Below are 143,397 nucleotides of genomic sequence, written 5' to 3'. Positions count from 1 at the left end.
TGCAACCAACTTCAGTCAGTCCATCATCTGAACTGTGTGAAGTATTTGAATCTTCAATGGAATAGCAGATAACTCCTCCCCCTGGTTCCAGATCTGGTTTGCATTAAGAGCCAGAAAATCTTGAACCTCTGAAGCTCATTAGACATTCCCATGTTAAATTGTGAGGAAAAGAAAATCTGATGAATATAACCTTTCTGCACTTTGTGAGCATCAGCTTTTATTCTGAGACCAAGAAAAAAACCTGTGACACAGAGAATAAATTGGGAGAAAGGAGTGTTCAGTGAACTTTTTGAAACGGCTAAAAAAAAAATTCTAGAAGACTTTTTTAGAAAACATTACACATACACTGATATGTGTCTGCGTTCATCCCTTTTTTGGTAGAAAACAGCTTTGTGGGGTGTGACCATATTTCCTAATATTTAGAATCACAGAAACATAGAATCATTTATGTTGGAAAAGACCTTTAAGATCATCAAGTTCAACCATTAACCTAACCCTGCTAAGTCCACTGCTAAACCATGTCCCTAAGCGCCTCATCCACATGTCTTTTAAATACCTCCAGGGATGGTGACTCAACCAGCTCCCTGGGCAGCCCGTTCCAGTGTCTGAGAACCCTTTCAGTGAAGAAGTTTTTCCTAATATCCAATCTAAACCTCCCCTGGAAGAACTTGAGGCCATTTCCTCTTGTCCTATCACTTGTCACTTGGGAGAAGAGACCGACACCCCCCTCCCCACAACCCCCTTTCAGGCAGTTGTAGAGAGCGATGAGGTCTCCCCTCAGCCCCCTCTTCTCCAGACTGAACACCCCCAGCTCCCTCAGCCGCTCCTCATCAGACTTGTGCTCCAGACCCCTCACCAGCTCCGTCGCCCTTCTCTGGACACGCTCCAGCACCTCAATGTCCTTCTTGTAGTGAGGGGTCCAAAACTGAACACTTGCATCTGTGGATTTACTGAATGGCAGGCACTGAGAAATGACAACATTTATTATTAACACTGGCTGCTGTAGTGTATGCAGCTCTGAGTAGTAGTCAGTGGCAGCTAACTGACTGTGGAGCTCCACTTTCCATCGTGCAATGGCATCCAGCCTTCAGTACTGTGGAGTTCAGGTCCAAAACTGAGGCCTCCAGGCACTGCTGCTTCTCGACATGCAAATGGTGTTTGGAACTTGGAGTCCTCTCTCTGATAACAGGAGGCTTGTCATCACTGTTGGGAAGTGTAATTGTGGAGGTTGGTACAGTCTGATGATACCTCAAAGAAAGCAGAAGCAGATACCTTTATTCCATCTAGAAGTGGTGCTCGTGTTTGCTGTTCTGCTGCTTTGTGCAAGTCAGTGATGTTATTGAAAGGAGCCTAAAATAGAGTGCAGAAAGGTCCATCAGAGAGCGGAGGCATTTCAGGGCCTGCCTCTTGGCAACCTGAGAACAAAGAGGAATGAAAAAGTGCCCGTTTACTGAGGGCTTCTATTTCATTTCGGAAGTGAATTTAGAGTTGGGACCGGTGGTGCAGACATTGGTGACGGTCGGAGAAGTATAAACACATTCTCTGAGGATATATCTCAGATTGACAACATAAGAGCAGACAAACCTCCTGCACCACAGGCTGGCTGATCTTGAAGGCGGGGATGCAGCACCAACCACAGCAGTAAAGCAGAGTGTAGACATGAAATCATCCTTCCATCTTGGTAGAAGCTTGCTGGAGGAGGCACTGTGCTTGGGGGCTTAGAGTTCCAGTCCAGGAGCATATCAGACACGGCTTCTATCCTTCCTCTGTCAAGTGGTCAAGTCACATAATTTCCCTGTACCTGGTTTTCTGAATTCCGAGATATGAATAACCCTCACTTCATGATGTGTTTTGAGAAAAAGCATCCTGGGAAAAGAGGAACCATAGAAGTATCTGCAGTTCTTATGAAGTCAAGATGAAGTATATAGCTAATCAACTGCTAGAGGGATAACTCTTCCTACCATTCTTCTGGTAGTAATTTCCAGCTTTCATGAGCTCAATCCAGTTTGGATTTAAGGCTAACGCAGCTGAGGCTGGAGTCAAACCAGGTCAGAGCCAAAGCTACAAGCCAGCAAATACTGCTTGGGAGCTTGTGTGCTGAAGTGAGCTTGTGCCTTTGCCCATGAGTTTGCATGCTGCCTGTGTGGTTCTGTGGTGGCCTGAGTTATGACTTCAGAAAGGACAGAGAATAAGTAGCTGAGAATGAATAGTGTTATTTTTCCACAGCTCATTAAGTCTCTAATAAGTGACTTGCTGTGTTGCTTTTGGGAGGATGTTTTGTGGTTGCTGAGGAGAAGATGGCTAATGTGTTTATTTGTATGTTGCAGTTTGGAAAATTGCTTAAGTTTTATTTCTTTCTGTTTCAGTCGGGGCCTCAGTTGGAGCTGACTCTGTAGAGCTTGCCAAAGCTGGTGAAAGGGAAGGCAGGCAGCAGGGGGGAAAGGGCTTTCCCCTCTCTGTTATCATGGATACAATCCCTACCTCACCTTGCACAGTATTCTTTATGCGTCACACTCCAGAGGCCTCATCCTTGTCTTGTGACAGGGGAGATATGAGGGAAACAGCCTGGCTGGGTTGAAGCCAGCTTGCCTTATGTGTGTTTTCTGGCTGAACCGTTTGACTCCCTTTCTGATAGGAGTGCTACCGACACGCCACTGAGAGGGGAATCCTGTCATGGGGCAGTCACTGCACATATGAGTGGGGCAAACCCTGCTTTCCTCACAGATTTACAAAACTGCTGTTGAGATCCAGAATGTGGCACTTGTGATTTGGGTCTGATAGTGTTAAGTCTGCCCTCAGGGAAGGAAATAGTCTAGAAGGCCCTTGAAGTACTGCTCAGCCTTGTCTTCCTGCCGCTGATAAAGGTCTATGCACAGCAAACCTAGAGCAACGCTGCATCCATAGAAGCAGTCTACATTGATCTCTGTGCAAACACAGGAGAACAGCTACCCAACTGACTGCATCTACGTGGATGGGGAGTTGTAGTGAAAGGATGAGCTGCAAGGTCATCTTACCACTTCCGTGTGTTTTCTGGCTATCGGTGGGGTAAGCAGGAATGAATCTACTGCTTTCAAAGAATCTGCGCCCTCTTGAAGTGTGAATTCAGGTTCCCATACAGTCAACTTCCATGTAGTACTTGCACTCAACCCCTGCCCTGCACACGAAGTGTAGCCGAGGAATGGAATGTTGTTTTGTGATGAAGTTAATGCAGAGATGTTGTCTGGCTGACTTGTCACAGGAGGTGAGCAAGTTGCTGAGGATGTTGTGGTCACACATTGTGGTCTTACTATGAAGAAGCTTTACACAGGTTGTCTTGTTGAGTGGAAGAGACCAAGAGCACATAGCTGTTTTCCAGGACAATCCCATATCAATCCTGAGCTGCAATGCTGCTTTGAGTCTCTGCACAGCTTTCAGTGTTACTCCTTACCTTCCCCGGCTCCACTCATCACAACATGGGTGGTATATCCAGTCGAAGTAGACTATGCTTTCCTGTTACTAGGTTATTCTTGGCAGGCTATAGGTTCTTTCTAACTGGTTCTCTGAGAGAGCTAAGAAAGATCAACACACACTATGTCATTTTGTCTGGGAGGCAAGGAGGCAATGTGGGGAGAGGGTGAGGCGTCAGGAAAAAGGTGAGAGCAGCTGACCTAGGGAAACTTAGGTCTCATGTCAGCCTGCTTTGGGAAACATTTTGCTCACAGAACTTACTAAGGCTTAGAACAGCACAGCTGTGTGTAGGGTTGCTGGAGTCACTAGGATTATGCTACTTTATGGCTCCTGAGAATCTCAGTTGGCAAAATTTTTGTGGAAGATGCAAACTGAATCAAAACCTGTGGCCTCTAAAGCTCAAATAGGGGCAAATATGATGTGTTTGTGCTCCAAGAATGGGACTGGAGTTCATGATGCACTACCTCTAAAACTGCATAGATGAGGTACCAATGCCAATGTAGAGGTTAAATCTGCTTGAGTGCACCCTCAGTATTCTGTCTGGCTTTTACATGGTAGGAGAGGAAAGCAGTACAGTCCTTGCTCCATCCCTCCCAACCCATGGTCACAGTCAGCACATCCTACTGATATCTTTGACATCTCGGGGTCCACGACATGTAAAAGCATGGTTCTTTTCCCCTGCATAGGTATTACCCAAGTCACATTATTGCCCAGTGAAATTTAAGAGATGCAAGTGTGCAAAGCAGTTCCACCGCACGCATACCTCTACTAGGGAAATCTCAGACTACCTCCAGAAACACTCACAAAACCAAGCAGTGTCTGCTTCTGTGACACTTTCCTCTTCCAAAATATTCTGCAGATGTTAATCGTTACCCCATTACAGAGAGGTTGGTCCCCCCATTTTGCTAAGCTATTGAGTGGCTCAAATGATGGCTGCTAGTAGAGTTGCTGTCTTCTCGTCCTTAGCCTTTCTGCATCCTGCATTTGAGCAGACGCACAAGCTAACTTCTTGGCAACATAAGGCAATGTATGAAATCAGCCTTTTGCTGTCAAATTCGCCGATATTTCATGGCATAATGAAGTTAATTGACTCAGTAGACCTGCAATTTCACACATAACAACTCACACTAAGCAAACAACAATAATTCAGGAACTGCAGTTCTTACAAAATGAGATCATGTCCATTCCACTTCTAACACAGCATTTCTGTTCTATATTGGCCTGACATGTAGGTGAAAACAGTCTACTTGTTTTACGCCATTTTAGCAAAGAGCTAGGAATAACCAGTGCTCAGTTTGTAAGCAAAATGTTTCCAAGAGCAGACAAAGACAAGGATCTTAGTCCTAAAACTTAAACCAAAAACCTATGCAGCATACTTAGATCTGTCCACAATAAACTAAGACTGTGCACAAGGCCTAGGAAACAGTTTTATCTTCAAAGCAGAATTGATGTGGAACTGTAGTGCTAACAGCTCTCATGGCTTTTGTCCTAAGATACTGGCTTTTCCTTAAAGCTCCGAACTCTGGAATCATGTGATGATGTGGGACATTCAGTGTTCATTTAAAACATAAGTATATTCTGTGTAATTGGTTGAAACTGAACTCCACAGCTTCCAATCTCAGAAGCTGTATAAAAACTAGCCAGAATGCTTGAGTCCTGCAAGTCTCATGATTTAAGATAACTTTGTGGGTAGAGTAGGAACTGTGTAATTATAATTGAGCCACTGCCGGAATGCAAGTACTTCTTGGGCAGAAGGCTGCAAACACAGCCCTTGTGGCAAAGAAGACTAATGGTATCCTGGGCTGCATTAGCCAAAGTATTGCTGGTAGGTCAAGGGAGGTGAGCCTTCCCCTCTACTCAGCACTGGTGGGGCCACACCTGGACTACTGATGTCCAGTTCTGGGCTCCTCAGTCCGAGGGAGACATGGACGTACTGGAGAGAGTCCGGCAAAGGGCCACAAATATGATTAAGGGAGTGAAGCATCTCTCCTATGAGGAAAGGCTGACAGAGCTGAGAATGTTTAGCCTGGAGAAGAGAAGGCTGGATCTTATTAAGGTATAGAAATACCTGAAGGTAGACTGCAAAGAGGACCAAGCCAGCCTCTTTTCAGTGGTGCCCAGTGACAGGACCAGAGGCAAAGGGCACAAACTGAAACACATGAGGATCTGTCTGAACATGATGAAACACTTTTTTACTGTGAGGGTGACTGAGCACTGGAACGGGTTGGCCAGGGAGGTTGTGAACTCTCCATCCGTGGAGATACTCAAAAGCTGTCTGGACACAGTCCTGGGCAGCTGGCTGTAGGTAGGCCTGCTTGAGCAGGCAGGTCATACCAGATGAGCTCCAGAGGTCCCTTCCAACCTCAGCCATTCTGTGATTCTGTGATTTTTTTGTGGAGCAGATCAGCCTAGGTCCTGGAGAACACCCACCATCAGTCATAGAATCATATAGGTTGGAAAAGACCTTTAAGATCATCAAGTCCAACCGTAAACGTAACACTACCAAGTCCACCAGTAAACCGTGTCCCTAAACGCCTCATCCACACACCCAGGGATGGTGACTCAACCACCTCCCTCGGCAGCCTGTTCCAGTGTCTGACAACCCTTTCAGTGAAGAAACTTTTCCTAATACCCAGTCTAAACTTCCCCTGGTGCAACTTGAGGCCATTTCCTCTTCTCCCAAGTGACAAGTGATAGGACAAGAGACCAGCACCCACCCCACCACAACCCCCTTTCAGGTAGTTGTAGAGAGTGATAAGATCTCCCCTCAGCCTCGTCTTCTCCAGGCTAAGCAACCCCAGCTCGCTCAACCGCACCTCATAAGGCTTTTGCTCCAGATCCCCTCACCAGCTTCGTCGCCCTTCTCTGGACGTGCTCCAGCACCTCAATGTCCTTCACTGCAGCACAGAAGAGGAATGATATCTCATTCCACAGAAAGGCAACCATCAACTAGCTGACCATAGCCTGAACATCCAGGTAAAATAGTTGCATGCTAACACAGCTATCTGAGTTCACATACCCAAGCTAACAAACTGTCATAGTAGACATCATGTAGATGTAGAAAAAGTAGATAGAGTATGACCTCTGAGGCCACATCCTAGAAAAACTTGCTTCTGTTCAACTGTGAAGTGGCATCTTGCTTCTGCCTTATTATTCAGTGCATGGTCCAAATCTCCTTTCTGACAGGACAATGGAAGTTGGGTGGTAAAACGGTAAACTGCAAGTTTGTCTGGAGAATGAAGTTTTCCAGCACATGAGGGAATGTGATGGTGTTTACCATCAAGAGAAGATTTGAGGCCAGTTGGACACAGAGTTCAGTGTCAAAAGATGATGAAGAACTGAGCGCCATTTATGGAGGCTTTGAAAGGAATAAACAGGAAAGCAAACGTCAGAGAGGGAAGGAATTTGCCTTCAAAATGGATGGCCTCCAAAGGCATCTGCTCACAGCCTAACCATGATAATGATTTATTGTCTCCTTTGGGCTGACTTTAACCTCACTTGACTGCCAAATGCAGAGTATAGACCTGCCTTGCCCCAGGGAACACACGGTACAAAATACAGACTCACAGGGGAGATGACAACCAGGGAACAAGCATAGGGAAGAAGCTGATTTTGCCAGGTACGGATCTTTGTCTGCCCTTGGAGGGATCTTCCTCACTTCAAGCCAAAGTGGCTTGTAAACTGATTCTTGGTGGCCTTCAGCAAGTTATGACTAAATTGCTCTCAAAACCAAATGAGTGTGATCATGCAAAAGGCTGCATCCCTCCATTACTGGGAACTTAAAACCACATTTAAAGGTAAAACAGTGCCATTTTCTTGAGCGGTTATTGAGGGGAAATTGGGCACTAAAGATAATTCACTAACTTACTCACTGTAACTAATGTCTAAGTCCTAGGAATTTCTCCCATACATGTGGCTGTATCAGCCGTAAAAATCAACTGCTGTGCACTCATACACCATGTGAGCACTTCTGATAGGTACTTGGGTACATTCCTTGGAAGGGAAATGTGACAGAATAGCAAGGTATTGGGAATTCAGTGTTGTCAGAACAATGTTTCCGACTTCTTATTTCACTCAGTGCTTATTACCATAGTCTTCTTCCTAATGGGGAGACAGAAGTTTGTAGAAATATCTGAGTAAGGGGGCAAGCCATGCAGTGAACTGGCAGCCTGGGTTCTGTAAATAAGAAAAGGGTTCATATTTCTACCATATATATCCTAGTGTACTCACATAACTGTGGTAGTCAAGCAGTATCTCATGCTTAAAAACATATAGTAGAAATAGAAAAGGTCCAGCAAAGACTAAGAGGTATAGTCAGAAGTATAGAACCATATTGTGTAAAGAGAGGTTAAATAGACTATGACTGTTCTGCTTGGAAAAAAGATTGATGGAGGAGACCATAAAAGTCTATAAAATCATGTAAAGCAGAGAAGGGGAATAAGGTAGACACAATTCCTTGTAATCTGTGGCAAAGGAGTATGCAGACCCCTGTACTAGGCTATTTCCCTGCATTGTCATGTGTTGACAAGAAGATTTCAGAAATGTAGCCAACACCCTCAGAGAACAGAGTGGGAGAAGCACGTAAGCCTGGCTTTGCCCAAAGTGAATCAAGATGATATTCATTCCAGGAAATTTGTTTTCATTCACTGGAGAATTTAATTAGCCATGGAAGGAACTCTAATTACGCTTAAGAAAAAAGTCTTGGGATACATGTGACTGAGAGCCAGTCATTTTCTATTGTTTCGAAAGTAAACACTGGAGGCCTAGGCAATTTTTAGATCATCTGAGTTACAACGAAAATAACAAAGATGGATAAAGTTGATTCAAACTTTAAAAAAAGGCAGCACAGTGTTTCCCATAAGCATGGTGCCTGCATCTCCTAGCAAGTACACACTTGCTAGCCAAATACAACTTAACCGTGTTTGAAAGAAACTGTGATTGGATCATAGACTAGTGATTTCCTTGGGACAATCCCTCAGGAACGTGGGTCAAACTTTTACTTTGTATCTCTTTTTATTTGAAAGCAGGTATTCCTTGGCCAGCAAATGGGCCAGACCAATACAATAAGCAGGCAGTGGAGATTTGAGGATGCTGGAGAGAGTGCAGCTTGCAACATATTAAAATGCTTATTTCAAGTCTTTATAATGAGATTAGAATGAATTTACTTTAAATAGAAAAATCAAAGTCTAGGTTCCTCATTTGTTTTCCTGGCCTCACAATGGATTTGCCTCATTGCCTACTATAACCCTTCAAAAATTAAGACTTGAGACCCCAGAAGGATGATATTGCATTAATAATATATCACAACATTCAAGCTAATACCATAAGGCTCAACAACCCTGCCCAGGGCAAGTCGCTTTCCTTTCCAATGCCTCAGTGTTTTCTTCTGTGACTGAGGCAGAAGAAATCCTTACTTGCCTTACAGATGTGCATGTGAGGCTTAATGAGGCTTGATTAATGTTATCAAAGCACTTTGAGATCTTTGATAGGATAAGAAGCTTCCCAAATGCCAAACAGTGCTCTTTCCAGATGAGTTAGGTCTAACTCAATCCCTGTGAGAGCACACAGATGGTATTTCCCTCAGTAATATTGTTGAATTTTGGCTATGAGGAGAGCTCTTTGGTTCTTGGCTACAGAATTGTGTAAGACAAACATCCTGAGGCTGGTGACCATCTGGAAGACTCTGATTAGTGCTAACATCTGCCTTTAGTCTCTGGACACCAGATGGCAGAAAACAGCTTAGTATATTGTCCAGGAAAGATTCTGGGGTTTCGGCTAACCCAAACGATCTGTTCTTCTGCTAGTTGTTAAAGCAACGTTTTTAAGTATATTGCTCTGTAGCAATGCGAATGGCTGTAATATCATCCAAGGTGAATAGACTTAGTACTTGACAGATGGAAACTAACCTAAGGGAAACATTACATGATCTAGAGGGTAGTCCAGTACCCTAAGTTATCTTCTGTAATGCCTATATCATCATCTTTGCGCTCAGAGTAGTATGGTATAGTGCAAAGAGAAGGTATACAGGACAATGAATTCACTGGTAGCAGTGAAATACGTTCAGGAAATGTGCAAACACCGCAGGAGACAAACATCTATTCAAACATCTTTTTCTCTTCAGCTTTCTGAGTTTCCAGTTAATGCATTCATCACTTTATAAAGCTCTAACCTCTGGAGCAAGAGAACATTGGAAAAGCTCTGATGAATTAAGAGCAAAGAACATTGCTTAACAAATTTGGTGGCTGTTTTAAACAGATAAAAAAATAAATGGGAGTGGCTGGGGAAAGTCAAGGTTCAGGTAGAAAGCAAAGGTGCTGAGGGGTTATGGAAGTAGATAAATTACGTTAAACTCAGGTGGTAGTTTCTGTGTCCTGGCTACATTATGGTTTATTTCACATTCTATATTCCCTTTGGATTCACCTTTTTTTCCATCCAAATGGCTGAATGTCTGTAGGAGGTAAAGCGATTTCTCTCTTAGGCTTGGATTTACCAGGCAATGTGTGATTTATAGCTTCCTAGATGTCTTTTTTTAGAGTGCGGGTAGTTTCATATTGTATTGCAGTATGCTGGTAGTGCTGAAATTGTTTGGGTTTGAGAGAACTATTACCAACAGCCAGAGAGCAGAGTTGGCTCCTATGGCTGAACTCTGGAGCGGCTCAGGTGGGTGTGCACGCGGCAGGGTGTGCTTCAAACACACCTCACTACACCGGTGCACTCAGACAACCCACAGCTCCGGTTCTTGCCCGTCTGGTACCTCTTAAGAGCATTTCAAAATCAAATCCAACCTTTCCTGTTTACGGATTCTTACGCTAAACAGATGCCTCTTTTGGGGGGTAGATCTCTTCCTAGCTGGATGTGACTTGTTATGAATTTCTGGGCTGTTGTTTTTTAAGTGGCCTGAAGGTTTGCTCATTTGTTTGAAATCTGTTCGGACTGAGAGCTCAGTTGCTGCTGAAGAAAGGAAGGCTTTGCTGACTTCAAATTCTCCATTAAAACCCTGCTTAGCAGAGATGCTTAAATCTTAGCTGCAGTTTAGGGACAAGCTGAGATCACTTCTTGGCATGCTGACCAAAACTGTTGTATTGTTTGATTAGTTTTTCTTTTCTTTATCTGTGTGTTACTTTTAATCATACCTCAGTTTGCAGATTCTGGGTAGGAAGAGACTACTTTTTTACTCTGGATCTGTTCAGTACCTAACACAACAGTGGTCGTAGTAATAATAGACAATACTAAAGAAAGATGGAGTGAACAAGTTAAAGGAATTCTATTAAAATTGTGAGATGAAATTCAGCTATTTACAGTCTATCTTCATATAGCCCTTTCTTCTGTATCCTAAGCTGTGTTGATCAGGTGCCACCTTCCATTAATGGGCTTTGGATCAACTAATGAATGGTCAGTTCCATTAATTATCGATTTCATGGGATCAGGGCTTTCAGAAGCAGGTGACAATAAATGTAAAAAGAAATCCTTGGAGTCTGTTGAAAGCGGGAATGTGGGGTGGCAGTTATGCATTAGCTGCATAGTTAGCGGCTCTCAGATCGGGCCAACATGGCTGGAGTTTTTCCAGGCCCAGAAAATTGATGCTTTATAGCAGATTGGATGGGAGCTGACCACCCACTCTCACTATGCTTTATTTACACAGGAACAGTAATCCGGATTGCCTCAGCAAGGATATGTGGAGAGATACATACATTGGCCTCAGGCTGTGTTTAGTTAACCTCTTCATAGCCATTGCTGGGACTAATCCCGCATCTTAGCATTGGAAACCCAGGGAAATAATTCTGCTACAGCAATGCTGAAAGGGGGGAGAAATTCAGAATCACACAGAATCACAGAATCACTAAGGTTGGAAAAGACCTGTAAGATCATCAGGTCCAACCACCAACCCAACCCCACCATGCCCACTAAACCATGTCCCGCAGTGCCACGGCCACACATTCCCTGAACCCCTCCAGGGATGGTGACTCCACCACCTCCCTGGGCAGCCTCTTCCAGTGCTTCACCGCTCTCTCAGGAAAGACATTTTTCCTAATATCCAGCCTGAACCTCCCCTGGTGCAACTTGAGGCCATTTCCTCTTGTCCTGTCGCTTGTCACTTGGGAGAAGAGACCAACACCCCCCTCCCCACAACCCCCTTTCAGGCAGTTGTAGAGAGCGATGAGGTCTCCCCTCAGCCCCCTCTTCTCCAGACTGAACACCCCCAGCTCCCTCAGCCGCTCCTCATCAGACTTGTGCTCCAGACCCCTGGTATGGAGGTTTCATTCTGTCAGACATGGGCAGCCGGAGCTGGGGATACCAGGAAGTTCTGCACAGCCTAGTTTTAGGCCATTCAGTATGGCAGAAGTCTCACTGTCTCAGGACACTATTTGAAATCCTCCTTCAAGATGAGGCCTGTACAGTTTCAGTGGCACCAGATTTGAACACAACCCCAAACCCTGAAACCAACCTCAGAATCTGTCTGGCTCTCAGTCAAGAGGAGCACATTTTTTGGCCACTTTCTGCTTAGTACAGTGACCTACGTTCAGTTCTCAACAACCTTGGTGCGAGTTCTGAAATAACAGCACTGACTTCGCAAGTCTGACTCCAGGTACACATGGCAGAGACTGAAATCAGAATCTGATTTAGCTCCTCCTTGGTGTTTAATCACAATCCTTCCTTTCTGAAAAGCCGCTCTGCCGTACCTAGTGGGGGCTCATTAAGGGATGTCTTTGCAAACAGAATTGTTGTACTGTGGCCAGATTTAAACCTCCGTATTTTTTATTCCCTCGCATCTGCTTATGAGCTGGAAGCGAAAGTAAGCCTGTTCCCAATTAAAAACGCACTAGTGCCCTCGTACGTGAGAAGTGTGCACTACTGGCTGCCCAGGGGAAGCTCCTGCAAGACTTTATGGGGTCCTCTTTCTCAGCATGGCCTGGTTGTTCAGGCTGCTTGTTCAGTGCTCAAATTCCTGTCCCTTACATTCCTCTTTCTCTTATATTTTGAAATGAGAAGAGCTTATTTCTGTGCTCACTGCAGAGATTAATTCTAACAAAAAGGAGCTGAATGCTTTATGGTTTAACTCTGGGAAACTCTTCATCAACAGCCATGGGCTTCCACTGCTTTGCTGTGGTTGGGCAGATGTTATCTTGTCCCCTCTTTGACTATAACTCTTGCAACTGCAGCAGCACAGAAAAAGTGGCTGTTCTTGAGTTGTGTGTTTTGTTGTGGTTTTGGTGTTTTTTGTGGGCGCTTAAAAACAGCTTGCACACATCAGTGTTATTCCATCCTTCCTCTGTGAGCCTATGCCCCTGTGCAGAGCATGCTGCTACAGAGCTGGGGACTCGAAACCACAGATGAGAGTAGGAAATGAATGTATAAATCAGAGCATTACCACGGCGCCCGCTAGCAGTGCCATACCAGACAGAGGACACTGCCTGTCATTGTCTCACCCATAAACCCCACTGGAAGGGGTTTAGATTACTGCTGGAAGGTTCTCTGGCTTGGCCTCTGCATCCACCTCTGCAGAAGGTTTGGCTGAGTGGCATTGTAGAATTTGAGAGGGAAAACGCATACTAGGTTTGATGACTGCAAGATGATACTCTTTCATGCCCTCTGTTGTTTTACAGCTCTTGCAAGTAAGTACACAGGAGAAAAAAAAAATCAATTGGTTTCATTTAATATATTGGAGTTTCTCAAAAAATCAGTCAGGCTGCAAAGCGGATCAATCACTTCTCCTTCTTGGCAGAGGAAATACTAAATCAAATACTGATTATTCCCTCAGCACCCAAACTCCCTTTGTTAACAAATTATTTCTTATCAAAGATAGCCCCCCTGGACTAAGCAAATCAATTTTTGCAAAATCACTTTTTGTCCAGCATATGTGTGACAAAATTTCTCTTCTTTTACTCCTGATTATGAAATTTCATGCATCTCCAGTAGGCTTTGGCTCAGCTAAGAAAGCCCCATGTGTCAGCTGTGGTGAGTGGAGTAAGCGCGGTGCGAGTTTGATTAAACGGCACACAATCTAATGGGCCATGAAGCCTCTTCCACCGGTAAGTAGTGAGTTCGGATCCATGCTGGGCCAGTACAGGAGTACTGGGCAGCCACTGGGAAAGGAGTGAGTGGGTTCAGTCCAGCCTGCAAAGAGCAAATGTTTTTTTGCTTGCTGGTGGCCTTGGCAAAGCTACCCTGTTTTGAATGGGCTTTACGCAGCGGATTATGTCAGCATTCTTGCAAGGGGCCCCTTCCAACCCTACATGGAGAACAGGGCATGTAGAAAGAGCTTTGTTAAAGGGTGCCATGTCTCAGAACGTTACTGGGGAAAGGGACAGAGGAGAGAAAGCAAATGGCATCTGCTCCTTTGCTAGCCTGTGCCCTGAGCCAGCAGGACACGAGCCTTTTTCCCCTGAGAAAAAGAGCGATGGGTCAGTTTACCAGCGGTGGTTGGAAAGTGCTAAGCCATGTTATTGTGGCTGGCATTGTGATGTGGGGGTTCACTGTGCCTGGGGGGGCTCAGTCCTGCAGGCAGCAGAGCGAGATCCTAAGCACCATCCCATTCACTGAAGCCTTTAGGCCTGGAGAGTGCTCAGCCCGCCGCAGGATTAGACCTAGTACGCACCATCTAGGCTGACCTAGGATGCAATTCCCTGCTCTGTGATGAATGTCCCAGCCCTCTGTGGGTTGGGCTCAGTCTGAACATTGCTGTAACGTTGTCTTTGTTGGTTTAATTTTCTAATAACATATTTCGCCGAGCAATGCAGCCAGACTGGAGCCATAACCCAGAACAGCAGTTGGCATGAAAAACTCTACTGTATTTCTGACACTAGGGTCTTTTATAGCCAGGGTATGATGGTTTCAGCACCAGTGCAATTGCAACCGAGTATTAAATATCCCAATTAGCGCAATTCACAGTTATCGACAACACTGTTTTCTTTCCAACATTCCCCAAGGACAAGAAAATGTTCTGTGTGAATCTGAAAGCTTCAGAAAGAGGCGGCGTTCATCAGTAGGATGCTGCAGTCTTTAACATGTGGATCTCCAGAGCCAATTTGGGGCTGGGCAGAGATAACACATTAGCTTTCTTAGGCAGCCAGGGTAAAATAGACTCAACAGCCCTAATCCACCATCTAACGGGGGCATCCGTGTAGCAACAGGCCTTGTAGCAAATGGCATTTGCTGGACTCTTGCTTGAAGAGCAAAGCTGAGAAATGAGAAGACAGTAGGTCTGAACTAGAATACATTTGCCCAGCAGAAGTCTGTATTGCTTCAGCATCTGCACAAGCCTCCAAACAGGCGTTTATTTTGCATTTCCACCTGCTTTGTGTACATGAGAAGACGGAAGCTCTGAAAGATAGTCTTCGTAGTCACAAAATGTTCAAGGCAAAAGCATATTGATACTAAAAACAGTTTCTCCAGTTTAGACTGTAGATCCAGGTGCATTTCTGGCTGTGCTCTTGAGGGCCTTAGTTCCTGCCAAACTTGCGCTACCATCTTCAGCTTGTGATTGTTACCCAATGCAGCTGTATTAAAATGCTGTTTGCCCAAGCTCACTTCACTAGTTTGTTCTAGATTTGCCCAGAAAAAAAGGGGGGAAAAAAATTCCTCACATTTCCTTCCCTCTCAGCTGGCTATCTAATGTCATTCACAAGCAAGGGCACGATCCTCCAAGCACAGGTGTATGCACTCATTATTAAGCACACAATGCCGGTGAAATGCAGGATTGACTCCCAAGGATCAGCGATTACTAAATGATCATTTTATCCCAATTTCTGTCTTTAATTTTTTTGTTTTCTCCCCCTTCAGTTTCTTGCTCTGTAAAGCCAGAGAGGGAAACAGCACAGCTGCAGAAAGATGCTGGATTTCAAGAGTTAAAAAATGACAGTCAAAAAAATTCATAACTGCCTTTTAAATAAACATCAGTGTTACTGATCCAGTTGTTTATGACTCTCTGTTCCAGCCCATTTCACTGACAAAAGCCAAGTGAAATTAGCATTTGATGCCTGAAAAGAAATGGAAAGCCATCGGCCTCACATGAAAGGGGAAGCAGTGAAGTAAACAAACTCTGATTACATGGAAGAGGTTGCGTGTTTGCTTAGAAAGAAATCAGTGAATCACAGGTTGTTTTCAGTCAGGAGGAGAAAAAACACATTCTGAATAATTCAAGGAATGGGGACGCTGAGACCCTTCAAGACCCCAGTGCTGCTGCAGCGCACCCCGAGCGGACGCCGCAGCAGCCTCGGGGCCCGGGTCGGGCCGCGCAAACGGGGCTCAGCTCTTTGGTTTTGCTCCTGACCGGCAATGTCAGCAAGTCCCCTGTGGTCTGTTCGCTTTTGGGGTTGGGAGTCTAAGCTGATTAGGTCGAGTTCAGCATCACGCTAACACGGTTATAATGTCTTCCTGAGACAGCTGGCTTGCGTCACGCTTGTAGAGTAGGAGACCAAGCTTGGATGTGGGGGATGATGTATGGTTGTCATCTTGCTCTCCCTGTGCCTCAGCTCCCCTCTGAAATTACTCCGTAGCACTAACCTTTTCAGCAGAGATACTGTGAGGATAGGTCAAGCCTGGGAAGTTCTCTGGTAATGGGAGCACCATTTAGTAGCTGAGCTAAATGGAAGTAGCTCCCTTCAGCTCCTAGTGTCCCTAAGAAGAACTGTCTGCAAGGACAGGACCTTCCAACTAGCTTCACACCTGTTTAGTAATATCTCTGAACCTGTCTTTTTTCTTGACTCTGAATAATCCTACTCCCAACGGCTGCTAACTCAGCCTCTTACATTTCCCCAATCAAGGAATCTGCAGCCACTTCCAACCTGCTCCTGGCTTGTGCCTGTTCTTTTGCTAGGGGTTCTTCAAAACTGCACTTCCCGTGCCATGGAGAAATCCCTGGTCAATATGAACCCTAGCCTGAACGTGGAAGGGGAATGCAGTGGGAGGAAAGAAAATTAGGGCCTTTGATCTCTCATTTCATCTGCAAGGCATTGAGAGCCAAATGCTTTGGAATAAACAAGCTGTCAGAGGTAGGGAGTGAACACATCCACATGGATTGGGTGGGGTGCTCTCTGCACGAGCCGACGTGGAACTGATGTAAGACAAGCGATGGGATGTTTCCCAAGCATTCCCCTGCCTGGTGATGTAATCTCTCATTTGTCATGTGCACTGGCTAAGGCTGATCTCTACATATGCCAAGGATGAGTGGAGGCAGCCTTGCTGTCAATCCTTGGAAAATTAACGTGGGGAGAGACCTCTGGAGGTCTCTAGTCTAACCTACTGCTCAAAGTGGGGTCAGCTTTGGCGGCAGACCAGGTTACTCAGGGCTTTATCCAGTTGGGCTTTGAAAACCATAGTTGGAGACTGCACAACCTCTCTGGGCAAGATGTTTCAATAATTGACTGTTTGCATGATGAAAAAAAAAAAGTATTTTAATCCAGTTTGAACCTCTTTTATTTCAACATGCCCATTGTGCCTTGTCCTCCTGCCATGTACCAGCATGAAGAGCCTGGATCTGTCTTCTTGCTAACTTCTCAAAGGTACTGTAAGCTTGCTATTAGCTTCCCTGCAACATTTCTTCTCCAGGCTAAACAAGCCCAGCTCCATGGGCCCTTGACCATATTGCTTCTCAGGAGCTTGTGCTTGGAAAGAGGCAGCTGAAGGCGTGTCCCAGTTCCTTGGTAGTGCAGTGAGGGTGATCTGGGGTCCTCAGACAAGGATTTATAGGCCCATGGACAGGTTAAGGCAACTACAATGGATGATCAACGCACCAAACAAGAAGTAGAGGAAGGAATTCTCAAATGAGGGGACCCATTTGCATGACCCACAGGTGGCTGGGTGCTGTGTAGCACCCAGGAATCACACAACTCATAACATACGAAGTGGGCTTCTGAGATCACGTTGCCTTTAGTCACTAGCCTTCCTTTTTCTTCCCAGGGTAAGTATCCCCTCCCAGCCAAACAAACAAAATTCTCCCCCACTCCCAATCCTGCCATTTCCCTGCTATGATCATGCAAAATTTACCCCTACTACTCTCCCTAGTCTTCACCCTGGTGATCTTTGAAGTTACCTGTATAGCTCATTTGGAATCACAGCCTGGCGATCAGGTCCCCAGCTGGGAGACACTGACTTCACTCAGGCATTGCCCACTTCTCCGGGCTCCTACCCATCACCCCAGAGCAACTCCCTGGGCTAAACATGGCTCTGGGTCTTTTGTGATTGTGCCCTGCTCTTTTCCAAAAGCAAATGGAGCAAAGACCTGTTGCTGGTGCGCTGTAATGCGGATAAAGTTCCTCTTGTCACAGCTGGAATTAAAATCAAGGTCACTTTATGCCTTCAGGTTCCTCCTTTTCATCTCAGTCCTTTCCCAAACAGGCATCTGTCTCTTCTTCCATGACTCCAGCACTTAGGACAACTGGGGCAGGACATCCCTGCCTAGTGGTTGGTTCCACCCAGTTGCAATATTTATGTATTTCTTGCTGTCTCTCGCTCTTTGGGACCCCGCAGCTTCCTGATGACTGCATTTCATTTGTCTCAGGTTTTAGAATTTATTTCGGTGACTCCAGTCCTGATGTCTGAGACTGGCTGAAAATAGTAACTCAGTCTGATCTTATCTGCAGCTATTAGAGACTTCAATTATATCCTCCCGGGACTATCTGTTACTCCTAAGAAATTAGATCTTGGTTATTGTTTTCTTACCCCTCTCCCTGTCCTCATAAACCTTCCAGCTACAGGTTTTGCTTTGATGAAGCTTTTCAGGAGCCAGATTGGACTTTTACAAAGTGTAAGATAATCAGGCACTTCCCTAAGTCCAGCCATGCCCCGATCCCAAAGGCCTTTGATAGCGTTGCTTCATAGTGCCCTGAGAAGAGGCAATGTTATTATCAATTTACTGAGGGAGAAGCTGAGGCATGCAATAGTTATAGTTTCATTTTAAGAACTATTTCCACTGGATTCTGTTGGAATAATGGATACCCAGCACGTTAAGAACTCAGGGCATTGCAGACCGTGGTTTGGCAGGCCTGCCCACGGCTACGGACTAATCTGATGGTAGGCTCCAGGAGTCCCCACTGCAATTAATTGGCCAGTTCTTCCTTTATAATGAAAAAGTGACCAGCCTTGCGGGCTGCATTAACCGACGTTCAGCACCAATGTCTCACTGCTCCAGCACTCAAGAGCAGATGTTACTTTGCACTTCCAGGAGAGAGAGGGTTCCAGGAGTAACTGCGTCTTCCAGCAGCTGGTTAAGGAGCTGGCTAACCTGACTCTGTAAATCTGAAGGTGTGGAGAGCGGGGTGTCCTCTCTGCTCACAGTTCATCGCCAGTAGCTCTTCTCTCTTTTGCCAGTGCCTCTTGCTAGGGCACCCTTTTGCCATTCAGTCACGTCTCCTTGAGGGAATCTCTCCTCTCTGTCTCTCTACAGCCTTCCGCTGCCGTGGTGAGCCATCCATTGCTCTCTGCCACAGGGCAAGAAGCAGCAGCTGAGTGACCCAGCACCCTGAAAAACTTGGCAGAACAGTATGCTAGAAGGCAGGTCAGAGAAGAAAGATAAAACCCCACCAAACATCTTACTAGCCAGGAGTCCCTATGAAATCAGGGATTAGGAATGGTAAAGAAAGCCAGAACAGCTATAACTTTTCTAACTTCTTGTGCACAGCACCTTCTATTTGGGAAAATCCCTGTATGGCTGAAGATTGCCCTAACATTCTTTGCAGCCCAGCTCAGCAAGATCTGTTTTTGGGAAGGGACGCAGTGTAGCATTCACCGAGAAGCCACTTGCTAGGGACTATGAGGGACTAGCTGCAAACCAGGGCAGAGACAGCTGAGAAAATCACGCACGCAAGTGTGCGGTGTGTAAACACCTAAGGAACCACAAAAGATACCAAATTAATCTAAGTCTGGGTTAGCTCCTGGCTTCCTTGATCTTAGCTGAGCCATAGACTCAGGCCCGGAGCTCAGCACGGCACATTTACAGGGGCGGTTTTCCAGTGCGTAGAACGCTTTTTTTACTGAGGTCAAGGCATGGAAAGAAAGACAAATATATTAGACAAGATAAGATGACAAAGATTAGACCCAAAACTCCAGTTCTTAGCACCTCAATTGCTGGTATGTTTGCAATCAAGATCTACTATCTCTGGCTTGAGTCCTTCCCTAAAGTAAATATATAAAGTAAATATTTGTAACTCTTGTGGCTAGGATCTGTTCTGGATAAATGTTTTTGCAGCGTCTTGTGCTATGATGCTTCAAAGCCAACTGGAGCCATTTGGCACTATCCCAAATCAATTGATCACTGGCAACAACAACAACCTCTTCCTTTATTTAAAAAAGACAGTGTTATTAATTTTCCAGTCCCCTCTGTTGCTTATGCATGGTGCACTTTGCACTAGAGGCTCTTTGTGTGGAACGTTTCTACTTGTCCAACACTTTAGATTTCAATATTGCACATCAGCCTGCTGCCTGGAAAATAAACAGATGCTGTAACAGGACTCGCATTCCCTGGATCTTGGCTGTCAAGCAAAGCAGGGAATGACATGGACCACCAGAAGGTGCGGCTTGTGGCCTTAAATGACTAGACGTTCTTTAGCCTCCCTGCCAACTTGCTAAAGCACGCTGCTGTGCCGGGCAGAGGTGATGGCCTCGGTGTCTCCAGAAATCAGGGCCAGAGTGATCATCAAATAGTGGGCAGCAGGGGGTGGATGTGCAGGCTTGTGGCTTTTCGAGTTTTCATCAAAACATGAATCAGTGTCTAGATTTTTCCACAATTTTTTCCATGTTTTCATTCAAACTGGTAATAAAAAAAAGAGAGAAAGAGGAGAGGATGTGGAAAGTATGGCTGAAGTTTGGATTTTATGCAATGTTTGTGACCTGGGTATAAAAGCATAAGGCTATGACAGCTCGACAACAGTGCAGGAAGGAGGCCAGAGCTGTACCACTCCATTCCCACTAAGACATAAATGGGTATTCCTGCATTATGGCCTGCAAGGACAGAAACCCCGGCTGATCTGAGCGGGACCCTCGGCAGGGCGAGAACCACGTTGGGACACCGGTGTGGAACCCCACCACAGCTCCCCTTTGCCTGGCGTGCTCTAGAGATCACACATCTAAGCAGTAGCATAGGCGAGGCAGGAGAGAGGGCCTGATTCTCAAGAGTTGCTCAGTATTTCCCTGGAAGTGCTGGTACACTCACAGGGGAATTGAGTGGGTGCTGTTCAGAATTAATAAGGACTTTGGAATCTGACTCAGAACAAATATTTATTTCCCCTGCAATAACATGTAAGTATTGATAACTCATTCCTTAACTCTGCTTTTTCAAAATTCTTTTTACGCTCCCTAAATTTCAGCTTCAAATGCCAGGTGAATATTTTCATTAAAAATAATGAGTAATTAGTTCCCTATCCCAGAAAAGACTCACCGGAGAAGCTCCTAGGTTTGACCAGTGAGTTGACAATTTTTAATAGGTTTAATTTCTACATATTCTTTAATCAACACAAAAGTTCAAGAAGGAGTCATACATAGACATTTTTTGGAACTTAATTTTTCTTTGACTATTTTGGGGGAGGGTTCCCTTAAGGAAACTAAATTTGACAAATCAAATCAATTGTATTTTCAGCTGATGTAATGACAGAAAAGCTTGATTGAAGGGGGGAGGGCAGTTTACGGGGACTGGGGGTTTTGGTTTGTTTTGACTTGATCTATAAAAAATGTCCATTTCATTGAAAAGCTATTTCTCTTCCACCTGCCAACCCTGCCCCCAACAACAACAAAGTCCTTTGATGTAAAATTTTTGGCCAGTTTAACCACAAACATACATAGACAAGAAAAAGTAATTCAAAGATTTTGGCAAATCATAGCTGCATTTTTTTCCATAACAGGCACAGTTAGTGATCTTTCCATAATCCCAAGTTACTCTAGCTCCCAAACGGTGTCTACACTTTGCTGTCATACTGACCAAAATGTGGCTCATCATTTTTAGTTCATTTGTTTTCTCCATTTTGGGAGCCTTTGTGGGCTTCCACAAAGGTTTGTCTCTAAAATCTGGGCGTGCATTATCAATCAGTAATTACACGGAACAAAACGTTGGCTCCATCCTCAATAATCCCTTCAGAATTCCACCTCTGAATTGGAAAACTTTTTTTCCTTTTCTCCCCGATGATCCATTTGAGTCTATGTTAAACAGCAGATACTTTTTAGAGAACATAGCTAGATTTTAGTCATAAACAACTGTCTTTCAACACTGCTTAGGCTCCTGCTTTATTCTTTTTTCTACCAAGGAACACATCCCGTTCTGTGCTTTTAAAGGCACACAATGACATCTAGTGACTGAATTGTATAGGGTGAGTAACCAGGAAAACTGGTGAGTTCCAAGCAGATAACCTTGCTTCAAAGGTCTTTCAATAACAAATTTGAAAGTTATTTTGAATTACTTATTAAAAAAAAAGGAAGAAAAGTCTTATTTTGAATCTTTGTAGCAAAGATGCAAAAAGAAGTGAGTTTGTTATACGTATGTGAAAGATTTTAATTTGGATGAAAATGCATTTTAAAAAAAATTGGAATACACATTTTAATTGTATCAGGGAAAATGGATGGATGATATCTACGTTGGGGTTGTCCCTTTAAAATAGTTGGGCCTAATCCTCATCTGTAGCTGATTTGTTGCTTCCCAGCTGATTCCCTGGGGTCAGTAACAAGGTAAGGCCCAAGCGGTCTTTATAAAAGCAGCAGGCATAGCTCAGGGTTGGGGGTGTGTTGCCTGTGATAATGGACATCATCCTGTGGAAGTCACGTTGGGTTAAATGGCTTTTATTTGCAATCTTCCTGGAAGAAAGGTAAGGTAGATGAGTTGAGAGGCTTGGTTTGGCTCTTAGGCAGATGGTCTTTGTACAGCGCTCCTCTAGCAATGGTTGGGCTGTTGCGGAAGAGGGTGGGTTTGGATTTAGAGGAGAGGTAATGCATTGCTTGTCTATTCTGGAGTCCTGTGTTATGGAAAAAAAAAGCTTTCACGCTTCTCTGAAACCTTGTAGTGAATATCTGGTGTTGTGCATTAACTGCAAACCTTCAGCTGATGTGACCAATGTAGTCCTATCTGGCTTGCTTCTCTTTTACTATGCAAGAACTTGCTTTGGGGTTAATAACCCCAGCACGTGACGAAAAAACACCTGAAGGGCTAATCTTTTTGGAGTTAAAGGCTGACAATTACCACTGTAACTCACTGACAATCTGCTGAGAGTGCCTAGATATCCATGATTTGGGGAAGTTACAGATGGAAACAAAACTGATTATAAAACCAAGGGACAGTTAGATGGCTTAGTTCTGTTGTCACAAACAGGATGGAAATCTGTTGGATTTGTATGGTTCTGGTGTGTTTCTTTTGAAAGGAAGAGCTTACAATTAGCTTGTAAGATTTGGAATGCTATTATCGCCTTTCCCCTTAGCATTGTGGGACATGGTTTGGTGGGCATGGTGGGGTTGGGTTGGTGGTTGGACTTGATGGTCTTAGAGGTCTTTTCCAACCTTAGTGATTCTGTCATTCTGTGAAGAGGAAGGCATTACCTAACGGCAGCAATGAGTAGATTCTAGCTTCTGATACCTTGCCAGCTTCCTATGCGATCTTGAATAAGTCACTTCGCCTCTGAGCTGATTTGTTTTCACCGTAAAAGTGAAACACTGTGTGCCTTTGGACACTGATTGTATTTTTCTATAATCCATGAATTCTATTTTTAGGCAGCTTTTTTGGTTACTGGCAGAAATCTTTGTGTGTCTTTTTTGGTTGATGACCTGGGCAGCCTGTTTTGAGTTGGCTCCCTTGACTTGTGTTATTTGTTAGTCTTCTCATCCTTACATTCACTTCAATAGCAATTTGATCATTTGTGTTGGAACCAAAACATCTAACATCATGCAGCAAAATAACTCATCTTAGATTCAAGGTCTTATACATGGGCCTTTATTTACTTTAGATTGCTTGGCCTTGGGCTAATTTCTGAACTAGCTTGCTTTGGAATTGGATGACTGCATTTGAAACAAGCTTTGAGCAATGAAAACTTGCTGTGTCCCAGAGACAATAATTTAAAGGTATAGGGTGGCTATGTCCTGAGTAGAGCAAATAATGCATAATTCATGGTGCCTTTCAGCAAACTTGGGTGTGGGGAGAAAAGGAATAAAACCAACAAATCTGGTCCATCCACTTGTTCCTGGTTTCCTCAAAAACTTGTAGGAATTGACAGAGACTGATAAAAGATTATTCTTTTACTATGACTCCAGGCACCAAGCGGGGTGAATAAATATCTCTGAAAAGGAGAATAAAAATAGCTGTCCTCACATTGAGTTGGGGTCAAAAGCTCATTTCCCTCTTCTTGCACTGATGTGGCTGTCTCCTCGCTACTTAAGAAGTGGCAGAAGAAATACCGATGACTTGAAGTCTAGATCCTGTTTCTGAGGCACGCTACCCCTTCATCCCAGTGCAGTGGCCGAGCAAGGATGAAGGGCATTGTACTACCCTCTCTCCCTGGGGCATGCTGGCACAGCGGGATGGAACACACTTTTACTTCCATTAGGAACATCCTCCTCAGTACTGTGCTCTGTTCTCCTGCTTTCACCACTACCTGAGAAACCACTAAGGTAGAGGAATAACAAGAGTTTCCCACTGAATGTTTTTAGTTTTACCTAAGAGTATGCTTGGGCACCTTGTGATTGTAGCACTTAGCTGGATGTGATTATTGCAAGGACTCTGAATAGCGTGCAGTATTGCTGAAGTCAAATTTCCTTATCCCCTTTTACTGATACACAAATTGTTTTTTGTCCAGATGTAGATTAAAGCTGAGTTTGTACCATGACCTAGACATTCAAAACCATGTACAGATTAAGAGTAAACTGGGAGGAGCATCCAGCATCATTTCTGTGGCCCTGGTTTTCTCCTACCTTAGGTACTGCTGGGGAGCAGAAGCACTACTGGTGACAGAGCCTTTGAAATGATACTGCATCATCTGATTAGATAGCTGTAGGGTGGGACTATTTTACAATGGTAGCCCAGAAAAAAGGGGAAACCCTGAGGTACATGATGAGCCGGATTGAAATAGCTGTTTTGTTGACTTGTTTAAAACAGATTCTTCTCTGTACTCCAATAATTAGTAGACCAATATCCCTGCCACGGCTGGAGTAGACCCAACACACTTAAATTGCTTTTCTGGCTGCACATGGAAGTATTAACTATGTTAAATCCTTTGATGTTTTCAGTATCTTGCATATAACAGAAAATAACTTTTCTTTCTCTTGCAAGACATTAGTGATATCTTGTTTTCCAAATACTCTAAGGAATTGCAAAAAATGATCAAAACAACTTCAGTACAAAGTTCCTACATGAATAAAAGTAATAAGGGATCTGCTGATTTTTGTTTGTTGGCCCCTAAGTCTACACAGTGTTCCCAAGGTTACTAATGAGGACAGATTAGAACACTGTTCAAGTGTGTTTTTAATGTTTGACTACGGCATTTGTAATGAACAGTTCTTCACCTTGATTTACCACTGGACTTCCTATTTCAGTAAAAAAGGAGACTGCATGTATTATTTGGCATTTGTAGTGCTTTATAAATTTTAATTAAAGCTCAATACCACTGCTGCTGGATCGAGGGGAGTATTTGAATTTAATTATGTCCTATGGGCCAGGGCGCAAGCATGGAATCCAAACCCCCTGCTCCGTATGGTCACTTGGCTTGGCTGAAAAATTCCAGAGCATTGAAATACCAGCCTCTGTAGATGAGGGATTTTAGACTTGCACTTCTCTTCTTAAAATGAATATGCACGCGTTTACCTAGCACCATATCTATAAACATCTTACAAGACACGATCTTACTATTTGGCTCACCACAGTTCTGAATTATAGTACATGCCTAAAACTGAATACCTGTTACTCCAAGTGAGAATGCTCCAGCTGCCTGCAACTTCAGTGCTCTATTCCAAGGGAATGGTACTCTGGGCACTTCCCCTCCTCGCTTGAACTACTTAGATGTGGATTTCCAGGTATGCCATATCTTCTTCCACCTTCTGCAGAAAGAACGTCAGGTACGACACCCAGACGCTTGAAAAAGGCTGGTGTTTCTCACAGCCTTCCGCACAGTGGAAAAATGCAAATCATAAGTTGCTTAAGATGTGCTAATTTTAGAGGTTAGGTGCATCATTACTGTGAAATTCCAAGTATGTAGATTCCAAGATGTCTTTGATTTCAGTGAGACAGCAGCAAAAACATTGTGTTGCAATCTTAATTCTAGTTTAAATAAATCTTCATCAGACCTTAGTGTTTTTAAGTTACTAATGCACTGGAGAAGTGTTTTTATGATTACTACTTTGGGCCTCTACCTCAGCAAATACAGCAATATAAGGACTTAATACAAATGTCACTGGGCAGAGGAGTTAATGCTCACAACGGGCTATGAAGATGTGTACCTTTTGCTCTTCACTTAGAAACTAATCAATGCGGTTAGCAACGTATTAGATTTGCCAAAGCTTTCCGTGTGTCAGAGGTGACTGTGATACTTTGAGATCATAGTATTAAAAGGGAAAATTACTGTTGGTTTTCTGGTCAGAGCGTACTTTATTACAAACACCTCCAAGAAAAATCTTTAATTGAAGAACTGCTAGTAAGAACCGGGACACTTCGATCAAAAGTAACAACTTGTCTTACTCAGAGGCATCTTATGCTTCTGGGTTCAAATAGATTGGTTTGTTTATCTAAAAACAGAGGTGTTGCCCAGGGCTAGAGCCCAAAATATGCTTCCAAGGTTTTGGCAGGAGAAGACGCAGCAAGAACACACTCATTTTAAAGAGAATGGGCTAGCTATTTCATCAGCAGAAAGTTAGTGCTATTTAAACTGCTTGAAGTGTTGAAATAATTTGAACAGATGTTATACTGAAAATATTTTCAATTCTTTGTCAGAAAGTAGCTAGTATTTTGGTTTTTTAACATAAAACAGGACTATAGCCAATGGTGTTCATCAATGTTGAACTGCTTAAAATACTTCTTAGCTAAGACGAGAATCAAGACACTTTTTAGTCAGAGAAACCCTTTTTCTGACTGCGTTAAGGTTTAAGTCCTGCCCCTATATTACTACCAATGTAAAAGTAGGTTGAACAGGTACGTGTATTTATGTATACATGTGCGACCCAGTGGCACTCCTTCTAGGCCGCTAGCTACTTCAGGGTTCTGGCATGCTGATCAGCCATTATTACTGATGCTAACTGAAGCATTTTTGTGCAAGAGCTTAAGACTGAGCCAACCCTCTGTGCCTCTCAGACAGTGGCATAATAAAATAACCACGCTTGTATCGTTTCTTACACAGAACAAGCAATCACCTATACAGCAAAAGTCTTTTATTAAAAATCACAGCACACAGATCCTTTGGCCAATAAAGGCATACATGGAAGGACATAAATACATATACAGTACACTTACGCAATTACCAAGAGTTTTCATCATCACAGATAGCTTCAGGTTTCTAGCAGTTTATTTTCTATATAAATGCTGAGCAAATAAACCGTGTGCCACACCCCACCCCCAAATGGTAAAGTTATGTGGCTGCAAAAAATGTGCAATTTCATTCAATTGTTTAAAAGATACTCAGCACAGTACCCCATGCTAATTCTGTTTCATAAAGGCACACTTATTATGTAGTATCCTTCAGCTTCAGACAGGCTATAAGTAACAGACTGATTCGTTTCCAAGTTTTACTAGACATGACCTAAATAGTCTGTATTAGAAAGTAATAACTGGCATATTATGTTGGCATAAAGTAGTTCCAGTTCCAAGGTAAAAGCATATCTTACACAGGTACATGTAGCAACAGATTGAATCTTGCAGGCAGCGTGTTCTAAATAAAATATATAGTAGTGTAGGTGTTGACAGTTTGTCAAGCTCACAGCAATACCAAAAACATATTTCAACTCTGATGCTTGAGCTGAACAGAAACGAATAGAAATGCAACTCTTAATCACCTTCCCATGCTGCTGGGCTCTTAATCAAACCTACAAAGCCAACACCTTGGCCCCCAAAACATTAGCGTTCACAGCCATGAAATACAAATTTAAATGCTCAAAAAAGAGGCATTTCAAATACAGAAAATGTATAGCAGCTGTATTTGAGCCAACTTCACATGAACAAGGCTAGACATTCAGAAATGAAAGTATTCAGTTACAGGAGCAGTAATTTCTAAGCTGGGTGTGGGTTTTTTAAATCTTGAACTGACTATAGGAATTCTTGGAAGCTTGAGGGTTTTTTAAGTGGAACTGTTAGTTTATTTAGTGTGGAAATTAATGTTTTAGCTACTTATTTTTACACACTAAAGTAATTAAGTCACTTTGCACATAACTTAAAAAATCACTGGAAAATAAAATCAACTTTCTAGTTGAGATAATGCCATTGTCAGCTTTAAATATTTCAGTATCAAGTCTTAGATATGATCACAGAGAGGACATGTCATGAACAATTAATTTCTCTACTGTATCTATTAGCTCTGGTAGAATGCTAAATGCCTGATTTTAAAAAATAATTTAACCCCCCCCTGTAAATAACAACAAAAAGCTCAATAGTGTTACAGGTCAATTCAACGGTAGTCCTGAACAAATACCGAGGTAAGCTTATAGACTTGACACAGTTGCCTAACTTACAGTGTATAACACACTGATATCTAGAAAAGCTGAGGTGATAATTTTTTCCCATACTAACAAGAATATTAAAAATGCAAAGTATTTATGAAGAGAAAACATGGAAACCAGCAGAAACACTATTTAAAAAAATAAAAAGCCCAACATATCACTAACCTATTGCCACTAAGAATGGCTACAAAAAAGAAGATGAATCTGCTCCTGGATAACTGTGTTTTCACTGAGGCCCACAACAAAACTTTCCAGTCTAATAAGGTTGCTGTAAAGACCAAAAACCGCTTATTTCTCAGCAGCACTTAAACAACCTCCCAAATGCTGGACCCACTGAAGTCAGACTTTCAAGGGAGACAGAGATTACATCATGGTTTTCAAGTATAAAAACATCATATGCTAGACTTCTGAGATGATGTCAGGAAACATGGAACCCGGTCCTGAGAAGGTACAAAGGGTGGCCTTTAATTATTACTTTTAAAATAATCACTTCCTATGTTGTTCAAAATGTGCTTTGTATTTTGCTTTAGAAAAAATGGGTTAAAAAATGAATTTTGGACTGAAACTTTAGGTTTGAAAACTTTCGTGACTCACTCATGCAATACATAGATGTTTCTTGATTATTCAAAATAACATCAATAGGTCTTTCACATGCAAATTCTTTCTAGTAAAATTTAACTAGTACGGTATTTTTAAATTTTTTTAATGTTTTCTGGGTTTTCCCACACATGTGGGATGTCTGCTCTCTCCCAAATGATTCAATTTGCTTTTAAAATGCCAAAAAAAGTCCAAAACTGTCATCTTTTACTTTTGTGGAATTTCCCAGTTAACTGGGATTGAGATCTAAGCACTGTGTTTGCAGTAAGGGTGCATCTACTAAGAAAACTAAAACCACTTACCAAAGGACAAAAATCTGTCAAGCCTTCCATGTTAATATGTTTTACAACTAGAGCAAAACATGGGTAACCTTAAACAGAAGAGGGTATAACGAAGCTGGGTCAGACTGAGATCCAGGTATCGAGAACGTACGAGTGGTCACCATTGTTTCTGAGCTTCATCTTGCAAGTGTGCAGGCAGCCCTCCGAGGCAGGCAACGGGCCGTGCTGCTGCCAAGAGATCTGCTATGCTAGGTACTTCAGGGTGCACGCTGTATTCCTGACACTTGTGCAAGAAAATCTCCAAGAGAATTTCTTAACTATTAAGTGTTTGTATGAATAATGTCTTCCCTGGGGTCAAGCATCAGATGGAGATCCAGCATTTCTCTACCATTAATTTTGCCAGCAATGAAAAACACTTTTTTTGGGGTGGTGGGGATGGGGGTTGTGGGCAGGGAGAGTCAAAGTCAACAACGTAAACAACTCCCGTGAACACAGTTACTGGTAGACATGGATAAACAGCACATTCTTACTAGCTTGAGACATGCAGCAGACTTTTGATCTGCAGTTCAGATCCCAGAACTTTAAATAATGGCTTGTACACCAATAAATTCAAGCACTGCTTGAGATGTAATTCTCATGGACATTACAGTACCTCCTTAAACAAATTTAAAATTACATTTAACTATCTTATTTTTTCCTATACATAATACATTTTCAATAATTATAAATAAATACTCACATTACAAGCATTTAATCACACATATACACACAGTACTAGTGAACCCCAAATGGCAAATAGGTATTTTTTTTTAAATGCTAAAACCAATTTAAATTTCCTGCAATCTTCTTAAATTCTTGTTTTGGAATAGTACACCTTGCTGAAAAGCACATCTGCCTATCTGTCAATGCAGAAGCATGTATTAGAATGGACACATGCTAAAATAACTTATTTTTCTCAGTGTCTTAATTTAACTTTGTTTTAGAAGAAAGTAAAAGATTTGTTCAAATTTTCAAAATAGAGAATTATCAGCCTCTGCAGAAGACTCTTCTTAATCCTCAATAATTTAATCAAGAGAGTAATAACAACAATCCCATACTTGATTCCTTTGGTATGAATTGCTAACTTGCTAATTTAAGAAGCAAAAATACAGAGGTATTGGCACCCTGGCACCCTTTTTTTTTTTTAATTTCAATTTGTCTCTTCCTGCAGGTGGGAACAGACACCAACCTGGGGAGAGAAGGAAATGAAATTGTATGAAAGTGCAGTGTGCAACAAACAGTAAAACTGGTAATTAAGAGGCCCTTCAGGCATAAAAGTAAAAACTCTGCTTATACTGAAAGATGTGTAGCTGACAAATGTTACTGAAAGTCAGTAGCTCTGTACGAGGACTGGAAAAAAAAGTATTTCTGTGTATTAGAGCACCTGCCATTCAAAAATGTTTGAATTACAGGTTTACCTAAAGGTTTGAAGATGGTGAAATTGTGTAAGTGATCTGTTCTACAGCCAAGAATGTCCTGTCTGCATTTACTGTTCAATACTGTATCTGATGCTGACAAGCTCTGTCAGTACTAGAATTATTTGTAGTGTAGACAGGACTAAGGGACACAATCCCACTTACTGACATATCATGTGAGCAATTAACCTAGACCCCCTGTAAAATTAATTTTAGTTCCACTATAAGGTGCTATTGGAGAGAAGGAAGGAATCCACACAGTCTAGCTTGGGGCATCTAAACGTGACTGTTGGGGGATTAGTCTTGGCTTGCAATGTAGCTCCTGAAAAGAGAGACAAGGTTCTTCTCAAACAGGAATTTGGGGGGGTGGGGAAACCTATTTCTCTTGACTACACACACAGTTTACTTTCTTAGCTGACGCACCCATCTTAGGGCAATCTTGTTTGAACTCCAAATAGCTTCCACTGATCTAATCCTGCTAATTTACATTTTACGGAAGTAATCCAGAACAACGTAAATCTGAAGCCTACAATGGCTGACCTTGTAGTAGTCAGTGAGATTACTTACTGTTGGGAGGGGAAATGTTTCTTCATACACAGTGTGTTTGGAGGATAAGCTAAGAACAACACCTATGCCTAACAACTGAAGGCTAGCTTTGTAGCATAACTATTTGCCCCCAAAATAAGATAATATATTCTATATCTGCCAAATACCGTAACTCATCCACCTTTCTAAATATCGACTTACTCCATAGCTGCCAGGTAATTTATGTACATGATGTCTTTAAAACAACAAAAAGCTTAGAGACAAGTTACACAGAAGGTCTAATAATTCCATTCTTGTAAATCGGAGCACTCACCAAAGAACAGACTCACTCTCCCTCCCCTAACACGAATATCCTAGGTAAAACTGTTCCCTTTACTTGACTGCTTGTGTCAATAACCAGCCACCTGTTCCCACTGGCAATAGCAACTGATTTGCAGCCCCATTAGAATCTTCAAACCTTGCCAAACTGACACTTGTTCCTTGCCAAGAAATAAACAGCAGATGCTAGTTTCACAATCTTATAGATAGCATAAAGGCCTGTTGTCATCTTTAGCAAATAAATCTCAGGCTCTGTTAAAAATCTTAAAGCAACTTTTCATCCAAGTTATCTCCCCCAGATTTGCTGTACTATCCATATTTTGCAACCTATTATTTACCTTCAATGCTGTCATATGAGCCTTTCCATGCTTTTTGTCATCTATTTCTTTTTTTTTTAACACCTCTACATCATGCCACATCAGTAGCTCTTAGGAGTTTCAGGGTTTCATTGATCGTGACATAATGAATTGTGAAAAATCTTTTGAGTAATTTTTAAGCCCTAGTTACTGGGATTCTCCCCAAGTAACAGTAACCAAGCTCAGAGAGTCCATCAACATTCTGCCTTTTCCTTCCTCAGACTTTCACGGGATGCCATCCTTCCTTTGGCAACACTGTGAAGGAGGCACTCCCCAGTCATACATGTAGGAAAGCCTGAGCTTAACCTCTTCCTTACAGAGCTTTCCTTCTTTAGCCAGGGTCTGGTGCTTTTCCAGCATGTCCTCGATGCTTTGCTTATGAGTTACTATGTACTTATTGTTGCAACCCCGTGACTTATACTCAGTGTCAAAACGAGGGTCGTGCACTCTCTTCACGTCAATGGGAGCCAGCCACACCCCCAGGGAGACATCTTCACTCTGCCACATGTTCAGGTAGTCTCTGCTAAGATGCAAATAGTGCACCAGATCTGCAGAGATCACATAACCACCACCCAGAGCATATGGTAGATAGTAGTCACAGAGCACCCAGGCGCTCTCTTTCCATTTGCCGCCAGATTTGACTCGACCGCGGCCAGAAAAGAAGCCCCAATAGAGGCGACGCGGCTCCTTGGCTCTCAGCTCTTCCACGAGCACATCCAAGCGTACGAAGGTATCATCATCGGCCTTCAGGGCAAACTGGAAGTCCAGGTGCAGATCCAGCCAGACGTACGTGGCCAGGACTTTAGCAGTCAGGTTCTCATAGGAATCCCGCAGCTCTGGCAGAAGGAGGAGGTCTCTGTGCCGGCTCTGCTCTAGCTCCAGGCTGCGAAGCTCCTCTGCCCCGAGCCCACCTGTGCCGATGACAAAGCGGCTCCAGATGTCATCGTGAGGGGGGCGCCCGGCGGCCGAGAGCCACGTGCTGCGGATGATGCTGCGACGCTCGCTGTACTTGGGGCCGCTCGTAATGAGCACGGCCAGGAAGGCGGTCTCCTGAGGGGAGGGTGGCGGGGCTGCTGGGGGATGCGGCCCCCTGGCACCCCGCGGCGGCAGGGCCGCAGGCTGGTTGTGCGGGAGCCCGCGGGGGGCTGGCAGAGGCCGGAGGCCCTCGGAGGTGCACTTGGCCAGGTAAAGCAGGACCACGGCGAAGAGCGACAGGCCGCCCAGGCCCAGGGCCGTCTTGTGGCGGCACAGCAGGCGCAGCAGCTTCATGGCCGCGGGGCCTCGACGGGGCGAGCGGGCCCGGCCGCAGCCCCCTCCCTTCCGGGCCGCGAGGCCCCGCCCCCCGAAGATTTAGGCGGGAACGGCAGGAGTCCCGCCCCCGGGGGGGGGGGGGGGTTGGAAGGGCCTACGGCCGCCGAGAGGGGACAAGCTTCCTGTGGGAACCCTCACCGCGCTTCGCCGTCCCTCAAAGGTGGCTTCATGTCTCCTCCTCGCCTTTTCCCCTTCTCCTCGGGGAAGCGCCGGCTCAGGCCGGGAGGAGGAGCGGCTCCGTCCCTGCCTACCTGCTGGGCCTCCGGCGCGGGCTCGGTGTGCGCAGCGCCCGCCGCTCCGCCTGCCTGCTGGGGGAAGGGGTAGGAGGAGTGGCCGCGCCCCGCACACGCCGCGTGACCGCACACGACGGCGCCTTGCGGCGGCCATCTTGCAGCAGGGCACGCGAGGCCGAGACGCTGCCATTTTGGTTCCGGGCGCGCGGCGCTGGCCGCTGTTTCGGGTCAGGGCAAGGGAAAGGGCGGCGAGTGCCGTTTCAGCCGAGGGAGGGGCTGCGCCTCGGCGGGCCGGGCTTCCAGCCCCCATGGAAGCTCTGGTGCGTGGCGGCGCTGCCCCGCTGTGGCACGGGAGCGGACGTAGCCTTGTGAAAGGAGTCGCGTGTTAGCGAGCTGGCTGTCCTGATTTCGTGAGGGTTGCTAGCGGCGCGTTACGTACAAAAGGCAGCGTTTTAAGGGCTCCCAAGCGAAACAGATGAACGACAAGCACAAACCTAGAGATGTACGTATAGCCAGGGAAAAGGACCTGGCAGGGAATAAAAAAGGTTCCTTCGCGGTCGGAGGAGGAGGTCTGCTTTATTACTAATTGAGGTAAGGAAGAGCACGTGAGCAAATACGTTCGAATTTTTAGCACCTGGAGTTCTGCCTGCCTTCTTCAGCGCGTCACGGCCGCCGCAACGCGCTGGCAGCTGCCGCGGGTCCGGGGGGGACCCGCTGTGAGGGAAAATGGCTGCCGCAAGCGGCCCAGGGCGCTTTTCTGCCCTACTCCAAGATGGCCGCTCCACGCCCCGCACGCACGCGCTGCGTTTTGACGAAGTTCCTACGCAGCGCCGGCCCGGCCCGGTCTCCTCCTTCCGCCCGAGTCTCGGGGGCGGGAGTGGGCCGGGGGTCCTCCGCGCCGGCTGACGTCGTTCCGTGAGGAGCCGCCGCGGGGAGCGGGGCGAGGGGCAGCGAGGCCGAGGCTGGCCTCCCCGCGGCCTGGCACGGTTCTCGGAGGCTGCGTCCCCCTCCCGCAGGGCAGGGGCAGCGCGGGCGCCCCGGAGCTCTCGGTGAGTGCCTGTGGCCCTTCCTGGAGCGGGGTCGGGACCACCACTGCCCTTCGCGGCGGGCGGGGCAGCCCCGGCCGGGCTCCCCCCTCTCGGGCGGAGAATTAGCCGTGGCCGCTGGGTCTGTGGCTCCTGCCGCGGGCTGGGCGGGTACCCAAGGCTCTGCTGTGCCTCGCGGGTCGGTGGATTTTGTGCTTCTCGACGCTCGCTCTGCCGGGCTGCGCTCCCTTTCCCAGTCCCGCCGGTCTGCGAACTCCTGTGGCAGGGATTTTCACGCCCCAGCAAGCAGGTCTCGACAGGTCCGCCCCGGGGGTTGCTTTTCCTGCCGGTTGTTTCCTGGGTGTTTCCAGCTCTGCTTTATGCGATGGCATTTGTAATCGTATTTCCCTCGGCCATCTCTTTCCAAAAAGACCTTTACGTCTTTCAGCCTTTCTGAAGAAGTGGTCTGCTGAGATCTCTGGTAAATTGTGCTGTCGTGGCTGTTGCTGCGGCTTGCTGGCAAGTGCAGTGCTGGTGTTGGGGGCATTGCCACAGCTGAGCTTGGGCTGCACATTCGGACGGTAAGTGCTTGGTGCGCTGGGTTGGCTTCTCAGGAAGCGCTTGGGTTTCAGTTGTCAGCTCAGCTTGTGCCGTAACACCTGAAAACAGTTTCCAGAGCAGAGCCAGGCCATTTAGAGGATGTTATCTTCCAAAGCCCTTTGACAGAGGTTACAGTTGTGCAGAGTGAAAACTGACACAGATTAATGTCTTGTCATGTATTTATTACGTAACAGGCTTTTTTATTCTTTCACCACGAATACTTCTCTGTGTGTGTACGTTCTTCTGAATTTTAGGAGACTTTTTATTAGTGACACGACGTTCTAGAGTTTAATTCACGTGTTTTTTCCTTTTTGTTTTTAGATCATTTAATCCATTCACAGTAATTTAATCAGTCAGTACTTTGAATAAAAAGGAAAAAATGATGTCAAGACAAGCCTTTCTCTGCAGTTTGGGATCTCTGTATTTGTCCCTTCTGTTTGTATTTCTTCTAATGGATGTTTATGCAAGGCCTGCAAATAATTCAGCTCTCAAAGAAAAGCCAGCTGACAGTAAAGATGAGAATGAGATCTTGCCCCCAGACCACTTGAATGGGGTCAAAATGGAGATGGATGGACATCTTAACAAAGAATTTCATCAAGAAGTTTTCCTAGGAAAAGAGATGGAAGAGTTTGAGGAAGATTCAGAACCCAGAAAAAATAGGAAGAAGCTTATGGTCATCTTTTCAAAGTAAGTTACGTACATTGCCAAGAACAGTGCGGCCTCTTTCTCTGATCTTCAGAGTAAAATTTGCAAATTTTTCTGTAATATTTAAAAATTGTGATGACAAGGGGGAAAGCATCATACTGTAAGCACTGTGTTCACGTTATTAAGGTATTAACATACCTGTATAAACCATTCTCAGGAGTGAGAACGCATGTGTTGAGAGTCACGATCAGTATACGGGATTGGTGCTGTGGTCTAGCAAAATTTATGACAAAGCATACTGTTTCTATGTGAGAAAACCTATGTAGCTTCTCAAGGTATTGAAATTAATACTACTTTTCCTGGCTCAATGAATAATCAATCACACTTGTAGGTTGAATCAAGGAATTGGTGAGGAAGGGCTTCCTTCGTGGTAGGCTGCCCATGCAATGAATTGTGAGGGTGTGAGTTTGTTCCAGTTTTGTTCTAGCAGTAGTATGCTCTATTGCTTTCTGTAAGTTTGGTTTCGATTGGCAATCCAAGTTTCTTATTTATTGTTTAGTCTTATCTGCCATATGTATTTTGGTTTTGTTTCTGTTGTGACTTCTGCAAATAACTGCAGAGGAAAAACACTGAAAAGACAGCAGTAAAGTTAGAAGGGAAGAAAAGGGACAGACAAACAATGGGTAAAGTGGTGGCAAACAAACTAACAGTGGCTTTCTGTTCATGAAACTTTTCAGTAGATGCTAAGAGTCTAAAATTTGAGTGTTTCAAATGAAATGCATGAAGGTTAAAAATGATTATGCCTAACTGCACATACCAAGAAGTCAGAAATTGACATGACAGCTTTCTTCATTAAATTAGCAGTGTTGTTAACAAAACATTTAGCTCCTCAGAATTCAGAAAATGAGAAAAGAATGAAACATGAGAATGGAAAGATTAAATTTTTCTTTTGTAGCCTTTTTGAAAACTTCATCTCTTTACTTGGTGGGTGTAAAACTATTAAATTTGCTTTTAGGCATTAAAGCGTTTTTCCTTTTATAAAGCACTTCTTGTGCCAGGTAAGGTTTGTGTCAGCTAATAAACTGTCAGATGTTTGAAGGTGAGTAAACATAATGGAAATGGGAATTGAACTCAGCGCATACCTTTAGGCGCTAGGTGGCAGAATTGGCTTTAGTTGCGTTTTTGCAACGGAGGATTGATTTTTATTAGAATAGCTTAAATTACATTGGTGCTCTTAATGCTGATGGTGGTGTGGGGATGCGCATGTACTTGAGATAAAATGAGAAAGCTTAACAAAACTTTTCTTCTGCAAACGTGTCATTAAAAAGGAAAAAATCTCAGTAATAACATTGGATTATTTTTTCTGGTGTTCTCCTGAATAAAGGCAGCTAAAGCAAATAGGCAAACCAGAGTGCCTTTTTCCTTTCCTTTATTACTATGGCTGCTCTTCAGACCACTCACTTCATTGGTAGGATATATACAAGTATTAAGATTGTGCTTAGAAGGTTTCATTTTCTTTATTGCTATTTTTGTTTATTAGAAACATTCAGCTGGTGGTTAGTAAGTTGTCATTCACAAATTGCAAACTCCATTAATTTCTGCCTGTTTGTTATGAAAGAGGTTGTCTTAGGAAGCTTAAAGTGATTGGATTCAAGATCAGCTTCACTCAGATACTTACTTAAAATTACATTCCGTCCGATGATTAGATTAGAAATGTAGAAAAGCATTCTGAGGATTTTGGTTGCTTTCTAGACACACTCTTAAAGGGTGAGTGAAAAGAGAAATACTATGAACAGCTGTGAAAAGCTGGTAAGTCACAGGCTTCCAGATGCTTTGGAAATACTGTCTTTGAAGACATAACAGCTGAGATTCTACAGTGTGCCAGTATGGTATAAAGTAGTCAGTTCAAAGCATACATTACTGTCTAATAGGGTTGCTGAAAATAAAGTTGAAACATGGAAGAAAAGCTCCTCAAACCGTATTTTTCTAGGCAAGCAAGCTATAGGTGATCGAAAGAACAAGGGGCATTTCATAATTCTGTATTTCAGTTTCTGAAGTCACTCTTTACTGGGAGGACAAGCCTTACTTGTCTACAGAAGTGGTTTTTTTACAAGTTAACCAGTACTTCCACTTTGCCCTGTGAAATTAGGGCATGGTGCATCCTGAGTGCATCTTTTTAGTCTTTATGACTAAAAAGTGAGTGTTCAGGTATCACCAGCTCAAGAAAATCTGTGAGAGGGGCTTACTTGACATCCTTTCTTCTTGTACTTCTCGTAATTGCAAAAAACCCCACCCCATTTGCTGTAGTCTCCATTTAAATAGTTTAAATTAGCCTGGAATCTATAGAAAATTCTTTTGCTGTATGGTGTAGTTTAGCTTGTGTGGGTGGGAGGGAAGGAGGAAGGCTATTGAAAGGATCAAGTCTATTTATGGTGATGCTGATTTCGCTAAATCAGTGGCATTGTATACTAGAATTCAGTTTGGTGAGCCTTGCTTCTGAGGGTCAGTTATCTTGTAAATTAAAGTTCCTGTACTGAACAAAACCGATAAATTCAAGTACAGAAGAATGTAATGTGTGTGGCTTTCTGTCAGGGTGTTTTTGTGGTGATGGAGTTACCTCTGTGAGTTTGAAAATTGAGTATCCTTCTAGCATTGGCATTTTGCTGATGTTTTCAGCTACTTAGCGGCAGTCCTAGTTGTGGTTTAAAAATTGAAGTCTTTGTGTTAGCTGGGTGCCTTAACCTTGATGGTAATTCATCAGGTCACAGGCTTAAATACACCTTCTGTTAACTGCTACCATGTACAGAGGTGTGTTGGTTTGTTTTTTCCCCTCTTGTTTAAGTCATGAACTTATCCTTTCCTAAAGCAGAACTCGTTCTGAATCCCACAATGCTTGTAAATGTAGCTCACAGACTTTACAGCTGTGACTGTTTGTGTTCAGACTGCACACAGGGCAAGATCCATGCCCCCTTTCTTAATTTCAGGTTTATCTCGTAGCCTAACATGGTGTTCCATTTCTCCTGGTATGCATTCTGTCTGTGGCAGGAAGATGCTAGTAATGACAGCTGATGTTGGACAATAGCAGGTAGCATAAAGAGTGAGGAGAGGGGGCATTTCAAGCTTTCCTGTTTTGGTATCTTCAGTTTAGATTACAGATTTGTATCATTCAGTTAAAAAACTGGTTACGCTGTATGCCTTTGGAAGGTTTTAAGTAGTGTGTGCAGCCTGATTTGTGTTTTTCCTAACCTGTACATTTAAATATGCATCTAATAAATTTTGCATACCTCCTACCGTGTAAAGTAGAGCTTTCTTTCGGTTTCTGTTATTAAAAATTATTTTCTGGATCTGCTTTTCATTATTTGGATGAAACAGAAATCAGCTCTGAAGTGATATGCATTAGGTGCTCAAGGAAATTGTTATCTTTAGTCTTTTAGGTAAGAACACTGCCTTCCTGCTCCCCCCAATACCTTGGGCAGTGTTGTCACTTAGGAACCTGAAAACACAAATCTGAAAACCCAAGTGGTGAATGTTTATTGATAATACTTTCAGGTGTGAACCTCATGAAAGGTGGCCACAAAAATCTGGGTTTTAATGGCTTTTGGTTGAGAAACTGGACTGAAGTGTTTAAAACCTGTTCCTCTAGGCTTGACATCTATATTCAGTGCAGCCCTCGCTATACGATTTTGTTAAGGAAAAATTCGCAGTTATCCTGCAAAGTGGCATACTTGCTTGTTTCTTACTCAAAGGTATTATGAACATTTAGGCTGTGAATAGATAATGAAATATAGTTTGAATTGTCAGTGAAGTGTTAACCTTGAACTAAGACACAAGGAGCTGTTACGTGTGATGCTGCCCATTACTGGAATGTATTAATAGTAATGGTATTTATCACATTACATCAGCTACTGTCTGGGCTGTGGTTTATCTATAATTTTTCTTTGGAATGAGGTAGGTAAGCAATAAGGTAAGTTGCTCCCTGTAGTTTGTTTTTTAATTCAAATTTATGCTAACAGTAGTCCCCGCTTCTACAAAATCTTTCTTTTCTGTCGGTTCAGGAAGCAGTACATCATATACCTAAGTTTCTACAAATTTGAGATAGCACTCTCTAGCAGAAAACTATGCTTCTTGTAGAAAAAGAGCAATCAAGATTTGGGTGTTGGGTTTTGTTTGGTTCTGGTGTATCAGTTTAAGAAATCGTCACAAGATTTCTATACGCAGATTGCCAAGGAAGGTTTGAGCGAAGTTGTAATCTGGGATTCTATTCTTGCTTGGATTAATTTTTTTCTTGAACTTAAATTCCTTCTTGCCAGTACTTGTTCTTTGGCATTTTTTTTAAGGAGTGTATTAGAACGTGCCACTCTTTACTAACATCTTTTGAGTGTTCAGGCCTATCTGCTTCAGAAAACTGGTTGCTCATCACTGTGTTAGAAAATCAGTTTTCCATGAATGACCGGTATTAGGTTGTTTGGCAACACGTAATTATCTAAGCTTGTCATTGTTCGTGGAAATGTTTTCAGTAGTCCATTCTGAATGAGATAGTTATCTAAGGGAGCATGGACAGTCTTTTGCTTTTGTCACCTTAGATGGTAACTTCACAGCAGGACCATATCTTATATTTCGTACAGATGTAAATACTACTCTCAAAAGCAGAAGTGCTGTTTATGGGCACTGAAAGGATTTCAGCTCACCTTGCACAGTGGATGCCTGCTAGTTCAATAAATCTGAGTCATTGGAGACTTCTTGTGAACTGTGGTAGCAGAACAAAGGTGTGCTTTCGTGAGCTAGAAGAGCAATAAATGGGATGTTTGTTACCTTTTTCCCTACTTAACAATGTGATTTAGATGGAAAGTACAGCTTGGAAGTAGTAAGTTTGATAGCTTTGATCTAAGGAAACTAGAATGTTAAATGTTGAGGGGAAGATGCTTTGTTTTCCCTTCTCATTTTTGCTAGTACCTATTCCATATCAAACCCCACATTTGTTCACCTGGTAAGTGCAAGGTGGCGCAAGTGGAACGTGAGCATTTTACTGGTCCTGCCATTGATGCTGAAAAGTTGCTGATACTGAGCCTGTGCGTATATATGTGGAAAGATGTGATACAATATTTAAAACCACTAATACTGCATTTATTAATACAGCTAAGTGTTGTAGAAGATTAGGTGCTAGGGTTGTTGTTTGGCCTAAGCTTTTAACATTTAGTTGACATTTAAAGGCAAATCACATTTAATAACTTGAGTTTCAATGGTAACACTTGAGTACTGTTAAGACAGTGATAAAAACAGATAAAAAAGCCAGAGTCAAGCTGGGGTTTTTTGTTGTGTTTTGCTTTGCTGGTTTTTTTTTTTTAGTTGAACGAGGGTGCTTTTGGTATGCTTTAAGTAGAATCTTGCCTCCTAAACGTTAGTGATATCGTTTCAGTTTTAAAAACTGTTATATCTTATTTGAATAAATACTTAATGATATGCTCAAAAAAACCTCAGTGGCACATTACTGTTTTTGTATTTGTTCTTCAGCTGTGATTTTTATATTAACTTCTTTCTAATGAAATAAACATGAATGGAATTGATGGTATGTCAGTGTATCTTTCTTGATAAAGCAGTATGGGTAGTACATTAAGGAGAGCACTGGATTGTCAGCTTGGACAATACTGATAATTTTAGTCAGGTAGAAGTAGTTTAGTTCTGTAGCTCAGTAGCACCGAGTACAAGCATATCCTTTGACAAAGCAAAGCCATCCTGATAACTCAAAAACCTACTGGAGAACAAATGTATGTGCAGAACTTCTAAATGAATTAGAATTAAGAATTCTAAGAATTAAGAATAAATGAATTAAGAATTAGAAACTATCAGCTCTAACATGTTACCAGAGATCAAGGTATAATGGAGGAAACTTGGTTGGTTTGGTTTTTTCCACTCACAAGTACTACAGTCAAAGTATTAAATAGTTTGAAAGTCCTTGCACCAATGTTATTCACGTTATATTTTAATTGTTTTTGATGGTCATGACAGTTGTGATGTAATCTAGGCAGACACAGGGAGGTAGCTCATCAGTAAACTTCAGAGATCTTGGAAGATCAAGGTAAAAAAGGACTTGGAAAGATAAATTGAGAGGGAGTTAATGGTTTGAGAGGATGTTAGAGACAAAATTTTTCAAAGTAGTGAAAGTCTGCACCAGCTGGCAGTTGACAGTTCTGAACCAATGGGACATGAGCTAATGTGCCATGAGTGATGTATTTGTGGTTTCCTCTACTTTAAAAATTTACTCCAAAACCTAATACTGAAATCAGTTAACTTAGAGCAAAGTGAAGTATGGCTGAATGTTCTTCACTGAGTAGTAACCTAGATGTTGTAGTTACTTAGCCATTTTTTGGTAATTAAATTTAACTTGCTACTTGTTTACTCTGTAGTTCAAAGAATGTACAACTTCTCAGACAGGGTTATAAAATACTCCTTCCTGTAGCAACCTATGTTTGTTATTGTTGAATAAAGCAATTAATTTAGAATCTAAAAATATACCACACCTTTTCCTCGCCCCCCCCAATCCCCAAATCTAAATCTTGTTTGCTATTCATCCATAGGGTGGATATAAATAATGATAAAAAGATAGGTGCAAAAGAGATGCAGCGCTGGATCATGGAAAAGACAGATGAACATTTCCAGGAAGCTGTGGAAGAGAATAAAATGCACTTCCGAGCTGTGGACCCTGATGGTGATGGTAAGATGAACGATTCCTCCATCTCCTGATGACATCTTAAGTCGGTTGCTAGCAGCCAAACCTACTGGCTGCTCTTCAGATGTGCTGTGACAAAATCCAAGTTCCTTTGGGACTGCATGTAATCACAACAGTTTTGATCCATGCAGAAGCCAAAGGAGTAATGTGCTTCACCAGTCAGCATTGTAATTCTGCGTTGACTGCTATGTTATTTCACTTGTGGTCGTAGGAAATTGTAACAAGTTGAGTGGCTCTGCCAGGGGTGGGGTGAGAATGGTGACATAAATAGGTTATTTTCAGAAGGCCTGTCTGGTCTAAAGAAACATAAAAGTGAATCAGGTGGTAGTTTTCATATTGCTGTTCATAAAGCTTAGTCAGATGGTTATAGTGCTGAACCAAAAGATTTTAGCACGTATTGTTTTAAGTAATGAGATCGAAAGTTCGCCATTTAAGCATACTATGTCAGTGTCTGAGATACGACTCTTTCTTACAGGCCATGTGTCCTGGGATGAATATAAAATTAAATTTTTGGCAAGTAAGGGCTTTAATGAAAAAGAGATTGCAGAGAAGATCAGAAACAATGAAGAGCTGAAAATAGATGAAGAAAGTAAGTGCAGACTGTTGGTGTGTGTCAGTTTTACTTTCCTAAAACCTGAATGTCAAAACTGTTCTTAATACAAGATGAATGTTTGAGTTGTTCTTCTGCTTCTACACAAATGTAGAACATGTAAGTCATAAGACAGAAATACTAGATTTCTTTCCAACTTAAATCTGCCTTCCCAACGCTCTTGATGTCAATATTTAACACGGAAAAATCTTGGTTGCTTATTTGTTACTGCTTATTTGAATAGTTTTCAGTTATTCGTGTTTAACAGTCTGCTAAAATTTGTCAGACCTGTGTTGTCTGTGGACCATTGTATTGTTAATGTGGGAACCAGGTCCCCTGTTGCTGCAAATGAAAGGGAGTTGCTATAAACAACTCCTGTTCTAAAACTGAGGAGAGGTGTATGTGCTACCAACCAGTGTTGTGTTTAAATGGGTATGTGCTTAGGCACCGCAAAGCATACTAGAAGTTAATAGCGGAAGGTTGCCTAACATTTGTTTCATGTTTCATCTAAGTTCTATAGAGAGAGATTAATTCTTTAGGTTAGTGAGATTGATCATTCCTTCCTTCTTACTTCTGAAACTTTCCTTTGAATCTGGCTTGGTATAAACACGGCAACTCTTAACAGAGTAAACTCCCCACTCTCCCCTTCTAAAAGTGTCTAAATTTACTGTTAAGTAAAACATGAAGCCTTAGCCTTTCCTTGCAGGAATTAGTAATTTAAAAGTGGGTTATGTTATATTTTCCATTCATCAAAAAGCAACTAAAATGCAAATGGGCCTTTGAATTTTATGGCAGGGAAAACACCTGTGCAGCGTGTTCTACGGCAGTGTGGTTAACTACAGTTTACAGGAATGCTCATCAGATAAAACATTTGCTGAATAAGGGAAGTGTGTACATAATCATTTTTCTACCTAGGTAACAAGCCTTGTTTGGGAAGATCAAATTAGTTATCTACCGCTTCCTGAGGATGATAGGCAAAACTTATTTTCATATTCTAGTGCAGTGGAAAAGTACTCTTTTTCGGTCTGTATAATAAAAAATAACTGAATGCGTGGATCTTAAGGCACGTTCTGAGTCTTGTGCAGAAGCACACTACAGTTTGGATGCCAGGCCAAAACTAGGGACACAACTTTTATTTAACTTACGCAGATAACGACAGTTTCAACTGATGGCGGACAGTTGAGTTTCATTTAAGACTGAGTAAGAAAGGTAGGCAAAGGGAGATTGACTTGTGAATTCTGACGTTTGGGGTTGGCTACACTGGAAAACCATAAGCAAGTGATTTGATGATTCTGTTTACTTCTGTCCTTGATATAACTAAAACTTGCCATTTACAAACTTGCCCTAAGATTCATGTTAAAGGTTTTCTTTACTCTTCACAAAAAAACCATTCACTGAAGACTTAACTCTTAATTGCAACTAGCAGTTCAAAAATGTAAATGTGACTGTTGGGTTTGTTTCTTTTCCTCTTGTAATTCAGCAACCAAAAGCATGCAGGAGCTATTTAAGACAGTTTATTAAATGAAAAAGAAAGTTTATTATCTGAAGACTAGTCTTTCAGAGTGTTTTTAAAATGTGTGAAAAGCAAGTGCTTCGCATTTGTGCTTGTTAGTGTATTTTGCAGATGGCAGTGTGTGCCACAGACTGTATTTTTTCCAGTATGTCATTTAGAAAATGCCTACACCAGAAAAAGAATACTCTGTACAGGTATTTTTTTCCTGTTTGGTTATGTTCAGGACCACTAGGTGCACATAATATTTATGTTGTGTGTTGGAGGTTGGTTTGTAAATGTAAAGTGATTTTGGTGCTAAGGTATCTGTTCCTACATGTGTACTTCAACTTGTGTTTGCTCCTTGCAGCAAAAATATTTCCCTTTATTAAATTATAGTGTTAACTAAAACATATGCAGGGTTTAGGTCTGAAATCAGGATGCTTTCTGATATAGAATAGACAAGGTAGCTAAAAGGAGTAATAAGTACTTGTATCCTTAAGTAACTGAAAACTAAATGCATTTCATGATGCTTAGCTTAGGATCGGTTCTTGATGTTTCCGAACTTACTTTTGTAGAGCTACCCTCTTAAATCTCTTATGGTTCCAACAAATCACATTTTTAGGCTGAAATACTGGATGATGTATCTGAGTCTAAGGATTTAAGTTCTCTCTAGGTAGACAATTCTTTAAATTCTGAGCCTTTGACAGGGTAAAGGAAGAAGGGAGGAGCAGAGGCAGGGCAGAAGTCTCTTCATAGCTTTCCTAGTCCTCTGCTTTATGGCTTTGCTTATACTGCCTTGTAAAGAACAGCTGTCTATTGAAATGTATTGTTGATTGCTGTAAAAACTAGGCTTTGATTTTGCTTTTTTATAATCTGTTTAATACAATTCTTAAGCTTAATTCATATACGTAGTTTTGTGGAGGGTGAGGGTACTATCTGGAATTGCAATGTGGCTGGAGGAAAAAACTCTGCACTTAAAATTCTGTGCAGTATGCATAATTCCATCAACACTTTGTGGTAGGTCACCGTATCATTTTGTTAATTAAAATCCTGTGAGCTTGAACATAGCGGAAAAGAGTTCAAAACAATAATACAACTGATTTTGGTTTAGATAATGTTGTATTAAGAAATGCCAAGTTGAAATAAGAAAAGTTGAGTGTTGTAACATTGGAGTAATAAAATCTGTCCCTTTTGATGCTTGGAATCGCTGTGTTGGCAAAGAATATTTTGTTACCTGTGGTAGACTTAATAAGTGCTGTAGAGTAGAATAAACCTAAGTAGTGCTGTTAGCCAAAGCACTAGTACAGTGGTGCTTCACAGATCAGAAGCATCTTTGTAGATTTAATGATAGTCATGTTACTTGGTCTTAGAAGAAAACACGCTAAAATGTTAAAGGGTTTGTTGTTCTGTGGTTGTTATTTGGGTAGGAAAAGAATTGGTTGACATCTTCCTTTCTTGTAGATGTTAACTAGGTGTGTGATGTCACAATTGCAATACATGGAGATAGTGAATCTGAAGAATATTTTGAATTTGAAGAATGTTTTGTCTATTTCAATGTGCAGGACTGGTTTAAGTAGAAAACAGAAATGATTCGTTCAGAAGAAAGGTACTACTGGTATTCAGGCAGGTGAAATATTTCTGTTGGTAGTGCAGTTCAAAATATAAAAATAAGAAGGGAGACCGACAAGTATGGAACAAACTCGGATTATTCATGCCTCCTACCGGAACCAGCTAACAGTACTAGCAGGACAATAGTTTTCACTTGATACTTTGAAGTTTTGATACAGGTGTAGCTAAATCTTTATTTTTGTCTCCTAATTTCAGTTCAGTTGTTTGGTTAAAGGATCTTTCCTAGTGTTTCAGCACAAACTGGACGAAACCAATTGCACATTTTTTCCCCTCAGCACCTGCTTTCCCTGGGAGTTGAACTGTAAAATAACTGGTTCATAGGTCGTCCTTGTTTGAACAACTGAGTAACAGGGGAAGGTATGTTTTAAGAACTTTAAATAGATTGAATGTAATGGCTTAAATATTTTTCTTAAATTTCTAGCACAGGAAGTTTTAGATAACCTGAAGGATCGGTGGTACCAAGCTGACAACCCACCTCCTGATCTGTTGTTGAATGAAGAAGAATTCTTGTCCTTTCTTCATCCAGAGCATAGTAGGGGAATGCTGAAGTTCATGGTGAAAGAAATCATCCGAGATTTGGGTATGCCATTTAAAAACATGTTTCTTGGGAGCTGTTTACTTGCAAACCATTTTATTGGATAGACGCTGTTAGGTCATTGCACTGTCGTGGTTCAATCTGAAATTTTGGCACATTTTGTTTGCTCTGTTCTACACATCTTCTAATGTGATGAGTAAGAAAAACAAACTGTTAGCACAAATGCGGGCATCTCTATGGAGTTGTCTATGCATCTCTCAGAACTAAATTTAGTCTCTGGTTATTAAAGATCAGCACAGCAGTTTATGTCAGAAAGATATTCTGACTACTTCGTACAATGAAGATCAGCTGACACTACTTCACGTTGAAGTGCTGCTGCATTATAAGGTCACTGTAGCAATAGTAGAAAAGGTTTGAATAGTAAAATATTATAAAATATATTGATATGAATGTTCCATGAGGAGGACATTAATTGCTTTGTACTTCCCCAGTACAGCAACCGTTTAAGAATCATGACATACAGTCATGAAAGTGGAAATAAATGACTGAGGTTTCTAAGCAAATAATATTTTTTTAAAAAATTCATAAGTATTGGCACATATGTTTGCTTTTTTCTGTTGGGTCAAAGGTGATGCATATTTAAAACTGCTAGAACACCTGGATTAAAAAAAAAAGATAACTATGACTTTGCTAGTTGTTAGCTTAATAAATATGAGTTTCCAATGATACTTGAGTGTGTGACATGCACAGGCGGAACAACTCCAGTATGCAGTCTTTTATGAGGGTTCATTTACCTGAATGCTAATACAAGGGGAGACAGGATACAGCTGTAAGAAAATGTCTGTTGTAGTAGATTGATGAAAAAATAAACAACAATCAAAAAAAAAAAGCCCAGCTTGCCAACTGGTGTGTCCTTCAGGTTCAGAAAAATTCTTTTAGTTTAGTATATTAATGAGTGTATGTGTTTTAGCCTTCTAAAACATTGTGTGTGTACCATAACACAGAGGGTTTTTGGCTAACCAAAGTTATAAATGGTGACTATTCTTCTCTGCTAGAGTCAGGATTGTGGACTGCTGAAACCAGGCAAACGGTACCAATGACATCTCTGACATGAAGGAATTTCTCATTTTTAATGGGCATTAAGCAAATACTTCTCAGTTACTGTGTACTTCTGTTGTAGATCAAGACGGAGATAAGAAACTTACCCTTTCAGAGTTCATTTCATTACCTGTTGGTACTGTAGAGAACCAGCAAGCTCAAGATATCGATGATGACTGGGTAAAAGACAGAAGGAAGGAATTTGAGGAGGTCATTGATGCTAACCATGATGGTATTGTCACAATGGAAGAGCTGGAGGTAAGTCTTCCTCAAATAGTTCTAGTGTTCTTAAAACCAATAGTTGGTTTTTAAATACAGGATTGAAACTGATTTAGAGAATATGAAGTCCAAATATATTTGAATTAACAGTACGGGTGTGTGTCTATTTACAAAACTTTGGATTATAGTATTGTTCTATAGTGCTTGCAGATAGTGTTGTTATGTTTTTTGTTGAAGAGGAGAGGGAGTTTTCGTAGCTAACTGTTATTCATGGGTATGCTTTTAGGGTTTTTTGTCACATAGACACTTGTGTGGATATGGAGTGCATGAAAGCAAGTCACAGATTTCATTAGGTGCACTGGTTAATGGGACAATGAGTCATACTTTCAGTTGCAAAAGGAGTAACTGGCAACCTATATATTAAAAAAAAAAAAACTCAACAACCAACAAACCCTGGGGCTTCAGTAGCCTGGAAAATAGCAGAGATCTCTTGTCTTTCAGAGTGGTTTTTTCTTTTTTAAAAAAACAAATTATTATTTTCAAGTATGGCTTCTAGTTTGTGGCCTTTTTGTTTTGCAGAAGTAAGGCTTTCTTCTAATAATTTTGTCTGCAGAAGAGTCTACCAAACAACATGAAATATTTTGCACCCTATAGTTATGGCCATTTGTGGCCAATGGAGGATCCTTGTGGCTCATTTCTGGCTTTTTTTTCCTTCCTGGATGTAAGAACGTACTTTGACTAATAGAATTCAAACTGCAGCATAGGCAGTGTGAGAGGAGAACATCTAAAATGTTGGCCTTCTCCCCAAGACAGGACGCACGTTCCTAACCTTCTCAGTATGCAGATACGTGTGTATGAATGATAGTGGTAGTATGGATAAACAGTTATATTGTGGCATAGACAATGTTAATAGCCTTTTTACTGAGAATTTTCTTTTAAAAATAACTGTTTTATCTCTGAAGTCTTTGTATATGTGTGTACACAGAGATGCACACACATACATGTTGCATCTTCTGGGAAGAAATTGAAGATGATCTTGAGTCTTCTACATCATGCACTAAAATGCAGTGCTTGAAAACTTCTAATCTGTTTCAAGAAAGGTGAAGGAGCAAAATGATTTGTTTCTGAGACTTCTGACCTCTGTAATGTCTGCCTGGTAGTTTAAAGTGGAACAAGAAAGTTCTAAATTGATCATGTTCTAAAAAGATTATCTCCAGAAACAAGAAAATTTAGGTCATACAGATCAATAGTGTGCCACTTCTTACTTTTGAATTTTATATTTCTTCACGAAAAACACCGGATTTGGTAGTGAGTTTAGTTTGAAACTACAATAAAAATACTTTTGACATTTTGGACACTGGCATAACCTGAGAAAATCTGGATTTCTAGTAGAACAGCCAAGGAAGCAGTGAATGCAAAAATAGCTAGAAGATAGATGTAAGCCTGTTAAAAAAGTATGCTAACACCTTTTTCCATGACTTACGTTCACGTTGGGATGGCTTATGTTGGTCTCATAATTGCTGAAGCTTACAAAGAGCTAAGGTTCATAATTCTGATGTGTGGAAATGTGTGCTTAGTGATTGAAAATTATTTTCTTTCTTGTTTTAGGAATATATGGATCCTATGAATGAATACAATGCCCTAAATGAAGCGAAGCAAATGATAGCAGTAGCAGATGAAAACCAAAACCATCACTTAGAGCTGGAGGAGATCCTGAAATACAGTGAATACTTCACAGGCAGCAAGCTTATGGACTATGCACGTAATGTCCATGAGGAGTTCTGATCTTGCGCACTTTTCCAGAGCTCTGAAGCACTTTCTTGCTTTCAAAAAAAAACAAAGAAAAAAAGGAAAAAAAAATCCAACCCCCAAACAGACAGAAAGTTACTTTGCTGCTATCTGTGTTATATGCCTACAGTGTGTTGTCCTAGACTTAAAAAAACCTTCCGTCCATACATAAGATCTACAGCTCTGTTGCCTTCAGTATGAGGGGAAAAAATGGTCCATCAATAATGGGGCAGGTACTGGACTTCATCAGTTTGCCCTGATTTATACAGTTAATCCAGCTGAAGTTTCAGCTGCTTTTGGCTAATTGTATTTGGTGGAGGCTTCTTAAATATTTAACTCTTCTCGTTACCCTCATAGCTGCTGATCCATGGAAATCGCAAATAACACTGAAAGATGTTGGCTTTTGTAAAGGGGGTTGTGGTTCTACTACGTGTATTCTGACCTCATGAGAATATCCATACATAGACTGATTGGCTAATCTTGCAGTATTTTTCTCAATGCATCTCAATTTACTTATGTATTGTTGAGAATTTAATGCAAGTTCTCCCTCCATCGCTGAACTATCTTTAGGAGCTGTGGGGAAGAACTTATTTTAAATGTTACAGAGAAACTGTTCTGCATCTACTTTAAAAAGAAAACTGGTTATAGTGTGACGGGTTTTTTGTTTGCAGCTGCACTGGGAATGTGAGAGACTTGAGATTGCTTATGTCTTAAAAAATCAAATTTCATTCTAAAATGAAACAAAGGGGAAGGTTTCTTTGTGGTTTTAAAGACGTTGAACAGAGCAATGGGATTCACCTAGGTGTATGATTACTACTTAACTAAAATTCATAGTTAAAACTAGTATAATTACTTGCCTCTGTGCAAATTAATGATGCTGATGAAATCATGAATGATGAAGCTGGGGGAAATACAGGCTTTGCTTTTGAACTGCTTTTGCCAGAGCAACGTACAGTCAGCACTTGGGAAGCTTTTTAATCAGTTTGGTTTTGGGTAATCTCTGAAAGCATCTTGCAACACAAGGGTCATATCCACTACTGTCTAAAATAGAAAATTTATTTTTACTCTGGTTCCATCTTTACTGTAAAAACCCCTCTTTTTGAAGGGTTGCCTGAAAATCCAAGTGAGATGTTATATTTGATTAAATTTATTCTCTTAATATAATGTAAATATAAGTATTGCTGTCTGTTTCTGTTTTAGTATTATCTCTCTTTTTTTTTTGTTAAATGGCTTGTATGAGAGTCTTTTTATATACATATATCTTTTTTTTTTCATTAAATATTTTTCTCCATGCTTTGGAAATGTTGCTGTATTTAGGTTTTTCAGTGAGTGGGGAAAAATTCAAACTCTTCAGAGGACAGACAAATTAAAATATGATTTGAAAGAACTGCAACAGAGGGATAAATTCACTTGATAATCTCGTGTTAAAAAGAGCTTAGAAAGTCTGCCACATTAGTCAGCCTCAACTGCCTTCCACCCCCTACCAACGCCCCACATGTCCTTGATTGCAGGGTAGGGAGATTTTAATACGGCTAGAATCTGGAGATGTTCAAAACAAAATCCCATGTCTAAAAACGTGGTGCTTAGCGGAAGTCATAGGTATGGCTGGTTTAGATTGATTGATTGGCAAAAGCTCTAGGTTTTGCCTTGCTGTTGTTTTAACTAAGGCTTCATAAATATGTGATGACCTGTGCTTTGAACCAACACAAAACTATACATGTAAACATACAGTTTTGCAATGTGGTTGCTTGCAATCTAGTTAGACAAAAGTTTTAGCAATATTAGTTGATAACTGTATACATGTCCTGACTGCGTTCTTCTATTATACTCCACAGTTCAGTTGTTTAGATATAATTTGTCACACTTGATGCCCAGAAAGCAAGTGCTAGTTTGCAGAGGGATTCTTGAGCAGCTGAAATATGATGATGAAATTTGGAACTTTATCTGTCAATAGAGGCAAAGATTATGCATACGTAGTCTTAGTTTAATCTTTTGATAACGGCAGCATGGAATCCCTTGAAAAATACAAGGTAACACAGTATTTAGCTAGCAACTGCAAAAATGTTAAAGTATGTACTGTTCTTGCGCTATTTGCCACACACCTGATAAATCTGAAACTTGAGCAACTGTGAAAATTCATTTTTAATTTAGGCATGGAGTTCTGCACCTTAATGTGTTTTGGTTTTCTCTGCCAGAAATCAGGATCACGTGTTGACTAACAGCTGTAAGGATAAAGTGGACTGCATGGTGAGATTTGGAGGTACCTGAGATTATTCCTGGCTTGGAATTTTAGAAGTTCAAACTATTCTAATTTGTTCATAGTCTTATTTTTAAAAATTCTTCAAGTATTTTATATGCACTCAGTCTTTCTCAGATTCTTGTAGGTCCTTTCCCATAGGGGAACCCTTACTTGCCTGTAATCCCTAAGTAATCTAGTGACTTTTTCTTTAAAGCCTTTTATTAAGCACTAGTTTTGAGTTCCATGTTTTTTGGTCCCCCCCCGTGTACACAAGCAATCTGCCTACCGTTAATAGGACTTGGTATTCTGAGTGCTACTATCTCATGGATATGTTTTGTCTTTTCAGAATTCAAAAGCTTGTCTAGAATATTTAGGATAAGCATATATAGTCAAAAATGATACGTGTATGTTAAATAAAAGCAGAACAGGGTCTTATTTCTGACCCGTAGCATGGCTCAACTCACCACTCTGAAGCTCTCCTCTCCTACTAAAACCAGAGTAGCTGCATCCAGGCTTTTTTTCAGGAGCAGCTGGTGGCACATGTGAATCCCCACAGCAATGCCAAGCAGCATTTGGGAGAGGTTAACTGGTGTTGGTGCAAATCCAGCCAAGGAGTGTGCTAGATGCGAACTGCTATGGGATAATTGGTGTTTTCCCTGTTTTATGTACTTGCATAATATGGCCACATAAAGGAATCTGGCAATATCAAGCCTGGTAACACTTAAGGATGCCATCCATAAAAGCTGAATTCTCAAGATGGTATATGAAGCTTGTGTGTGAAGTGCTTTTATTAAATGAGTGATTAATTTGTGTTAAAGTATCCTTAACAAGAATATTAGTTCTTCATCGTTACTGCTCTAGTAATTCGGGAGTTTTCAGTTTAAATGTGTATAGCAGAATTTTAACCTTACCTTGTTTGTGAACATCATAGGAGTTTGCGTTTTCAGTTTCTTACTGAATAGTAATTGAGTTATTGAATAGGTAAAGTCTGCTACTGTTTGTGAAAGAGAATTGGGGGGAAAAAAATCTGGTTAAATACTGTTGAGGGAATGACTGAGTCACGAGGAGTAAAGACACTTAAATGTCATTGAGTGTGATACTACAGTGGGAAGAGATTTAGATATTTCCTGCATGCAGGTACTGAGTGTGAAGGTGGTTCAAGTTCATCTGGTACGGTTTACTTGCTCTGTCAGCATTGTGCCCTTTTGGGAAGAATGGCTTTAAGGTATAACTTCTTTTCCATAGCGGTTGTTTTCCAAAATGCTTGGAAAATAGAAGTAGAAAAATAGTTACTGTTTCGCCTCACTTTTGTCTCCCCTTCCACTCTTCAACAGTCTAACAGGAATTGAAGAAAGAAATGAAAAGCAGCAGTTCTGGATAAAACATGCCGCGATATTGCTGTTCAGTCCTCCCAAATACTGCAGGCTAATTGGGATTCCAAATGTACTTCTGTTCCAATCAAATCTCCTTTGTGTTTAGATGTAAATTGACTGTAGATCTGCTTTGTCTGGGAAGTCTGGTTATGTTTTTTTAACTAACATAAATAAAACACCTTTGATTATTGTAGGATGTCTTGTTTACTTGGGCCTTTGCATAAGAGTTGCTCAAGTCTCTTAAAACTTGGAAGAGCTAAAATTTAGCTCCTAGATTAGTAAGATCAAATCAGTAAAATTCTAATGGTGATCCTGGGAAGTTAAACCCACTCATTCCTAGTGTGATCACTTTTTCCTCTACTCTACGTACTCGTGTTAGGTGAGGGCAGGACTGCGGTACCCCTGTGCTATTCAGCCTCCTGTGTTGCTGTCCTGTTGTTGCTGGCTGGCACAGCTGGATGGAGAAGGCTTCTGGGGGTTTGCATTCCACAGTTAACATGCTTCTGTGGAACAAAATAGGTATCAAAAGCAGCTGGTACGTGAATATCGCATCCTTCGCTTTCACAGAGCGCACCTCTGCTGGAAGCTCTTATTTCCGTGGGAGCAGATGGTAGGGGTGACATAAAGTCTCTGTCTGGAGTCAGGAGCTTACTTTTCTTCAACAGCGATGCAGGGAGTCTGATATTAAGAGTCGAAATGGAGACTGCAAACGCTTCTCATCTGTAGCTTTTGCTAGCTCCTGTGGGCAACATCAAGATGGCTGATGGTTTGTGATTCCATGCTCTGCCTGAGAAATGTATTAACAACATTGCTTTTTGTGCAGCGATAAAAGTCATGGGTCTACCGTTACTGTGAGACCAAGGGACGAGACTGTCTGTACTTCGCCTTTTAAGAAGCAAGCCTATGTGGGCTATGTTTCATTTTATCTGTGGCTGTCATCTGTAAAGGTTTTCGGGCGTTACCTCCGTCCTGCTTTAATACCCCTCTTTACAATAATAAGGATCATCTCTTCTAGTTCTCCCGGCGTTCAAAGGCTGCTCTTTAATGCTATGTAGAGAGGTATGTACCTGGCTGGAGGCACTCTGTTTTAAGGCTGTGAATGGAAATCTTTTCATAATGCTATTCAGTATGCTGTCTTTCTGCCTATGAGTATTTTAGTTGTGAACTGCAAAAAATAGGTTTGTGGGGTGTGGGAAGAAGGATGGGGGCGTGGAGCACGTGCTGGGAATTTCCCAGCAGCTGACATATGAACTTGTTCTGGTCACCAGTGGTTTAGAATCACTCCTCCAAGAGTTTGCAGCGATCAGAATTTTGCTGGGACAGTAGGGCTGCGCTATGGTACCTACAGGTTTTTACTTGCATTTTTCTACTGTTTTGTTCTTGCTGCTGGCAGTTACTGCAAGCCATTGCTTGGGACTGAAATGCAAAGAACATCAGTATCCTTTTGGTGAGAAATGCTGCAAGGACTGTGCCCCTGGTAAGTCATTTTCACTGGATGTTGGTTATACTTGCTCGATGTAATATCTATCAGTTAATAACCCAGAAGTGATAAAAACCAGCTTGATGGAAGTATCATTCAAATGTGGGAAGTATAACACGGAGAAAAAGCATTTGATGAGACTCTCCCACCAGTCTAGACTGTCAAAGATTATTTCTATAACATACTAAACTTAGGAATCGTCTCGTTGAAAGAGCTACGTGTTCTTTAACTTCTTTTGTGTGGCTCAGCTTCCTTTATGCGTCAGTCTGGTGTATTTTCATTGTGGGAGTATTAGCTGAGAAAAGATGGTAGCATTTATGCGGCTGTCCTTTACCTGTCACACAAAGCAGCTCAGAAATCTTGCATAATAATGGAAAACTTCAGGTAATTAATTCTGTTGCTGTTTTTAAGCTTTCTTTTTGTAGCAAGGTTTATACTACTTGGTGCTCTTTTAAGGAAAAAGATATGCTTGATTTGTAGACAGAGATTAGCAGAGCATAACTTGACAGGAAATCTATTTGTTTCCTCCTTTCTTATTGTAGAAACTGAATGAGTCTCAGTTCTGGGTTTTGCATGCATATGTGTGGTTTTCTCCACAATCTGAATATCTCTGAAGGCAATGCAGTGTTGAGAAGCACAAACGCAAAATATCAAACCTCAAATACTTTAATAGTTGGGATTTCATTACAGAATGAAAAGAGGAATGAATGAGGAGTAACAACAATAAACAGGTAATATTGCTGTTCAAGGGGCAGTCCCCTTAACAGAAGGGAGTATTAGTGCAGTCAATATTAACGTACTAAAAGAAGGGTACATCTGCGTGCCTAGAGGGAGCGTAGATCATGTCTGTAAATGCAGTTGCAGCTTAAAATCTTGTACACGGTTTTATGTGCATCTTTCAGAATAGTTACTGTCTATTTTCGTGATTAAGTCTACCACACAAAATGGATGTGGTATGAACTGATGCAGTAGTATTATCTTCAAAGATGCTAATGGGAATAAATTCAACCTTTAAGACTTGAGGCAGTTTATTGTGTTCTCAAGACTTTATATCTGAGTGTTTCTGAACTCAATTTAAACGAAGGCATACTTGTATGCAGATATAGATAATCCTTTATCTCTAAAGTTTTTTTGTTCCTCCTTACGCTGAAAGATCTTTTATCAGGTTTTTTGCATTGTTACCAAATCTGCTGCTGTCGGGGAAACATTTCTTCATAGCCTCTTCCTGGCTGTGTAGATGGTAAAAATGTAGAAGTGTGTTGCATATATTGTGGTCACTAAAAATCGCCTGTATTTTGCCACTGATAGCACTTAATAAAATGCAGAGAAAATTAAGAGTGAGCAAGAGACTTGGTGCTCATTGTTCACCTACAGAATGGGAAAATGGAGAACTGAAATGAAAGAAACAGTCTGTGAGAACAGGACAATGGAGAACTGAAATGAAAGAAACAGTCTGTGAGAACAGGACAATGGAGAACTGAAATGAAAGAAACAGTCTGTGAGAACAGGACAATGGAGAACTGAAATGAAAGAAACAGTCTGTGAGAACAAGGACGTATTTAAGCTCAACTGTAAAAGCCCTGGTCATTAAAGCTACCTATAGTTCCTGCAGCCTGTGCTGTGTGGAAAGAAGCTAGTGAGATAGAAGGAACATGTCTGACGCCTTTTCCAAAAGCCGCTGGTAACTTGCTGTTTCAGTTTGGGCAAGTCGCTTTGCTCACGAACCTTGTCGTCCTAGCGCATCAGTCTGAACTTCTGCGTAAGTACTGTGTACCGAGCAGGTTGGAATTCGTGGGTGCAAGCATTCAGAGCTTCTTTCTAAATGCAGCCTGTGATACACACATACTGTTTGGAATAGTAACAAATGCCCGCCTTACATCTTGCGCTGTGTCTCGCTGTTTATGAAATGGAGCTAGTAACATCTTTGATGTTGGGTGCCAATACAGATGCATATCAAAATACAACCGCATTCTTTCATGCCTCATGGGCTTTCAGCATGCCAACAGAAAGATACTACAAACATTTATTCTTGACTAGTTCACTAATGGATTTTCTGCAGACCTGAGCAGTCCATTGCAGTCTTTTGTACCTGTTTGGGATTACTTTGGGTTGAATTGCATGATTTATCTCATAAGGGAAGGCAGGATCTGTCATAAAGCCACTTTATTACACTGGAGATCAGACCTATTGCTATGGTAAAAACTTGCTTTTTTTTCCTGACGTTGGCTGCAAACTGATGTCTGAAGGTGGTCTGGAGAAGTGGTATTTGGAATCTGCTGGGAGAATCATTTGGGGCATTGCCTCAACTCTCAGCAAGTCATCAGGCCCCTACTAGTGCATTTTAGCTGCTGAATTTACAATGATGCTATGGGTCAAAACTTTTAGGGATTCTGGCACGTCTAAATCTGCTGAATGTTTTCAGACGGAGTTGTAAGTGTAACTGTCACTTTCTGGGCACTCTTTCATTCTAATGCATGAAAACAAAGAGGGTTTCCTTCTGATAACAATCAGTTCCTCCTTCTGCGTGGTCTTTGTTTTAGGTGAAAGAATGAGAAGCCGCTGCACAGCAACAACAGACACAGTCTGTGCCCCCTGTCAAGATGAATACTTTAGTACTGAGCACAACCACGACTTCTGCAAGAGCTGTACAATCTGCCACACTAGTAAGTCAGCTGGATAGTGGTCATTTCTTGATACAAATTTGGGAGGCAATCAGTCTTCATATGCTTTCTTATCTTTGCGTGCTCCTCAAAGGCTGATGTTATAAAGCCTGTCACTTGAGACGACTGAGTCCAAAGACTGGGTTATCGTTTCAATAGGTGATATCTCCTGGTTGGTACTGATGGTAGAGCCTTCAAAGGGAAGCAGGCTTGTGCTGCCTGAAAACTGGTGTCTTCAGAATTGTTAAAAAACTCTGTTCTCTGCAGTTGTTTCTACACACAACAGATAGGCACTGAATAAATGATTTGTTGTTTTTTTTTAACTTATTTCTTGTGTCTCACTTGCCCTTTATTCTGTTGTTGCTAGGGAAGGGGAGCGTGGAAGTGAAGAAGTGTGAGAAGACCTCTGACCGAATTTGCATGTGTGTTGCAGGTTACATGCCAGATGTCAGATACACCCTGGGAAGCAGTAAGTTAGTGATGTGTCAGACTCCCCAAACTCTTGCCTCCTCTTCAGATGAGGTGGTTGTTATTTCTAGTGTAAAAGCTGTTGTCATTGTCTCACTGGTATCTCCACACCAGTGTTTAGCAGGGTAGTTCTGCAAACTGTTGCTCTTCGATTCCCGAATCTTAATGCTCTCCTTGTTGATATCTGTAATTAGCCAGTAGAGAAAATGGGAAACCTTGCCGGTTGCAGAGTAAAAGGAACCACTCAGCATGGTGTGTTACTTCTGACTATGGTTTTTAGAGGCTATGTGGGTTTCGTTGGGTCTGTTCTGTAAGTTAAACTACTAGTATAAGCTATTAGTGTAATTACTGTGTACAGTTATGTTTCTAACTGACCTCAAATTCTGTCTCTTTCTTTTTTTCCAGTATGCTTACCATGTCCTGAAGGGTCTTACTCCACAGGGGGAAATGAAAACTGTCAGCCTTGGACCAAGTACGTATGGCTGATCCAAACATGTTCAGAACAACATTTTGGATTTATTTCTGTAGCAGTTGATGCCCAACTCATGGTGTGCAGAGTAAACCTGCAGTAGGTGCAATGAAACCATGTTCCTCATGGCTCTCAGGAGCCTTGAGCATTCTGTGTACTGATTCGAGGCATCTGTCTGCCTTCCACCCTTTCTCTCTTCACCTATGGCAATAACAGTATTCTCAGCCTTTTTTTCAAAGGTCTGGAAGTTTTGTGTCTGTAGCAGAAGGTTCCCTTGCCAAATGCAGCTGTGCCTCAAGGCTGTTACATGTACAGATGCTAAGAAAAACAGAATGTCAGGCTTTTTCCAGTAATAACTTTGATTAGCTTAGTTGTTCTTCACATATCTAGGAAAGGTGAAGCCTGAGTTTGTGTTGAGAAAAACAAGGATTGTAATGTTCGCTTGCTTGTTCCATGGAGATCACTTATAAAGTAATCACTGCAACTGTTTGAAAAACTACACTAATTTATTTTACATCTCTAGCTGCAGCATTCTTGGGAAAAATACTCTTCGACAAGGGACAAAAACAGGTGATGCTGTTTGCAGTAACCATGTCACGCAGCCGCCTACCTCTCCGAGTGCAACGCCTGTTTTGAATCTTTCCACCACTGACCACAAGAATAGTACGTCAACTGCAGTGTTCTCACCGTCCAGACCCGGTGTGATTCCTTTCATTTGCCCGGATACGAACAGTCCCACAGAGACTAACTGGGGTAAGGAGGGGGAATGACCAAGTCTAGTCTCTCTATTTACTAGAGCAAGTCGGGAATTTTCACCTGAAACTGATTTCACTGGAAATGAAATCACACGCTTTCTCAGAAGCCGTATCTGTATTTTACACAGTCTTTTAGTGAGACATACACAGGACTCCAGACTTCTTGCTAGTCTGCTTGGCAGCTGGGACTTCTAGGCTTTGTGGTTCAGGTGTGCTTCTGGAATTCTAGGTTCCTTCTTTTGAAGCTGGAAAGCCATGGAAACTCCAGCTAGAACCATGAATCTTTTTTAGTGTATTCTTCTCTTTTATTTCCAGGGTCTTTATCACTTATCCTTATTTGTCTGGTATTGCTCATGGTGAGTGGAATGTCCATCCTCCTGTTGATTATCCAAGCAGTCAAAAAAGACACCAAGAGGAGGCCTTGTAGAAACAACCATCAGCGTGAGTTTCTTTTTATGGGGAAAAATGAATAGGAAAGAGAATAATCAGGGCCCCCTATTTGAACTTTGGTAATTGTTTGAATCGTAATGAAGCCTACCTGGCACAGTGTCATCTGCAGTTAATACCAGTGGTTGAGCCTCTATTTAGTCCTGATGCACTGGAGGTCATAGTGTCTCAAGTTTGCATTCTTATACAGCACAGATTCCTCTGCTTGTTGCCATGCAGAAGGATTCTCTCTCTCTTTCTCCAATTTTAACTCCTCCTAGCTTTTCGCCCCCTTAGTCCCTGCAAAAGTGATGTAATGATTTTGTGCAGGGAATTCTGTTCTGTGCAGAGAGGATCCAGAATTGACAGTCTTTTAAAGAGCGTACTGTGGACCTTTTTGCCTACATAAAGTGAACTGTCTTGAAGTGTCTCCTGCAAACACAGGAAAGGTTTGACTGAGAAGAGCTGAACTCTATGTTCAGAATTAAGTGGTAGCCTGACTCTTGAGTCAGCCTACAGCTGCCTCATGTTCCATTCACAGAGCAATGGTCAAGTGTATTTTCACTGTTCCCTACACTTGGTGTTTCCTAGCACTGGCTGGAAACACAAGCGCCGACACAAATGTCACTCATAGGTGCCTAGCTGTCCATGAAACTATAAAAGTCCCCGGCTTCCCTTTTCCTGACCCTTCTACTCTGTACAGTAATTTTTATATTTTTTTATCTGTCTTTCAGAAGGAAGGAGCTTTCGAATTCCTGTCCAGGAAGAACAAATTGACTCCCATTCTAGTCTCATCAAAAACTGACTCCACATTACGTTGCTGTTTCCTGCATTTCTGAGCCAATCGATTGTAACAAGTAATGTGACAGAGCATTCTGTGGCTGTATGTGTGGGTGTGTGTAACTGTTTAATTGCACTTCAGTTTCTTTGGGTCTTGTTGAGTGGTCCCTTTGTCATTAGAACCCATGGGAGTAGATGTTCTTGGGGGAATCATGTGATTCTTTTTCGTAGGCAGATCCTGTGCACAGCATCCCTGTTGCCAGGACTGAGTTGATACAGTCCTCTGTGCATTTCTAGCCAGTTCTCTATGTAGTGATAGGCAATTGTCTTTGGACGGAAGAAAGTATTTATGAAGCTGTAAGAGCTGATCATTGAGCAGACAGAAAAACAGGGAAACCAAAAGACCTGCATTATGACTGAGTTTATATCTTGTCTTACAATTCTGAGATGCTAAGCAGAGCATGTCTCTCTCTTCTCCAGTGTTTCAGTCTAGTTCCCAAATGAACTCTCCTCACTTTAGGTGGAGAATCTCCCCCGAGGAACCTAGCCAGCTTCCTTTGTGCTTCCATTTTTTTCAAGTTATTTGTTCTTGGTCAAGTTGAGTGGCGTATATCAGTTGTGCCTCCAGAGACAGTTGTCATTGCTGGTAACTCTCGTGCTGGCCATGCACCAGAATAGCACCAGAATTCTGGTGCTAGCTGTTAAGTGACTTTTGAGAAATGGCTATTCAATGCCAATTCTCTCTTTTCTGCATTTGTTCAAACATACCCATTGAGAAAATGTCACGTTAACATATTGAGCAGTATCCCCACTGTCAGGTCAACAAATGGAATTACTCGTGATCACCAGGTAGCTCCAGATCTTCAAGTGTTTGGAAATCTCCGTGGAGATCTTCATGTGTGTGGAAAGCAGACTATGTGGATTGCCAGAAGGCAAAGGGGATGGTAATTTCTAATTAGAACATTATTAGTGGAAACTGTAGTTCAAAATAGGGGGAAAGGTGGCGTACCACTTGTCTGCACTGTAAGCTTCAGTAGTTGCTGTGTATAACATTTTATCTGTAAGCCCTGTGCGACCCACACACTGTGTGCTTCCTCTTGGTGGACATCCTGTTGTGCTGAATACCCTGGTGTGTCTGTCATCAGCAAGGCTGCTTCAGTCAAGCTCGGACATCTCCACAGTAAAACTGTTTAGCTTAAACCACTTTTGTGGGACTTGATTGCTTGCTGTGGATGTAGGGAGAAACCCCCAAGCAAGGTTGGTTCCAGACAGGGCTCTGGATTTGGGGAAAGTCTGCTTATGTCTTCGCTTTAGGCGCATGTACATGGACATTTAGAGTTTTTCCACTGATGAATGGTAATTTTATGATGGTTTAGAAAAGAGTGACTCTTTACGTGTTCTCAGTTGATGAGAGGCAAGAGCTGAACTCTTAACACAGTGCTGACTCTCTGGGCCTTCAAGGGTTGCCTTTTGGCAAAGATGTGCAAAGATCACGTAACAGTGGATAGATGCCTAAACCATGCTTTGACCATTCTGGATGATCACTTTGTGCATGCTGTTAATGGAACCTGCATTCAGAACTGAAGAAGTGTTCTTTATTTGGTCTCTGCAGTTACAATACCTGGTTGCTTGCCTGTATGCTGTCTGAAATGAATTTCACTTCTGTAACTTTTTACCACAAGTTAATTAGTCTGTAGTTTTGGAAAGCATTCAATTTTAGATAGCAAGTTCAAAATCTGAAGTGTCTGAGAGAAACCCAAAGTGTTACTGTCAATAGCTTTTGATGTAATTTAAATACCTTGATGTAAGAGTTCAAGAAGTAGTAAACTTGAAAGTTATGTAATTCAGAAGCGTTTTTCACTTCAAATATAACTCCTCAGTAGATAACTCATCAGAGATAGGTATTGTATATACACAGTACCAAAGCATATGCCAAAGTATGCAACAGGAAATGTATTCAAGAATACAACTGGTGGCTAGAAACATGTTTTTAAACATGTTTTCTTATATGTTATACATATGCTGTATTTAGCAGAGATTTCCTATTTTGAAGTGCATATACAATGTATATAAACATTTGTATTATATACGAAGTGTAATAGTGACTTTTTTGAAATAAATTGTGGTAGCAGCTAGATGTGCATGTATGATGTGTATGATCGGAGAGTACAAATGAGCAAAAAATTATTCCCGTGTGTATAATTCTCACAGAAAGCAGGATCACCAAATGGTGAATCTGATGGCCTAACAGGCTTTGAGTTCACATGCTGCCTTGCCCCTGGCTTCCCGTGCGGCTTGAGAAAGCTGTGTGTAGTGGTTTTTCTCTGTAAATCTGGCCTGGCAGCAGTTCTGACCTGAGAGTTGCTGGGACGTTCAAGAGGAAGGGGCTCAGCCCCTTCACAAACCTGTTGTGAATGTAGGGGTCTTTGAAAGTGTGCTGTGGCCAAAATGCTGTCATCTTGCAGTTAATCAGATGGTAAAGAGCAATGGATGCATCTGAGAAATGGATTCCAGGGAACACCCAACAAATTCTCGGAAACGATGCTTATCAAGTTTGTAGGCTGCACTTCAGAGGCAATACGGCAAGTACCATGTTTCCATGTAACTGAGCGAGGTGCAGATAACTAAAGAGCTATCTGAGGTTGTGGGTTATACGGTGAAAACACAGCCTGCAGGAACAGATGAGCTGTTGGCTTGACAGAAGTGCTGCTGTGGCCGCAGAGCTCCTCTGTGGTGTGGGCTCATCAGCTTTTTCCACGAATCTTGCTTGTTTTCTGCCCTCTGGCTCCGCTGTGCCCCAGCGCACTGTGTCCAAGCGCCTTCCTGCAGTGGGAGACTTCCCTCTGGCTGAAGAAGGAGCTGATGCCGGCCCTGGAAGTGCGCAGCGGAGGTAAGGTAGCTGAGGACAAGTTGCATTTGCTCATCGAGGTTTGGAAAACCGAAGACGGGCAGCTCAGTGCGCAGGGTGGCCGAAGGCCTGTAGCAGCACGGCCGTGCGGGCTGTAGTTGCAGGCTGTTGGGCTGATGCGTACCCGTGAGCCGCCTGTGCTGCTGTAGGACTGTGTTCAGTCACTGTGCCGAGACGTATGATCCTGTCGGAAGAGTTAAACCATAGTCACACTTGATAGATAAGAGGCATTTGTAATTCGCTTTCTTTGAGGATTTGGGTGTCGGTAGGTTGCCGGTTTAAATAAACTAATGCCGATATTTCACTCTAAATAAAGGAATAACAGGGTTTTTTTAATTGCCATGTTCAGTCTTGCTTGGACTTTTTTGTTCCAATCCTCCCTAAAACAGCAGAAAGTAGTTAAAAATAGGTAGAGAATCTTGAACAAACTGGTGCTGCTGTCTGCCCACGCTCATCTTCCTACGTGCCAGAAATGAAACTTTCCCTTCTCAAAGGTATGGGCCTGTGTCGCAAAGGAAGTTCCTGTTTTTCAGCCATTCAGATTTCCCCTTTTTCAGGCACTTGACAGAGACACAGTCTAAGTTGTGCAGCTTCATCTAAGCTGTTAAAGATAAGGCTGTACTGGAAATTTTTTCCAGTGTAACGCAGCGAGCTGAGGGGTCAGTTCTTTTATTCTGCAAACCAATGCTTACTCTGCTTTTAGTGTGAACGGGATTGGCAGTTAGAGTACTTGGTAAACCTGTATGATTTGTAAATTAAATGCATTTTGGTTGCCGTAGGGCCCTGATTCAGGAAGCCCCTTAAGCACATGCAAAACTGTCTGCATGAGGCTTGTCACTGAAATTTGGCCTCTTGCTTATTTTAAGAACCATCTCTAAAACTGACTAATAATTCCTATCATTTTGGATTTCTGGGTGAGAATAATGCCATTTTTTCATGAATAATTTAACTTCTTTTCAACTGCACTAGCCATGAGTTACAGGCCATATGGCCAGCCCCTTGTTTGTTTGTGATTAGCTACAGGCAGAGGTTGGGGCAGATGGCTACAAAAACCCAGGAGGAAAACAGAACAAAACAACCCCTTTTGTCTTCAGGATTTCTATCTAGAATAGTTTTTTCTCTCTTACAAGTCAGGCTATCACGTATGGCTGCCTGGGGTTTTAACACAGCTAGTTGTTTAAAATGGAGGTTTGTTTTATTGCTTTGCTGCATTCCATTTTGGAGAAGGATTAGGACAAGAACACCCGGTACTTGAAAGCCACATTGGAAAAAAATTGCATAAATGGTCAGGGGTTTGCAGTTCTTGAACGCTCCTTTCAGACTGCAGATTTGGCAGTTAACATAAGTATTTCATGTTTCAGTAGTTGTTATAATCAAAAAAACCCAAAACCACAGATCTGTAAGTTTATGCTTTTTATGTTCACTTCCTCCTTTGTCTCTTTTTTTTTTTTTTGGTTTTCCCCTGCAAATATATGACAAGTTTCTGCTACTGTGGCTACCCCAGATCCTTTATCTCCTGCATTTTCTCTTCACATTCTCCTGTGACTTAGAAGTGCATCAAAGTGACTCAGGTTTGCCATGAGAGACTCAAGAAAGGTCACATCCGCTGAGAGATGCCGTGCCAGGTGCTAAGCTGGAAAGGAAGTACACGGCTTGGTAACGTCAGGGACTTGGGGTTTTTGCCTCTGTCTGGTTTGGTTTGCCTCTGAAATGTCAGTTGCGTTACTACCTGCCCTCCGCACCGTTGGCATCGTCTGCGAGGAGTCGCTGCTTTTGGCAGCCGGGCTGCGCAAAGAGCCCCGAGAGGCGACTGCCAGGCTCGTCCCGTAGGCTCAGGCAGAGCTCTGATGAGTGCATGCCGCAGGGTCCTTGGCGCTGCTCGAAGGAAGGATCCGTCGGTCTTTGCAAAGCCCTAATTGCTTCAGGGTGAGAATTTAGCTTGCCTCGAGTCCACGTGTGGCACTGCACGAATCACCCACGCTTCTGCCACGGTGTTTGACTCCTGTGCACCCAGCCTTACCTGTGGCAGTCATTTTCCCTGTGTGCCAGAAAAGGGCAGGCGTTAGATGGGCCCTGCAAATACCCCAAGATCTGGAAACCTCCAGAGTCACTGCGAAATCTCAAGGCTGACCTAAAGGTCAGCAGTGCTGAAAGGAACGCAACAATTTTGTCTTTGAGTTTCAGGCTGCAGATAAATCATTGGTCCTTAAGCTTTTTTTTTTTTACCCCAGTCTTTGGGCAGTGCTGTATGAGCTGTCACTACTCGTATGGTATCCTTCTGGGGCGCTGATGCCCCCGTGCCCGCCCTGGTGCCAACCTCCCCATGTGCCGCTGCAGCGCTGCCTGTGCCGCTGCGCTTTCTGCAGCCCGTCAGAACTGCTGCTCTGCCGCAGGTTCCCTGGTGCAGCAAGTCACTTCACCTTGTCTGAGTAACATCCCTTAGAGCTGTCACGACATCGTAAAGGGCTCTTTATGTACAGACTGACCGGCAGTTGTTTCCCAAGAGCACAGACAAGTTCTGTACAACAGGCTGAGAATCCTGTAGCTAGCAATGGAGTTTTCTACAGTGGGATGAAAACAACTTACGAGATGGAGGCAATTTGTACATCGGTTTAACAAGTGTCATTAGCCATTCAGAAATGACGTAGATTTCGTGTGAACACCCTCTTACTTGTAGGAGAACTGCATGACTTCTTTGGTTGCTCCTTGTGGGTAATCAGCAAAATCTCAATGTCAGGAAACCAACTACCCTCCCTGGTAACAATACTCTCTCACTGATGACGTTAAGTCCGAGGAGCATCAGTAAAGCCACTGGACTTGCAAGAACTAATTACATGTTCGAGAAGTTGTTATGCTCTTTCTTTGTTTTCTCTTTTTTTGTTTTTTCCCAAAGGTTAGTAATTTGGACAGTTCAGCAAACTGGTGGCTCCAGTGGCCGCAAGCGAAAAGGAAACTGTAAAATGAGGCACCTGGCGATGTGTAAAACGTTCAGCTCGTGGCTGGAGATCCTTAAGGTGGGCAAAAGTAGGATTCGCAACCAGTTCTGTAAATACTTTTAGGAACGCGTGCTCTGAAGACAGAGGTACAAGTTGCCACATCGGTGCACTTCGGTGGGTGGAAGAATCCAGTGGTTCTTCCTTCAAATCTCATCTTTGAGCACTCCTAGTATTACGTGCGTGGGTCACGGTAGCACGGAGGACGGATTAGGAGATTTCTAACATCTTTTCTTCTGTTCCATTGCAGTGTGCACTTACGTTTCAGCCTTAATTCACCCTGAGCTATGTATGGGTGTGGGCAGGTGCGGCTGGAAAAGTCTTTTCTTCTGTGGAGGTCAGGGTGGGAAGCGAGCCACTGCCTTTGGGGTCTTCTGCCACACGTGTTTCCGTGCCACCCTTCCTTTGCTGAAGGAAGGAGAAACCCATCTTCCCCAGGTCTCCTGATACAGTGAGGCCCTGCACTTGGAACTGAGGTTCATTTCTTGGAGTCAGTCATAGAAGATTAAGACCTCTTCATCCAAAATTGAGGAACTAGAGCGTGGCACACAAAAGACCCCTGGGTCCAAACTCCAGCACAAGCCCTTGCAGAGTCTCCCTTCAAAGGGCCAGCAGCAACAGCATTTGGATGCTCCTTTTTAGTGGCATCTGGGGACTCTGAGACATTTCTGAACATCTCGGCCCCTAGCTTCTTCTCTTTGCCTGTTCAACACTCTGCTGTTTTCCTGTTTCGTGCAAAGGAGAAGGCACTTCATGATACACATGCTCAGACGACCCTACAGACCACATTGCTTTCAATGGCCTTTTAAAGGTTAAACCCTTGGGACTGTAGTTTTGAACACAGGTGACATGGATTGAAAGGCACTCTGCAGGCCACAGAACCTCTGCTTGTGCATGAAGATAAAGACGGTAAGGATTCCTAATTTCTGAAAAGTCTCGGTCAAATATTGTAAAGTTAATACCATAGCTGCTGCTGAATAAAACCACAGAATCATTAAGGTTGGAAAAGACCTGTCAGATCAAGTCCAACCACCAACCCAACCCCACCATGCCCACTAAACCATGTCCCGCAGTGCCACGGCCACACGTTCCCTGAACACCTCCAGTGATGGTGACTCCACCACCTCCCTGGGCAGCCTCTTCCAGTGCTTCACCGCTCTCTCAGTGAAGACATTTTTCCTAATATCCAGCTTGAACTTCCCCTGGTGCAACTTGAGGCCATTTCCTCTCGTCCTGTCACTTGTCACTTGGGAGAAGAGACCAACACCCCCCTCCCCACAACCCCCTTTCAGGCAGTTGTAGAGAGCGATGAGGTCTCCCCTCAGCCCCCTCTTCTCCAGACTGAACACCCCCAGCTCCCTCAGCCGCTCCTCACAAGGCTGCCCACCAAACAGTCAGGTAATGAGGAGGTGAGACCTACTGCTTATTGATGAGTGAAATAGGTGTTTGTTCTATCAATAGGTGCAGAGAGAGCTGGAAACCCTACCGGATCAGGCAGCAGCATGGGACCTCACAGCGTTGGCATACATCACGTTCAGGACGGAGCAAGAAGGGGATTGGCAGATGAAATGTCACTACCTTACATCAGAGACAGGTAAAGTCAGCTTTAGAAAACCCCCAAAGATTTTAGAGCCAGATAGTCAAGTTGTCTCTGAAAGGTCACTGCTGACTCTAGAGATTTAGACCTGGCATGTACAACTGTTGTCTGTGATCTGACTGTAAATGTTCCATCATCTGGCAGTATCTGTGCGCGACTGTAATGCTTGAACAAGAATGAAAACATGTAGAGACCAATTCAGAAAAAAACAACATTCAAAAAAGATAGAAGGAAATAAATTATTCCGCTTCTGATAAACACCAGGTACCAGATATCACCTACACGAACTGCCTACCTGCAGCCTTTGCCAGCCTTAGGGTTCCCTTCTGTACCACCTGCCAGTTTTCTCGGTAGGACCTTTGGAGGTCCCTTCTCTATTGCTGTGTTTATGATGTTGAACAAAAGTCTGATTAACATTCATATTTGGTATTTGGGCAGTGCTAGGTATTAATGTCCATCTTTGAGCTTCAGGGGAACAGCCAATTCCTCCATCTGGAACCACTACACTCTCCTTGTCCCTTCGGCGAGACATGGTGTAGTCTATTGCTACTGCTATACTTCTAAAGATGAAGAAAGTATGGCGTCAGAGACTAAGTGTGGTGCCTAGCTTAGAGACCTGCTCTGCTACCACTCAAGTCTTTGTTACTTATAAAATCACCCATCCCAGCTGTTGCTGGAAGTAACATTTCTTCCCGTTGGTTATTCAGCGGGATTAGTTATCGGTGACTGGTGTGCCAGATATGCCACGGTATGGCCCTGAGGTGTAACTTCCAGAAAGTGAGGCTGAATGACTCTCAGCTCCCCAGGAGCGCAGCTTTGGCGTCAGAACAACTGTCAGGGTCCTAACAGGGTTTGTCTCCTCCACGTCAGTATTGGCAGTGGGACTCCAGCCAGGGTACAAGTGCAGGTAACAAAGCCCCAGGGAGTTTCTGGGGAGCCTGAGCTGCACCCCTGGGCAAGTCTCTTAGCAACACACAGAGCTGATCCCATCTCTTCCTACCCCTGCGTTACATTTTTCTCTGCACACCTTGTGAATAAATTATTTGGCAGGGTTACTCCTAAGACCATTTGTGACATGTCCCACAATTTCTGTCAATGTTGCCAGCCACTGTAAGAGGGCTTGCAGCCCTTTTATGTTTGCAGAGACCCTACACACTATCTTTTAACGAAACTGGAAGCACCTGACATCAAAGGCAGGTGCTGCTGGGATGATGAAGAAATCTTGATTTCAAGAAATTTGGCTTTCCTTTGTGGGTCTTTTGTTCTTTCTTTCTTCATGCAGTTGAGACTAAAAACCTCTTTCACAGACTCTGCGAAAGGCTTGCAGAGCCAGGGAAAGTGTTGGGCTGAATGGGAAGGTGTATCCCCCTCCTGTCCACAACCACTTTATGCACACGTTGAGGAGCTTCTAAAACTTGCTGCTGCCACATTTCTCCGCTGTACCAGCCCGTGCTGGGGAAGGGGCAAAGGGCAGGAGAAGGTGGAAGGGAGAGCTGGGATAGCACGCTGTTTACAAGAGCGGTAGCAGCGCTTGTTATTGGGGCAGATGTGGGCTGCTCTGCCCCCAGGAATTCTGCCTGCAGCCACAGGAAGGTGGAGGGGCTTCGTGTGCTCCACGTATCCCTTGCCCTCTTACGTGAGGAGGAGACTTTTCCAACGGTATTGCAGCCAGCACACCCTGGGGTGAATCTTAACGTAACCATAGTAAAGATTTTGAAACAAGTTCTCGTTATTAGCCTATTCTTACAAGAATCAAGGATAATAAAAATATCCTCAGAGTTGGTCAGGGCTTGCATGCAATTCAGAAATGGTCATGGTCTGCTGTATATTGCTGCCATATTATTGTATATATGTATTGTATATCTAGTATTGTATATACTCTGCTGAGTATATTGCTGCCATGTCCAAGTGCTTTGCCTAATAACTTGTCTTCATCATAAGAGTCTGCAGAGTTCTGAAGAGGGCGAGACACAGTTTTGTATGCTGCTGAGTGCCCCGTGTTTTCTGCACCAGAGCAGCACCCTGAGCAGTACCTGTAAACCTCCCCTGTCCCTGTGTGGCCCAAGCATGGTGGTTATGCTGTTTGGAAAGGCTGGTGAAAGGAATCCTGACTCGGGGGAGTGAGCCCCAGAGCTGTGGTGTCCCGGGCTCTCCCTGGCCGTCGGGCAGCAGGCAGCGTGTCCGTGCTTCCAGTCTGGCGTGAGCAGAATAGGCTGTGACAAGCGTGAGGAGCGATGCTGTGTGGGAAGAGGAGGGGATCTCCTGGGTGGCAGAAGTAGCAAGTAGGAGGCTTTTCGTTTCTGAAACATGAGAGTTGACCTTCTAGCGGCATTATGTGGGAAAAACTGACAGCAGAGACCTGTGTTTTTTTGCCTGCCTGCAGCTAGTTTGGATGTCATCTTTTGATAGAAAGGTTTCACCTAGCATGTTTAAGAGTACAAGCAACTTTGCAGCATACATTTTTAAAACTAGGAGTCTTTTGCATACCAGACCTATCTGGTTGTTTCCAACCCACGACAGGAACACAGGTAGATCCCTGAATAGACCAAAGACTAAGTGAAGAGGGTGTTGACTGACCTACTCTTTGAGATCCATAGGTGAATCTTCAGTAAGAAAGTGTAGAACACACTGAAGGAAGGGTGACGGTGTCTGTGTGGGAAGTTTATTGGGGCTTTGTTGGCTGTGTATTAAAATAAGGAATTAACAGGGCAAGTGACAAATGCTGGGGGCATGGCATTTTCTAGAGGCGCTCATCTCTCCTCACAGGTCTGACTCTCCCTTGCCTTGACCTATTTGTCATGACATGCAGTGTGGAAAAGAATCTGTTAAAAATTGCTCCTGCGTCAGAATTCATCTGTTCAGTTGAGAATGAGGTTGGATTTTTAAATGCTATCTTCACTGTGCACACATAAAAGCAGCCACACGCTACGGCGATAGAAGCAAACCCTAGAGTACAGTGGAAGTAGAAGGGGGGGGGAAGCATGCAAGCTGTCTACACATAAAGCAGAGATGGAAGTTTGCATATGTTTTTGTATAAGGCAAGAGATTTTGGAATTGAAACCCAGCAGCAGGTGATGATTACAGGCAATGTGTCTGGGCTTATGTACCATTCTGCTGAGCAGCTGCCTTTTGTTACCTAAATCCCGGGGGTGTGCGGTCAGAGGAGCTGTCTCTGTCTCTAGAGACCCCACAGCAGCTATTTTCAGTTTTGGTCCCAGGCTGATCTTTCAGCCTGTGGGGAAAAGAGTATTCTTTCTCTTGGTTTCATGATGCCCATATGGAGTTACATCGGCTCTGGAAAATAAGTCAAGAGTCTCCCGATCCAGAGTGAAGGAAGTTGAAAACAATTACAAAATCAGAAAATCTGAGTGGATGGATGGACATACTACACATTGCAATCTGATAGTTAAATCCCTGAAGGTTTCTAAATTTATTAGGAACTCTTAAGTCAGAGTGAAATAGTCTGAGGGCACTGAAGTTCACACACTAATTTAATTTGCATTCATTTTCAGTTGTACATCAACTTGCAAAATCCTTTGAAAATCAAGTTATGTGATGCTACATCTCGCTTTTAACCTGCAGCTCTCCTAATGGAGTCACTGGTGCATGGTTGCTTTAGCCCTGCTTTTTTAAGAATTTGATGACGTAAAATAAAATCTTTTCCCCGCCCCTAAAGAAACAGGAAGAGTGCAGCCACAAAAAGCACAGTGCCTTCCCACAGTGTCAGGGTACTTCTGCAAGGAAGTCCTGATACAAGCCCACCCTAGTGTGCTTTTGGGTTGTATCGCTCAAGACATGACTGAACAGGCAAGCGAAACCGGTCACTTCAAGATTCAAGCTTGCTTGCTGCTGCTGGTGTGCCTATGGCAATGGACACAGCAAACTCTGGCAACATCATGCCCAGATGGTGAACTGAGAGTAATCAGTAAAGACAAAAACAAATGCTGCCCCAAATGCAGCTCAGGTAAGGGAATGATGTGTCTGTCGTCTTTCTGCTTGTCAATGTTGTTTTATGTCAACCAGGGTAATCAAGTGTTGGGAACAGGCGTGTGTGTGTATGTAAATGTACCTTGAGTAGCTGTATATGCAAAACAAAATGGCAAGGGCTTCCCTCTTGCCCCTTAAATTCATAACGTGCCTTAGTTATAAACTTCAGAGTGGAGTCCTGTTTCAGATTTGTTACGTGCTTATACTTGTTATTCGGTAGTGGGAAAGGGAAAGCTAAGTTTCTGTGGGTTAGTCTTGCTCACGAGGAAAGAAGGTGTTCACTTAACACTGAGTCTGAGCCCTTGCTCCATTCAAACACGGCTTCAAAGTTTGTCCGTGCCATTCAGACTTCAGAGGGAATATGGGGAGTGATGCTCTCTGTAAGGCTGTCCTTTGCAATTTGTGGTCCTAAAGAGTAGGAAGCATCCCGCTTCAGTCCCTCCGTTCCACTGACCTGTGCTTGTCCCAGAAGTAAATGCACAGACAAGGTTTAAAGTGATCATTAGTTTCAACAGCCTGTTCTAACCTCTATCCTTGCCTGATCTTAGGATGGTGGTGAGATGGTAATGGATTCTCACCTGCCTGTGATTTTCAGTCAAATGAAGGCACTAGGGGTGGAAGAGGCTAGCTGCAGGACTTACTGGGTGACATTCCTGTGCCTGTTAGGCTGAAGAACAGACCAGGTCTTTCTAATGGCCTCTTCCATGGTCCCAGGAACAATCATACTATTCTCCCTAATTTAGTGGTGTCCGTAACAGTCGCCAAAGCTGAACAGTAGGGAATATGCGGCTGTTTGTATGACCTACAGCAAGGAATGCACCTTCCTTTCCTGTTTGTCCCAAAACAGGGTTGCTGGAAGCCTTCTCTAGATAGAATGGTAGGGCTGTTGTCCTGCAAGTTAGCAAGAGGATGAGCTGAGAGGTTGAATCTTTCATTGGTGCCTAGGTGGGAGTCAGCCTCCCACCTATTAGTCGCCTGAATGTACCTGCCTCAGCTGACAACAAGGGCACGGAGTTCCCTGTGGAAGGAGTGAGCGGACACATGGGATTTGTGAGAATAAGCAATAAATAGGTGAAGAGCTATAGAGTCCTCAGTAGTGTGGAAACCCCAGGGTATTTCCCTCCCCGCTGAGATAAAGTCATTCAGCACGAGGTAGGAGAATTATTGCTTGGGGGGATCAACTCCAGAATCACCCACTGGTAATACACAGAAAGAAGCATCCCCAAGCTGTTTCCTTTTTGCTGCCAGACTTCATTAAGTTTTGAAGGCTGGTAAGAGGAGGCCAGAGGGCAGAGGAAGATGTGGGCAGTTCCCTGGTGGCCCCATATGTTCCATCACCAACCCCAGGAAATAATCTTTGCTTCATCTTTACTACTCACTGTGGGTTTTTAAGCACACTGTTGAACTAGCCAGCATTTCCCTCTATATTTTTTTTTCTTTAAGGTTATGCAGCTTCCTGGTTGAACAGCACTTTTCCTCTAACTGGTCTCCAACTGCCTGAAGGACTGCTTGATACTGTTTACTGATGGGATCAGTATATATGATCAATCCTTTGCTTTCATGAACCCAGGAGCCTCTCAGAATTAGAGATGATATTTTTTGAGTGCAAGCAAAGTTCACAACAGAACTCCTCCAGAAATAGAAGGACAGAAGGTGGGGAGGGTGCTGGGGTTATGGCTTGGATTTAGACCCATTTCTGCCATCAGAGTGTAGGAAGCAACTGCTGTTGTTAGGGAAGGCATGGAAAAGGAGCTGTAGCTTCACTGGCCAAGGATCTTCTGGGCATCCCTCCTCTAAGGTGGCTGAGCCTAACTGAGAAGAGCTCTGGCAGTGTCCCGAGACCTGGCTGGATGGTTAGTTAATGTGTAGTGCTTCTCTGGGGCACTGGCAGTGCCCTCCTCACCCCACACCGTCTAAATCTGCACAATGTAGTAAAGCAAACCTGCTGCCTTACTTCTGTCTACCACAATCTACGCTGGTGTTCCAGATAAGAGAGAAGGGTTACAGTAGTAAGTCATGCAGTGCTCAGATAACCATGGTGTAAAAATCTGAGTGGTGCTGAATTTGAGTACTTTAAACTTCATCCAACGTGCATGGGAGTGACATCCTTCTGGTATCCATTTTTTCCACCACAGCATAGTAAGGAACTATTTCACCTGTGTCAGCCAGTAAGACTAACGGTTAAGTTAATTCCTGGTCTCTATGACAAAGGCAAGTCTAACTGCTTTCTTCTTGACAGGAGACAACAGCCCATGTCCAAATATTGAGGACCATGACTGCAAATGTCGTCAGGGATACAGCTGTATTGATCGTGCATGTCTCTACTGCCAAAAACTGCCTGACTGTGCAGAAGGCGAGGAGCTGGTTAAGCTTGGTAACTGAAGAAATGCAAATGACTTTAAAAGACAGAGTTCAATATAAGTGGCTGGCTGAGCAGCAATTAGTTTCCTTCACTTACTATAACCTGCTTTTGGGACGGCTTGTGATGCAGAGAGAAATGGCATTTATACAGTGGCCTCTGTGACTAAAACCCTTGCTTCCCTATTTTATAACTCTCCCCTTCCTAAATTTGAGCCTTTCACTTTCGTGCTCGGACTTTCAGTATTACTTTTCTTCCAAGCTGCTAGAACTGTCAGTAGAAGACTGTTTTACTCTGTCTTTCCTCTTAACTTTACACCCTCTGCTGTCAGATCAGACTATTCTGTCCCTGTTCCGTAAGGGGTCTGCCCATACATTTCCCAAAATGCAAACATGGCAAGAACTGCTTACGTGTTTCTCCAGGGGGGTGATTCATAATGCAGAAAGAGTGTAGAGGGAATGCAGTGTGCTCTAATCTGTTGTATCCCCATCTTTTGGCAAAGGCACTGACCACTAATAATTCATGTCCTCTTTTCTCGTAGGCATTTCAGACTTCACATTCAAATGTAAACCATGTGAGATAGGAACCTATTCTAATGTTAAGAATGGCTGGTGCCGTAACTGGACTGAGTATGTATTTATTGATACTTTCCTTCTTTGGAAATATGCATGATAAAATTCTGAAATTATTAATACTTAAATTAGAAAATAAAATGGAATCAAAGACGAGTTCACCAATGAGATTAAATGATGAGTTTTTTAAATTTGGCAATATATGATATTTCTCTCTCCTTTGGCTTTATAAATCATAGAATCGTTTAGGTTGGAATACCTTTAAGATCATCAAGTCCAACCGTAAACCTAACACTGCCAAGTCCACCACTAAACCATGTCCTTAAGCGCCTCATCCACACGTCTTTTAAATACCTTCAGGGATGGTGACTCCACCACCTCCCTGGGCAGCCTGTTCCAGTGTCTGACAACCCTTTCAGTGAAGAAGTTTTTCCTAATATCCAATCTAAACCTCCCCTGATGCAACTTGGGGCCATTTCTTCTTGTCCTAAATAGTAGGTCTCAAAGCAGAACTTAAGACAAAGGGCTTGTATTCAACTTGCTTCCAAGTCCAGCTCAAACTGATGCAAAATTATTCCAAACATGGACATCACTTGAAACAAAGAGACTAAAAAAAATGTGCACATAAACAATTGTGATGTAGTGTTATCTTGTTGGGGAACAGGCATAACTTCACTTGCACTGCTATAAAAAGGAAACAAGTTGCGGAAAGAGTGGAGGGAAGGATGGAAGGGAGCCATGAGAAAGGCTGGAGAGGAATGAAGGGAAAGTCAGGGACATTCTAAATGTGACTCTTATTCTTCTTTTAGCTGTGAAAGTTCTGGGTTTCTAACAATCAAGCAAGGCAACAGTACACATAATGCAATATGTGGTTTCCCTGCTAAAGATTTGGAGCAAGGTACCTTCTCACAATGATTTGTTTCTTTGAGCCTATAACTTTTCTCTATGCTTCTTCAGTTGGTGACTTGCTGCATAGTTATCATCCAGAGCTTGCTATCATGAAAATTTGCTTTGAAAATTACTGTTGTGTTTCTTGCAATATTAATATAGGTAGAATTGTTGACCTGGGCAAAGATTCCACCATTAAAGCAGCATCAGTAATAAAGGTAGAGAAAAGCCCAACGATTGTCCTTGAATAGAGCACACTTATTTGGCAAATTATCGGAGTTTTCCATTGAACTGCTCTTGCTGTCTTGCTAGATTTTCTTAGGAAGATAATAGCTTGGTTAGTCATCCGCTTCCTTTTCAAGTATTGGTTGAGTCCGCAACACCCAGAATTGAAATCTCATGTCTTATTGTGGATCAGATTAGATAGGAATAAGTGGGTACTGGCTTCCCAGGTACTGAGTATCTTGAAAACAGCAAGCTGCACTGCTCCTGCCTTTCCCCCACCCTTGCCCCTACATTCAGAGAGATTGTTAGTTCTGCTGAGACAAGTTGCAAAAAGGTGCTACTTGCAACTCCATGGGGCAGGCACATGTATGAGAATTTGGCTTGCTGTAGTGCTATTCAGGGAACTGTTGAAGCCAACCCCCCCAAAAAGCAAAGACGAAAACAGAGTAGATGGAACAAGTGACAGCTGCAAGAGAGAGAGACATTCAACAATGAACAGATCAGGGATGTGGAGTTTTTTGCCTGAATGCTTCTTACCATAGACAGTGATCTATTGCACTCTTGACTTGGAGCATCTCAGCTTTATTTTTAATACCTGCACTGTTTTTTTTCCTTGGAAAATTATTTTCCATAGAAAGAGGAAACTAATCTCTAAATTTCCTTGGAAGAACTGCCTTTCTTTTAACAGTAGCCTGGGCACATGATTTCTTAATCTTTGTTAAATATATTTAATTGCAGTTCCTATTACAAATGACTCTCTATATACCACCATCCTGGCCATCCTTACTGCAGTGGCTTTATTTGTTCTCATCTTGCTGACCTTCTTCTTGCATTTCTGCATATGGTCACTGAAGAAAGAAAAATACCCCGCGGCTGACGGTAAGTCCTGCTTTGTGGACTTCTATGTAGCTTTTCAGTGGAGAACAATGTGTCCATTGATCCAGAGCCAGAATAGAATAAATTAAATTGAATAAACAGAGTAAATATGGATTTACTTTGTGATTTTGGGCGGGTTGCTTAGCTTGACTAAGGTGCAGCGCACGGCCTGTATCTTTGCCCGTTCCACAGAGAGAGGCTGTGTTGGTAAAGGGAATGGGCAGCTAACTGATGTGTATGAAGACCTCTTGTATGTGCAGTGCTTTTGCTTATTCTCACTGCAGATCTGGAACATAACTTCCCTAGGCTGCTGGTGGCTCCACAACTCTCACACCATAGAGAGGAGACTTACAGCTGCCAGTTTCCAGAAGAAGAACATGGAGACAAGACACCAGAAGAAAAGGCTTGCTATTTCCACCCTCAGAGTCTGCAATGAAAACCCATAAATTGCCATGTGCTGTGAGAATGGGGAGCTGAGCTCAGCTTTTCAAAAAAACAAAAAAAAAAAAAAAAAGGAGAGAGGGGCTGGGTGGATAAAGCATCATTATATGCATAGCAATAAGGAATGGGTTTGGAGGGAGTTTCGCTTTTTCTTCTCAACAAACCTGCCATTTAGAAACAGAAAAACTGCAAAGTCAGGCTGACGTTCAGCTCAGCTGCCCTGGCTTGTTGGGGTTTTTTCGTTGATGCTTTTTTTCCAACTTTGTTTGAGACCAGGGACCCTTCTTGTCATTATTCCCCTTTGCGTCTTCTGCGCGTGCCTCTGGTGCTCCCGCAGACTGATGCGTGCGTAGAAGGCGTCCCGCTGTCAGTCCCTTCAGTGCTACAGGAAATAGAACAGTACCCACAGGGCACTCCCACAGCTTTCACAGGCTCTCCGTATTTCCAAGATGTGTCCTGATGCTCATATTAAGGGAATAAGGCATTGTGCCTAGCAACCGTATCTACTACTCTTCTCTAAGCAGAGTTCTTTTTACTTCTGCCAAATTGCCCTCTTTTTATGCAGCAAAGGGCCATTACTCTTAATCCACGAAACACTCTCGTCCCCAATCCCTACAGACAGTGTTCGTTAGTCCAGTCTCAGTGCACAGAGGTGCCAATGTGAGACTGCCATGGCCGCATCATTTATGCATGCAGAGGTTTTTCTATGCCGGTTCTGTGATCCCCTCATCCCCTCCAGGGAAACCAGGGGAAGAAGGGAAGTAACATTTATCCTCCTTCTCTTCTATAACTCAGCAATCCTGGGGTACCTGGAATACAAAAGGGAGACTGCTGAAAGGCTCAAATGAGGATTGCGCTGTCTAGAGAAAGACATTCGGTTTAACCCTCTCTTCTCACCTAGTTTATAGAGTAGGAAAAGACAGTGGAAAACAGAGAAAAGCTCAACATTTGTTCTTGGTCCTTTTTTTCCCACCCCAGAAGAAAATGAACCAGAGCATCTGCCAGTGTACAGCAGCATAGCTCCAGTGACTTTATCATCAGCTGAAGGCTGTTCCCCTTACTGAACGTTGTGCCATGGAGGATTTTTTTTTCTGTTGGGTTAGTGCTTCTCCAGTTTCAGAGAGCTCTGACATGGCTAGAATTAGTTGTTTTGCCTGAATTTAAAGGGGCAGCGTTTCAACTGGAGTTGCTTGCTTTCTGTGAATTGACACTGATTTCAAATGAGAATCTAGCCTGTGGCTTCAACTAGTTAAAACTCACGTGTCTTTTTTCATATAATTATTTTTGTGTTATGTGCCTGCAATAATAGATTCAAAGCTCTGGATGCCTTCTGGTTTGGTCTTCTGGTGAAAGCTGCTTGGAGTAAACTCTTTTATGACCGAATCAGCTCTGGGCAAAAATGAGTTTTTACTCAACCTTCCCATGAAAGGTTATAAATATCTCACAGTACAGCTTCCTCACGATCTCTTACAGGTAATGCAAACAGTACAGGGCTTCTAAATTAAATCCTAACAGAATAATGAAATTTCTGTTAATCGCCTTACTAAATACTCAGAGGGGATTGATTATTCCAAGTCTGAATGACATGCTGTTTTCAGTAGGGCTCTGTGAAATTACAATAGCTGTGGAGCAGAAGTTCTTGCCTCCACAGATGTGTGTTGCAAAAGCACTCGAACAGAGAATCCCACGCAGTGGGACAGGGTGTTACCTCGGTGGGCCGGTCATGTAGCTGCTGTGCTCCAAGGCAGGCTTGGCGAGAGTGGGTAACGGATCGACCTGTCAGACTTTCATTGAGGTGACTCCGTGACCTCTCTCGGCAATCAAGTCCAGAGACGGATTTCAAATCAGAGAAGGAGAGAGATTTTGTTAGTTAAACTTTATATTATCCAATATGATTGTAAGGAAGAAGTTAATCTTCATATTATCCATTATGATTGTAAGGAAGAAGTGACTCTTCAGCCTCTTTTTAAGCGTTCATAAACTATCATCTCCACAGGCTGTGGTTTCTAGACCTCTCTATGCTCTTTCCAGTTGGTCTTTCTTGAAGCCTTCTTTGGAGTGGGTCTTGGCAAGCTTGAATAAAGCTGAAGGATTAATTTTATGATTCATGGATATGGTTTTATTGCTGAACATTTCTTCAGTAATTATGTCAAGAGGAGTTATCTTGTCTTTTTTGCTTTCTTGCCTTTCTTTTTTTTTGCATTATAGACTCTTGTAACTGGGTGAAATAATTGAAAGGGAAAATGAAGTGCAGAGAGTTATCCCTTCACTATAATGTATTCCTCCGTAGTCCTAGTTTTAATCTTCTAACTTCTCCGTTACTGTGTTTACTGCAACTGACATCCATATACCTTAGCTTCCCCTTCATCTAGAATGAGAGCAGCGATACTTCTCAACCCTAAAAGGATGTTGTGAGGCATAATTAGTACTTTCAATGTATTTTTTCCTTCTTTGATCCTCTTACTGTTAATCCTTATGTTGCTGAGAATTTTTCCCATAGGTATCCCTATGTGAAATTCGCTTAAAAAGAGAGAGTTTTCCTCCGTTGCTCTGGGAAATGTACAGATTCTTAATTGAGGTGAACTGGAGATTCAGCCAAGGAAAGGTGAAAGCATTGGACTGGATTTAATAGGATAAATCTTTTAAAGTGTAAGACTGTCTCTGCCTTGTAAGCAGTTTCGGTGTGGGATTTAATATACTCAGAAGTCTAAACACTGGTTAGTAAAGACACTTCTTACAGCTCCTTCTATGTTGGCCATGTTTATTCTTGGCTCTGTATTGACCCTTTTTTTTTTTTTAATGTTTTCAATAAGATTTCTGAATGTGACCTTTTGTAAAGGTAAAATAAACTTGAAAATTGAATGAAGTGCCTATGTGATATAATTAAGCAAACTGGAAAGGAAAGGTTTTATTCTTTAGGCTGTCCCAGTGTTCTTGAGCGCACTCAGTTTTACTTTCCTGATTCACTTCCCCTCTCTTCCAGAGCTCTGGCTATTTCAGCAATGTACCCCCAACCAAACTCTTCTTACATTGAATTTCAGATAGGTGCACTTGCACTTTTTTCCCTTTTTAAGCAAGTGGTTTAACGTTTCCTGGCTGCTGGCTAAACCAGCTTTTCAGCTACCCACCTCCAAAATAGCAGGAAACTGTGGCTGACAATTTTTTCCGTTCCTGACAATGGCAGAGAAGCAGCAACATTTGGGGTGAAAAAAATTCTACAGCGCTTACTATTTGAGGAATGAGAGATTTGAGTGTCTAGTCTGTGCCTCTGGCAACACGCGGCAAATCTTGGTGAGAAGTACAAGACTTTCTGGGCTGTGGGTGTTGAATAGCCAACCCTGCTGCCGGTTAATACTGAAACATGATGAACAGAGCCATATTATTCATTGGAAATTTGCTCAGGGGCTGTCTGAGTTTCTGTATGCCTACCTTGAAGAAGAGTTCCACTTCCTGCATACCTAACCACCTGACTTTACGGCTGCTTATTGATGGGAAAAGCAACCAATTTCCTGACTTCTTAAAGCTCCAATTCAGAGGGAAAAACCCGAAGTGTGACTCATTTAAGCCCTGGAGAATTTCAGTAAAAGAGCTGTTCTTTGCATCAAAGGAAATGAAAGCTATTGGCTCAGAACAGTGAGCTTGCAAGAAAACACTACATTTAAGTTTCCATTCAGAAACAACGATAGCTTTATTTTACCGGTGTGCAATTACTGCAATATTCAAATCAGATCATGGCTGAATTTTCAGCTCAGATCCCAGAGTTTATGGGGTTTTTCAAGTTCTGATTTGAACGTCAGCTTGATTTCCGTATATGGACCGTAGGTTAAAAAAGGCTTCTCCCTCAAATCATTTACATCCAATTAAATGTCTGTAACAGTTTTTTTTTTTTTGCTTGAATCTCTGTTCAAAAGAGGAGATAAAATATCCCTGAAAAATATCCCAAAGTTTCTAGGGGCTAAGTGATCAAGCAAATTTAGAAATACAATGTTTCATTAAAGTTATTGTCATACGTAAATAGTTAAAATATGATATATGGTGATATCTTAAAAAAAATAATAATAAAGGTTGCTTGACAGTGCTAGCAAAAAGGCAAATATGCAGCCTCCAAAATGACAACATCAAATTATGGCCTAACTGAGGGCATAATAAGTTTTACACTATATGTAGGTGAAGCTTAAAAGGTATATTTCATGTTTATGGAAAAAAAAAGCAATTGTTGGTGGGACAGTTGGTAGCACTTAGTCCTTGTTTTATTAGGAGTTGTCCAGCACTTATCTTAAGCTTGTCTTTGAGTTGTCCTATGAGCTGAGGAATCTAATCGTCAAAAAAGTTCTTGAGTTGCCAGTGCTGAGTAAAGACTTGTTGCCATCTAGTGGGAGTCTTTCCTAGATATGTGTTTTGCCATACTGCTCTGGGGAGTGTTTGCCCTCACCAGCAACCTTAATGCTGTCCTGACTTCACGCGCTTGAATCCATCCAAGAGGTAAGGATGTGGATGACTCCGTTACAGCCGCGGCTGGGCCTCCGAGCCGGGGATGGGAGCTGGGTTTGTGCTGCCGCCACCGAGCAGCCACGGACAGAGGTAGCTGCTGCTCCAAGGGCTGCGTCTCTCCGCCGTGGCAGGGGTGGGCTGGGCGTCGCGGTCCAGCGGAGGCTGTCCGCCCCTCGGGTAACGCTGACCAGCCCCGGCTCTGGGTAGCTGTTGACCTGGAGCTCTGCTGGCGGTGTCCGTCTCTGGCTGTAAGAGAAGCAGCTCTTGGGTGATGACTTGGGGTTGGACTTGGTGGTGTCTGTCTGTCTGGGAGGCTGAGTAATGTCTCTGCGCCCCTTCTGCTCCACGGAGGCAGGCTGCCTGCTCCCGGACTCGGAGGGCTCTGCGTGCAGCTGCGATGGCACGTCGCAGGGTTTGCCTGGCTCTTAACCCGTGTTGTGCGGCCAGCGCTGTTGCCTTTGCCTGTTGAGGAGATGCTGGATAAAAACACCATTGCACACAGATGCTGCAGCCTACATATGAGTGAGGACTCTGAAAAGCGGATAGCACTTAACTAAGAAATTTCTGGAACAATTCTGTTTGTACAACAGAGGCAGAAGAAATGTCCCACATACTGAAAAGTGTGCCTTTTCATTCTGCTTTCCATTCTACTTCAGAGAGCCTCACGAGCTGCCAGGGGGAGTTGAGTGTCTCAGACCTGGTCAGCAAAATCTTTCACCATCTTAAGAGCCAGTTCTTACAGCACATGTGCTTTAATAATACTTAGAAAGGAACACCACTGACAAATTTTAAGAAGCTACTAATATAATGTGTGTTTTGTGATTTCTTAGAAGCTGACATCACTTAGCTGTGCCTGGGGATCCCTTGTCCGCCCCCCAAAAAGGGGGAAGTGGCTGGCAGAGTGAGAACCTCGAACCCTGTGTTCAGTTTTGGGCCCCTCACTACAAGAAGGACATTGAGGTGCTGGAGCGTGTCCAGAGAAGGGCGACGGAGCTGGTGAGGGGTCTGGAGCACAAGTCTGATGAGGAGCGGCTGAGGGAGCTGGGGGTGTTCAGTCTGGAGAAGAGGGGGCTGAGGGGAGACCTCATCGCTCTCTACAACTGCCTGAAAGGGGGTTGTGGGGAGGGGGGTGTTGGTCTCTTCTCCCAAGTGACAAGTGACAGAACGAGAGGAAACGGCCTCAAGTTGCGCCAGGGGAGGTTCAGGCTGGATATTAGGAAAAATGTCTTTCCTGAGAGCGGTGAAGCACTGGAAGAGGCTGCCCAGGGAGGTGGTGGAGTCACCATCCCTGGAGGGGTTCAAGGAACATGTGGCCGTGGCACTGCAGGACATGGTTTAGTGGGCATGGTGGGGTTGGGTTGGTGGTTGGACTTGGTGACCTTACAGGTCTTTTCCAACCTTAATGATTCTGTGATTCTGTGAACTGAAACTGGCCTTCAGGAGGGAAACCTCTGATGGCTCTGAGTTCTGGGATCTTCCAGTGACCTAGCTCAGAAGTCAGAAACAAATTTAGCAGCTTTTCTCTGAGTAATGTATATTATATTCCTGATGCCAGATCCAGTGTTACCATTCAGCATTTTGTGCTTCTAATTTGAAACTGTATTCCTGAATTTTGACTTCTAAAGTGAAAAAGGTATGATGGCAAAATTTCAGGGCAGGGAAATGGCACCTAGCAGAGGAGAGGAGTTACCTTTATTTTCATTCACCTTCTCCAAAAGTATAATAAAAAAAATTCTTCTGGATCTACAGTTCTTCAGGATTTTCTCTGTGTGTAAATGTTTAAGAAACGTCACACTGTTAAAGTTTTAAACTTTGTTCAAAACAATGTTTGATACTTAGAAGTGGCTTGCTGTTGATAATCAGATAAAGACCTACCCACGCAGTTTTAGGAAATGCAGGGTAGCAGTTAGGAGAATAAGGTGATACCCTTTTATACGGCCGTTCGCTTACATACATAAATAACGATCACAGGTGTTTGGGGCCCCATTGAGCTCTGGGGATTTCTTCATCTTCTAGCTGCTAAAAAGAGTGAAAGAGTAACAGGTAAGAGAAATGCCTGAGGTATAGGAACAGCTTTTCTCATACTGAGGTTTTGCTCCAACAGAAGGCTACTAAGGATATGTGCAGGCGGTGTTTTGTTATGCTACCATGTCTGCTCATGTTTCCTGCAAATTATTAGTGTTTTGAAACTGAAGAAGGTAAACCAATATTTTCATAGGACTTCCTGTCCTTAATTTTTTTTCTCTCCTTTCCCAAGGAAAGGGAAATTAAGCAATTGTGTGATTACACACCTGTTTTACCAAATAACTTTTCAACTTACTGCCTCGTTTCAGCCCAACCTGGCAGAGGTGTTCAGTTCTTAAAAGCATTGGGAAAAGACACTCATAATTTATAGTGCTTGTGGGCATATCTTTGTGGGTTTTTTTCTTCTAAAATTGTTGATTTTTTTTTTTTTTTCCAGTATACACAGCTGCCTGTTTTCTTGATTTACATGTGGCCAGTGTAGGCTGCATAAAGGAAAAATAGGGATGCAACAGGGACCATGAGACAACAAAAAGCTTGTTCAGGTGAGTTTGCAGCTATACCGCGTATGTAACCTGGACGATTAACCTACAGGTAACTGAGAACTTCTGTTTGATATTAAATGCTTGGTTGTTTTGGTTTGTAGCAATGCTTCCTTTTCAGTGCTACATATATGTAGAGTGGGAAAAAAATTCTTGAGGTCTTCAAAATCCCATTGAAATATTTTCAGATCATCAAAATGAATAGATTTTATTCAACTTGGAGGTTTTTGGGTTGTTCTTCTTGGAGGGTAGAAGACAGCAATGACTATTTGGGGAAACAATTTTTGGTTTTTGAAAACTTCCAGGATTAACATTTCTTCTTGATTTGGGCAGGGAAGAAAAGGTATAGAAAAGGGACTGTTCACCATTAGGAATTGCACTGTGCCTGCCATTTCAAAGGAAGGCAATGGCTCTCCAAACCAGCAGTTAACCTGAATGCTGCTTTCTACGCATGATTTAGGTTCAGGTAAATGGGTTTTATTTGGAGTATTTACACAGTATTTTACAAAGTTTCTTTTTCTGATAAGAATCAGGCAATAAATTTAGTAAGAAAATGGAGAAAGATTTCTCCTTGAGGCATGTCTACAGCTGAGATCAGAATCACGACATCCTACACTGATTGCAGTGGCCCATTCAGAACAGCAGCCAGTGGAGAACAGTTCGTGTGCACACTCTTATTCACCTCTCAGTCTGAAAGAAGCTCGGTTTCCAATTTCCAGTCTATTCTTACTTATTCTTGCAGCTTCTTCACTTTCTGTTGGGATCATATTCAACATACCTTCTTCTTGTCACTGCATGCTAACGTCCTACTGATGTTGCCGGGTTTTCTTAGGGATGACCGGTGGTGGCTGGAGAGTCAGAGGATCAAGGATTTTCTCTGGCTGGAACATATATTCAGCATGTGAATATCCTAACTCTACCAAGAATTTACACAGAGCCATGCTTGACTATAGGATAGCCATATTGATTAATAAATATTCAGAGCCCAACATTTCTTCTGCTTTTAAAACATCCACTCCTGATTCACCTTTCTCTCCTCTGAGCGCAGATAGGGTTATCCACTGGGTAGGGTGTGCTATATGTGCTGGCCAAGAAAAAAATGATTGACTCTGAAAACTAGAACCTAGATAAGGTCCTACTTTGAAGGACCTACTTGGAACTAACTCTTGTTGACACGGGTATAACTTCCAGAGAACCAGGTCATAAGCTGGTAGTGCAGTCGTGGGTGTTTTAGGAGGTAGTGTGACATAATGTGTCTCTCTAGCTTCGTGAAATAGAGTCCAAGGACCTGCCTCCTCCCCTCAGTAGTTCTGCTTGTTTCAGTATGTAATTTCCATTGAAATCAGTGTAAGTTGGGTGCTTAGGTATCAGTCTTTCACTCCTAGAGTGGGCAGGTGTTTTGCCTAAGAGGGCCCAAATTCAACTCCTGCTGATGGACTGTTTTTCTTTTTTTAAATACCCACTGATAATTTACTGGCCAAATGGGTGAGTCTTATCAGGAGAAAGGCTTGAAGACAACTCCCTACTCGGGTGAGTCTTTTGTGGAAAAGGAGAAGAAAAGTTGGGAGGATGATACATCTTAGATAAAGCTATGGCTGGGAAAATCCCAGGCTTAAAAAAAGATATTGCTGCAGTAAAGTTCTCTGAAAAATACCTTCTGTAGGTAGAAGAGGCATTTTTCATAATCCTCTGCTGTGGAACAGGTGACAAGGATTGGTTCTGTCAGGCTTCCTGCAAGACATTAGCAGGGAACAGTTTGGTGATGGAAAAGGTGCAAAGTTTCCCATGACACACGGTTTATTAGCCTATAGTAAGGAAAGTCACAGGGACTGTCCCTTGTGGGAAGTCAACTTCACAAGATCACCCATCCTCAAGGCAAGCCTGAGCACCGGTATTGCTCAGTTTCTCCTTAGAATCACAAAATGGTTGAGGTTGGAAGGGACCTCTGGATGTCACCCGGTCCAACCTGCCCGCTCAAGCAGGACCACCCAGAGCCGGTGGCCCAGGACCACGTCCAGATGGCTTTTGAGTATCTCCAAGGCTGGAGACTCCCCAGCATCTTTGAGCAACCTGTCTCAGTGCTCAGTCACCCTCACAGCGAAAAGCTCTTTCCCTGTGTTGGGACTGAACCTCCTGTGTTTCATCGCTCTCATCTTTCTTTTTCAGTTACATACCCGTGATTTCAAACTGTAACCTCCCCAGCACAGCGGATTTCTCCTTTGCCTGGATTCCAGTCAGGGGGAGTTTTCCCTTCAAAGAAGAAAAGAAAAAAGGCGCTTTTCTTTCAGCTCCTCCCTTTTCTCCTTGCTATTAATTTTCATCACCCAGTGCTGCTCAGTAGCTCCAGCTCCTTTTAGTTCTTCACTTATTTGACCATTTCCAGTATTTCCTCTGTTACCTTGTATGTGATTGCTCTTCTGTCCTTATCCACAGAGAGGAAAAGCAGATCTTCTGGAAACAGGATCAGCAGTCTTTCCTCAGAGTCCTGTGGAAAAGAGGCATCTTAGAGACAGCAAAAACGTTCAGTAACTTCCACTCAGTGGATCCGTCTCAGTCAAAGGTAGAATATGAAGTTTAACGACTATGACGGTACACCAAAACTTGGAACTGTCTGCAGCACCCAGTTGCTCCTGTGCCAGCCACAGAGACCATTCTTTGCATTTCTTATTCAGGCTGGCTCTTCATTGCTTAGAAAACTGAGAGATCACCAAGTGGTGAAGTTTTTTTAGACTAGGTCAGGCACACATCTGCAAGGAGATGTTTAGAAATGTTGATCTTGCTGTGTGATTGGAAAGGGGTGGACTATCCCTCCCAGCTCTACTCCCTTGGAAGTCGAGTGCAACACATTGTCAGAAGCAGCTTTCAGAAATACAACTGCATTTTCTTTCATCTCTTTAATACTGTGAGACTTTGACGTAATTAGCCTTTTTTTTTTTTTAGTTTTCTCTAAGCAACAGTTCCATGTGAGCCTAAACTTTCACTGGTTCCAGTCTTCTTAAAGCCACCCACATGTCAGAGTGGTATACATTGTACATTACCCCCATGCAGCCACTAGCCACTTGCACCATGGTCAAATACTGTATCCTTCCCAGATGCTGGATAGGTTTTCCTTCCCACTTCAGAATGGTGTTACACAACAGATGTCTCATCAGCTCCCTTTTCTTCCACTGTTCATCACATGGCACCTTTTTTTTTTGTTGAGACAGAGTAAAATGAGGTAAGACTACAAGTATGATGTCTTTCAGGGTTATAGAGTGGTAAAAGAAAGGTATTTAGGATATATGCTTGGAAACTGGGAAACCCATGATGAAGTTCCTAGTTTGCTGTAGGTTTTCTACCTACTTGAACAAAATCATGTGTACTGTGGTGTCATGAGCAGCAGCTGAGACAACCAAAGAGCTTTGACTATTAAAAGGGAAAGGTCTCATTTTCCTTCTCCCCCTCAGAAGAGGTTGTTTGAGACAGTGGTTTGATCTGAATTCAAATTTCATCTAAGTTCAAAGCACTTTGGGCTTAGCATTCAAGTCCCTTTACTAGGGGATATTTTCCTTTTCCTTCAAAGTAGTGCTGTCCAGCTAACAGGGGAGTGGGGTTCGATGGGGGCTCATGGTATACCTGGCTATGCTGGATTTCTGCAATCTATGTTGAATCCTTCAAGCAGGACCACCTGAGTTAACTACTGTGAAATTAGTGGGCATCCACCAGCTACAACCAAATACGTGAACTGCAGGGAACATTAGAAATCAGCAGCTCTTATGGAGGGGTGGTCTGGGTTGCACTTTCTCCTCCCAAACTGAAGACAAGCATGCTCTTAGGAACAACTAAGGTACAGTGTTGCCCTAGAGTCTATCATAGAATCATAGAATCATTTACATTGGCAAAGACCTTTAAGATCATCAAGTCCAACCGTAAACCTAACCCTGTTAAGTCCACCACTAAACCGTGTCCCTAAGTGTCTTTTAAATACCTCCAGTGATGGTGACTCAACCACCTCCCTGGGCAGCCCCTTCCAGTGTCTGACAACCCTTTCAGTGAAGAAATTTTTCCTAATATCCAATCTAAACCTCCCCTGGCGCAACTTGAGGCCATTTCCTCTTGTCCTATCACTTGTCACTTGGGAGAAGAGACCAGCATGCCATGCTAGACATCAAGGACAGCAGAGTGGATGTTTAAAAAAGGGGAAACCTCAGCAGAACTGTTAGTAAACGACGCTAGGTAGGGGGGAAAGACAAGCTGGCTTTCCAGGTGACTCTCACCCTTTAGGAATCTGAGCGTACAAGGAGATGGGCAAAAGCTTTGGGAGGACTCACTGGGTTGCTGCGTGTGCATTCCCGAAGGCACAGCTGGATGGGTGTTTTCAGTGGCAGTGTAATCCTGCCATCTTGTGACCCTTGGGGATGTTGCAGTGTGCAGTGCATGTATCGAAGAGTAAGTCTTTATTTTCTGACTGTAACTAAGAGGAAGCTGAAATTTGGTTTACCGGTGTACTTACATCCCAGGAACAAAACCTATCAGTAATTTTTCTAAAATCTCTCATGAGCATAGAGTAGCAGTTGCAAATTTATCTTTGGCAAGTTTGCTTCCCAGAGCCTAGAACAGCATACTCAAGTAACACTACTGTCCATTTCCAGCCTGCATTCTAAAAATCCCTGAAAAACCCTGTCCGCTTTCAAAGCTGCCACTGTTTACTGTTCTCATCCTGTTCTCTATACATCTCTTCTGCATGCACTCACCAGAAAAGAGATATTATTGTTGGGACTGACTGGGCAGTGAGCATTTGCCATCTTGATTTGGTGCTGGAGGTGTTGAACCCACATGTTGAAGTCAGCTGGATTCTGGCAGCAGATGAGCCTGGATTCTATCATGGACCCTGCACGAAGAAACATACAACCCCTGGGGCTGAGGAAGGGCGGTTGTGATCTGCCTTTGAGCCTAGTGGGTGGATTCTGTGTGCTGCCCCTCCGCTCTGTCATTTGTGATTTCTACAGCCACATTCCACCTGTGCTCTGATATCTCGTGATGAAACAAGCTCATGTCTGTCTTGTGTTGTTTTTGATGGCGGATACTGGGACGGTTAGGTAGCCTCCTTGTTCTACATGCAGACATCAACATTTGCCTCCTGTTTAGTTTAAGCAGAAAATTAGAGTAAAGGGGAACCTGTAATTGCCTTGCATGTGAGGAATTCTATTTAACCCTAAAGCATTCTTGGTTTAAGGCTGTGCAGCAGTTGCATCCACCTGTAAAAACTAAGATTCCAAATTCCTTCCATCTAGCTATGTCTCATACCTCTGTGCAGCTATAGCATATGCTGCGTGTGAGAGTCCAGTCCAGAAAGGCATGGCATATTCTCCAGCATGGCTGAATGTTGGAGAGGAGGCATGTCCCTTCTTCAGTAGCCCTCTGCATGGCTGCATAACCCCTCTCATCTTCTAGCTACGTAGGCCAGTCCTTGAAGGCTAGAGCATGGGTATCACAGGCCCTTTCAGGAACTGCAGAACAGGCTTACCAGAAATTTCAAATGTGTGACCGATTGCGCTCGTAATCTCTCTCAGGCACATCCCAGCAAGAGGAAGGAGACCCTGGTGTGGTAGGGAATTGTGTTAGAAACTGGTTGGTAACAACAACTTCTCTGTGTCTCACTGCGGTCCCTCTGATGCACAGCAGAATGCTCTTCTGCAAGCCAGGCTAAAGCATTTCCCATCCTTCGAACCTCTGACTTTAAGGAAGTCTGTGTGGGATGACTTTCACATCATTGTCTGAAGACATAGGAAATTGGGGGTTTATTTGTGTTTCCCTACCCATAAAATGACTGTCCTCCTTCGTAAAGTGCTCTGAGGTATAGGGGTGAGCTCCACCAATAGACCAAGGCTGGTGTTGAAAAGTACTTTGTATAAACTAGATGGAATTTCATCTGCCTTGCAGCCTCCCCTCTTTAATTCCTGCCCCATGCCCCAAACCATGCTAGATGACTGCACTCATGTTCAGGACAGAGAGGCCCTAGTTTGCATTTTGGATCCTGTATTTCTTAAACTGATGATTTCTTTTCTGTATCCTCTTACACCACCAACCTTAACTAATGGAGGGACTTTGGTTTTTATCGACTCCAATGTTATACAGATCAAGGACCTTCTTTCTTGTAGGTACAAAGTTTCCTAGATTGGCTCTCTTTTTTTCTCACATTTAGGATCCACAGATGTATACCAAAGACAGCCATGAGGACACATTGCTGTGCTGAAGGCAGCTCTTCTGGATATGTCCCTCCTTCGTACACCATGTCTGCCCCCCGATACACCTTTCCAAACTCTCTCTCCTGTAATCTCCTGTTCTTATGACTTTCTTTCGATACCTCCTGGTTGATGCCTTGTTCACTTAGCTCGCTCGTACAGAGTTGCAGTCCCTCTCCCGGGGTAAACAAATTAAATTATAAGAGGCCAGCTAACATTATGGATCCTAGAAGTAGGGACAGAAATAGAAACTGGCACTTCCTCTTCAATCCCTGGAGCAGACTCCCTTCCCTGTTCAGAGTAAGCTGAGAAATGGAGAATTGTGAGCTACTGTGCTAGAAAATGTGCCAAAGCTCCCCTGAACTCTGTGAAGTGTCTCTGTCTTGGCTGATGGGACCTGCACGTGGTTGCTCCTTCCTGAGCCTTCCTCTTGGCAGGGCACCAAGCGTAGGTACTCTCTTTGCCATGCACATGCTAGAGCTACGAGCACAGAGATGTTTAGGAAATCTTGAATATGAACATGGATGCAACAGACACAAAGGGATTCTTGTGCTTTACCTCATAAACAAATGCCTTCTTTCTACGATCCACTGAAAGAATCAGCAAGTGGAAGGAGGACAGCACAATGTAGCGTTCACACATCTCCTGTTGAAATAAGATCAATTCTATCTTTCATCCCAAATGTTTCCATTTTTTTTTTTTAAAGGGAAATTATATTTCTTCAAAGCTCTTCACCTTCCCTCCCTTTCTGCTGATGCAGTACTTAGTGCATCTTTATGTACAGACAGTGCTGAAAGGCTGTCACGCGTAGGGACTGGTTGGTAACTAGGAACTATGCAGTGTTTAACTGCTGGACTGTCTTGCACGAGGTCACAGTTTGACTGAAGTTTTCTGCCAGTGCTTTGTAATTTTATATCATCTTTCCTTAAATGGCCTCTCCGTGCTCTCTGAGCACTAGTAAGCCAGACCATGGCATACCTGTCAGACAGGGTGGTTTTTCTCGTGTGTATGCAGCCAGATAAACAGTGCTGTGTGGTTAAAGAGACATGAACCCATGACAAAGTTAGAATAGATCTCATTTCCCTCCACTGACCTCATCAAAACCAAGGTAATGGCGATCACACCGCATTAGTTTTACCGGTCACCTCCAGGACCTATGGAGAGGGCTCGATTGCTACACATACAAATTTGCAACCAGAATAACCAGTCCTTATCTCTTTGGGGAAAAGAATACAAGAAACTTCTGACAAAAACCCCATTTTTCTTTCCCCAGGGAATGAATGAAAAGATTCATGCTGCTCAAGGAAGTGGCCATGAAATCCATTCAGCTTTTGCTGGCACTGGTGAAAAGAGTTGAACATATTAGCGTTAACTCTTGAAAACAAAGGTCAGGACAAATCATAGCTTTAGTCAAGCCCTGGGATTTGACAGTAATTTGGACTGGATGTATGAAATCCAGATTTACCCCCACCTTATCCCTTGCATATTACTCAGTGGTTATAGTAAGAGGATGATTACCTCCATGCAATAACTTCTCAGAAAAACCAGGGAGGACCAAATAATTTCTCCAAGAGAGTGGATGTTCATCCCTTCCCAACCACTAATAGGCTGTGTGATCAATAAGTTTGCTAGTTCCTCCCGTGTTCTTCCCCACAGTACTTCGGTCTGAAACAAACAAACATCAGCATGCATTTCTTCTGGTAATCTTACCAGAATATCCTGTAAAGTAAGACAATTAGAGGTGGAAAAATGGAAACAAGAGCCAAACAGTAATGATTTATAACACTAGCTAGAAGAGAGAAGGGGTGGTTTTGCAGCCCAGACAGTGGGAGAATTGGATTTTGACCATATATGTCAATTTGCATAAATCACTTCCCTGCTCTCTGCGCATCTTCTCTCAACAATGGTGATAGAACATGGTCCCAGGAAAAAATCCTAAACGGACTTGTTACGACAAACTTTCTTGCATGTGAATTTGTAGAACAAAAGCTGAAAATCTATACCTGGGCCTCAAAAGAGAGAACTGTTAGTTACTTGCTTTCAAAACAATGCCATAGCATGTCATAGCCTCTGGCACTTTCCTGTAATGGGATACTGCATCAGGATAATGCTGTGATGGATGAGATAAACAGGCCTCTGATTTCTTCCTTGATTCTACATATAAATCTTCACTGGCATGATCCTGCTCATACTCACATCTTCCGTTTCTGCTAGGATTGCGGGGTCCTTAGGATGGAGCGATGCCTCACTCTGGCCTTCTGAGTTGGACCACGTTCTGAAATGGAAGAGAATGTGGAAAGGCATAGAAAAGCACTCACGTGTTGCATTTTTTTAAAAGAGAGAGAGATTAATGCTCAGTGAGCAGACAAATTTATGGATATCTGGCAGAAATTTGGTGTATTTTAAAATATGCTTTTTTTGACAGGAATATCGGATGGTAACAGCTCAGTGAACTCTAGGAAAAAAAAACGCGGCAGATGCAGAAACAGCAAGCAGGCATGTCAGGGAATAACACACCTGAACTTTTGGGGAACATACCACTAAATGACCCCTCACATTAAGCAGAGACTAGGTCCTAAATTCAACAGAGCACTTAGACTCCTAGTTTTCCACTGGCATTACACAGAAAAGAGGGTAGGGATGGTGACGGCACTCTCAGTGTGCCTGCCTTAATGGACAAGGAAGGAATAACCGTTTCTTGTAATACGGTGAAATTACGGAAGGAAATGCGTAACGTAGCTCAACACTTGGGCTAAAGTAAAGAATACTGAGGTGGTACGGTAAGAGTCTTCACATACATAAAAGACCACAAGAAAGAGGAGGGGAACATTCTTTTTCTTTCTCTCTGTGGTGCGTAAGACAGAGACAACGACCTTACCTGCATTAAAGGTTAGCTATTAGGAGGAAACAGTGGCTTCCCTGGGACATTGCAGAACCTTCATCAGTGGAGGTTTTCAAGGAGAGGTTAGACAAGCGTCTGTTAAGCGAGGTTTAGGAAGAGCTGATGCTGCTCCAGAGGTGGAAGCAGGACTAAAGGCTTCCTGAGCTGCTTTTCAGGCCTCTGATCTGTCTCTGACATGTGACAGTCTGATTGCAAACATCCATTTCTGACAGAACATGAGCAGTGCGTGCCAGAGCCCCAGGAGTTAGTTGCGATTGCCCGCCCAGAACAGAGAGAGTTACATCAATGGCAGGAAGGAATGTTTGCCCCTTCAGTTTCTCAAATGCAGACCCTCTATCTTAAAAGACTGTGACACCTGGAGGGTCATATTGAGAAGTAAGCAAGGTCTAGCAAGAAGATCAAATGAATCTGACATTTAGGTGTTACTGTAAATTCTGGCTAGAGAAAGGGAAGAAGGGAAAGCTTTTCTTTTAAGGGAGTCATATTTAGAAAGCAAATACAGCCACTGAGTTTCAGTCTCAAGCACCAAACATCTTTCTGTTTGAGAGGAGCTGACTGGCTTTTTTCACATGCCCCCAAAATCGCTGCCTACCTGGTCCTGCCTGTCTTCAGTAGCTCCACCTCATCCTGGCCTGTTCCTGCAGACCCAGCCTGCCTGGAGCTCAGGCTGCAGCATCCCATGCTCGGTCCCTGGCTCCCCGTCCACAGATGCTCGCTTCAGAGTGATGCTGCAGTCGCAGGATCACGTGGATGTGCCTGGGCAACAGGCAATTAGAGTAAGCACAGGAGGGGAAGGAAGCATGTATGTACTCTTCAACTTACTGCTCATTTACATTCCTCTTGGGTTAGAAGCAGCAGCGTCTGAGATGTAAAAGCATTTCCTGTTGGTTTTAAACCTCTCTCCCTTCCTCCCCGTCTCCTTGGTCCCCCAAGCGTCATCGTTTCCTGCTGAGATGGTGGCCTGATACGATAAGGACGTGCTGCTGCTTGGCTGTCACCTCAAGCAAATGAAAAATGAAAGAGAGTCTTAAGATAACGAGGTTAAACGTGCAAGATACAGAGGACGTAATGCGTGAGGGAGCTGGGCATACAGCTACCAATGACGGGGCAAAGCGGGGGACTTCCACTGTTAAGCCTTAGGTTTAGTCTTTGCAGCTTCTCTCCCTCCCTTTTTGCACAAGGACTGTGTACGTAAAAAGATTGGTCTGTTTCTGCATTGCGCCGGTCAGATCAACATTGTTTTTGAAAGGAATGAGTTTTAATGTGGTAACAGTTGTCTCATTTTCTGTAACTTTCCTATAATTGCTGGCTGGCTGGTTGAAGTATAGCTTTCCGCAGAAGAACTAAGAACTTATAGAAATATTTACTGGTTTTCCAGTTGAAGTTGATACCCGTTTGTTTATATAAGGTGAAAATGAGCTGGACATGCACAGCACGTACAAGTTTAGCTTTTATTTTCTTTTCCTGTCTTCTGAACTTGTGAAAGCCCTCTTGCTCTGTCATGGTTCAGAGGGTTTTTCCATGATGGTCAAAGAGCTGCATGTGTGGTATAGTTAGGACAGTTTGTTGACAATTCTTTCTGGCCAACAAGGCAACCTTTTTTCTAGAGTAACCAGCCTTCTTGGAAGAGTTCTCCAGCACTTCGGCAGGGCTCTGACTGAGGTGGCTGGTACTCCCTGTTTGTGGTCGCAGAAATCGTCCGGTACACAGGCCAGTTCTGAGCTTCGAGGGTTGTTTCTGGCCAAGGTCTGCAGCATCCTCGTGATAGAGAAGCACAAAACGGTAGAGCGTCTCTAAAGGCAAAACACTCTGGCCTTTGAGGCGCTTGTTGAAGACCTTGAGAACCAAATCTGGAAAAGAAGATGCAGTCATGAGATGGTCTAAACGCTCTGACGCTAAAATACACCCAAGCAGTCACGTGTATGCACAGAGCAGCTGTGTGCGTGGGAAGGATGAGGGGTGGGGAGGGGAAGTGGTTTCCAACCTGTGATCTGTGGACTATTACTATTAAGACAATTTTAAAAAACCAACAAAACCTGACACTTTTCTTGCATTCGCTTCAGCCAGCTCCACTGGAAACATTTTAGGAAATTGGTAGGAAAAATGTTGTAAAACTGCTTACCACACATTACAGGACATGAATACACCCCAAAATAAACATGCATATGCACAGGAAGGTAACTCTATCTATGCAAGTAAGCGTAAGTAGGCTATTGCTAATACCCCTCACGCAGGCATAGACTCTCCCTTTACTACTTCTTACACATACAGTGCTATCACAGAAAATCGGGGTGAAAAAGATTTTGGTCCTCAAGGCAGGGGCAGTTCTAGTTAATGTATATCAGACTACATAAGGATTTTTCCAGTCTTTGTATAGTTCACATAACAGTTGCTAGCTGTATTTTTGAAGTACAGTGGGGTTCACTGGCATTTAAGCACTGCAACGGCTGTGTAAGGCACACTGTAAAAAACAACTTAAATTCCTGCACATTCAGAACAGGCATGAGAAGAATGTACAGGTGCAGTTTGTAGGGTCGTGTATTAAGATTTAGCCTTTTGTGCATAAATATAGAAGAAAACATTCTTAAAAATAATTATAACAAAAAAAAAAAATAACCACTTATATCTTTCTAATGGGTGCATGGCTAAAAAGACCGTAGCTTTTCTAGGTCTGCATGGATTAGAATTTTCAGTACCTTCTAAATCGCTTATAAACTCAGCAGTGAGATATCTTTATTCAAAGACTGTTTTGGACCTACAACTGGTATAAACAAGAGTCTTTCCTCTGACAAGCAATGGAGTGATACGATTTTCTGCTGCTGGCCACCTCGTGACTTGTTCACTTACCAAGACTCTCGTAGACTACAATTGGGATGATGTCTCTCAAGACTTTGCAGTTGGTATGCAATGCTGGGTTTGCATTCATCTCCAGAAGCCAGACCTAGAAAAGATGAATGCCAATCAGGAAACTAGGCTGAACCTCCTCAGTGTCAGAGCAATGCCCTTTTACTGACTTAGTGAACACCTTGAGAGATAGGAGTACTAATAAATCCCAACAAAATCCCGTAACTCAGAATGCAGGCAGGAGAGAATTTTCATAAGGGCTGGATGAATTAAACAAAATCCCTTTTTGCATACATTTACATAGCTGAGAACAACACTACACGTTATTTTGTGTCTCCAGCTGATGCTCTTTAGATTAACTTTTGCTCTGTAGGTGTGTAAAGGGACTGTGTTTCTTAACACACCATTTTCCATAACAATTGCTAGTTGAGCTTTCTGGATACCACGAAATAAAGTTATAAGGAATCTAGGAATCATTTTGACTTGAGGTGGACATGGGATCAAAACTAAGCAAACATGGCACTGAGTTTTCAATGAATCCTTGGCCTTGATTTCCTGCATAAGCTTTAGTTTCAGGTAGAAGCCATGTAAGATACTGATTTTACGGATCTATACTAGTCTCATCTCCATTTCCCTTTGAATTGCCAAGGTCTGAAGCTACAAGCCGCAGAATGTGATGGTCCAGTTACAAATCTGTGTGAAACCAAACAATTGACTTGCATGTAATTCAGTTTACTATTTCTTTTCCCGGTAGTGAGAGAAACTCATCTGTTCACTTCCTGCCTCCACCATATGGTGCTGCATCTTGTATATAACACATGTAGGAACTATTCAGTGTTTTGTAAGGAAGGACTTTTAATCCCGTAACAGCCCCAGGAGAATTTTACTCCCTTTTAATCGATTTTAAAAAAATATTTTTATTTTTTTTTCTGAAGCAGCAATGAGTTTGCTTGCAAGTACCTGTGAAATGAAGTCTAAGTGTTTGGTAGATTTTGGTGACATGATAGCCTTCACTTTGGCGCTTTATTTTGCTGAGAATAAAATACAACAATAATTTTGATTTCTTTGAAATACTTTATTAAACAAATGAAAAGACTGGTAGGTGAAGGCAGTGAAATGCCTGGGTTTTTTTCCTAGGAATTGGAACCGCTGCTCCGAAAAACCGGCTTTGCAGATGCCAACAGAGGGCACCTGAGTCACATACGTTTTTCTTGGCAAACTCATCCTTCTCCTGAGTAAGTGTTCTTTTTCCTATTACAAGTTCATAAGATTTTGTGATGACAGACAAACTCTATGAGCTTTTGTAATTGTCTTGATTAGATTTTGGTTTCTTCTCCTACGAAACAAAGAAAACTGACAAACAGGAGGAAGAAAGTTCTCTGTGACATCTATCATGCTGTTCACCTTCTATAATATTCCCCGTTGTTGTACTATCTGCATGTCTCACAGTTTTCAAACGCTCTTAACCTCTCAATAACCAGGGCAAGTTAATAAATGCCCTTTGTTCTTTTTAAGGGAGAGCAGAGACAATAAGGCCAAGATTCACCATATCTGTGTGAATATCCGTAATGTCATGGGAATTTCATGTAGAATGAAATTCCTGTGCTTCTCCCTGCATCTGGCATGCAGGTGCCTTGCTCAAAATTTCCTAGCAAACGTATGACAGAGAAAGGAACCCAAAACCCAGGATCTCTCTCCTTGACTTCCTAACCATGGACCATCCTCTTTCTTTAGGCTTTTCAAGTGATGAGAACAATAATGAGTGCCCTGTGGCTCTGGGGATGAAGAGGTTACTGGTCCCTGCAGCCTGCCAGTACAACTCCATGTTCTGTCACATCTTAAACTTGCTCTGTCAAGACACCACAGGTAGGCTTAAAAACTTTAAATAGTAGGATTTTTCCATAGGCTCTTGAACAGCATGCCAACTGCAACCAAATCCTGCATTACACCAGGATCTGAGGTCTCATTTCTTGTTCTTTGTATAGTGCTAGATGCAGTATTAGCGTCTGCTGAATATTTTTTATTTTCATCTAGTTTGATTACTGTTGTAGCCTCGTTGCTTTAGAACCATCCTTACAGCAGCAGTTCAATGTCTTTCAAAGGAGCATTGGATGATGAGACTAGGCTCTGTCACGTGTTGACATGGTGGCTGACAGACAGCGTAAGACCTGTCTCAAGGGTCCTTTCCCTGCTGATGTGGGCAGAGGTAAGACTTCTTGGTGTGCAGGAAATGCATGTTTGAGCCAGAGTTTTGTTCCGTTTCTGATCAAAAAACAGTTTATTTAACTGTGTGGGTCTTTGCTGGAGCTCGCCAGGTGGAAGCTGGGGTCTCAGGGAGGAAGGGGGTATTGGTCCATGCTCCCAGAGGCTCCGGGTGACTTGATAGCCAGGACTGAATGGGAATGTATGTATCTCTCTACATCAGAACTTGTTCTTGGAAAGGATGGCTGTAACATGCTTCAAAGCCCAAAGCTATCCACAGCAGGGCTGCCTTGTTTTGAATTTGTGTAGCAGCAGGTGTCCAGGGAGCCTGACCTCTGGCTGGGGCTTTAAGCAGCAATGAATCGTAGAATCATAGAATCATTTTGGTTGGAAAAGACCTTTAAGGTCAGCGACTCCAGCCGTAGAAATACCAGTGAGAAATAGGAAGAAAATAACTTGTTCTGTATGCTGCATGGACCTAGCTGAAGCCACATGCACAATCGCAAACCAAGCACTGGAAGGGCTGCTCAGATGTTGCCGACCCAGAAAGGGACCCGCTCAGCGATAGTGGAGACCACAGACTCAGGCAGTGGGATTCTGTTTTCCACAGTCTTAACGAACTTTTATCAGATTTTTTTTTATCATTGTCACCTGGAGTGGGCACAACCAAGTCTACAGTATCCGTCTGGTACCTCATACTGCTGGGGTGAATGAAAAGCCACGTCATTCAAATCAAAGAAACCGTCCCTGCTTTAACTAGGGATTTGAGTGTTATCTTCACATATGTACATCTATCACAAATTGGCAAATGGCTTATATATGTTCAGTCTGTCCTCTACTGAGAGATAGCTGACTCCCTTTATGGCTGATAAAAAATTTACACGTCTGTTTTCCCAGCGTAGCTCTGGAGAGAAGCCCTTCTGCACGGCTGATGCAATGCTTTCTGAAAACAGGTTCCTTGAGCATTTAAATGACACTGTCCTAAGCTGTGTAGTGACTTAGGCATTTACGATGCGGCACAAGGAAGCTCCAGAAACAGTAGGAAAAAAGCCAACAATGGCAAAACCACATCCATCACTTTTGCTCCCTCTCCTCTTGAAGTACTCCATTCTTTTCTCAGCTTACATATGAATATGCAAAGCTCTACAGAAAGCTGTGGTTTCTCAGCAGGCCCTGCTTTCATAGTCTGCGCTTCTAAGAACTCTGAGGCAGGAAAAACACCTTCCAAAGACTGAATCAGGATGCTGCAGGGCCTTCAGGAATTATTAGGAATGATTCTGGGGGCATTTATATCTCAGACAAATAAGGAAGAGGGAAAGGCATGATAAGCTATAGAGCTGAACATACAAGACCGTGTTAAATCAGTATAAAACAGATTCCACACGTGCGGTGAAATAGGATGACAGGGAGAATAAGGCTGTTGTGTATTACAGGTGGAGAGGACAGGATGTCAGACCAGGAATTATAACTTCAGCTCACAGAAAACTGGGAGTTTGTTGCGCCGTCCAGTGTTAACTGTGGGTTGAAGCTGTCAGTCCCGCGTCCCGCTGTTGCGCACTGCCTCTGCAGGGACTGTGCAGGCGTCTCTTGATGCAGCACTGAACCAGTAAAAAAATAGGTTTGTTGCTCCCCAGCAGGGGCAAGAAAACATGGCCAAACCTATGCTAAATAAATGCCTAAATCTCCACATTGCTCTCTCTCAAAGGGAAGTTCCAGGTTCCAACTGACTGTCACCACTAAGTGTCCAGAAATCCTCACCATTCTTATAGATAATAGCTGTCAAGAATCACATTTTGTTTGTCTCTGCCTATGTAAAACACATGGGGACGTAACAGCCTTCAAACGCTGAAGCTTGAAGCCAAGTAGGAATCGCCACAATGGGGTGATACTGGATCTTCTATTCTACTTAAAGTTTACACACCCAGGGCTTTGCGTGCCAACCTTGCAAAAGACAATTCCCACTGAAATTTGAGAAGCACCAGTTTCTGTGTCTTTGCCATTTACTGTCCCTTGCCATTGACTTCCCGTACAAAGGAGTCTATTGTTCGGGTGCCTTACCCACTGCTGCATGCATTAATTCCATTCTTTCATAGGGTTTGCTGTTCCCACTGCCCTTTGCTGGAATATGTTTGAGTTCCTTTCTGCTTTAGCAACAGCAGAATCTGCCAGATGGCTTTCTGTTATGTTTAGGCCAGGTGGTTTTGAAGGACTGTGCTGCACTGAAAGCACCTCAATCACTGTACTTAACATTTCCCTTTCTTCTGGCTTTTCTTGTCTGTGTTTCATTTGCTCTTTACAAGTCTGAATTGTAATTCTAGCAGATTTTATAGACTCAGTGGGCTGACCTATTGCTAAATGGTGAACCTACAGTGAACACGGAGATGCTGATGCTGACATCTGAATCGATAGTGACTGATTCTTCAGTATGGTGAGGCGAGTTCTTCGTTGCCTTTAATGGATACTCAGCTAGTGTAAATCAGTACACTTCATGTGATGTTAGAGGCATTACACACTGACTTATGCTGCCTGATGATCTGGCATGTTTGGTTTCTGGAGAAAGAAAAAACTAAGTGGGCATTAGGTGTTCAAGGAACGTGTGGACGTGGCATTGTGGGACATGGTTTAATGGGCATGGTGGTGTTGGTTGATGGTTGGACTTGATGATCTTACAGGTCTTTTCCAACCATAGTGATTCTGTGATTAAAATTCCCATACTTTTCACCATGAACTCCACTTCCCTGGGAAAGTTCTGCACAGGACAGTTTCAGCTGCAGTACTTTTCTTCCCATCCTGAGCTGTTAATGTCAGGGTTTCTCTGTGCAGTAAATGCGCAGGCAATACAGGTGCGATGTCTTGATGCTTGACAATGGAACTGGAGAAAAAAAAAGCATCCTGCACTTCATAGCTAACTGACTGAATGCTCTACTTAATTCCAAGCACCAGAGCCTCTGTCAGCCGTGCCATACTGCTAGCATTAGACATCTGGCCAATATCATACTTCGTATTTGACGATACTGCATTTGTACCTTAAAGTTTTAATGAATTAAAAAGTCACAGCCGATGAGATCAAAGTAGCCCAGTTTGCGATCCAGTTTGTGCTTGGCTGCCAGGAAGCACTGCAGCATGACATGCTGCATCCTTTTCTGAAACGGAAGATAGGGAACAGTGGTAACTGGTCATTGTGAATGCCAAGGGCGTAGGAGTCACTGTAAGTCAGGTGCCCTCTTGGTTTGGGGACATTTTTTCTTCCCCTGCCTCCAGCAGAGCTCCTCTCTAGAGTTGGAAGGATGTTGCATTTTGCAGACCATATGTCTGTCCGCTTTGAGTTGATTGCAACCCCCTCTTGAACTTGGTCCTCCAGACTGCTGCGGTGGTGCGTGAAGGAATCTTGGCCCCTGTCCCTTACTCAGAATGAGCTGTCTGCAGAATTTTTAGTGGTGTTCTTTCATTTGCTCCTATGGGGGTACCTAGATGTAAGCTGTACACAGCCTTTTTTGAGAGTGATGACTCACAACCCACTCACAGCTGTGCTGGACATAGTGTTTTAAAGCAGCCTGGTGAGCTACAGCAACTCGCAGTAGGTGATGCTAGGTTTAATTCAATTTGGAGTTGAAATGCACAGTGGGGAATTTCTACATGAAGAGACATACCATAAAGTTGGCTGAGAAGTTTCTGATCCCCTGAGAAACTTGGCAATATCAACTAGATTTTCTTCTGAGCTGGTTTTCTAAACAAAAACATATTTTAATGACATTTTTAGCTTTTTAATTTTCTTTGTATTTGGCTTTAAACTACAACATTTCCAAAATTAACCTGAGAAAGCTGTGTCCTCTGCCCTTTTCATTTTCACCACAGCAAGCCATGTAGAGAACTGACGCAGCGTTAGACTCAGGCTGATGAAATGAAGTCTCAGGGACTCAGATAATTTCTTCACTTTGCTTCTTCGGTGGGACAGGAAGATGGTGAGAAATCAAGCCAGTTGAGTATTCTTACCTCTCCTCCACGATAGAAGATCTAAGGCCCTGACATGATTTTCATATGGCAAAATCAGATGGAAAGTGAAGGGTGAGACCAAGTCAGACAGGAAAGAGACCACTGAAAGTGTAGTCTCTTTTCAGGCTAAGACCGGTCAGGCTGGAGGATTCTCTAATGTGTACTTTATTTTTTAATGCAGAACCACAGCATTAGGCCAGGAACGTAAAGACCATAATTGCATTTTTATAGCTAGCATTTACATTCACACTCTGTTTTTCAGCAGCTTACCCATTTTATTAAAATTAAACTCTCTGTGTCTTCACTTTAGCATGTTTAGCATGTGTAGATAAATGGTTACCATGGGACCATCAATACCTTCTCACTCAGTGTATGTGTTTCCTTGGGGGCTCCAGTGAACTGATGGGTTTTCTCCCTGTTTCTGTCACCCTAATTAGGCAGACTAGCACACCATACACTTGCTTGCAGTTACAGTAAACACAGTGAAAACCCAGTCTTTGGGGAGGCCGTTGGTTTTTCTGAACTTCTCATTAACGTAGCTGCTGAAGTGCTCCATCTGCCAAACTGTCTCATCTTTCAACTGGCTGTACAGGGAGTTCTTCTTCTGCATGTACTGAGAGGTGGGGAGACAGAGCAAAGGGAGGATTAGACTTCTGGCAGTGAGGAGTAACTGGGAACCGGCTTGCACAGCAGACGTCCAACTACCCTGAGTTGTCCCAGGCATCTGGAGTTGGGAAGAACCCCAGGATCAAGTTATAGAGGTGGAGGGAATAGAGCCCCTCGCTAGCAGAGCTAAACCTGAGCAAATGTGCTGGCTCCCGTTGTACAGCTCTGCGCCCGGCAGAAATGTGCCTGACCCACATGGACATTGTAGAGACAGTTACCCAAAGTCTCTGTCAAAGTGGTGTTTTCTCTGTGTGTGTATGTGTATGATATGTCTGGACCAGTGGCTGGCAGACAAGGAGACGTGCTTTCAAGCCATAGTCATGACTATGGACTAAATCTGGTTCCAGTGTCTATCTGCCCAGTAATCTCCTAGAGGAGAGTGCATCTGGGAGAGATATATGGGTGTATCCCCAGAGGAAACCGAGGTGAGGGCTTCTCTCTTCCACTGTCTCATTAATGCAGTCAGCTGGAGTTTATCAATAATGGGGTATTTACATTGTTCAATCGAAGGCAAGTCCCCTTCCCTGCGAAACAGCTGGGCTTGGCTGCAACTCCGTCTGTGGGACGGTGACCGTGAGGTTGCAAAGCTTCTGGTCAGTGATGCCGTCTCTGTTGCCTCTTGTCTTTTGGAAATACAGTAGGAAAATGGCTGATTCCAGGTGGGATGAAAGGGTAGGAAGGGAATGAGAGCAGAATCAACTGTAATTTGAAGAAGCCTGGCCTATTACCAGCCGCTCCTATAAATTTTGTTTCCCTCCTCCCAGCAGGAACCCAGATAATTTATGTTCTGCTAATAAACACCTGCCCTTTGTTTAATATCACTTGTGCCATGGGATCGTACCCGAGCACCTGAATTCCCATGTGGATAGCTCTCTAGCTGAGCAAACAAACTATTCCAGGAAAACAAGTGGCATACTGATAATAGCGTCTATTGCAGGAAGCAGCTACAATCTGCTGTCCTGAACCGCACTTCTACAGGAACCGTAAAACTCCAACCGAAGTGGCCTTGTCTGATACCTCTCTAAGGTGTATTTTGCTAGTGCTCAGAACACAGCATGGCACTGCAAGGAGAGGAGGGCTTTAAAAGCAAACAGCTTTCTTCCTTACAGTTCTTTTAATTCTCTTTCATCAGGGCCAGTTCTAAATACTGAAGGGCCTCATTGGAAGCAAAACTGCAGGTAGATCTGAGCAAGGCAGGTTTCTATTTTGTATGACAAGAGACGTGGGGGGGTACAAGCCAGAACAGTCTTGTTCTGTTATAGCTCTAGTTTGAGGAGATTTTAGAATGATGGCTCTTGAAGAACACATCTGCATCTTACATCATGATGAGTATCGTGTTTAAGCACAACAGGATCAGAAAAACCCTTAGCCAAGATTAAGGCTCCTTTGTGCTAGGTACCTGCACTCAAAGGCTTCTTGCCCTAAGAAGTTTATGGTCTACACATACATGAGAGAATAATGGCAGGAAAAAGAAGTCCAGGGAAAGAAATTGTCAGGTTAAGCAGAGAACTGGTCCATGGCAGAGAACAGAACCTTATCTGGTACTGCTTCTGTTCAGCCTTGTTGCTGTGCCTGAGCAAAAGCCCATGTCCTTTTCCTGGGTGCATGGATTTCGCATGCCTGAGGCATTTATTTTTAGCCTTTCAAAGTCTTTTTTGCTTCCTATCTCTGCCAACCACACCCTCCCCTTCTTCTGAACTAAATGCACTTAGTTTACCTGATTGCTGAGATGAACAGTCAGATCATCCGAAGCGGCATCATAATTGACACAGGTCAACTGGACATAACCCTGGGCAAAAAACAACACATATGGTGCTGTGCAGGCAATGAGGAGGTAAGACTGGACATCAAACTTCTTCCCTTCCAGGAGCAGACGCTGGTGGATATATCTGTCAGAGCAGTATTTCAACACGCGTCACCAACAAGTACCCATGATATGTGGCAATTCAAAGCTCACACAAAACCCCACAGCCGTTTCATTTTGCACCACAGAACTGATCTGTTTGTCTCTTTTTCAACCCTGGTTCGAAGGTGAATGGCAGCAGAGGGCGTCTGTAGGAGAGGTTAGAATGCCCAGACCAGCTCCTTTCAAGAGGAATAGAAGCTATGTCTCTGGAGCGGGAGGTAATTAAAGATTTACTAATATTTACTGGAGAATATACAAAGTTTATGTCTGAGCACAAAGAGCTCTTCTTACAGCACCATTGCTTTTATTGCCAGAGGGAGGTAATCTGGGAATTTTTTCCCTTTATCATCAAAGGTTGCTGGATGTCTACATAAATAACAAGGATATGCTGTTAAAACAATCAATGCTAACAACAGTTTTCAAAGGAATACAGAGCCCCGTTCTTTAGACCGTAAGCCATTCCTCACTAGTAGAAATCAAGATGAGATCTAAGGCAGGGTCCAACCACTTCTTCCCCTGGCACTGCTGCTGGGCCATGTCAAAGACCACATATTGGTCTAACTAAGGCCCTTGGTCAGATTTGGTCAGGCAGTCATTGTTTTGCTCCATATACTGGCTGCTGCATAAACACAGTCCAGCCTATTGCAGAAAACCTGCCTGTAAGATCACCATTCCAGTTTACCATTTTACAAAGCTCTCTTACCCTTTTCAGTGAGGCCAACCCTTCCTTTGTTATAAAAAGAAATGTTTGGGTGAATGCAAGTGGAGAATATTGCCTGCTTTGGCTAGGGCAGCTCTTGGAAAGGTTGCTGTGCGGTCTGTTCTCTTGCAAGATAAAGATAAAGTCATGATAGCAGAAGGTCAGGGAAGTGGCACAGGGTCAGTGTGAGGAATTGGTATCCTCACTTTGCCAGGACATGCAGTGATCACTACATGGCAAAAGATGCTTTTGCCATGCCAGCGCTACAGCATTGTCACGAGTGTATCACGTTGTGATTGCTGGCATGTCTTGACAACACCAGGCAATGTCATGCACGTACGGGCGCCTTGAAGTTTAGAGTGCCCTGTATGCCTAGCTGTGCACAAAATGGCAGCATCAAAGGCATCTGGGAACTGCAGCTCCTAGGATAAATAATGAAAACATCTTTTTTGCATTTCTCTTTGAAAGTTGTATTCACTCATCTCAAACACTGAAGTGATTTAATTATAATGCATTCCTCAATTGAGGGAGGGACACTGAGGCAAAGGGAAGACAAGTGAGTTGTGTAAGAGTAAGCAAGTAACCTCCAGCAGCTGAAACTCTTCTCATGATTTCTGCTGTCGTATTTTTCCCTTCCTTTTTCTGCTGTTCTGCTAGTCTACAAAACGTTCCAGCAGTGGCTGAGAGGGTATATATTCTACAAAGAAGAACCTTCATGGTTCTTTTATTCATGCAGGTGATAAAAAAATAAAACAACCCTAACCCAAAATTTTAGTGACTGCTAGCCACTGCCTGTTGATTGAGGTATAGACTTTTGCAGCATTGAGGCAGAGTTAATAAGATATTTGGGAGGCTTTATTAGATTGCATGGAATAGATATTGTAGCTGTACAATTTGTAAAATGCCAGCTTTCTATAAGAAGCTGGGATAATATCTAATTTAAATTGCTTTGCACAAGGCTTTATGTATAGCATTCATGTACAGAACTGTAGCATCTGGCCTTTTGAAGTCGTTCTTAGATTTCCAGACAAAGGTAAACTCAAATCTTTCTGACGACAAAGATCTACCTTGAAATGACTGAAATGCGGATGCAAGACAGATTAACCAGAGAAATAGCCTCTCTCCCACAAAATGAAATCTCGTAGGTTGATGAGATGTGGTGTAACCACATTAAATATCTGCGGAACAATTCAACTCTCTGAGGCCAGCGTGCTTAATCAAGCAAACGACTCACACATGAATTCTCAGGCTTCAGTCTCTACCTTTGCACTATTCTTGCTGGGGGAGCCTTGTGTGGCACCCTCTTATTGAGTAGGTATTCCTCGGTGCTGTGGAGCTTGGCTTGAAGGGTGTTGACAACAGCTGGATTTTTAAGCAGGAAAATTCCTCGGCCTTGGTTAGAGCAACTTGGTTTGCAGATCCAAATCTGTTCTTCTGCAGAGAGAATGAGTCTATTATAGTAATGTGTGTGGTATGAAACACCGATGTGCCTGTTAGTGGGCTCTGAAAACTGCTCACTTGAACATGTGTGTATGTATATGCATACGCATGCATACAGATATCAATTATTGTTACTGTGTATACTTTTATGAATATTTTAGAGGATCATATAACTATTTAAATTGGTTGCCACCATGACTAAGACAATTCACCTTTGCAAAGCTCAAGAAAGGCATTTCTCTCATCTTTTAAGTCCAGGCAAAAAGATTCTGGGAAGAATTCTTCCATTTTCAGTAACCTATGGAAGAATCAAATACAAGTTGAAAACTCTGTCCAACACAGTCATTCCTCTGTTACTTTCAGAAAGGATGGTTGCAAGTAGAAACTTAAGAAATGGCTTTTTTTTCCTGCTTGTAAACAGTTGTATGTTTGTTGTATGTTTTTGCTGAGCTACCTCATTCCATAAGCTTTCGAGAATATACATTAGCCTTAAGACATTCTTCATATGCTCAGTTTTTTGAAAACTAGTTGAGATGGTTGCAGGTAACCGTGGTACAGGATTGCCATTTGGTTTTTTGGTAGGTCAAAAATATACGAACAGAAATGGCAATAAGCTTCTCTTATATTTACAGTGTCTACGGCACAAGAACTTGTGACCTTTCCAGTAGGATGATGTACCCAAAACAGGGGAATTACTATGACTGTTGTCTTTGGGGGACCTAGCACTCCTACAACTCCAGACATAGAAAAAGAAGAAATTCTGTCTTTGAGTTATGTACTTGTGGGAAAAAAGTGATTTTTCTAGAAGGTAAGAAAGAAATAAACCCCCATATACTTTGTATCCTATACTGTTATGCATCCAGAAGAAACCGGTCCTTTGTTGATGTGCTCTCACTTTCTGTTGGCATGTTTCTGGTCAAGGTTCAAAGAGGTCAGAGTTCTTACTTGGAATTAGAGCTCCTACTGATCTTTTTCATCACCCGCTCTTGCTCTCTCAGGCAGCGTAAAAGCCCTATCTTACTGGTGAGGACTCTGTTGTTGGGAATCTGATAGAGAAGTTGTTCACCTGTATGAGAAAAACAAAAAAAAAAAGGCTTGCCCTCATTGTCCCATGCAGCAGAATCTGCAGGATGAAGCTGACTCTGTCACTGTCGACTTTCACCAATTTGCTTTAAGGCAGTAGTGACAACTCGCAGGGCAGTGAAATCACTTGCCATAAATGTGTTTCTGTCCAGCCTTCACAGAATCACAGAATCGTTAAGGTTGGAAAAGACCTATAAGACCATCAAGTCCAACCATCAACCCAGCACCACCATGCCCACTAAACCATGTCCCACAATGCCTCGTCCACACGTTCCTTGAACACCTTGTAGTGCAACAGACCGACCTGATGGGGTTTCATGAAACAGTGCATCCCTTGCCCACTCCAAAGGTGCTGCTGCCATCTCACCATTCCAGCTGCAGAATTGCATCGGAACAGCCCCCCATCTCACCATTCCAGCTGCAGAATTGCATCGGACCAGCCTTTGTGCACCGCTGTATATTAGGCCAACTGCTGTAACGGTGCAGCTTGACAAATATCCACCACATTGCCATCAGAGCTGGCAGGAGGGGAAAGGCGGCTGCTGTGCACGGACTAGTAGGGAAGTGATAACACACTCCCTCTGCCACAGGAAAGCCCGCAGCTCCATGCCATGACGCTCAGGCTCGCTGGGGCACAGGTCTTGACCAGCTCCCAGAAGTAAAAGAATTGCCCCAGGGGCTGTGCTTAGGGAGTTTTGTGGTTGTTACGCAAAGTACCGCTCTGAGGGTGCCAGCCAGAGGCATTGCTGTGGGAGTCCCTGATTTTACGCTTTTCTAGTGGGAAAGCTGGCTGGGCGCTGTGAAGTCGGGATGCACTGATGAGACGAAGGGCAGAATGCAATTCAAAAAGTTGCTTGCTGATACAGTGGACTAGTTTGGCTTTTAGTCACCCTGTTCTCCCTAGATAGAGATAGCTGGGCCTGGGATGTGTGGCGTGACCCATCTTGAGCTTACTTTACTTCTGACTTCAAGCGCACCCTTCCTTCCCTTTCTCCTCTCCCCACCTCCACTGTGGGGAGCGTCTCTAAATGCGAGGCACCCTCCGTACGCGAGGCCCAGGCTGGTGCCTGAGAGGTGCCAGGGTGGGCTGCGTGCTGTTCCCGTGCTACAGTACTGTGTCCCTCCTCTTGCAGCCTGTGCTCAAAGCCAAAGAGGGAGGAGCGCGTTTCTAAAGTGATTGTGATGGTTTGTGTGTAAATCTCCGTACTGCTCATTTCAGTATACTTAGTTCATTTCAATGCTATCTTTTCTCCCAAAGCTGTTTTCTTGTCTAAACCCCTTTCTTTAATCACCATGGCAATCCAGCTCTGATGTCCCCTCTGAGGTCTGCCAAATAGTTGAGGTTACCTGTGTGTCCAACCCCCAGGTGACCTCCTCTGCCCTGGGGGGCACAAGTCCAGCATCCTCAAGTTTTTCCCACTACCCTCTCCCACTCAAGGCCCACAGGCACCTTTACCTTCTTTGAAATGGTAATAGGTCTCTCGGCACTTGATTTCACACCATTTCAGTGCATAATCCTCTCCTCTGTTGTCATAGATACGCTGCCAGCCTCTGCTCTGGCAATAGATGCTCTCACTGCGTATGGAAAGCAAAATAGAAAAATAGCCTCCCTTCTATTAACAAATAGTTAGCTCATATCCCTTGAACTCCTAAAAATTTTCTCTGGGAGCCTGACCTAACATGCCCAGAAGCCCCTGGGTGGGGGATAAGGTGGGAAGCGTTAATTAGAATGGCTGCTAGTGGTCCTGCTGGTCTGAACTTGGCGGGGGGGAAGTAGCTGAGGATGCTGAGAACATGGTGATTCAGCAGCTCCAGTGAGAACTTGTACCATTTCAGCAGGGTTTTTCCAATTAGGATGCAACTGGTACCCATGGATTAGAAACGTTCAGGGTCCAGTCTTCATAAGGAGCCTCTTTGCTGAGGGGTTTAGGGAGGGATGACAAGTAGCAATAGAAAAAGCTGTTTGTAAACAAAACTATGGAAACATAGCAAGGGAGGTGCTGTTTGCAGCAGAGATTCTGTGGTGCTTGCCAGTGACAACATCTAGAGAAGGCGGCCAATATGCTGGAAAGAACTCAGAAAGGAATGAATGGAACTTCTGATCTGACAATTTTTCTTGGGCAGAAATCCCTTCTTATTTTTCGCTTGCTTTACATTTAGCACAACAGAATGCTGATGAACAACAGTGGTTCCTAGCTCTAGTGATGATCCTAGCAGATTTGCTACATGGTGTAGCTAAGTGATTTCTGAACAGCCCAAACAGAGAAACTTTCATTAAACAAATGGAAGTATTTCCTTTCTTTGCAAAGATATAGTAGTTAGCTAATTTACCACAGGTGGCCTTCCAGTGGATACTTTTGATTTGAATTATCTTTAAGTGGTTCCCCAGGTATACCACTCCAAAAAGACAGCAAGTCAAAGGAAAAAATTATTTGAGGCCAATGGATAATGAGTAACACTGAATGACTTCATATATAGTCATGCTGCTGTTCATATGAGTCAGCTGAGAGGACCTACTTACAGCCCAACTCCATTAGATCCACTGATATAAAAATATGGTCCTGGTCCCATTGGTACTTTTGGTATCTCTTTTTCCGGCGGTTTCTCTTGAGGGATGCCTTACTCTGTGTTCTATTCTCATTAGACTTGGCTTTGTCAAGCTCCGCTTCAGAGTTGGTAGAATTAGTTGCAAAATTGGAAACTGAGAAACTTCAGATGGTTTGGGATGTTCTCCCTAAAACCCATGTCTAGAAAGACAGCTGTTACAGAATAAAGTGCTGTAAGGTAAGGGACCGCTTCAATTGGTTTTATAGCCATCGCCAGGGGCATTGTCTTAAAACAATTCAGAAATTATTGCTAATGTAACCTGGTAGCAGGTACCATGGTATAATAAGTGGAAAACCAGAGGAAATATAATAAAATATGTAGTAGAAGGGAAGATTCCAATCAGCCCTAGTCTGTCAATGCTAAATGTCATTCTCTTACTTGGCAGTCCTGTTTCACAGGACTTTCTCAGATACCTTGTCTAGGTGGGTCTCAGTTCTGCCCTAAGCTGAGCACAAATCATTCCAGCTATCCAGATGGAAAGCTAGGGGTGGCTGTGGGAGAGTCGGACAGGCTGCAAGGTCTAGAGAGGTGTGGAGGTACAAAGGGAGAAGGGCCAGAAGAGCCTCCTGAAAAGAGTTAGCCATACACTATACATTGAAACAGATGTTCTTTCAACTGTTAAAGCCTATAGGAATTTTGACAAGCCCAGGATGCGACAACTCTGAGGTCCCCCTGACAGGCAGCCCCAAAGTGGAATGGCACACGGAAACTGTGCTGGCGAAGACTGAAGAGGTGGGAACGGGAAACACCCTGCTTCAAATTGGTAACTAATCATGCCAGGCTTGCGATGGTTCTGTTACTTATTCTCCGATCCCAGGGCTCAAAGCTGGTGAATTTGTAGAGGATAACAAATTTTTTTCAGTACAAAGTTAATGGGATCTGCCTAACCAGTAAATGCTGCTGGGTTATTTGTGGAGGAGAATGTCAGAACTTGTATCTAGCTTTAGCAGTTGTGAAGAACTTTTAACTTCTTGGCCTTCTAGGAATGATACACTAAATTTAAACCAGCACTTCCACATCTTCCTCTGTCAAGAGGTTTCCCCGTATAATACATAGTAAAACCTTTTCTTTTGCAAGGCAAAATGAGACTCCATGACTTTTCCCCACCACCCCCATGCTTGTCCGTATTTCAGGTCTCTGATGTTCTTCATGCAGCACACACAATTCTCTGGTGCAGTCCCCAGTCATGTTCTAAAGCATAAAGATGCTTCAAAGCATAAAGATGCTTCAAAGCAGCTGAAGCAGCTCAAGTACCATCTCACCCTGACAGACATACAGGCCAAGAGGTCTAGCATTGTGCTTTATAATGCATTTTTTTTAACTAAAGTAGCAAAACTTCATCAGGATCTTGCCTGATACAACTAAAACCTGACATACGCTGTGGTACTGTTGGAAAAAAATATGGCATGTGAGCAATTTCTATCTGATCAATCTTCACATTGTTCAAATGTTCTCAGAACAGATTGATGACATTATAATGCATAAATGAGATGAAGGACATTATCAGATGGGAACTTGAATCACATTTGGATATGAATAAAAGAATGGCCAGTAGTTGGAAATTTTATTTTGAATATGGTTGCTGGTAAAGGACTTCAGAAGGGCAAGCCATACAGTTTCAGAAGTGGTATCTGATGCAATGATGTCATCAGCCTCAAAACTACGGCTGGATTTAATGGATCATCCATTATCTTGGTCTTAGCAAGAGAGTTGTGTTCGTGGTCTGATTTCTTGGCTGGTAACTCACAGGAATTGTGAGGCTGGCACTTGCTTCCAGAACAGCTCACGACTATTTATGTAACCAGCATTTGGGATATTGATACCCAAATCACTGGCTCCAAACCAACAAAAGGCATACGAAGGCTTAATACTTCCAGGGGCTGAGAAACTATGCCTGTGCTTTCTCTTCAACCTGGCTACGCACAAAACTTTTGGGAACAGTAAAGAAAAAGTCCACTCTGTCCTAGTTCTGTTCCCACTGGAATGAGGCGGGAGCAGGAAAGGAGGGAGCAGGAAGCAAGCAGATGACAAGAGTGGCGTTATCTACTCTTTGGACTGTTCTTTTATTGTTATTTGTTATAGTAAATCCCATGATCACATGAGTAAAAACTTCCATCTCAATGACAAAACTCTTTTGACTTAAGTGGAGCGAAGGTATTGGACATTGCTATCTCTCATTTTACAAGCACTTGTTTTACGTCTTCATTGCACTCCGCCTACAAGCGCAGGTGCAGTCCACAGTGAACTGCGTGCCCACAGTTATTGAATTTCCCAGCAGGCTCCCACACCTGGTTCAGTTTGCTTTGGAAGAAAGGAAGTAGATCGCAAACTCTTTGAGGCGGGACTTGCTTTAAATTTCTGCTTCATGTAGGATTTGGCACCAAAGGGTTCTAATAGTAAAAGCCTTAGCGTCGTTACAAACTGCAGCATTATCAGCGCTAATCCCTGGACTCCTGCCTTGAATTTCCTCCTTAAATTAAAACCAAAACAAACCCAAAAAAAAAGCATACTAAACAACCAGTTCAAACAAGCCAGGGCACAACGTCCATGATGGAGAACGCCTCGGCTGCCTTGGCGATGTCTTGTAACCAACTGAAGTGAGTTTTTCCGTGGTGAATTTCAGGCAGCCTGGTACTGGGTCTGTGGAGCCCGGACTGCGCTCGCTCGTTGCAGTTGGGTGAGACGGTTGCAATGGGTGCACTCTCCAGCAGAGAGCGGTGCCTGGCTCTTTGGTCACTATCTCATTTTGCCATCGCAGCACCAGACCAGGCAAAAACATAACGTATTCTGCCTTCCTCCAGAAGAGACTGTCATTAGCGCCTCAGTCAAATTTTTTGAACAAACTGTTTGAAATTAGCTCAAAGACAGGGTTAATGCATTATGCATAAGCATCAGGCAAATTAAAAGACATGCAGAAAAGTAGTATAGCTCAACTCTTTCCTAGACCCAATGCATTTTATGAAAAGGTTGTACGGCAAAGCGGTACTACCCCGCCAGCTACTGCTATCTTCCCCGAGGGAGGCTGATCTCTCTCCTCTGCCTTAGCATGGTGCGTTATAGTGCTGTTCTTGTTACTCTTTGATATGGAAATGTAAATATTTATTTATCTATTTTTAACATTTAATTGCTCATTCATACCTCCTGTGAGAGCTTTTGGCTCTTTTATCATCTCCCTCCTTGCCTGGATTGCTAAGAAATTAACCGATTTTAAACAGTCCCATTTATCCTGAGACATGGACACATGAAATATCCTGCAGTGATTGAAGTGCTGGTAAGGTATTCTTCCATTAGTCTGAACACGTACTTGTCTCTCCCTCTCTAATCTTTACACAGAGACCCAGGGGGTGGGAGCCTTTTATTGTCTTTTCTGTCGAATTATGCAATCCCCCAGTATTCAAGATGAACCTTCATTTCACTGAATCTTTTGACGTGTATTATTTAAGCATGAGTCCCCTTAGTCTTCATTTGCTTGTGTGTTTTAGATGGCTAATTATTAAAGAGGTAAGGAGGGATGCAGGGGGTTATTCCTGTAGCCTGATTGCATAGATTGCAGGCAAGGGCCTTTTCACTTGTTTATCAGAGGTGGGATTAGATGCTTGTTGGGACTTGAGGAAAGAGCAGGCAGAGTGGCTTGGCTTGCACACCTCAACAGCAGAGAGGAGTGGATACTTCAGAGGCTGAGTTTGCGCATCTGAACGCAGTTCTACGATGTCCTGCGAAAGAGGCTCTCTCTGTCCAAAGGTACTTGTGGTGGAGAAGGGGGGGAGAGCCCTTGGGGAAAGTCTTCTACCTCGTCACATAAACCAGCAGCATGAAATTAAACAGTATGATTCCCTTCCAGAGAGCCCACACAGAGATTGTCCTCACACCGGGTGCAGCCAGTAAATCACATTGCAAGACAATTTTGAATTTGGCTCATTAATTTCTTTGGGAATCGTGTGTTGGCAGTGTCTGTATAAGCAGCTCCTATCTAATCTCAGCTCTGCTTTCACTGCACACAGGGGTAAACACACAGGCAGGGAGATGCAGTCTGCTTTGTGTCATTTGCTACCAAAACAACAACAAAAAGCAGAGCTTAAAACACAGAACTCCCTTTTTCCCTTTTCCATGTAAAGGAAGGTTTAACAGAATAGTAGCTGGCGGATTTCTCTAGAATCCAGGGTTTAAATCTAGCTGAAATTTTCATTTAAGAAAGCTAAATGATCTAATGATCTGTCTAAAGACAAGCATTGCCCTAAAGATTCCCTCCGTATTAAAAAGGTTTTAGTTTGAAACAAGCGAATATGCTTTTACTGCCAATGCACAGAGCTGAGTTCAACAACAAATACGTCAGAAAAATACTGTTGGTTTTGTCATTGAAAGATTTGTGGCATTTCAGCCAAATGATCTCTCCATAAAAAAGTAATGGTTTCTTTCTAGAGAAACTGCTTGCAAATGGATAGCTTGTATTTTTCATCACGTTTTCAACAAAACACTTAAAATGTTAGTATAAAATATTTTAATTTCACTAGATATTTGTCAGCCAATACCAATAATTTCTGTCTTGAATTATTTTAGAAGCAAAGGGATGGGCTTGTGTTTTCACAGGGTTTAAATGAAAATGGTGTAAATTACATGCAATATGTCTGTAATTTATACCATAAGTTAGTGGCCAGCGCTTTGGCTAGTATAAGAAGATGTAACTCCCTTGATACTGGCATCAGCTGAGAACCTGGTCATAGGACTCTGCACAATTAATAGCTAAAAGCAAGGATACAAGATTCACCTCTGTCCGCTGATAAGGATCCAGCCTGTTGTTGGTTACTTCCTTCCATCACGGATTTGGTGTTCTTTTTCCTCTTGGCTGGCACAAAGGCCATCTCAGCCCAGCCTGCAAAAGGAAAGATCATCGTCAGCCACTTTGCAAGAGTCATGAGTGATCTGGGGAAGTTTGTAAGGCATATTTTTCTCTTTGTCATCATTTGCTCTGTTGATTGTAGATGCCATTTTTCACCATCTCCTGCGTTTTTTTCATTTCTTTAGAATCTTTATTTTGACATAGTTGTTTAGCTGGGAATACATAGGCTCCACTTTCTATCTACAGCTTCTTACGAGTGATCTCTAGTGATAAGCTTCTTGATGACTGTGCTGGGGATCTGAGTGCTTTTGTATCTAATCTTTGCGCTCTTTCTACTTCCTTCCCATTGATAGCACACAACGTAGGTCTCGGGTTGCCTGGTAAATTTGCTGTAAGCAACTGGGTGCTTTCCCTAAGTCTGCTGCTCATGGTGGAGCAGTGTCCAAGAGTTGTTTTCAGCTATATCTAGTATTCTTTGCCTACGGCATCATCAGGCTCCAGTTGTTCTGCCTTGGGATAAAAGACAGGCTTCTTTTCAGGAAGCTTGAAAGCTTTTTTGTCTTTGCTATGGATATGAAAACAACAAATGAGATATTCTATCTAGAGACAGAAACCATAGTCCCGAATAATTGTTGGACATAGGGTAGGCAGAATATTTTTAGCAAGTTTCATGCTTGGAATAGTCAGTTGTAAAAAATGACTTGTTCTGAGTCAAGGCTGCAACTATTTTGTAGAAAGGATGCTTACCTTAGAAAGCATAGGGCAACTGAAACATCAGCTAGAATTACAGAGGGAAAAATATATTTGCTACTTTTACTTACAACCAAAAGTAACAAATAGTCTAAGAACACTACGTAAATGGAGCATACATACTGTGTAGTTTAAAGTCCATAAGAAGGACAAATGCAAAAGTGCTAGTTACTGTAAGTATTCTTATGTAGGACGATATAATGCAATAAGCTAAATTATAATATTGAGCTACTAAGTTTACAGTTAGATATATTTCAAGCATATTTCCTGTTACAGACTGTCCTCCCCCAAAGTGATTTGTTGGAGTAGGTAGGCAAGGAAGGTAGACAGGCATGTCAGTGTCACTGATTCATTGTGTCTGTGGCCATGTCGCAAAACATTCCAGTGCCAGTTCCCCTATCTGCAAGTTTGAGTAATAATTGCATAATTGCACCAGGGTGGGGCTGGAATTCTCATTTTGTAGTGCAGTCAAAGACTGTTCAACTCCGTTTGTTGGAATGGAGTTTTATTTTCCGTTGGAAGCCAAAGACCCCTGCAGTTTCCCATGACAAGATGTGTAGAGAAAGGCAGGTGTTGTGGAACCTCAGGGCACCCGCCTTTCTCTAAACCTCAGTCTGGCAAACCCACAAGGGGAATTAGGGGGAAAAAGGGTCCTTTGAGACTGCAGCGGAAGGTAAGGAGTGTGGGCTGGCGTACTACACAGCAGCTGTCACCCAAAAGTCAGGCAGAGGGCTTTTGCCAGATGGTAAGATGAAGCTATAAGATCCCCTGAAGAGCGACAGGGAGTAAGAAGCTGTTCCTCTAAGAAGGCTCTCGCCCTCAGACTGGGAGACATCCTGATGGGGAAAGAACTGAGAAGAGTTTTTAAAGAGGGGATTTGTTAGACTGAGGTTAGGGTCACGACTCCAGCACGGTGCATGGGTGCTCTGGGTGGAGCTGTAGAGAAAGAGGGAACCTGTGGAGGGGAACAGGACGGGTAAGTGGTGCTTTATGTTCAGGTAGGTTTGCATTTGCTAGTCCAGTTGCAGTAAGGAGTCTTGCAGTGCTTTCTCCCGCGCTCAAAACGCACAGGTGAGGAAAGGAGTAAGGCTCAAGTATGTCACTGAAAAAACACATATGAAGAAATCCTCATCATGTTGAGGAGATACGTAGTTTTATCTTCCTCTTTCACTTGTCCCTGCTGTGGTGTTGAACGTCAAAGCAGAAATCTTCCTCTCAGCCAAAAGCAGCTCTTCTGTTCCGCTGGCGTTCTACTATTTGCTTGTTTCTTATCCCAGCCTCTTCCTGTAGTTTCATTTTAGGATAAATGCTTCTCAGAAGTTCCTCTTCTCCTGTTGTTGAGCACTTACATGTCACTTCCCTGCGAGGCTGAAGGACTCGAACTGAGCAAATAACTGCTTGTGAGGAATTGATGCAGCCAGTGGCCTCACAGCTTGTGTGTGCCTTTCCATCCAGACACCAAGCTGTATGGAAGTTATTTTACACACTCTCCTTGCAAAGCAAAAGGATCTTAAAACAGCAGAAAGAAAAGTCTGCAGTAAGTGAAAAGCCTCCTCCTTATGCCTGGCTGTTTAATGGTGTATGTCTCTGCAGCACCTTCTTAGTAACAGGTACTAATACATGTGGTGATTGCTGGTGATAACGGAGAGATGGTGCTGCTGTATCCAGAATTTATGTAAAGCCTTTTATATCAAAGAAAAACCTTTTAGGCATCATCTTGTTTGTCTGGAGAGGTACTACCTAGTCATTCTGCAACAACTCGACAAAAGAGTTTAGTGTTTTTACCAACATATATCTGATGACAGCAGGTTGCCCAGATTTGGTGATCTGATGAGATCTTGGAGATGAGGCTTTGAGGATTTGCCACGTCCAGTAATGGCCTGGACCACTCACTCCAAATATCGTAACACAGATGCAGATAGCTGTTTAGCTTCTAAGTCGGCACTGCTGTCATTAGATGACACAAAATGGCTTCAGCATCTTATCGATAAATCACTGTACCATGTCTTCACGGAGATTAGAGACTCGTTCCCTACAACCACAACTTCTTGCCTTTTAGCCCCTTCTTTCAGGGGTTAAAGCCATATCTTAAGCTAACAAAAAGTAATGGAAATTCTAACCTTTGCTCAGCAGTTTCTAAATACTTTAGCAGAGCTTTAGCTGCGCCCTGCCCTGCCTTCAGTTTGGTGAACTTGCACTTGACTTCTAGCCAGGCCATAAACAGCTTCTAAAGAAACAAACCATCCTGTGATGGAGCGGGTTTGCGCTCTGGAAGAGTAGAGACTGCCTTATTTCATCGACTGAAGAGCGGTGGATTCGCAACAGCAAGCAGAGGCTCAGAAACCCAGCCTGCTTCTGCTTTATATATATATCAAGATTCCGTTGTGCCTGTCTGGGAGGGTCAGAAAGCCTTCAGCGCTATAAACACCGGCTGATCCCCTAGCAACGGCTGCCTGGCTACTGTTGGTAATCATGCGAGGGGTTCTGGTACTAAAAATGCAAAGGGATTTCTACAGATGTGTGTGCTTTTAGATAAAGCTATCCAACGGCAGCGTTACAGGAGGGCTGCTGAGCAAATTGGCGTGTGTGATCAGAGTGGAATTGCATAACAGCAAAATAGGAAAACCAGTTTGCTGAGTGTTTGCTGGCTGGCACGTTTTTGCTCGCTCTTCTGTGGCTTTCCTCAAGTCTTCTAAAGGTCAGGTTTCACCTCTGCTTGAGACACCCTTGCCACTTGCACCGCTCCGAAGAGCAAAGCATTCTCTCCAGTGCACAGTCACCAATAGGACAACAGACTGAAGATATGAAAATATATACTTTGTCTATAATGCAGTTTTACTTTCTGAGGCAGAGTTTGCATAGCTCAGTACTTCGTTGGACCTTGTTAATGCTGAGTACTGGAGCGGTCCAGTGCAGTGTGCGCTGTTAAAGCTGCCAAGACTAAACCAAATCGTGAAAACTGGCTACAGGGCAAAATTAACGTCCTAAATTCTCGTAAGTCCTTCTGTTTCTTTAGTGAACAGAGGCAAATCCTTCTGCAAAGTTCTGAAGAGCAACTCAGAGGCCAAAGGGAGCTGCTGCAGCAGCCCTCGAGAGCCAACCCAAACCGCTCTGTGCGAAGATGAGGTGTGCATCAGCAAATATACCCATGCAATAGAAGTGGAGCTGTAGAGAGTGGGAGCGCACCTTTTCCATAATGTGTGCGCTGTGGACACCAGATCTTCAGTGCCATCCGTTACTGGTGGGACAGGGTGAGTGCCTTCCCTGGTTCAGCTTCGTCCAAACAGAATCCAGTCGTTGAGCTCAGAGACCACCCAAGAGTTGAGCCAAAGCACCCTGAGGAGGAACGACCATGATATTTCTGTGAAAATTGCATGCCGGGTGTGATCAAAAGCACACCTGCGAACGCACCCATAGACGTTAAAAAAGGCAAAGGTGACACTGTCAAAACACAGCTCACACTGATAGAAAATGACACTCATTTATATAAAAGACATAAATTCAAACAGTCCCCTCTTCATCCCAAACCTCATAAGGTCCTACATGTGTTTCCAGGAGTCCGAAAATGCTGGGCTAAGTATGGAAGAGAAACAACTCTATGGTTTTGGGTGTTTCTCCACAACAAAGTTCTAACCAAATGGAGTGCATCCATTGCCAGTTTTATGACTAAATGAACCATTTTATGGGTTTGACAAATCACTATTTCTATAGGAGCCTCTCCTCCCTCACGTTTTTGTTTTTATTAGACCATTAATTGTCTGAGTGCAGTGAAAAGCGGCTAAAACAATGGGACCTTGATTTTTTCAGGCAGCCACTGTGTGCTACCAAACTAGCAATAATAAAGGATTTTGACACTTATGGAGCCTCAGTCAAAAATATAAAAATAGAAAGGCCTATTTATGTAGCCTTGAATTCTTCTCTCTATATAGATATTTCTGTCCTTCAGAGGCAGGAGCAAAAAATAAGGTGGTTTTTTTGGTCACCTCAGCTGGATATGCACAAAGAGTAGGTCATCTCCAGGGTTAACATCAGGAGATAAAGCTTGGAAAGGTCTGCATTTACTGCCAGGCTTTCACGCTTCCAACCGCAGACACAACAGTTCAGCTATTGCCCTACCCGGAAAACTTTGGCCACATCTGCCAGCAGCACCTGAGATGCTGAAATCTGCTCTTGTGCAGAGAGAGATCCCCTTGAAGGGAAGACCGATGGCTCCTCACAATTAAAACTACAAGGGAGGAAGGCTGAAAATCCAGCAGAAAACCTGTGTTTTCTTATGTGGTAACTCCCTCACCCCACCCCACCCCAACCAAAAGGGATGAGAAAAGTTGATGGAAGGTGGAATTTGGCTTAGATTCAACCTCTCTCTGGGTTGGCCCCGCATCCTCCAGTGTGGACGTGCCAAGCCAGTGTGAATACGCTGGCACTCCTCCCTGGCGGTCACGGTGACCTTCAAGAACATTCTCCGTATTCTCCTGCTCGTGCACAATGCCTCTGATTAGCTCCAGTGCTCACGCAGAGCCAGCCAGGATCCCGTCCTTGCCTTACCTTCAACCTTCCTGGATTACCTCTCACGGCCAACCCACCCCACCTAATCTCTCTGGTCATACAGAGAACAGCACGGAGTGGGAGGACGGCAGTGTTGCAACCTGCGGCACTGCAAATACTTTCAGCAAACGTTACACCCTCTAGGAAATATTGCCTAATTGTTGGAGAAGGGGAGAGGCTGACGGTTACAGAGTTAAAGGAGGCATTTCATTCACCTGAGACGTTACTATGCGCTGCTTCAGTTTTCCTCCGTGTACAGTGAGATGAGACATTCCTTAGAGAACAACCAGAGAAGACTGAACTATGTATTTGCCCAGTGTTTTGAGGTGCTAACACAGGCTATTTTAAATGCAGTTTGGACACCTATTTTCCCACCCGCTTCTGTTTGACTCGCTAGTGCTAAGCACGTAATTCAAAGAACGCTGGAGGTTTCCCTTTGGGTGGGAGGAGGCAGGGAGGGGAATGGGGCATTCTTCATCTCTCCCTCTTCTACCCAGCTGCCTGTTTACATGAAACCTGCCTGAAGGTAGGAGGCCTCTAAAAACTGAGTTTTGTAGAACTTGACCAATAGGTTTAAAACTCATTAGAATAAGAAATGACAAATACAAAGTGACTGTGTAATCCTTATTGTCTTGGAAAACCAGGCTCAAAAAATAACATGCAATAGAAAAGAATGTGTACTGCCAACACAGGTACAGTTAGAGGCAGCGCATGTTTAATTCAAGGTAGTTCTTCTGTCAAAGAGTTTCTGTGACTTTATTAGCTATACAAGCAACATGTGAGCCCTCTGTTTTGGGGATCAGACAGTGGGACAGCTTGCTGCTGCATTTGGTCTGTTGTTTAAGTGTATGGAGTTGGAACGTTTTGATGTGAAAGGCCCATTTGTGTTCCGTATTTCTGAAAGTCTTGTGGAATCCATACGAAATGCATGTATAACAAACTAGTCCCTTGACTATAAAATATATCAAGATCTACATAAGAAATATATTTCCACTATAGAAGATGCAATAATAAGGTTATAATTCTTTTTCAAGGTTCTCATGAAATCCGAGCTACAAAAGCAAGGAGCGCTGTATAAAACAAAAACTACTAAAAATTCAAATATTAAACCACAGAAAATTCCTTTGAAAAAAAATTAAATGTTCTACATTGTTACTTATGCAGAACCTTGAAGCAAGCAACCGAGCCTTGCTAGTCAACAGCCAGGAAAACAAGGGAATAGAGAGCTCACATCGCACATCGACACGTGCTGCAGGAAGAAAAGACAGCAGGTCTCAGTGGGTCTGAATTTTTCTCAGATTTTGTAACCACCCAATGGACTGATTTCACAAACATACTGTGGAAGGAAGCAAGCTACATAGATGCATGGTAATATTTTCTTGCTGAAGAAAACAATCTTAGCTTTACTGCAGGAGCATTATTCTTTTTGATGCTTCTCTCTATGAATAGGTGCAATTTGAGGACAGAAAACTACTGTTTCAGTGGCTTATGAGCGATGCCTTAGAAGCTCCTGATCCTGATCATCCCTGTGTTCAGGTAAGCAGCACTATTCCGTCCAAAAGCCACTGAGCCAAAAGCAGGGCTCGGGGCTGGGATCAGCACAGCCGGGGCTGGGTACCAGCTTCAGCCGTGAGGCGACAGCCGGGAGGTCTCACCGCCTGCTGTCGGTGGGAAAACGGCACTATCTAGACAATCTCTTTCATTCAAAGATTTTTTAGGAGTGACTCATGTGCTGGTGGTGTGTATGCTCTGAGTGCCCTTTTTCATAGCTAACTGGAGGGTCAGAACAGGACGTCTCTCAGAAAACAATGTTTTAATCGTGTTTGGAGGCTGCTTTCTCCACTGCCTCCCACCCGCACACACAAATAGAGTAATTCCCAAAGTTCCTCTGGAACTGAGACGAGGTCAGTTCCAGTGTGGGTTTTTTGTTTTTTTTTTTTTTCCCTAGCTTGACATTGCTATTTCCCAACAGTAGCAGTGCTTTTTTACAAAGAGTGCTTTTATGGGGGTTACAGTGGATGGAGAAACCCACCTTGAGGAGGCAGCTAGGAAGGACCATCCATGGTCATGTACAGGTATTTTCTCGAGTGTGCAGCAGGGCTGTAGGGGTCAGAAAGTGTGATCTCCCCTGGGTTCTGCAAGAAAGCCGCTGTGAGAGATGGGGAAACTCATATGCGGTTTTGGGCCCCTCACTACAAGAAGGACATTGGGGTGCTGGAGCGTGTCCAGAGAAGGGCGACGGAGCTGGTGAGGGGTCTGGAGCACAAGTCTGATGAGGAGCGGCTGAGGGAGCTGGGGGTGTTCAGTCTGGAGAAGAGGGGGCTGAGGGGAGACCTCATCGCTCTCTACAACTGCCTGAAAGGGGGTTGTGGGGAGGGGGGTGTTGGTCTCTTCTCCCATGTAACTAGTGCCAGAACGAGAGGAAATGGCCTCAAGTTGCGCCAGGGGAGGTTCAGGCTGGATATTAGGAAAAATGTCTTTCCTGAGAGAGTGGTGAAGCACTGGAAGAGGCTGCCCAGGGAGGTGGTGGAGTCACCATCACTGGAGGTGTTCAAGGAACGTGTGGCCGTGGCACTGCGGGACATGGTTTGGTGGGCATGGTGGGGTTGGGTTGGTGGTTGGACTTGATGGTCTTACAGGTCTTTTCCAATCTTAATGATTCTGTGATTCTGTGGTATATTCTTCTAGGCTTTAGTTTTCTCACCTGTACAATGGAAAAAACCCAATATTTACGTGTTGCGGACTTTAACAGTAATGGTTCAATTGTTTTGATATGTTTATTAAACGATGCATACTTAGGCCTCCCAGTAGTGAGTTGTGTGGTCCCCACCCAGAATCAAGCTGCAGTTCCGGCACATGTAGGTTTTATTTCAGTACCAGAGGGAAAGTAATAGGAAGCAGTGCAGCACGTATCAGCTTTCCCAGAGAAGCTTATCAGCCTAGCCTTGCCCCTCACTGCACAGCAGGCATGCAGGCCACAGACACAGGGAAATTAATGATTAAGCCCAAATTCTGAAACAAAGCTGTGGAGTTAGGAGAAGGCAAACCCTCTAGATTCAAATGTGAAATCCAAGTTTTTTGGCTGGCTGCTGTCATAGTTTTGTACTGAGGCCACTCAAAACCACCCTACAACTGTGAAAGGTTCAGCACAAGTGTCCGTTTCATGTAACCTGCCACAGAAACTCGACGTATGCCAGGAGACTGACCCATCCCTTTCCCACAAGTGTTTCTTGCAGCACAGTGGGAAAACAGAGCGCCTGAGTTGGTCAGCTAAATCCCGGTTTGCACGTACACCCCTGCATTAACAGGTGAATTCCCTGCACAGTGATTTCACCAAACCAGTTTCTCAGAACAGGACCCATTTTCAATGTTGCTGAGCACCTACAATCCTGCTTGAAATCAACAGAGCTGAACTGCGTGCTGTGCCATGCTCCACTTTTTTCTGGTGGAGCTGGACCGCTCGGCAGCCAGGACCTCTACTGTCTTGAGAGAAAAAGAGAAGATGTGGGAGAAATTGTTGGAAAAGTCTCATACTCCCTGCCTGCTTTTGCCTTTGTTTGTCTGTGCTGTCTCTAAAAATGCTCTCTCCTCCTTTGTTCCCTCCTGTTCCCCTGGCTTTTCCCATTTAGGTGAGGAAGTGGCCTGTTCTTGACACTGCATCCAAGGTAGTTCCTATGACCAACCCTAGGCTTGACAGAAGACTTGCCAGGTTCTTTGTTTCTGGGTGGACCATGAGGAGCCCTTTGCATTTTTTTCAGGTGATTTAATCCGCAGTTGGCCGTGCCACAGACGGCTTTTGCTGCTGCAGGTGCATTGCTGCAAGTGGCACATGAAATGCTGAGCTTTCTCAAGAGCACCGAAATCCACTTCTTCCGTCTGAGTTGTCTCCATGCAATAGATGATGGCTTTGTGAAGAACAAAGCAGAGGACCATTTACAATAAAAGAGGAGTGTGCTTCGGTGAGTGCAGAATGTTTGCTCTGCAGCTGTTAATGATGCAGAACCTCTGCTGTTGGTGGCTATGGGAAAGAAGTGACTCTGGGCTGTGTGTTAAGACCTGTTAATGTTTCTTTCACACTAACAAAGGCGGGAATGCTGCAGGCAGGAGGAACGGTTCTTTGCTTTCCTGCCCACAGAACCCTGCTAACACATCTGCTTTCTGCTCTGCACCACGGCTGAGCCTGTTGTTCCAGCACGCTAACGCAGCAGCTCGCTGTTTACAACACAAAGCAATTCTAACCTGTGCCAGCTTCCATCCGCTGCCCTAGCTTGCAGCCTTCCCGTCATTCAGATCCAGATACACCCTCTTTTTCCCGTCTTGAGAAAGACAAAATCAGCCGCTGAAAGCCAGGGTTCTACTGACATTGCTGTGAAACAGGGTTATGAGCTTTTGTAAGCACCACTTATGCCACATAACGAAGACCAAGAAATAAAAATCAGCCTTTTACCTGCCACCTGTTTGCCCATGTTATGTTGTGCCAGAAAGAAAACCAGAAAACAACACAAGGCAATAACTCACACAAACTGGCAAAGAGCTGGAGGAAGCAGTTATAGAAGAACTAAGAAGCTGCAGTGGAATCATAGAGGATGAAATTAACTGTTACAGGTCCCCAAACTCGTAGGGCAGCAATAGTGAGCTACTGCCGCAAGTTTGGCACTGACAGAGGTTTGGGCCAATGCCCATGAGCTACAAATATTTTTAAATAAGCTCAGTAACAGAAACCAAAACTGCTTGCCATCACAGGTACACATGCAGATTGATGCTAAGGCTGTGCTCTCCTGCAAAACAACCTGTCTGTTTTGGCATCAGGGAGGCAAGAAGGTATCCCCCTCAGCCAAGTACGTGCATTTTCTGGGGCACCCGGAAGACCCCAGGATTGTGTGGCTCATCCTTGCACCAGTGAAATATCTACACTAATAACTTCAGCATCTCACTGCCACATATATATAAGGTCATGCCTTTTAAAGCTGGATCCAACACTGAACAAGAACTGTAATATAGAAAAAAAAAAAAAAAAAGCAGTGGAAGGCGCAAGGGCCGAGTTCTGATTTTACTCACAGGAGAAGAAATCACATGTGACTTCATTGGCTCCAGTTTCCTACCTGGCTAGCTGACTGACTGGCCTTCAGTCTCTTACCAGGATAGCCCCCTTCCAGGATTCCTAGGAAATTCAAGATGCACACAAGCAGGAGTAGTAGTTGTCAATGAAAAAAAGTGTTTTATTTAGTTTTTTAAAGATAAACTGCTGCCAAGGTGTTGCTCTTGCCTGTCGCTGCAGCAAAGGATGACCATACTATTCAAAGTGCTGCCCCCCCATTTGCCCTTGCGTGCTCTGGTCACTCGATGTATACAGTCAAACTCCAGGCGAAGGGCGAGGGTGAAATTCCATTTCATTATGGAATGAAGCCGTTATAAAATAGTCACCTGGGCTGATTCACTAGCAGAGCGATGCAGGTTCTCAAATCATTTGTGGCATTTTCAAAGGTCGTGGCGTGTTGAGCACCCAAATCCCATTGAATTCCAATTTGAGGGCACTTAGCTGCCTTGTCTCTTTTGAAAATGCCAGCTGTAAATTCCCCAGTCCTGTCTGCACCCTCCTGCATCTGCGTCAAGCTGGAATAACCACAATGACCTTACTGCTCTTCCTTCCCTAAGACAGCAGTGCTCTCAGCACTACCAGCCCAGCGCCAATCTGTAAGGGAAGGGAGAGATTACAGACCCAACGCCACCCCTGTTTATGCTGAGCCATACACCTTTGCCTCTCGAGATGAGTTTCAGTGTTCTTTCGTTGACTGTGGTATTTTCTTTGGGCGGTTTATTTCATATGCCACTTTGGGAGACTCTCAAAAGCTTTCTAAGTACAAGCCATTGCTTGGCAGGACTTTTCCCAAGACTAAATAAATTTCTCATTGCTGTACCAGTCAGACTAACTAGGCATGGGTCCTCTTTCAAAAATGCCTTTGGTTCATTTCAGAATCCACAGCTTCTCGAGCCTGGACCTGTCTCTCGGATGCCTCCAAGACTCTGAAGTGATGCCAGCGAACCGTGAGGCTCCACCCGCACTCCGGCAGCCTGCCCTCCGTGGGAGGGGGAGAGGGATGCCCGATGCGCTCAGAAATGAATTTCAGATGGAAGCTAATGTTCCAATAGTCTAAGGGCAAACTGCGGCAATCGTTTCAGTAGTTCTATGGCAATCAGGTTGTTATGGGACATGTGTCATTCCAGGGATTTCTCTCCGTACCTTGCGAGCTGTTCGAACCCTGGCAGGGCCCCGTCTGTTCCTGTGAGTTACTGGCAAAGCGCGTCGCAGCTCAAGAAAGCAGTTGCTTCACCGTATCAGATGGGGCCAAATTTTCATGCCTGTTGCCAATCGTGTTTTGCATAAACCGCAAAGACCATCCCACGGAGCCACACTGCTAGCTATTTTTATTTTTTCACTATGGAGAGCAACCCAGCGAACTTAACCATTTATTTGGCATCGCCAGCCATTTGCAAACTGTTTACACTGCCCCTCTATAGCTTCAGATGAGGAAAGATTCCCTTGTGGCACTCCAGAACTTGGCTTCTCTTTTGAGATACTCAATTAGCATCTACCAGTTCAACTCCTTGTAACGTACATGGACACTGTAGGCTAGGCTGAAGAGACGCTCACTTCACCCCGGTCACTAAATACCAATAAAAGGTCATTGTGATTTTGGCAACATCAACCTGGAATAGATGTGGACTGCTCCTTCTTAAGAAATGGCTATGCATTTTTGAGCTACATGCAGACACAGCCTGTAAATTCTGTTTTTAAAAAACATTCAGTATTCTGGTGGCTTTTTACAGACAGAGCTAGCTTCTGTTTCCATCAGCTCCCTTACTGGAAAGGTACAGTCTGCTATGAATAACCGCATAGCTCGATGACGGATTAACTTGTCTTTGATTTATCAAGTTTATGAAAACGCCCTGAAGGGCTGGTTAGGTATCACTAAACATCTGACAGTTACAGCTCTGGCCTTGAACGGCCTCATCATGATCAACCCTTACAGGATTGAAAGAATGATTAACTCTGCGTTTCATTTCCACCGCTGCTTATGCAGTATTTCTGCAGGGGAGCGCACCTCACGGTCTGAACAGAAATGGGTAAAACTTTTCACATACATACTCTTAGAATCACAGCTGACCTCTCAAGTTGAACCTATAGCATTTACTGGCAAAAAAGGAAATTTTTCTGGAATCAGCAGTGGTTTGACCATAGTACCTGTGAATAGAAGTAGCTGAATTTAGTAACAGTATGTCGGAGGGAGCCACTGGAGATATCAACAGGAAAAAGATTGCGATAGCCTCAGAAATAATAGCAGGAATGAGGGACATGGCAGGCTCAAACACACATTTCTCTGAAACCCCCTAAATATACCACATACAGTATGTATATGCTGAGCCTTTGCAGACGGGGAACTTTCATCAAGGATTTAGTTCTGATTGAAACCATAACAAGGTTCCAAAGTGTTAAAAAACCAGATTCCTGGTTGCTGGAATTTTGAGAGCTTAAGCAAAGCTGCTTTAATTTTCGTAACCACAAGCAAATGTAAAACCTCTGCATTGCAGACAATACCAAGAGTTAGGGCCAGCTCTGGGACAGAAATCGTAGCAAGCATTAGGAATCCAGAGCACAGGCAAATTCACGGAGACTCGGGAAATGTGACAGAAGTTGGGTACGAGCTGAAGCCCAGCAGAGAGGCGTGTGTGAGGAGCCCAGGCTGTGGCTCTGGGTGCCAGGGGTCCTGCGGAGCCCAGCTGAAGGGACTTGCTTATCCAGTGATTTGTAGTGGGAGTCACCTGGCCAGGCGTGAGGGCTCCGCTCACAACCCGACAGCAGCTACTCTGCACAGTGCTGAGGAGCTTCCAGGTAAGAAACGCGTCTGTCTTCAACCAGTCTGATCCGTTGCTGGAGCCTCTCGGCGCTGAGGCAGCGGTTTGTGGTGCAGACACGGCAAGGGAGCTGGTCCGCGGGTGTTCGCTGCGGGGCTCGGCGGTGCGTAGGGCTGGTTGCCGGTTTGCTCCCTCTCTGAGCCTCTTCCTCCAACACAGCCTAATGGTTCCTTCTCCCCGCCGGAGGAAAGCTGTGTGTTGCGGAGCAGCAGGCGTTTTTCCCAGTTTGCTTGATTTTCCTGCTCGGTTCTAGCGCGTGGACTTGCAAACGCTGGCGTTGATGTGAATAAGGAGGCAGGGATTGAGGGAACACAAGGCTGGGAAGAGGAGGGGGGAGTAAATCTCTTACCATTTATTTAGCTGCCAGGTTAGTGTAATATTGAAAACAAAACAAACCACACCCCGCTCCCCCCATACCCTTATCCAGGCAAAGGGCAGGAAAAGGGGATATAGCAGGGAATGGGAGGCCTCTCAGTCCTGCCGTAGTCATGCCTAAAACTTCGGAGTTGCAGCTATGGCAGAAATCCAATTAAAAAAAGGAAAAAGGGAAAAAAAAAGAGTTAAATGCAGGCTGTGTCGAATTCACTTTGTTCACCATACAACCACAGTTAGCTCCGACTCTTCCTAGTCTTCTGCATGTTATTTTTTAAAGTATATTTATAGGCATTCCTTTGTTCCCAAACAATTCTAAAATGGCCCTGATTTTAGGGCCTGTTCTAAGGGAGATAAAGGCCAAAGACAAGCAAGCAAGCTGAAAGAGTTGTGTGTTATTAACTCATCCTAGTTTCTTTTCAGGTTTCCCTTTTTTCAGTGGTACTCAAGGCTTTTTCTCTCACTCTGCATGCGTTTATTGAAAGGTTAGGCTCACAAACAGCCATCAAATAGCAGATAGTGACTAATGAGTTAGGCTGCACACAGAAATTCAAATGGATTTGTTTAAAGTGGTGTTTGGTATGCAAATAAAATTAGCAAGCCAAATGAGGTTGTTTCTCCTCGGTGTTTGCTTTGCCTCTCCCTGGCTTTGGCTCCCAATTGGAGGGACTGAGGTGATGGTTTAATATAGTCTATTAAGTGATTTGCATTGGACAGCGAAATTAAATGGAATCTTTATCAAATACCAGAACCTCTTGGTTCTTCCAACCCCCCCTCCTTAAGATGTGTGGCTCTAACACTGTTTAAAAGTGGACATGCGGTCTCAGAAGGGGACGGTGAAGTTTGGCAGGTAACTGCCCCAGAAGTCAGCCCTGCTCCTGCGGTCCTTGGGCACCCTGAGGGCTCCCCGCCTGCTCGATGCCGTCCCCAGGGTGACCTCACAAGCACTAATGCTCTAACCTGAACTTGAGGTCGTTTTAATTCCATGTACTTTTACAGCAAGTTCATGATATCCGGGAAAAAAAGATATGCTGTTGCCTTGAAAAAGGTAGATAGTTTGATAGAAGCGTGTATTATTCATTAAGCAGCTTCCTTAATACTTAAATCCACCTTTGTTGAGTAAAATGATCAAATCATGTGTTCATAGTTGCTGTAGTCTAAATGTCTTGAACTTTGTTCTTGAATCGGTTTAGGCTGTAACAGTTGTGCCAGGAGGTGCTTGTTCAATTTACTGCCTTGGGAGCTGACTCCACCTTTCCTTGCCTAAAAATCAACTGACAAAGGAATATGAAGAGAGCATCTCCCAAGCAGACATTGCTTAAGGGGGCTAGGTAGTATATTTTTCTTTGCTACCACCTAAGTACCTAAACAGCTGCCCACACTACATTTAGGGCTGATATTCTGAAGATGTAAAGAACATCCATACCATACTGAGAACAATCATTTCTATTGATTGGGCTTTCATCATACATAAAGGTGATACGAAGTGTTTTTAACGCACTGGAATTTTTATTCCTTCATGATGACTAATAAAGTATTTGGAAGGGTTCAAGCTGGTTTTTCCCCTAAATGTTTCGAACTGTACTAAATACTAGGAAAACGAAATGCTTTTTCTTTGTCTTTGCTCAGCTCCCTGTTTGAAATCCCTGGTTTATTTTTGCTTGTTTTTAAAATTGTTAATTGTCGGAGAGGAAAGGAGGTGCTGAACTTTTTTTTTTAAACCCATACATTGCTATGGCAGTATGTTAAACTTTAATGTTAGTTAAAGCCAAATAAGAAGTCTGGATACTTGGAGTCTACAACAAAGTCTCTTGGTTATTTTCTTCTGCAACTGTCTGGACAAGTTATTTTCTGCATGTGCCAGAGTTTTCCCAATGTTAACATGTAGGTAATACCTAGCAGTTTGATTGCAACGCTGTCTTCAGCTAATAGTTGCAAAGTGCAGGGCGGGGGAGAAGGGGACGTTGCTGTTGTGAGATGAAGGGTACAGCATTAACAGGCTGGTGACTTTGCTATACAGCTATGTAGCAAACCAAGCCAATTCTGAAACCCTTCCTAGTGCTCGTAAGCAGCAGCGGGAAGTGTCGATAATACTTATGTACTTATGGGAGGCAACAGGAGGTATTTGAGGGCTGTGTTTGGTAAAATGCTATCCCCGCTCTGATGTTGTGCTTGATTATGCAAAGGCGTAATGGACTGTTGCCTGATGATGATGCAGAATGTACTTGCGTATTTTGCCTACTGGTATGTAAAGCGTAATGCAACAGAGTCCTCGGAACTTTTTTTTGTATGCCATGGCACAAGCTGTAGGCTGGTAAAAGGTTATTTTATTTAGTTCTTGAATTTAAATTTAGGAGAACCTGTGATGACCTTAGAATGTTAAGCATGTTGAAATAAGGGCTTCAGGGTTTTGGAGGAACAAATAAGGTTGAAAAAAATTCCTTTTCACAACTTTAAAGCCAATATTTGTCACTGCTCGTCAAAATTTTCAATACCAATTCATTTTAAGTCTTAGATTAATAAAAGGGAAGCAGACCAAAATGAAGGTTTGCCCAATTTCCTTTGGCCCCAATATAATAATTTGCCTGCAAAGTTTTGTTACCAAAAAAAAAAAAATCCACTAGGTACCAAGACTGAAAGCAGGGATGAAGAAGTTGTGCCTGTACCTAGAAACCAGAGACTGTACTAGGTACTTTATTTGGCATTTCTGTAGCCTTTTGAGTATTGCTGAAGATATTAAAGTAGCTGGAAGGTTCCTGCTTGCCTTGCTCTTATGATAAGTCTGCAACCAGCAAAACGAGATGTAATTACACTAGGCAGAAACGATTGCTTCAGTTTTCACCTTGTCTGAGCTCAGGCTATTCTGATGGCAAAATATCTTTCTGCTACTCAATTCAGATAACCTACCCAGGGTGTTCCCTTGTCAATCAAAGAAAGAGAAATACTGGTTTTGCTGAAATAGGTGTTGCATATTTCCTTCCTGCTGCTTTCCTCAGAGGGGGATTTGTTTTAGGGCCTCTCCCCCTTTGTGAAGGTGGTATTGGCCTTGCTAGTTCAAGGATCATAAGAGGGTATTCAAGTCCAGAATCTCCTTGGCTTGTTCCAGAGTACAGATCAGGGGGACAAGTAACATTAAATATATACATGTTGAGGAATTACAACAGAGAGTTTACTGCTTGTATACTGTGAGAGACACTAGCTCCTGGCTTGCGTAAGGACCATTTTTTCTGGATAAAGGGGGTTTTTTAGGTGGGAGGATATTGAGACATTCCTTCCCCCCCCTCCCCACCCCAACACACACAATGGCAGGTCCTTTGTTTAGAAACCAAGGATATTTCTAAGTACAGCTTACTGAAGTGTCACTGAGTTGGTTTCAGTCTCATGTGGCTGGCTAGAGCTTTATGAGTGGGGCAAGGATGAAGCAATGTTTCATCAGCATTGTCTAGAACCCCAGTTCAGCTTCACAGAGGTGCAACCCCTTTGAATAGCTGGTCATAAGTTGAGTCAGCCCAACACAGTCCATCTGAAGCGATCGCATGAGGAGCCAAGCTCTGGAGCGTGCCAGCTGTACAGCTGTGCCAGTGCCACATCATATCCAAACTAGTCAAGAATACCCTGAGGAGCTGGCTGTATCTCCGTACGGAGCTGTAGTGCACCATGAGGAAGGGACTTCTGAGAAGCAATTAGTGCTCTTGGACAGGAATTATTAGACTGAATTCAAGCACTGGGGAATGCCGTTTACTTGGTTTAAACACACAGAAGGCTGTATTGCTTCAAAATAAATTCAGCTCAGAACTGGGTTGAGATTTAACTCTTTTATTAAATAGACAACTAAAATGCCTCAATAACATGAGCTCTAAGGCAGTGAAACAGCACGTTAAATAGCATGTAAGATATAAAAATATATTTATACAATAGCAGCTAGTGAAACTGTTCTTTCTGATTCTACAAAGAAAACAATCTTTCTCTATGTGTTTATCCACACATGTGGATTCTAGTGATAAAAACAGCGACACTAGAATATTCATCAGAATAATTACAGTAAGCTACTGGTAACAGTATATGTGAGCACAGCATTAAGGACTAGAGTCATATCTTCAATCTCTTTGCCTTCTCTGAGAATGTTTTACGCATACCTACCCTCTAAAATTGACTGCATAGGACATCTTACAGGATTTTTTTTATTTATTACCAATTATTTACCCAAGAATACATTTTAATAAAAGGCTTGTAGTTCTTGTTTTCACTTATTTTAAAGATAATTAGTAAAGGGTGTGCTGCTGAAAGGTCAAATTAGTTTCATTTCAAGAAACACCATAATTCCAAAATAACCCTTGATCACGCTGAGCATCTCATGAAGCCAAAACAGAAACAGTGAAGCTTCCAGTAAGAGACTGTAGCTTCTGTGAAACCCAAAGGGTAAGTGTTGGACAAAGGGAGGCATATAGAGGAAAGGAAAACAAAGAATCCAAGAGTTGACGTTTGGGGTAGGACAGGTACAAGTATAAAATGTAGTGGACTAATATCTTGATGAGACACTGCAATATACAAAAAGAAGTAGCAAGTTTCCATAAAATAATTGTACTATGAAAAGGAATACCATTTGTACCCTGCAAAATGAGACTTGCCAGCATGAGTCATTTTAACCAGGAGATAGATACCATCTTCACCATCTGAGCAGTTTTGGGCAAGGCGATTTCCTAACTGGGAAATTCCTGGCAATTTAGTGAGACTTGGTTGATGTAGAGAACTATGCTATCTTCATTCTCATGCCTCAGGGCACAGGATGCTCATCAGCTGAGGTCAGGAATACATTGGTGCTACTCCCTCCCAACTCTGTTATATTGCACAACTAGGGGTGCTGGATTGAGAAATCCAACCACTGCTATTGCTGCTGCTTCTCAGTATGGGGAGGATAAAGGCTGGTAGCCCCGTGTGGGAAATCAGGGCACTTCTGAGGGAGGCCACCTTTCTTATCGTATAATTTGACTAACTACATCTCAAATAGAAGACTTGCTGAACTGAAGGCTTTGCAAACCCTTTCATTTTATAAGATAGTTTAAAAAGTACTTTTCTGTCAATGTAAAAATGAAGCAGACCTTATTTGAGGTTGCAGTGTAGTAACAGGGTACACTGATCTATTGCAGAATTTTGCTCATTTAACAATTTCCAAACAGAAGCAGCTACTTAAACTGACAGTAATGTCCGATGACTAAATGGTCCAAGTTTACCCAGAGAAATTCTCTTCACCTTAAACAACAGCAAAAAAGCCTCAGTGTTTTCTGTATTGAGTATAGGAATAACTCTTTACGATGAAGATTTTAAGATTAAAAAACTATCAACTTCCTATGCCATGGCGCTGGGGGTTTTCAGCCATGCTTCCCCTGCAGTCTTACCAGCATCGGGAGCAACGACCGTCTCTGCTTAGCTGATTTAGTTTTATGATGTCTTTCTCAAAGCTACTGGGTTGTTACATCTGCACCCATCAAATTTCAGGCAAGTCTGACAATAGGTCCCAGAGTTACTAACATACGGATAGCTAGTGAGTACAGGAGCCTAGTTTCTTAGGGAAGCAAGTTCAGAAAACGTATCTTGACCAACCTACACGTTATGGACTTGCAAGCTTATACTCTTTTGACTTTTCTCATCTCTCTTTATACTTCTGCAGGCATTACAGTACATGTTTGGGCGTTAACAAGACAGACATAGAACGAGTGCACTTGAATAAGCTTTCAACATAAGCCCAAACGCCAGTGAGAAGGCCCAGACATCAGACTTCATCGATTCTTCTGATACAGGCAAGCTTTTTTTCTCCGTATTTCTGTCAAGACGAAGATTTTTGCCCATGCGATTGACGGCATTACCAGACAGTATTAGACAAAAATAGCTAGATCTAACTTTGCCTGGTAAGACAGCAATCAGCAGGCACTCAGGCTAAAGGCAACCACCAACATTAAAGGACCTTCTCCAGATCCAGGAGTAAAAAGATAGGGCAGAGAAAGGTTGAGGGCCTCTCCCTTCCACAAAGCAATAACCAGTAAATATTTAACTTGAAATACTTGCTGAGTATGAGGCAGTACAATTATGAAAACGCAACTGTTTCCAGTTCACTGGTATGTGAGTTTGAAAAAATCATAAAGAACTTACTTAACTTACCAACAGCTCTGTCCTCTGCACGCAGCTTGCTGTGGAAGTGCTCACCACTCCTGCGTCTGGTGCAGCGCCATCAGTAGTAGCACAGCAAAACTCTGGATGCAGATGTTTCAGCTGCACTCTAAAGACTGTGCCCTCATCAACATTAACACTCCCCTCCGTGAGACGGCTTTCTTACAATTAAGTCTGATGCAGACCAGGCCTCAGATGGCTCTCAAACCATCCAAAGAATCAGCACTGCCTATGGGATTGCTCTCCTCTGAAACCGATTTAAGCGAGATGGAAATCAGTAGGAGAGGGAGAGAAAGATATTGAGGCAGACGGGGATTTTTCTGGCTTGCGCCTGGCTCTCGTGACTAACTGTCTCTCTCTGAGACAAGACTGAACGGACACTTTCCTAAGCATACATCATCGGGGGGAGGATAGGGGGGATTTCCCTGGTCTCCATTTTGTTTTTTTAAGGTGACATTCCTGTGCCGGCCATGGATGCCCCATTAGAGTTATCTTCTTCTTTTTTTTTTTTTATTTACTCAACTGCAGCCAAGGTTAGGACCCACACTTTGTTTTAAGAAGAGATGGATGGGAGGTAGGTGTGCGCTCCAATTCATCTTACTTAAATGCTTGTTAAAAGCCACTTTGCAGAGTCACTCAAATTTCACACCATTTCCTCAATCCCTTGTGAATCAGTTACTTATTAACACAGAGGCTAATCACCAAAGAACACTTCCCTGCTCCTTCCTTCTCTCTCTTGTTTTTTCTGAGAATTACAACCTGCAAGGGCAAACACAAAAGCTTGTTCCAGTTGGAGTCAAGCGATGGCATTAAGGAAGGCTCAGCCAGCTCCTTTCGAGCCGTTCACGTTGGAATGGAAAAGTTTAAGTTATATACCAACTAGTTCATTTTTCCTTACTGTTCCTGTATTCCCTAATAGTTTTGGCAAGGAATCATACGCCCAGCTTACTACAAAGGGTTGAAAAACCATTTAGAGATTTCCAGTAGCAAAGGCAGAGCATGCAGAATTTGCTTGTGTACCACTGTGTTGCTATACCAGTTCTATTTTGGAGCGAGGAGGGGGATTAACACTAAGTTGAGGAAGAGGGAAATTGTTTTGGTGCTGTGATTCAAATGCAAATCGATACTTGGAATCCATTTAAACATCTGGGGCGAGGAGTGTGGGGTCAGACTGGATGTGTAACATTGTCTTATATTTCTCATAGAAAGGAGCTGAAAAACAACGGGTACAATGCTGAAGACTTGGTACAAGGTCTGTGCACCATCCCACCTCAAGTTAGATCCCCAAGAGCGCTAAAATTTTATGGTCTTTCGGAAGAGCAGGTAGTGTGAACGTTCCTTGTGCAAGGATGAATCTCAGCTTGTGGACTGCTAATGAGTTCTGACATGGATGCTTATCCTCTACAGATGGACCAGGTTGTCTGCAAAATACTGACTCGGATTAATCTGTCAAGGGCTAGGAAGGACTGCAGGGTAAGCAAAGACTGGCCCTAAATACATATGTGCAATTCAGGCAGGAGGCATTAAATATTACTAGAGGAGGGCGAGACTTGCACCTGATTTAGTCCCCAAATTTAGGCTGCAAATATATGCTTTGTTTTAGATATGTGAGCGATCCCAGACTCTGCTTGCAGAATCAGATCTTTAATGCAGCAAGCAATATTACCACTAGCAGTGCTGAAACTTGTGCTTTTTTACGAAAGCGGGTGGGGCAGGACTATCTGGCTCACATATGATGTGGTAGGTCACTAAGATAATACTCTTATGGTAAGAAGAGGTCTCCTCAAGCACTTGCTCCTCTGTCACCCCTGGAAACTTATTTAAATCTGACCTCTATGTCATTTAAGAGAAGTACTTATTTCCTTAAGGAGTCCCAGCTTCTAATCAAAACCTCATCCATTCTCACACTCAGTGCAGCGGTGTACATCTACATGAGCTGCTACACAGTTAGAATGAACTCTTGTGAGGTGGTAGCTCTTCACGTGCCTCTGCTTGGTTAGGTAGAGCAGGGTAAGCCTTCAGTAGTTGTTCCTTGCCTGGGTTAAATTCCTTTGTTTCCTAATGGAATGATTAGAGTGATTAACCGACCTGTTCTATAAGCTGAAAGCACCACCTATAACAGGGCAGGTTATAAAGTTGAAAGTTCATAGGCCGTTCAACCATGGAGGTATAATTGAACTGTAATTGGGAAGCATGACCTTTACAACCAGTATCCTGCACTAACCACCTTTCACAGCCAAGCATGGCAACCTTACAAGCAAATCTTTCAGCCTCCTGGACAAGAGCTGTGGCATGCAAATATATCACAGCTCTAACCACTCTTTGGAGAGAAGAAAGCATTACTGTGCCTCTGAGAAGACGTGCATTTTGTATGTTAGGGCTGACATGTCCTGTCTCACCTCCTTCACAGCAACATCAAGGTTCAGTAGCACCTAACGGAGCGGTTTCCAGCAACTTCTTTGTTGGAAGTATTTATGATTATAGCCATTTACTGCATCTAAAAATACTTGTTAATATGATAGCCAACATCCTTACCCTCTTGTCCAAATGTTCCACCTTGGCCTAAATTGTCTTTCTGTGAGAGCTCCTCCTGATGCATGTTGTTCTTTGGTTCACCCTTTAAACATCGTTACCAGACAGTGTTAGAGTAGATCCAAAAAATCCAGCACTGTCTAGTAAGATGCCCACAGAGGACCATAGTCTGTCCAGCAGTTGCAGAAATGAAGCATCTATTAATGATTCCACATTCTTCAGGATGTCAGCATTCCATAAAAACTAAGAGAAATGGCTTGAGAAAGATTGCCTTACATCACTGGGTGTGTAAATAATTTACCAAATACATGTTGGGCAGAATGAAGATGTTTGATATTAAAGGATAGTTTGAAAATCATGCTGGATTTCAGGAGAAAAATACAGTATAAAAAGTTGGGTTAATAAGGATCTAAAATAGAAAACATGAGGTTAAATTCTATTTCAACATGATGTCAAAGCAGTAAGATTCCTTGTCTTTTGTTTCTTGGCTTCCTCACTCCTTCCTCCCTTTTGATTCACAAAAATACCAACAGATTCAAGTCTTTCCAATCAATTAAAAAGACATACTGAAAACTGGTATATAAAGAAAACAGTGTTAAGAAGGGCACAAAAAAGTGACAAAGATGGCCTAGCATTTAACACAATTAGTTGCTTTTACAACAAATGCTTTATTGTACTGGCTTTAGTTTTAAGAGACGCAGACAAATTTGAGTCTGAAATAAAAGTGACAGTGACAGGACACTTAGGAGTACAGTTGTTAGACAGTAATGTAATTAAGCATAGTGAATACTAATGATAAAGATGATAAGGTATCTGCCTACTTTGTTTTCCTTTTTTTCAGAAGAAGGGGAAGTTTGCTGTAGCACATCACACAACAGCGAAGGCAAAGATCTAGCACGTGCTTCCCAACATTGAGCATTCCCTGTGTCAGAGCTCTGTGCCATTCTCAGTGGGGCTGTTACTCTAAGGACTCCAGATTCCTGACTCTGCCACTGACTCGCTGCGTCACCCAGGAGGAAGGCAGCATGATTTGTTTCGCCTTCCTCTCCTTACCCCTTATTGTTAGTCTTATCTCTCAGGGTAGTAATGGCCTCTCACTATCTGATAGCTTAAGAGAGCTCTGATCTGAGCTATACTGCGTAGGTAATGTTATACTGCATGTAATATTTATTATAGCCCTAAGATACTCATAAGTCTTTGTGGATCCAGCACAGTATTTCACATGGTGTACATACAACCTTCCTGTCACAACTAAACTGTAAAGGAATACATTTCACCCAAGCTTCAGCGAATCCTTCTGTTGACACTTCAGAATAGGGTTCAAGGAAACAACTAACCTTCTCAGTGCACGTAATTAACAACCACAGCACACCATGTATCAGCAAGAGATCCTGAGGGGAGGGTGGGATGAGGGGGGCAGGAGGCTGCTGTTGTCGCATTTTGGTGCTTAACACCTGGCAGGTACGCTGAACCACCTGCCCATAAAGCCATGTGTCAGATAAAAACATCTAGCAGCAATAATACCCTTTATAAATCATTATTTACAGTACCTTTAATGTCTGATAACTGGAAAGTATAAACTTCCTGTATTGTTTTAATTCTCAGTAACGAACAAAAAGCCTCCATGAACCATTTAAGACAACATTCTCACTTCCACTAAGTCCTTTTAGACTGAGCTAGTTCTTTCAAGGTGACTTCAACTAGTATAATTGATTTAGGGAAAGAAACCTCATAGAATAAGAATCAAACCCACCATATTTTACAATGTATTATAATACTAGTCCACTAAAGGAACGAAAACAATCAAGGGGAATGGGAGTTAAGTGTCAGTCTCTCTCCCCCCCCAACCAAGAAGTGACAAATGGTTGTAAAAGTGTATCTGTATAAAAATAAAATTTAAAATGTATACATTACATAAGAGTTCAAAGTTTTAAAATAAATGGCTTTGCTATTAAAACATTCTACTGGAGAAGAGAAGTCTAGAGGAATTGCTGTGAAAAGGAAAGAGTAAGTTACAATAGCAAAGCTGAAAAAGTAAATTCCACTTTTGATTTCGACAGTCTAGTTCTTAAGTTATCTTATATTTAGATGAAAAGAACACTTTCATTTTCAGAGAAAATTACAAACAGGAAAACCCAAACGTTACATTTCAACAAAACGTTTACTTTCATTCTCCGGAAAGCTACCATTGTTTAAAAGTAAATAAAAACAACACCTTTGGAGCAGGGTACCTACATTCATCTTACCACTACAAAACCGAACATTTTCATTTGAATGTATTCGATCGTTGCGGTATCAAACATGTGCTCTGTTACACATTCTGCACAGTTTTCTATTTACAGGCTCACTCTAACATTATTTTATCATTCTAGAATAAGGACAAGATTTTCTTATGTTTGCTTTCACCCTTTATTCTAGAACCCAAAGCATTTAATTTTAAATTTACTTATGCTTGGGGAGATTTGACAGTCAAGCATGGATTTCTCTATCGGCCACTAACCTCTGTTTCCAAATTTGCTGTTGAACTTTTCCACGTTGTACATGAAACACCATAATCATCATTACCAGGCAGTATTAGAAAAACAGAAAACATCCAATGCTGCCCAGTAAGATGGTAATGGCATCTCAGGGTCATGGTCTACAAACAGCAGATATACCACAAGCTAGAAAGCCTGACTATTTGGAGTAAAAAAAAAAGAGGGGGGGGGGGGGCGCAGGGAGAGAATACCACCTGTAGCTGTCCTTCCTTTGTGATTTCATCAATTACCAAATGCTATTTATTCATTTGGGAGAGGCAGAAGCAACAATGTTCTGAAAAGTTATCCCAGAAATATTTGTACAGGTCGTATAGTCCTGCCTCTTCCCACCATCGCCCGCCTCCCCCCACCCCCCTTCAGAATTGTCACTTACCAATAAGTGGTCTTATTTGTATTTACACCTAATGAAACACGCTTATTTATGAACTGAAAAATGTAACAAGATGGTATTTGAGGTATGGGCAATTACAGCTGACTTTATGCCCTATCTGCTACTGCAAATTAAAAATGTGGGGAAATGCAAAATCCAGGAAGCGACATAGGTTTGTAGACTTAGGTATATAACTCTTACCTTTCTTCCAGTACATCCAACCATTTAGGCTTTATCTATGTTTTTATTAGGCAATTCATATTTGCTGATTCCTTCAGTCATCTTTTAATCAGATTTCTATTTGGGGAGTCCAAAGACCTCACAGAGCATAGTTATTACAAAGAAACTGTGAATATTTAAATCCTAAGAGGGTTTGGAGCCTCTTACTCTTCACATCGTCTCATAATGTTCACAAGATTTTTGCATGTGTTTTTTTATGGTATTGACTCATATACATTAAAAAATATGCCTAGTCCTCTAAACAACTCTGGAGCAACTAAACAAATTACTACAACTTGCTCATCATGAAGAAACTCAGCATTGGCATTTAATACCCTTGAAAAGAAAAGACTTGTAACCTGACAAACATACCTTCCCGTGCATTCTGAAACCCATTGGAAATCTCTGTTTGCCAGACGGTGCTGACAGATAAACCTTCCACAGCCCAGTGGCTACGGTATGGTGTTTGTCATTCTCTCCCCCGCCTTTTGCTCCTCTACCTGCACAGTTGCTAAGTTTCTTAACCAAAACCACCCCATTTTGATTAGAGATAGATAGGGTACAACAATAAAATGACCTCCAACTCAGCAAACATTGAGGGATGCAAGAGGTGCAGCTAAAAGTCGGGGAAGAGAAATTTTTATTTGGGTCCAGATAACTCCAGGTCAGAAAGGCTAAATTACTGAATAAAGAGCGCTAGTGTTTTAATTTGCAAAAGCAACAAGAACAAAAATACCCTTACTGCTTGCACTGATGACTTCGAAACTGCAGTAAGGCGAAGGCCATTCCTGAACGCTCGGCAGCACAGTAACCATTTGAACAGCAGGACTGCATGCGATATAAAGATGGTGAAAATAAAGTGAAAAATAGCTAGAACAAAACGTGGTGAAATGACAAGTAAAGTCATTGTTGCAACTAGAGTCCCATCCCAGTTTAAGATATCTACATCTGTCATGTCATGATGTACATTACCTGATAGTTTAGATGGGTCACTACACTACATATCATTTAACACCTCCTCAAGATTCAGTTAAGAGAAATTCAGTCAAATTCTGATGTAAAGAAGTTATATTACAAGAGCTCTTCCATGAGGCTACCCCAGACAACATTTAAAGTCGTCATGTATGCCATGTCCTTACAATGGCATTTGAATACGAATACATGTTTGAGTCCCCCCCGCTCCATTTCAGGTTTACATTCTGCAACCAGCTAAGTAGCCCACTGCAAAAAAACCTGGGGGTGGGTGGGTTGCTTTTTGCATTTTGTGGGGTTTTTTAACCTCATCAGTCCTACTAAAGCAGCTAACACACAGATATGCTCCACTTAACCGTTAGAACAGAAAGTGTCATTCCTGCATCAATAACATAGAATGAAGTCAACAAGAAGGTGAATTAGACAATAGCTCTTTCTCTAAAGTACCCTACATGTTAGATGTGATAGCTGGAGCTGAAATAAAAGTAGGTGGAATGGAGGCTTTCTAAACAATAAAACCCCAGGCTGTGTTAAACACTGTTTTGATACACAGCAACCAGATCTGTTACCCATTTAATATGGATAATAATAATTTGCTAGAATGAGCAGAGTTTACAAAAATCCCATGATGCTTAGTTATAATTAGAGCAAAAATATTGAATCGCACAGGACTTACTTAGGAAACGTTAGCCAACTGACAAGAACAATTTAGAGAAGAAGCCAAGATTATGGCTAATTTTACCCTTTTTGCCTGAAGGCTAGTGTCTTGCTAGGGTGAGATTTGTGAGCCTTTTTCTTTGCTGCCATACTGATAGAGCAGTGAAGCAAAAGTAGCCAGAAGTTTGAAGTTCTCATTCTGTTGTTTCAACTTCTCTTTTAGAGGGCTTCATGGCTTTTTTTCCCCACTTTCTTTCCTAGCTGTGATGTCTCTTTGCAGTCTGGGGATTTTCTTTTTCAAATGACAAAAAAAAAAAAAAAAAAAAAAGTCTTACAGATGTTTTTCAAGTAAGGTAGGTGCATTAAAAGTAGATGTTTGCATGATTGTACTAGAACCATATCATATAAAGTCGCACTTAATGACCAGAATTAAGTAACTGATGTAACAAGCCATTCTCTGCTAGTGTCCCATTGGTACTGACACGTCAGTTTTTTAATAGCACAAACACTATGTCTTTCACTCCTTGAGAAATTACTCCTTCCTATTTGGCATTGATACTGGAGGCTAAACAGCTGAATTTTCATTAAATCCTTAAAGACCAAAGGTGATGAACGTATGTAGAGAAAGAGGCCTGGACTGTCAGACCTAAAACTCCTCACACATGAAGCCAGACCATTGATAGAAAAGTCCATTCAGCAGTGCAGAACCACAGGCCAGAAACACAGTGACAGGTTCAAAGTGTAGATTCTGCTCTCCTGTCTGTTGGGAGAGTTTTATGGTTCTGGGAAGAAGGTACTTTGAGGGGGGGGGTTCAGGAAAGATATCAGTTTTACTGTTGCCACACTTGAACCCTTGTCGTCCCTTTCCCTGCCAAGTAACAAAAAGGCTTTTTTTAGCTCCTTGGTTTGGACGCTG

General features: G+C 43.0%; 5 protein-coding genes across 5 annotated transcripts; 3 read left to right on the top strand and 2 right to left on the bottom strand.

Moving 5' to 3' along the window:
• Nucleotides 1-31,577: 31,577 nt before the first annotated feature.
• Nucleotides 31,578-32,871, bottom strand: B3GALT6 (beta-1,3-galactosyltransferase 6). The gene has a single exon (XM_009820843.2). It carries the CDS (start codon nucleotides 32,869-32,871, stop codon nucleotides 31,828-31,830), a length of 1,044 nt encoding a protein of 347 aa, XP_009819145.2. The 3' UTR covers nucleotides 31,578-31,827.
• A 609-nt stretch (nucleotides 32,872-33,480) lies between these two features.
• On the top strand, nucleotides 33,481-50,738 carry SDF4 (stromal cell derived factor 4). The gene is made up of 7 exons (XM_059829928.1): nucleotides 33,481-33,737; nucleotides 35,093-35,458; nucleotides 41,992-42,128; nucleotides 42,619-42,732; nucleotides 46,275-46,433; nucleotides 47,569-47,744; nucleotides 49,314-50,738. The coding sequence occupies exons 2-7, from the start codon at nucleotides 35,151-35,153 to the stop codon at nucleotides 49,488-49,490; spliced, it is 1,071 nt and encodes a 356-aa protein (XP_059685911.1). The 5' UTR covers nucleotides 33,481-33,737; nucleotides 35,093-35,150; the 3' UTR covers nucleotides 49,491-50,738.
• A 3,123-nt stretch (nucleotides 50,739-53,861) lies between these two features.
• Nucleotides 53,862-60,168, top strand: TNFRSF4 (TNF receptor superfamily member 4). Its single transcript, XM_059829861.1, has 8 exons — nucleotides 53,862-53,871; nucleotides 54,499-54,582; nucleotides 57,126-57,248; nucleotides 57,613-57,714; nucleotides 58,119-58,185; nucleotides 58,706-58,935; nucleotides 59,253-59,378; nucleotides 60,098-60,168. Exons 1-8 carry the CDS (start codon nucleotides 53,862-53,864, stop codon nucleotides 60,166-60,168), a joined length of 813 nt encoding a protein of 270 aa, XP_059685844.1.
• A 2,656-nt stretch (nucleotides 60,169-62,824) lies between these two features.
• TNFRSF18 (TNF receptor superfamily member 18) lies at nucleotides 62,825-76,984 on the top strand. The gene is made up of 9 exons (XM_059829860.1): nucleotides 62,825-63,033; nucleotides 65,945-66,065; nucleotides 67,506-67,638; nucleotides 71,435-71,605; nucleotides 73,868-74,002; nucleotides 74,529-74,616; nucleotides 75,369-75,457; nucleotides 76,411-76,551; nucleotides 76,833-76,984. Exons 1-9 carry the CDS (start codon nucleotides 62,825-62,827, stop codon nucleotides 76,982-76,984), a joined length of 1,239 nt encoding a protein of 412 aa, XP_059685843.1.
• A 4,508-nt stretch (nucleotides 76,985-81,492) lies between these two features.
• TTLL10 (tubulin tyrosine ligase like 10) lies at nucleotides 81,493-115,470 on the bottom strand. Its single transcript, XM_059829857.1, is given in 15 exon segments — nucleotides 81,493-81,956; nucleotides 86,219-86,294; nucleotides 86,443-86,529; nucleotides 94,788-95,020; nucleotides 96,018-96,111; nucleotides 101,243-101,359; nucleotides 102,682-102,822; nucleotides 104,593-104,764; nucleotides 106,744-106,915; nucleotides 107,134-107,219; nucleotides 107,867-107,987; nucleotides 109,461-109,579; nucleotides 110,526-110,619; nucleotides 110,622-110,705; nucleotides 115,368-115,470. Coding segments are annotated over 15 exon segments (2,163 nt in total).
• Between the last annotated feature and the right edge of the window lie 27,927 nt (nucleotides 115,471-143,397).

This window comes from Gavia stellata, chromosome 27 (assembly GCF_030936135.1).
Source record: "Gavia stellata isolate bGavSte3 chromosome 27, bGavSte3.hap2, whole genome shotgun sequence".
NCBI lineage: Eukaryota > Metazoa > Chordata > Aves > Gaviiformes > Gaviidae > Gavia > Gavia stellata.
Note: the sequence above shows the minus strand (reverse complement) of the source record. Positions and strands in the feature narration are given on the sequence as shown.

Coding starts and splice junctions, on each gene's coding strand:
- TNFRSF18 (XM_059829860.1), top strand. CDS start 62,825: ATGAGCTGTTGGCTTGACAGAAGTGCTGCTGTGGCCGCAGAGCTCCTC. Junction 71,606..73,867: donor CTGCCCCAAATGCAGCTCAG/GTAAGGGAATGA, acceptor TCTTCTTGACAG/GAGACAACAGCCCATGTCCA. Junction 75,458..76,410: donor TGCTAAAGATTTGGAGCAAG/GTACCTTCTCAC, acceptor ATTTAATTGCAG/TTCCTATTACAAATGACTCT.
- TNFRSF4 (XM_059829861.1), top strand. Junction 57,715..58,118: donor CAGATACACCCTGGGAAGCA/GTAAGTTAGTGA, acceptor CTTTTTTTCCAG/TATGCTTACCATGTCCTGAA. Junction 58,936..59,252: donor TCCCACAGAGACTAACTGGG/GTAAGGAGGGGG, acceptor TTTTATTTCCAG/GGTCTTTATCACTTATCCTT.
- SDF4 (XM_059829928.1), top strand. CDS start 35,151: ATGATGTCAAGACAAGCCTTTCTCTGCAGTTTGGGATCTCTGTATTTG. Junction 42,733..46,274: donor GCTGAAAATAGATGAAGAAA/GTAAGTGCAGAC, acceptor TTAAATTTCTAG/CACAGGAAGTTTTAGATAAC. Junction 47,745..49,313: donor TCACAATGGAAGAGCTGGAG/GTAAGTCTTCCT, acceptor TTCTTGTTTTAG/GAATATATGGATCCTATGAA.
- B3GALT6 (XM_009820843.2), bottom strand. CDS start 32,871: ATGAAGCTGCTGCGCCTGCTGTGCCGCCACAAGACGGCCCTGGGCCTG.